The following is a 122,235-nucleotide window of genomic DNA, read 5'->3' on the forward strand; positions in this document are numbered from 1 at the left end:
GTGTGTACCTTACTACTCCTGAAGATAAGTGTGAATTAGGGGCCAAGCTATTCAGTTCAGTCATGACAAAAGACTTTGTGGGCAGGCACAGAAGTAAAATTTTCCAGTATCTGGTCAAGCCACAGCTGAGAGCATGTTTCAAGCATCAGATCTCTGGAACTAGACATCAAAAGAGTGACTTCAGAGAGCATAATGACTCTAACATTTAATCTTTCTGTTGTTGCTTGCTTCACATCTTCAGTGTGGAATTGGAAGCCAAGTGCTTTAAGAAGTATAAAGCATTCACTTACTGTAGCAATGGGGACCATATAAGTAGCTAAAATTAATAGATGCTGTCATTTATAATTGCTGAGAGTTTGAACACCAGAGTGCACGATAAGTGAGTATGGTGGGCAGGTTTGAGCTCTTTAGAGTTACTAGTCTGGTCTCTGATCCATACAGGTAAAGCTGTCTGGGGGGCCATTGTATGGAGATGTGCCAGGCTATAAAGTATGCAGACAAGACTGCAGAATAGGCACTTTCAGAGCAGCAATGCAAGCACAGGGTGTAGCTGCTCTGTAAGCAAGGGGTCAAGTGAGCAGTGATGTCAGTGCCCTTTTTGTGGCTTTGTAGTACATCAGGAAACCAGTTTCATGCTTCCCACCTCCAGGACATTGCTTTGTCAAATGATACCTCACCATGAACTGAAAAGTTATTTGCTGTCACTCTTGATAGCATTTTCTCCAGCCTCATCTCCCCCTCTTTGCATTTGACAAAGGAGAGGTATTGATATGCACTATGACTATTCAGGAACATTGTCTAACACAAAAGCTCACTTTGAGAGATGTGTGGCAATTTACAGTTGAGTTACTGTCCTGGTTTCGGCCGGGATAGAGTTAATTTTCTTCCTAGTAGCTGATGCAGTGCTGTGCATTGGCTTCAGTCTGAGGATCATGCTGATAACACACTGATGGTTTAGTGGTTGCTAAGTAGTGCTTACTCTGAGTCAAGGACTTTTCAGTGTCCTGTGCTCTGCCACTGAGGAGAGCACAAGGAGCTGGAAGGGAGCAGAGCCAGGACAGCTGACCTGAACTAGCCAAAGGGATACTCCATTCTGTAGAACATCATAGAAACTGGGGGGTGGGGAGTTCTCTGGTAGTCGCTGATTGCTGCTTGGGTCTGGCTGGGTACTGGTCAGTGGGTGGTCAGCAATTGTGTTGTGCATCACTTGTGTTCCTTTGGGCTCACACAGCTGCGTGGTACTTAGTTGCCACCTGGGGTTAAACCATAACAGTTACTTATTGCTGGAACTCAAAGCTCCTTTAAGCAGGGCTGCTAAAAGACAGTGATGTGTCAGGTGCCAGCCAGAGCCCAGCATTGTTCTTAGTGATGAGAACAACCTGCACCAAACTATTGATAACCCCTGGCATAGAACAAAGCATGTAAGGGAGAGTTCCAGCCATCTTAAACAGGTCCTTCTGTACGAGACAAGCAGAAAAGGCAGAAACGGTTACTGCTCTGCAGCTGGCATATTTTTCTTATTCATTGTATTTGGTGTTAAGCTACATAAGGTCCCTACCACAATCAGTGTGAACTCCGTTAGGCATTCCCTGTCTGTGTAACAGGGATTGTTCAGACAGGGGGTTCCTCTCCTCCCCAGACTGGCGGTCCCAAGCAGGCATTTTCACCGTCCAGCACATGTGTAATGAGTCGCTCCTTTTACTTTTCCCTACAAACTCTGATACCTACTTCCACAGGCAATACAAACACCCGTGTCCCTTCCTGTCCCTGCCAGGACTCTTTGGTGTTTAGCCAGAACAAACATGGACCATAACAGAGCAGGACCCAAATTTAGGTTTGCTGTTTACTAGCCTGGTTTCACAAAGACTGCTTCGTGCTGAAATTCAGCAGTGGTTTTCAGAAAGCATCAGTACCCAACCAAGGATTCTGATTCTTCCAAGCCGAGAGGTCAAAAGCATAGCTCAGCTCTGAATTTCATGCATCTTTTCGAACAGAGTTGTTGCACAGTTTAGCAGACTCTCTGCTCACAAGATCAGAAGTAGGGCGTGCACATAAGCAAATGCAATTGGAAGGAGAAATGTAGAAAAGATGGAAGAACTCTCACTCCTTTTCAGAACTAACCACATCAGTAAGCAGCAACAGACTCGGTGTAACGGTTTTGTATGGGAAGAGCTCTGACATTGATCACAGTGGAAAAAGCAGTTCTTGGAGGCTCTTCCTCACAGCTGCCTTCACAACAAACAGTTCAAATAATCTTGATGCCCTTCTACTGCATTAAATGTTTCAGTGAAAAAACCCTGTGTTGCTGACATTGGTGCATCATTACCCAGCGATAGCTGTGGTGCAAATCCCCGTACGGACAAGCTGAAATTTCCAGTTTGCCTACAGGACACATGCTGCCTGTTAGAGCGAGCACACGCAGCGCATCCAAAACTGTTCTCTGCTTTTAGAAACACCAGTGGGATTCCTGCGGTGTGTAAACTGTATCTTTTAGACATACTGAGAATTGTCTCACACAGCATTAAATCACTAGTAGCTGCATGGTCTTGCAAATGCCAGTGCTCCAGCTCCCTGGGTAAAATGTGCTGCACAGGAATGTTTGCCATAAACATCAGTTTGGAGATGCAGCCAAAGCAGTGGGTATATTTTGAGGTTTACAGCTCTTCTGAACAGAGATTCAGACATTTTAACCTTAAGTTTCAGAGGAGCAACCAGCAATAGCTTTACCCTGCTCCATCCTGATACAGGGCACACACCTTCTGCAGTTGCTCTCCTTACTGAACTTAAGTTCTCCTTACTGAACTCAAGCTCTGTGAGAAGTCACTGTACAACCAGGTTGGTTCATATACATGCTGCAAAACCCAGTGAACTGCAATGTGAAAGTAAGAGCCTGAACTTCATGAGAAATGTGTGTGATTCCCCTACTCCACAGTACTTGAGGCTTAACATGACACAGAGGTGGCAGTGCCATAAATCTCCATTTAGGTAACATGTATTAACCTATTAGCATCAGCTGTGCAGCAGCCCCATTGGTCAGAGCATAGCAGTAACTAACCAGGCACAAATGTGGTGGAAGTAAAAGGAATCCAAATACTTTCTTCTTTAGAACAGGGTTCAGTCCAAACACAGGCAGACGTTGTTTCTGTGTTCAGGTTGAGAAACTGGATTTACGTTTGCCTCCCTTAGCAACAGGGAAATATATTCTTCAGCTTTCACCGAGTTCCAGCATTAAAATCTGCATTTCTTTGTTTCTTCTATGAACTGGCAGGTATGGAGCTGATTCTTTCCATTTATCAAGTTGGCAAAATTTTCTCCACTGACAGCAGGAAAAGCACTGCCTTTCAAGTGGGTCTTTGGTAGGTCCCCATAGCTCTGTCTTCACTATTGGAAAGAGGTTCTCTTTGGGGCTTTTTAACTTCCAAGCTCTGAGGCAATTAGAGTGTGGTAAAATCTACAGCTGCTGGGAAGTTCTTCCAACAAAACACCTCTGATAATCAAATACTGATTTTTCAATCCGAGCTGTTCCTGGGAATCTGGTTTCATTCAAATCCAGGTTCATTGAATTGTCAGTGAAACCTAATGATTTTTTGACTTTGAATCATTTTTTGATTGACTTGTATGAGAAATGTACTTTGAACTGGCCTTCTGTTAAGAAAAACACAAAAACACTAAGAAAACCCTAGCATGGGCAAAAGCCTTTGTCATTTCTTATATGACACTAGCACATGAAAAAAGATTACAAAATGGCTCATTCTGAAGAGGATAGTGCCATAAATTGTGTATTTGTGTTCAGTTTAAACAAACAAAACAAGCCACACAAACTCTGTAACGTTTCCTTCCCTGTTATCCTCTTTAATAACCAAAAGCCTACTACCTCTTTCCCCAGTTAAACTAAGAGCCTGTGTGCACCATCACCATAGGTGAGACTTGGATAAAGACTCCTGTACAACAGCATAACTGAAGGATAGCTCACAATCATGGCACTGGCTGCTTCTTGCTTTCCTTAAAATGCTGTCCTTGGGTAGCTTTTCAGGCCATGCCTGGGTTTCCTGCAATGCATTTATTTGATGTGAGCTAACAATTTTCTAAGCTGCTTTGTCAAGTGATTGAAGTTATTAGTAAAATTATTACATTTGTTGTCCCTTACAAGAGATAGATGAAAACTAGTCTTCTACTTCATGTTTTCTATATGCTCAGTTTAAGTAACAGTAATTACTGAGTAACCAATTAGTTCCACCCTTTACCTTGGCATAACTACCAACCTAAGGAAATACTTGATGTTCTTTTTAGAGGAAAAAGGAGTAAAATGTAGCAAAAGCCACAAATCAAATTAGGAACACAGATTTATAAGCTTCTTTAAAAACTAGACTGAGCAAAATCTGAGGCTATTGTTACCTTTATCTGAGAAGTCACCCTGTGCTACAATATCCTACATGGTACTATGGAAACTGCTCACTTCACTTTAAAACACCTAAACATCCATGAGTCATTTGTTTAATCATTTCTGAGTTTTCATGCCAAGCACCTGCCTTTTAAGTTGCTGCAACCAACCTGAAACATCTGTCATTTTTTTCCCCATGAATTAATAATACTGTAATTAAAATCCAGCAGAGAGCTCAGCTGAGACTCCTGGTTAATTAGGACAGGAGATAGCCATGTGAGCAGCATGGCATTACAGTAGTTGGAGAAGGTCTGGATTTGAACCAGGGCTCTGTAGGTGACATGGACTTACCAGTCCATAATTTAATGATGAAGCTTTGGGATATTTGTTCCAGTAGCCAGTATGGCTGTTTGTGGGCAGTCAAATATTGCTCAAAATATTTAATCAGATGCAGTGCCTGAAAACTATTTTCTTTAACTGTGTATTTTTAAAAGATCTGGTTTTAGTTGTTGCTATTCTCTAAATACTAAGAAAGTGAGAAAGAACAGTGCTGAACTAAGCTCTTGCTTAGAACTGTTTTGCACTTCAAGTGGAGTGTCACAAAGAGAAAAATTGCCTTCCTGGTAAAGGCCATACCTGCTGCTAATGTGCAAGGATTCCGGTTTCTTCCAGGATTGCTTTCTATGCTGATCATTGCAGTGGTGTCCAAATAATCAAGATTGTTCTTGGTACTGAAAGTTTCAGCTTGATTCAGGTTGAAGTAGATTGATTCCTGCAGCTTTTGAAAGAATCCTTATACCGCAGACTTGATATATAAGGATTTGGAGATTCTTCTTTTGCTTTTTGTTTTGTTTTAAAACAACAGAGAAGCCTATTTGTTGTTACACCACATTTCAGCACACCTAGAAATGAAAACCTCATCACTTGTATTTTTTTTAAACAAGTGTACCAATAGCCCAGAATTTTCCAACGTTATTCATAGAAGACAAAGGGATTTGTATTGCAGCTGAGAGGGAGATATGAAAGATTTTTATCATGTACTTAGTAACTTGAAAACAAAATTAAACTAAGCTTGTAGCACACAGTGATGTATGTACCATATGTAATCTGGAAGTTCTGCTGTGTACCACAGATTAAAAAGTGTCATGGTAACTCAGAAGGCATTCCTGGTTTAATTGGACAACTGTGTTTTACAGCTGTCTAAAATTCACAAAGGATCTCCTACAAAATAAAGCTCTTTAAATAGCTTTAATGTAGAGAGACATTTCGCCAATTCATATATTCTTCATTGTCGGGTTAAATGTGACGCAGTTATTTGCCATCTTCCTTTGCAGACAAGATGATAGAAAAGTTCCCAATTTTTCACATGCTAGTTTGCTGTAAATCTGAATTACTGAGTTCATACCTTATTTTCCATTTTGAGCTTGCTCTTTATGCAGCAGTATATATATATAGCAGTCACATCCCATTCATGAGAAAACTAGCTACAATTCCTGCCAGTTAAGATTCAGGCAGGTTTTTGATTTCTTCATAAGTTTTCCTGTGAGATTCAAGCAGAAGATTCTGCCTTCAATGGATAAGGTATATTTAATAATTAACCTCATACAGGAAAATTGAGTCAAGACTCACAGTATTCTGCAGTATAATAATGATTTCATCATTTCTTTATAAACCTGGAATCCATTGCAGGAAAATCTGCCTCTGGAGAGAAGCTGGGGGAACTGGATGATGCATCTTTTGTCTCTGAGAAGGTGAACTTGAGAAAAGGCTCTGGTAAGTTCCCTAAATATACAACAAAATAGTTATCTCCAGCCTTTGACCCAGGGAAAAAGAAGGATTGTTTCCTAAAAGGAAAGGGAGGAGAAGCAGGAAAGCTTTTGCATTACCACTTCAGCATGAGGGTAGAATCCCAGAGTGAGATAATGTTAATATCTTACTTAAACACAAAAAAGTTAATAGATGTAAAATACTTGTTTCTGAAAGTCTTTACACTCAGCCATATGGAAAACAAGTACACATGGTTTTAGCTTCAAATCAGCTGTGGCTCCCATAGTGTGTTATTAAAAAGACGTTTTTCACTTGGAATTCTCAGTGTTTTAGAAGGGGGAGAAATATAGATTTGTCCAAGTTTATGGGGAAGTCCCAAAGCAGTGACAGTGTGCTGAGGGTGTGTGCTCCAGGAAATAGAGCATAGAACTGAGAGTAAGACAACCTGTCATCCCCTTGTCAACAGTCCTGAGAAACACCTCATCCCATACCCTCTCCTACCCTTTGAGAGCTTTGTATTGCCTATACAGCGATTCTTTTTTAACATGTCAAAGGACAAGAGAGCATTATAATTTTAAAGAGCTGCATCTGAAGCACACTCTGTATATGAGAAAAGCCAATATGGCTGATAGGGAATTGCCTTTCCCATAACCCATCCTTCGCTTGGAGTAAACCCGCAGAAAAACCGAGGAGATTCGTTGAACCAGATTGCCCTCTGCAGGCCACAGACACCTCCCTCCTTTGCTAATACTCGTTCCCCTTTTCTACACAGGCAAATTAAACACACTGTTAACACAACAGGGTTTGGATTTACATATTTTTTTCAATAAATTAGTAATTAATTAAATAGATATTTGGGGACAGCTCAGTATTCTTAGAGAGACTGGGTCCCAAACAGTAATTTACTTTGCTCGAGTAGCTCCTGATTAGGTTTGCTATTATCTGAAGGCACTGAGCAAATGGAGATGATGCAGAAGGGATTTGATTTAGCCCTCTAGCTGTTTGTTCAAGTTGAGCTACCAGCACAGGCCATAACCAGCATATGGTCTAATGAGCTACAGTGAGAATCCCGCAGATCCCATCTTTGTTGTACTGGATAACAAGGGAGAATCACACTAAAACGGACTACTTCTCACCTGGTAAAGATTGTGAGAGTAAACACAGATCTTGGGAGATGGGAGGAGGCAATACTTTACAACTCCTCACCTAATCTCTGCTGAATAATGATCCTTTAAGAATCTCTCTTGTTTTTAAACTAAACCTGAAGTCATGACCATGGTTTATGATTTTCATTTAACAAATAACAGCAGGTACAAGTCAATATCATAAATCAGTTTATGAACACAACAGCTGTTTAAGTATTTCACTCGATGTGTTATGTGTGTGTGATTCCTTGAAAATAGGATTGACGACTAAATAAGGTAAAGGTGTGCTTTTTAAACATCTATATTACTGATATGTAACTCTGAGCTCTATAACTTGCAGAACTAGATTGAAAAAAATCTCTGCATCGCTGTCATAATTCGGGATATGATTTTATATTTGTAACTGACGTAGCAACATCAAAAATATCTCTAGTACAAACAAAAGTACATTGACAAGCTTGCCTAGGTTGGCATAATACATGTTAGCTCAAGAGGTGGACATAAACTATGCCACTAAACACTTTTGTCTGAAAACATTTTGCAAAGAGAAATTATTTACCCTCTTCCTTCTTTATAACACATTATGTGTGCTTGCAAAAGATAGCAAATGTCCTTTAGTAGTAATAATTAAGTATAATGGTATATCTGCAATAACAGTAAAATTGCAAGGACCCTCCTGGGACTCTTTGACCCCCAACTCATAAATACCACGGACTCCAGGGAAAAGCTGAAGAGTCAAGCAGGCTTGTTTCAAGCTAGAACCTGAAACTTGCTAGCAGTTAATAGATCTAGACTAATAGCTGACTGCAATGAGTAACTTTATTCAGTAAATTCCAGTGAAACAAAAAGGCTTCATCAGACTTTTTTTTCCCCTTAGTAGCTCAATGAAGTATGCTCTCTGGAACAAGTTCTGACTTGCACTGCAGGGTTAACAAGGGCTAATTTAAACAGGCCAGTATTTTCAGTTTTGGTGTTAAAGAGCAAATGAGATAAATACCAAAAAAATTAGAGCATGTCTGTCAAAATTCTGCAACCGAGAATAAGCAAACTCCTGTTTTGACAGATGATGGCTGGCTTATAACCAAATGACGAGTATCAGAGGTAGGGAAAATTGAGATACATTCCTTAGAATGGAACCTCACCACGCTCTGTGATGAACTAACTATAGAGAACATAAGAAAAAGTCTCAGCTCCTATATTCATTGTACATAATCAACTTGCCAAAAAGTTCTTGTAACAACTTGCTTTTGTAGAGGTACTGTAGGTACACAAACATGCTCTTCTCCAGCCTTTCTGTTAAAGCTATCCAGTAGATGGGGCCATGGAGTTATACAAAATGCAGAAGAAAGTAAAATGAGCTTATCCTAAGAACTCCTTCCGTAATCAGTGCAAATAGAGCTTTGTTAATTCATGAAATTCTAACATCAGGCAAATAATTTATTTGGTTATATCATGTTCTGACTGTATAACTGATTAAGCTGCACTCAAATGCTAGTTAATCTGATCCCACATTTGTTTGATACTGAAATAATTACAACTCTCAGTCAACAAAAATTACAGCTGAGGTTTTAATTCTCATTCATGCCACATTCATTCCCAAGTATTGTACAGGCCTGAGGTACAGTCAGACTCGAGATGAAGTGACACAATGGAAGGCATTGATAGTAATTGTAGCAAGAGAGTCCCACATGTGGAAGCGTGTATGTGGTGAGAGGAACGTGTTAGTGGTTCCTGCATAATACAAAGGATGACTTTATGACTGTAACTTACACGCGCTGTTGGTGGTTGGTTTGTTTGTTTGTTTTGTCCCTGCTTCTTTGAGATCTGTGCATCTGTTCCTGTTAAATCCTGGTAAACAGAACAGGATACATGGGTTTGAGAAAACACGTATGAGTGCTGTAGGAGCAGTGGTCAGTCCTAGCAATTTCATGGCAGGGGATGCTCAAGTCTGAAATGCGCCTGCACACATTGTGCTGTACGGTGTAGCCAAGGTTGCCACACTGCGTTTGCAGCTCTGTTTTAAAATGAATTAATGATATGCAATCAATTTAACCAGCAAATTGCATCAGGTATGAGCTTACAAGCGCACATTCTACTTTGCTGCACTTGAAAACCTGATTCTTTTATGGTCTTGTACCTGAAGATCTTCACACCTGTATAAAGTTGATCCTTTAAGTCGGTTATGCTATAAAAAGTTGTCCAAAACACCTGTACAGACAAAATTACCATCACTCTTCTGTGCCACGGAGCAGGTCTGTGCGTGAGTGCTGCACGGGTGGTGTTTTTCCCCTTTCTGCTGCTGTTAACATTGGTTTCCAAGCCACAGGTGGCGGCAGGAGCCCTGGGTCGGTCCGACCCGGGTGTTCGGAGGTTTGCTTTGCAGCGTGCCCAGGCTCCCCCGCCTTCAGCTGCCAGGTACCGCCCGGAGCTGCCTGAGGGGGTCCTGGCTCCAGCAGCCCGGCCGTGAGGGGCCGGGGCTCGGGCCGGGTCAGCAGCGGGCTCTCGGCGCGGTGCGCGGCAGAGCCGGAGCGGCCTTCCCGGTGCCGCGGGGCAGAGCCGCTGCGGTGCCGCCCGCCCGGCCCGCACGTGATCACCACCGAGGAGCCGCGACGGCACCTGGAGGCGGCCCCGCCCCGGGCCCAGGAAGGGAGCGGCCGGATCCGGCGGGACGGGGCGAGACGGGACGGGACGGGGCTGCCGCCCCTCAGAGGCCGCGCGACTCCGGCAGCAGCGGCCATGGCTTTCGGGAAGGCTCCGAAGGACCCTTTCGGCACCGCCGTGGGCAGCCTGGTCGGTGAGTACCGAGGGGCCTCCGCAGCCCGCCTGAGGGGAGCCCGGGGGCGCCGTTTCCCCCCTGTCGCCGGCCCCGGCCGTGGGGGGTGCGGCGGTGCGGAGCGTCCCCGCTCGTCCCGTCCGGCTGAACCGCGGCTCCCCTTGGCCTTTCAGACCGGGCGACGCTGGGATCGCTGCAGACGGAGGACTGGGGGCAGTTCATGCACATCTGCGACGTGATCAACGCGACGGAGGAGGGGTGAGCGGTGCGGGGGGCAGCGGCCGGCTCAGTGTCAGAGGTTCTGCTGCAGCCCCCTTTACCTGCAGGGCTGAGAACAGCCGCTTTTCGTCTCGGAGGTAGCACCGGCGTTGCTCGAGGGCAAGGCAGAATCGAGCAGGCGGTGTACGATGCGTATATAAAGTTACCCAAAACAAAGTAGCAGCAGAGAGCAGGTATCTTTGGTCCCTAGTGAAGAGTTTTGTCTGTTTTCAGTGCCCCTTGCTCAGCTATCGGGACTTGTTGATTAGATGTGTAGGCTGTTCCCCGTACCCAAGCTGTAAAGAAAGGTGGTAACATAGGTTTCTCCCCCGAGTCTGATGTATTTTGTGTAACTTGTACTGTTTGTCAGGCAAAACGGGTGTCCTTGTGCTCTGCAAAACCCAGCCTGAAAAAAGACCTTGAGCGTTTGGTTGCTTATTTAAAGCTCCATGCTTTTAACTTAATCAGAGTTGCCCACTGTGCAGTCTCAGCCAGCCTCTGTCACAGCAGGAGCAAAGCTAAGGCTGGGTTTCCGTTCAGTGGGATCTATCATACCAAGGTGCGTACCCAGGGCAACCGGGACAGAGGTGGCCTCCTGCGCTGAACAGCCACGTTCTGGTTCACTCAGCCACTTGCTGCTTTGTGCTTCCCTGTTCTTACATGTAGAACGAAATTCATTCTCATGTAAGATGTGCTTTAGTGTTGAATTGCGAGAACTTCCTGCTTGCAGTGGCACAGTTTAACAGCAACTGGAAAACTTGCTTTGGGAGAGTGAGCTGTGCCTAAGCTTCTGCGCAGGTGGGTTTTGGTAGTTTTATATCAGCTTTTCCTTTCATTATTTTTGGATCCCACGCTCTCACCCATGGCTCTTAGAGCTTGGAAGGTAAATAACTCTCTTCTGGTCATTGCCGTAAGCAACAGCACACTTTGACCCTCAGTGTTAGTTTCTGTGTGGAGTTTCTATACAGCCGAGCTTTTTATTAAACATTTCCTCATGTGCACAGCTTATGCTTACAGAGGAACTCCTTATAACTTCCTCCTAGGCAACTACTAGTCACAGTCTGTAACAGGGTACTAAGAACAGCAGGACTGCTGTATCTAATTAGGCAAATGGGTTTTTTTATGCAGTATCCAACTCCTGACCAGATGCTTCAGTGAGAGAGGCAAAGAAGCAGGAGTGGAGTAATAGTAGTTCAGCTTTCTGCAGGGGAGGTTTTCTTCTGCACTCTCATGTTCCCATCCAGCTCTTGATGCTCTACTGATATGGCTGGGTATGACATAGGATTAAGAAAAACAGATATATCACTGGTTTTATCTGATGAAGTTAAACAACATTTAAACTGAAAAAATGCAGTAATACCTGTTTAATTTTATTTGCTTTGAAATATTTTCAACAAAGATTTCTTTTTTTCTTATTGAAATATGGTGGTTGTGCCTATTGCTCTATCTTAGATTCTAGAGTGATCCTAAAGAGACTTTAGGACATCTTGTTTTTGTTGATCATGAGCTGGCCCTAATAATTGTACCGTATAGATAGCCCATATTAATTAGGCAAAACTGTTTCCCACATGCGATAAGCTTGATACCATCTTCCACCCTTTTCCTCCTACATAGATAGTTAAAAGATATGGGGTGTATATATATAGACATCAAAATGACTGGGCTAGAAATGCCACTATCTTTGGGGTGGAATGGGTTGTCCATCCGTACGTGGTAATTACTCAGATGAGTTAAAAGCATCCTGCAATTATAAGATTGGAGTTAGCCAAGACACCCCTACTCCTGACAGCACTCCCAGGAGAGTATTTTTTAATTGCATCATAGATGAAAAATAGGTACCAGTCAGCTCTTGACACAGTTGGCAATTGTTAATTCCCTTTCATAGCAATAAAAGCTGGAAAAGTAAATCTGTTGCAAAACAGTGAAATAATACATTTTTGGAGGAGACTTCTCAGAGGAGAATAACTTAAGTTCTCTGCACAAGTCTCTGGAGTAATGCAGAATCTAGAGTAACAAACCTGATTCACTGCTTTGACACTTTGGCTCAATGCTGAAATGATTTTGCTGGCATCAGTGGGGTAATTGCTCTAGTTTTATTTGGGTGTAAAATCAGGGATGAATTTGGTCTTGTACCTCCAGCAGCTATTTTTGGCTCTTGGATGAAGTTGTGAGCTAGAAAAGCAGTCTGACTTCACTGGTAACTTTTTCTACTTAATTTGTCACAGGCCTAAAGATGCAGTTAAAGCACTAAAGAAAAAGCTTTCAAAAAACTGTAACCATAAGGAGATCAGGCTTACCCTGTCTGTAAGTACAGCTGTATTTATATTAATTAGATACTAAGAAGGCAAACATTTTAAACGATAAGGTGGCATGCAAATTATCACTGACACAACTCCCCAGGATGTTTTCTGTCTTTGTTGTTTGTGTGTGCAGCACTACCACAGTGCAGATTAGATGGTCTGTTGGCATTCCAGAGATGATACAAATTCACAGATTTATTGTTGCATGGGGGGGGGGGGGGTGTGTTAACTTTTTTAAAAGTACATAAAAGTAGTATAGTTCTTATTTACTGCAGTAGCTGTCCCTCTGTGCGTGCCCCGCGTGTTTGTGAAAGATACGGAGGTTGAGTTATTGCATAAAAGCTTCATTTGGCCATTCTATTGCTCGCCTTGTGGTACTGATCCTAGTTAGGCTGAGCAAGGTATGCAGTATGGCACATCCCACATGGAATGTGCAGTACCTGTTTTGTAAAGGTGTTATCACATATGAATGAGAAATTTGAATGAAAGGGTAGCAGTGGTGAGTTAAGCAAGGGAGCAAGACTCAGGGTAAGCCACTTAAGATTCAAATGTTATGACTAAAGGTTGGAATAGCTAGGAATATCCTCACTTGAGATAACCTGGCCTCCAGAATCTGATAGTGTTTCGGAACTATCTAAGAGTTTGATTTCAACCTAAGATTTAGAGGAGCATGTTCACACAGTTCTGTTTTCCACTGCAGTGATAATGTAGGCAGTAGCAGGAAGTTCCTAACGCTGTCCTAAGTCCAGGGTTCCCAACCTGAATTACTTCTGACTAGCAATAGTGCAACTGTCAGAAGAACCATACCATTCATATTTTAAGTTGTTGAGGATTTGTCTTTCATTATTTGTCTAGAAGTGTTTTCTTCGCCATTTCCTCTTTTGAGGTAGTAGAGACTTGTCTGCATTGCACTTAATAGTATTACTCATGAGTTTGGCATTTGTTGTGCAAAATCATTGTCTGTATCAATGTGTGCTGCAAAGTGATTAAGGAAGATAGGTGATTGATAGTGTCAAATTGTAGGTCGCTTAGCGATTGCCCAAGTGTCTCCTGACTAGTTAGAGGTGCAGATAAATGTGTTAAACGTACCGATGTATACCTTCTGCTCATTCCATTTCCGCACTTCTTTCCTGGCTTCCTCCTCCACTGTCTCATGAGTCACCTTTTTGTGTGCTCTATATGTTTGCATAACAGAAACACTTGGTTTCCGCTGTAATTGTAATACCTGTATCAGATCTTCTTTCTTTCTCCTACAGTCTTTGTGCACCTCAGTCCTTCTCAACATCTGAAGCAGTCAACTGGAGTTATAATAACCCAGTGTTTACATTTAAGAGCCTTGCTTTGGTTATTTACTCTGCCGATATGCCCAAGGTTAGATTAGCTCTTAAGAGCATAGAAGTGGGAGAAGTATCTTGTTTCAGGTGTATACAACAAAGAACTTTCTCAACCTGGAAGCTCACTGTATTTGCTCGCAGATGGGAGTGTGTACCAGGTTTCAGTTGTGCTTGTAGTTCATCACTTTCTCGCAGTCTCTTTACCATTTCATGTTTCTTTCTCCATGTCTGTTCTCACCCACCCACATGTATGCATGTAACTGCCTCCCAGGCAAACCCATCCTTTTGGCCCAGCTCCTGTTTTCTGACTGCAGGTTTCTTCTCCTTGAGTTCCTTGATTCTTTACTAATAAGTGCCAGCTTTTCTTCTAATTCTTCATACTTTTTGTTCTTGTGTAAAGTCTTCCATCCTTTGCCTCTCCTTCTGCCTGTCTCCTTTTTCTCGTTATCTGTCAGTACTGACATCAGTTTAGCATGTGTAAAAGCTTCACTTTGATAATCTCATTGCTCACTATGTGTGACTTTTAACTCCTTTGCTCTCAAATCATTCTTTCTTTGTGCTGTATCTCCTGGTTTTATGTTCTTGATTGCCTTAATGAAACTGTTTCCCATTTTGAAATGCTTAGACTGGAACAGCAAATCATTGCAAATGGAGCAGCAGACATAGTTTTCAATTCCTAAAACACACATACTCACTCTTGCAACACTTACCTCTTAACATTGTTTTTCTCCCAAATTCCTAAAAAATAAGGGCTCTTTTCTTTGATGAACTATAAGTTATCGCTTCTATTTCCTAGAGTAGATGTGGTGGTCCTGCTCTTGAGACTGTACACAAAATTGTCTCTCTCAACCTGCATTAGATACAACTAAGAAGGCACCAGATCTACAAATCACTTTTAATTTGAAATGTACTTTGATCCACTTTTATTTACCCAACCCTGGTATTCTGGAATTTAATCTTTCTAATGAAACTGCTTACGGAGCTTATTCCCAGAGAATACACATGGAGTGAAATGTGAAAGTCTTCATCTGAAGTAGCACCACTGCACGTGTTAGCCCTGATTCTGTCATTGAGAGATGTTAAATCTCAACAATATCTTCCTCCTCCTGGCTCACAGGTGTTGATTTATTTACTTGGAGGAAGAAGGATGAGTGCCAGCTGTATAAGGTGTTGGCTATAGCTTGACTTTATGTACTTTGATCTGCTGAAGCACAACCTGGTGCTTGTGAAGTCACATGGATAGAGGTGTATGTGTGCCAGCCCATGAAGTTGCTTCATGCACAGTTTGATAAAGCCAAGAAATCAGGCTTGGCAGTGGTGATTTTGCAATCAGAGTGAAGAGGATTAGAACTTCTAAGCAGGAATCCAACAAAGCGTGTATGTGTTATCTGACTTCTTATTGCTAATACACTTTGGATACGTAAACTGTGTTTATGCAGTGAATGCTGAGACACCTGTTCAGTTGCCTCTGTAGATTTCCCTTGAGTTTGTAGAGCATTTTTGCTCTGATACCTTTAAGGTCTTAGGAGCTGAAGAGTACATGGGGAAATAGTTTATCAAATGTGTCCCTCTCTGTACTTGTGTCCACACATACTCTGACATACAAAGCAGTAGACGGAAATTTAAGGTGAAGTTGTTTCACTTTGCATTGTTGGAAAATTTGTTAGAGGAATTCCTTGGTTAGACTTAATGGAGTTTGGTTGTTCTTTTATTTTGCCTTGACAAAAAAAATATCCTATTTTTGCTTTTAATATTCTGTAAGTTTTCAGATGTAAAAAAATGTTAGCATGGCAAATATGGTCTTCAGATTTTCCTTTGTTTAATTAACATGTCATAAAGCAGAGGCTCTAAAAAACAAAAGTATGAGAGCACCCTTCAGCTCCTCTATCAAAAAGTCCCAGTCAATTTTATTACACTTTATGGTATATATGAGCAAAGAGGAAAGAAAAGGATATTGAGTGGGAGCAAAAGAAATCCATATTTCAGTGTTAAATATATATATGTTTATATATACATGTACAAAATCTGAAAAATTCAAGACTTCTGAAAAACAGTTTTTAAATGCAGAATCTTGGTAAAATCTACTTAGCCACTGCACTGTAGCTGATGAATGGCAGCTGAAAAAGCTGCCTGTACAGGTTTATTTTAAATGCTGGCACTTGGAAATAGTGTCTTACTGTTCAAAACCTCTCTGGGTAGACATCACTATATGTTTAGTAGAGTGCAATCCTGGAGATGCATTAATGACTTGTTCACTTTGAGTCAGAAAAACAAAGAAGCAAACTGGCCATCTGTGTTTTCTTGCATTCACTTAGGTCTGACAAATATCCACCACAAACTACATCCATTCGTTGCAACTTTATGGACTATTCCTATCTGCTTTAGATGGGGGGCAGAGTCCTCCTGATTTCTGAGCAAGATCTCTATTGATAAGGAGTGTAGCTGACTTTCTGTTATACCCACCAACTTCTTCCCATCTTGCTTCTGCCTTACAGTTTGTCTTCACCTCTGTTCAGATGCCTTTTATCACTTTAATTCTGTATTGCTGTCAGGTGAACCAGAGGACTTTTACTGCAGTTCGACCCCTGTTTTAGCTCAGTGCAGATCTCTCAGCTGGACATCTGCTATCAGCTAGTCTGGAACATAGCAGCTCTGTCACTTCAAACAGTTCGTTGGTCCTGCCTGTCATTTGCTCTTCAGCCATTAATGGTTTGGTTGAAGTTAACTTGCCAATTCTGTTATTAAAATGTGTTTCTATTGAGAGACCAGCGTGCAATATGAAACAGTGGTTGACTTGGTCGCCTTGGATCTATTCATTCCAATGGGACTGCTTGAGAAGGTGAAGAACTATTTGCAGCGATAAATAACTATATTGAAATTCTAATGAAAGGTGTTATTAGCACAAAAGTGGGTTGTTCATGAATAGTCCAGTTAAAAATAATTGAGTTAAATTCTTCTTTTTTTTACACCAGCTTAGTTTCACTCTGAGCGACTGGGCTGGACTGGTGTAATTGAGTGGAGGGTCTAGCCCATTAGTTCAGTACTTTCATTCAAAGAGTAAATACCCAGTCTCTTAAGTAGCGAATTAAAAGCAAGTAACATACTAGATTTCCTGTGCACTGGATTGAAAATGTTTTACACAGATCATCTTTGAAGTGCTGCACAAGCAAATGGCTTGGCTTATTAGCATATGTTTCATGTACTCTTTCAAATGAAAAATAATGATTGGAGCCAGGAATTTTTTGTAATTATCTCTCAGTTAGTTGTTTTTTTGCACAGCAGTCTGCCAGCATCTCTTTGTTCTACCCTGTTTTCATTTCAGCAATTTATTTTCTTCTGGTCTTAAACCTGTTTTCCCATAAGTTCCTGATCACGCTGGGAGAAAAATCCCCAAATCCCGAGGCTAGAAAATGAGTTACTAAAATTATTTTGACTTAGTCAAATATAGTCTGCTCTGAACAGGAAAGTACATTTAACCTACTCTTACCAAGGTTACAGTAGTGTCCCTTGAAATCTGTGTATCCTTTTGAGAATATAATCTGCTTGTTGCATGATTCAAGGGAAGTTTTGTCTTGTATTTGCAAACTTTTGTTAATTTCAACCCTTTGCTTTCACCTTTCCATCCTCCCTCTTAAAATAGGAGGAAAAGTAAATATATGGTTGAAGAGCAAAAAGCACAAGAGTGACTGGTTTTCTCTACTTGGGCCATCATAGTCCTGTGGTTGATCTCCAGATTTTAGCCAGGCAAGAGAAGGTCTGTTTCTGATTCTGCACCTGATCTGCCTAACCCCAGTTTCCTATCAGGACTTGTACTGGCCTGATTTCCAGTGACTGGGGTGTAGTGACAGCTTTTGATATCTCTTCTGTAAAATGGGAATTGTAATCGGGCATCTCCAGGTGTATAAGGGAGAAGTATTATGTCACTATCGCATACTGCTCTATTTCATAGCTCAGACACATTGCTTGCAGGGATCCTACTCTGAGCATTCAAAGCAGGAGTTTTGGAAGTAGACTTTTTTCATAAAGACGAATCTGACAATTGGAACAATTCAACTATTCTGTTTCAAATCAATGTGACCTTTAAAACATGTGAAGAAATTGTACTCCAAGATGTTGAATTTGTTCTTTTCTATTTTTTCATTTGTCTCTCTCTCACAGGGCAGATTACAAGAGAGGCATTTAGTAATGTTACTTTCTCTTGTAGAGTTCTTCAGAATCTCTCAGCCCAGGGTACCTCTATGCTAGGCAGTGAATTAATTCTATTACCAAATCTGTACAAGCCATTTTTAAGCTATGTTCAGATTTCATGCTGTTAAGGTACCGTATGTTCAATAACTGCCATGACATGGAAACAAGGGTGATCATACTTCTTAAAAATAGTGTAACTCTATCTAACACACATAATTTAGTATTGTGTAAGTATATTTGTGCACGCAGTGAGTTACTCTTTCCCTGTAGTAACCCCATCAAACATTCTAGTGAGATATCTAGGTGGATATAATCTATTTGTATCTATTTCCCCATACCACCTTGGAACAAATTAAACCAAAGGACACAAAAGCAGTCAAGTTGGCTTTTATTCCTAGTATCTGTGTAACTGAAGCTTTTTGTGTGTGCAGCTGCTTGACATGTGTATAGAGAACTGTGGCCCAAGATTCCAGTCTTTGGTTGTGAAGAAAGATTTCTGTAAGGACAAGCTAGTGAAACTACTGAATCCAAGATATAATCTGCCAATTGACATGCAGGAGAAAATCTTGTCCTTCATCATGGTAAGTCTAAAGTGAACAATACATGCTTGTGTCTCCGCTGTATGGTAAACGTTTAGTGGTGCAGCCCATTTCTGTACTGCAACATGCTCATGGGAACCTTTTCCTAAAGCAGACTTTATTCTCGCTGCTTCATGCATGAGTAGCACAAACTGGAAGACAAAGGGAGAGAACTGGAAAACTGTCAACCTCCACCTTTTATATTCCCTTCCCGGTCTGTGTATGTGCTCCCACTGTGGTTGCACTTAGCAAGCAGGATGATAGAGCTCTTGTGGTTCCTGCTGCTTTGAATGTGGAGTTAGCTGGAGTGGATGGAGGACATGACCTGCCTTTAGGACTGTGTGTTTTAGAAACACTTGTCTGACCCACTGACTGTCCATTTCTGTGACTGTTACTGTTCCTGTTACTTTAAAACTAGACATGGGCCCGAGGTTTCCCAGGAACTGTGGATGTGAGTGAAGTCAAAGAAGTTTATCTAGAACTGCTGAAGAAAGGAGTGGAGTTTCCATCTTCTGACACCAGCAGAGGGGAACCTAAGGTGGGGTTGCACAAGGATATTTCATTATCCATTGTAAATCAGAAACAGGATGTGTTTATTGTATGAGCTCTGTAGACAAAGCAGGTGTGTCTGTTTTGTTTTTATTTAAGTGCTCCAGGGCAGAATATGACCAACCTACTTAAGCATGTGAGGAGGAATCAGTTTCAATTATAACAGCTAAGATAACAACAAAGAGACCTGGCCTATATAATAGTTTATTTCAAACTGCAGATTAGTGACTATGTTCTCAAAAAGGAAGCATCTCTCTTGAGACTTTTGAAATGTGTAAAGGGTTTGGGCATGCTGTTTATCTCAGGATGAATGAGAGCTGAGTGTTCTAAACATGTCAACTTCTGAAGGCCTCAACTAAAAGGAGTAAGATTTTTTTACGGAAACATACGCTGTTCAGAATATGAATGTTACCTACCTTTAAAATTAAGCCAAGAAGGTAGGAATCTATAAGAAGAGATTGTTGTCTGTATCTCCAGCTGTTTGTACAAGAGTTTTGGGAATGTGAAAACCATCAGCCAATTGCAGTTGCAGAATTGGATGTCTGTAATCAGTGCAGACAAGAATGACTGGGATTTATCCTGAGTTTGATTTGATGATTGGATAGTGGAATGCACAAAAGCTTATGTATGTAAAGGTTGTTTGAGCAAGCTGTGTGAAGAACATTCTGAATAGACAGTATTGTTTTTCTCACCAAGTACAGTACAGATGATATGTGTCTACCACATGTATGGACCAATTCAGATCAGTGGCAAACCTTCTGCTGATCTCGTCAGCACTGGACCTGAGCACAGTTTTTACCTCACTCTCTAGGAAGTGAAGGACTTGGATGTGTGTAGTCTTCTGCACATGGGGTTTTAGGTTTGGGTTTATTTTGTCTTACAACAGTCAAGTCAAATGCCATGCAAGTGAAGCCTTCTGCAGATAAAGCGCTCCAGCTTTTCAGTCCATAAGGCCTTTATAGTTTGTTATCTGGAAACACCCAGACTTTAGCTCCCAACTTTTCCACTGCTTCCAAGTGTGATTCCATTCTAAACTATCCTTTCTTATAAAATTGCAGGGGCACTTTGGGAAGGACTCTTGGCTGTTAGATAGCTTAAGAGCTCAAGGAGCTAGCCTGTTCTTAACCATTCCCACTTTTTCCGTGGTAGAATTTGCTTCAAAACCCATTTAAAAGGTACCTGAATTCCAAAACTCATTTCATTACAAAAAAAACATTAGATTTATTCCTGTAAATAGAACCTTGCTCAACAAATTCCCTGTGAGCACTGGTCTGACAAAGATGTTCTGTAGCTCTCTCATCAGTATGTCTCCCTCAATTCTTTTGTTAAACCTGAGTTCTGTTCTTTTGTCTTTCTGCAGACTTCATCTCGGCCTTCTACAAAGTCATCACCACCTTCTTCTAATCCTCCAAAACAGCCTTCACCGCCTCTTCCCACAGGCCCAACACTGTTGTTGACTCCTGATCAGGTGCAGTACTGCAGGTTTAGAGGATGGTGGGTCCATTTGAAATGTAGTGCTAATGTGTGATTTAAACAGCATGGGTATATGGACCACCAGATGCAGTGAAGGGACCATCAGTTCAAGCAGCATAGCTCTATATTCACAGTTTCAGGTTCATTTTCCTGAAGATCTTTTATGTGATGGTGTGCCAAAGCAAACTAGGCAGAAGTGAGTTCAATAAATGACAGGCTGCATACCAACCAAAAAGTGGAATTGTTTACTCAAGTATGAGAGTACGTAATGATGTCTTAACAATGTTGTCATGCAAGTTGATGAAAGTTACTTCAAAGATAAGTGAGAAAGCCAGACTTACTTTTGTATAAGGCTTGTGTGAAGAAACTGCTCCAAAAAGCAGGTAGGAAAGAACAGTTTCCTTCCTGCTTGGCCTGTTGTTAACTGAAAAGCGTAACAGTAACATTAGTGAGAGGGATCAGCTGCTAGGAAAATTAATAGCACTATCAGACTTGGATCATAGTTTGATTGCACATATAAAAGCTGAGCTGATTCCATTCATTTTCATGGTATATCACCAGAGTGAAATAATGCTAATGAGGCTTATATTATACCTAATGGGGAAGAAAGTACATATTAGAGATAAGAATTATTCTGCTCGCTCTTTTCACCTATACAATATTCTGTCCTGTTGACCTCAACAGATTGGGAAACTGTACAGTGAACTGGATATGGCAAAAACAAATGTGAGAGTCATGTCATCAATACTGAAAGAAAATGTCCCTGGCTCTGAAAATCCAGATGACATGAATCTTTTACAGGTATAAGATAATTCATTGGTGGGGTATGTTGGTTTGGTTTAATCAAAGTTGATTTTAAAGTGCGTTATATCCTTTCTTTTAACCTCTGGATTCAGAATGCCAAATGGAAACCAACAACAGGTTTCTGTCACTGGTTTTGCTCAGCTTTCTCTTGTTTCCTTCACCTTCCCTGACATCTATGTAATCAGGAAAGGACAATACAGCTTGAAATGCAAATTGAAGCTCTAGGGAATTCCAAGGGCAAAGGAATTTCATAATGGAGTGTTCTCTGTTAAGCACGTTCTGTCAAACAGCCCGGAGAACATTCCAGTTGAACGCGGTTGCCTTGTGGGAAAATAGATGATAACATAGTCTCTCTCCCTCATATCCGTCCTGGAGTTTTCAGTGCTCTCTTTATTATTACCAGTACCTTAAAGGCAGTGAAGAATATGAAGGATCGGTTTTAAGTGCGTGACCTCAAAGACTGGGAGCTTGCTGTGCTATGGATGACTCCACGTGCTCTTAAAGTGTAGCCTGAAGGAAGTGTATTGCAACAGTCTAGTTTAGATTTGATGGTGAACATGAAGATGTTCTTTCTGTGATTTCTTCTACTTGGTTGTGCTGTATTTTCTATTATAAATACTAAAAATCCATTATTACTTTAGCATTTCAAGTGACCTGTGTCAGTGGACATTTTTCTGTTTCATGTTATCTGCAAGAATTGAAAAAGCTTTTATCACATCCTTCTGTCTCTAAACTTGCTTCCAAATGCCTATGATGAGGAAGTATTTTGGGTACTTTGTCAGCATTAAATGTATTGGAGAGTTGATCTAATTTTTGCAAGCCTTCAGTGTGCTCTTGCTCAGTGGAGAATATTTCCTTTGCAAGAAACCTTTATTGGTTGGTTTACTTTCAAGGTTGTGCTGTTCATCTGTGTCCACTTGCGGACTAGCTCACAACTGGAGGTGAGATATGGTGAGATGGCATTGCTGTCTCACATCTTTAATGACAGGCAGTGCTGAGGTAACAGATTAAGAGATGGTTGCAATCTTTCCAGGGGTTTTGCTCTCCTAGACATTCCTCACATCTCCAACGCTGTCCGTCTTGCAGAGATTTGTGGAGCTACGAGTCCAAAGAGGAAGAGCCTGCGAAAAGAGGGGCTGAGGAGAGCAGGCATTTTACACGGGCAAAATAGCTGTTGTAATAGATTGCAGAGGGCTTGCTTTGCCTACACTAAAGGGCTTAGCATAGGTTGTTCCAGCACTGGACACCACCTAGGCAGCTACTCCATGGCTGTTCTGTGCACATTACTTCTGTAGCGAAGTACACCAAGGAGGTTGCCAAGGTGCAGACTGGCCTTAATGGTGGGAGAATGCACTGGTTTAATATACTCTGTCCTGTCCATAACAAAGCTAGTGTTTCTGGTTGCAAACAGGAAAAGTATGTCTTTGATTTCTTGTCTCCTGCTGTGGCCCTTCTGCATGTGGGTGCACATATTAGGTTGCCCACAGTAAACCAGTGGATTCTTATTGACACTCCCAGTCATAAAATTGTTGGCAAAAGCTTGAGGACAGGGTGTGGAGTTCCCATTTGTGGGAGAGTGACTGAAAATTCATTCCTTCTATGTTAATTTCACTGTTGTTTCTGTTCTTTTCTGCTGTGCACCGAGTAGTATAAAGCATGAAGCATGGCTAGCCTGTTCCTTTAACAGCGTTTAATGTTCCCCTTTGTTTGTGGCTCTACTTGGATTAGGCTTTTGTTGTCAGAGAACAAAGTCCTTTATTAAAAAAACTGCTTGTTTAGCCTTTGAGAGAGCTGGAGACATTAATTTCAGTCCTGATTATCTGGAGTCCCTCAATAAAAACTTGTAACAGGGTAAACTTGATCAGTGCAACATATTTTCAGTTCCGCAGCTTCATTAGTGGCCAGGCTCCTCCCTTTCTCCACCCTGTTTTGGACAAGGCAGATCTCAGTTGAAATAATGTGCTGACCAGGAGCAGTAGTTAAAGAATAGCTGAAGCTCAGTGTCAGCAAGGAAGAGTAACAAACTCGTACTGGATAGTGAATAGATGTACTTGATGGACATGCAAGAATTTGGGTCCAGGTCATCAGCTGGTAAGAATTAGTCCAAATTCATTGGCATCACTGGTGATTGTTATTCCAGCTGGTCATCCACCGCTGTAAAACTCCAGCTTTCAGAACAGAGGAGTGCCTGAATCTTTGTGGGTAGGAGCAAAGTGTAGCAAATCCGTGCTACAAAAAACAAGTATCTCAATTTCTTCTGTGTTGAATATGGGTATTTACAAAGGAGCTGGTCTGCCTGTATAATGGAGTCATAGGAAATACACATTTTTTTAAATGGTAGTAAAGTCTGGAGTTGCAGAGGTTGTAAACTTAATTACAGACATTAAGCTGAATACATTTGTGTATGTTTTATCCTGGGCTATGAAGATGCAGTGCTGAAAGGTGCAGTACTCTGTAATCCTTTTGCAGATTCAGCAAAGGGGTGCAAAACTGTTTTTTTACATAAATAAAAGCATTTACTTATGTGAAGTATGTGGGTTTTGAGGAAAAAATCACTTTGAAAAGAATACCAGAGCAATTTCTGAATAGCACTATGCAAATGGAGTAATTTTCTCCCTTTTTTTCCTCTTTTCCTGACACAGAGCCAGCATTTGCAAATGCACACTGGGGGGCAAAAAATGTTGGCTTGAGTTGCAGTTCCTGTTGCTAAAGAATTTGTTTCTTTGAGCATGCAAAATCTGCAGTGGAGAGGAATATAAATAAACTGTCTTCTATTTCAACTGGCAATAGGGCAGAATTCTGTTCAACAAACTCATAATTCTATCATCTGATTCTGCTGGGTTTGTGTTATGTCCTCAAAAAGTGAATAGATTTAAGTGCTGCCAAACTTTCCCACTTAAGGGAATAGTTAGTCTGGTGTCATGGAGCACTTCTATCTTTTTGATTACTGTTGTCTTGTCTTCAAGCAGACGTTGAGCAGGATCACAACCATTATATCCATGTGAAGTATCCTGTTAAGTTTAATCAGCTGCAAACAGGATCAAATCAAATTTGTTCTGCATCACCCAGAGGGGTCTTCGTTATTTTGCGAATTGTAATTTAGACTTTAGAGACAGATATATCTTGAGAAACAAAGGTGGGTCAGGAGGTAGGGATTGGGTAGGAGTGCTGGTTGTGATGATAGGAGTTGTCAACCTGCCTTGCAGAGATCAAAGACATGAAAATTATGCTATTTGCAATGTTTGGTATGCGTGTGGTTTGTGTAAATTAGGGAATGTTTCACATGAGGCTGGAGTGCTCAAGTGTCTTATCATTCTTCTACAGAACTGACAAGCTGGGAGACACAGTTACGATTTATATATTTCTTTTTTTCTTCCTCTGCCTTGGGCAGAAACTGTATAAGACCTGTCGGATGATGCAGGAGAGGATCATGGATTTGTTGGTGACAGTGGAGAATGAAGATGTGATAGTTGAGTTAATACAAGTAAATGAAGATCTGAATGATGTCCTCCTGGGACATGAGAGGTAAGTAAGTACATAGCCACTCTCCTCACACTTGGTATCTTTGCTGAGTAAGTGCCCTTAATAGATGCAGATAGTCCTTACATTTAATGTTGATCCTCCACAAGGAGACAGATTTTTACGCTTAAATCCAGAAAAGAAAACGATTCAATATAAGAAAGCTATGTATTTGCCTGCTCCCAAACACCTCAGAAGTGATTAACAAAGGTAGATGGAAAACCATTAGAATGGGGTAAAACAAGTTTACAGCACAGACAGGAAGTCAGATGGAGGCACACAAAAACCATTTAGGAATTTAACATTCCTTTTTGGTAGCACAGAGTGAATTTGTCATCAGTTTGCTACAAGCCCCTTGGTACTGATGATAGTCCTTATCTCTGCTAAGTGTATATGCTTCCAGGAAAGAATACTTGTTCTCCTTTCTAAACAACTTTGACAGCTTTATTGCAGAAACTGGCTATGGAGTAGCCTCCTTGCATGCTTAAGAGTTGCTTGCTTTTCTCAGCTAGATTGAAACACGCTGTTCTACTTGTCTTACAGCAGAAAATGTTTTTCTTTCACATGTGGAAGCAACAGAAGGCTTGCTTTGACATCCTATATATTTATCTATTACGTCATTGGTAGCATGACTGGGTGCCAGCAAAACTGAAATTAATTTTAAACTCAAAATTCCAGTATTATCCCCCAAAATATTACAAGTATACTCATGGAGAGTATTCTGGTTTAATAGGAGTTAGCCTTCTATGTTAAGTAGTTGATCTCCTCCATGGCTAAGATGTGCTCTAGAAATCATTTTGCATTGAATGCAGTGGTTTTTAGCAGATTTAGAGAATTTAGTCATCTTTTCTTTTTAATCCTTTTCTGAACGCCGCGCTGAAAATATCACTGATTCTTCTGAGTGTTGTGGCACAAACTGGGCCTAATCTTGACAACATTTAGCTTTCATTTATCCTTAAATCTTATGTCTACAGCAGTGCTGACATATTTTACAGTAACTGCCCTGGAAGAATTGTGTTATCACTTCTTGCTTTAGGAGGTTTTTCATTTTAGTAAAGCAAAACCAGAATTGTCTTTAGCTTCTGTAAATCCACTGAAATCAGATGCGGGCTTATGGTTTTGTTACAACGGATGAATACTGGCAAGGCCAAGAACTTCTTCAGCTATGAGGTACAGATTGTGGGTACACTTCAAGAAGTACCGTATGAATGACTTGCCTGGTGACTGAAGGAGCAACTAGCTTGCCATAGTGAGACTGAACAGAAAACTACAGCTTTTTAGTACTGCAATGGTATGGTTTAATGGACCCTAATGAGTCTTCCTGGGTGCAGTTTCATTGCACTTGAGAGTTGCTAAATATTAAAATGCATTCAGTTAATGTTTGCTGCAGAAGATTGGTGCTGTGGAACTCCCTCTGCGCAATGAAATATGTAAAGGACAAACTGATTTTAACCAGCTGCATCTGTTTCATACTATGTGTATTGTTTGAAGACAAGTCATGCTGCATTCTCTGTTTCTCATTATTAATGTGGAGTCCAAATTAAATCCGGAGCAATCACCGTTGTGCAATGAACATGGATGGATGTAACAATGACTCCCTCTAGTGGCTTCAGCGACTTCCATGTTCTGCCTGTATTTCAGATCAATATTTCATGTTCTGCAGTTGGAAAGTTGGGTTTTTTTCTTCTGCTCTTCCTTGCATTATACTGTCTTATGTGAGCCTTGCTAGTCTGGTAACCCTGAATAGCCAGTGCAGTTGTATAGACAGTCTCATGGCCATACCACTCAGGGCTCTTATTTCTTAAATGGGGTGACCTTATGGATGCTGAATATCACTTGGCTGGGTCTCCTTTGGACCCCGTGTAGCACTGTTCTTACTCCTAGTACATAAATATTTCTGCAGGTGGATTTTTTTCCCCCTTTTTACAAATGCCTGAAGTAATGAGCAGGGTGCATACCATAATAGTCATGTGGTTTGTCCTGAGATGGCATGAGGGAATGTGGGGACCACTGAGGACAGAAGGTTTCCTGGGACTCTTTTGGAAGTGTGTTCTGGTGAGAAGGAGCCAGGTTTGGCACAGTGGGTGTTCATATTTACTACCCTGGCATGAACAGAGGCAAACTTTGTCAGCTGTGCCTTGGTTTTATTTTGGAAGAAACAGGTGGCTGTCTCCAAAAGTAAGCCCAAGAACAAGCTGGTTGGTGTTAGTTTAGGTAATTGGAGGACCACAGCTCTGGGGAAGAGTCTGGTGCAGAGACAAGTGCCCCAGAGAAAAGCACCTGTAGTGATTGTTTGGCACTTGTGGAGCCTTGATAATCAAAACTTTGATTGTACCTGGTTTATAGTTTTATGAATGACCTCACAGAAATGCAAGAATGAACATCTAACTCTGCAACTTCAACAGGTTCTCCCGAAACAGAGTGCGTTTTTTGGAGAAGCAGAGGATACAACGCGAGCGCGAAGAGGTGAGTAACTACAGATGAACAGCTGGGCTGTCAATGCTCTTTTTTTCTGTTCATCATGAAAAATACACTTTTTATATATGCAGAACTTTATCCTCTAGTTGAAGTAGAGGAGACAACGGGCTGTTTAGAAAGATCCTACTGATCTTTCTAAAGTCTAACTTGTAGAATTTCATGCAGATTCTTTTAACTGAAGTAGCAAATAATGTCAAATCTAAGATGGAAGCTTGGTTAGGAAAAATGAGAGAGAGATCTATTCAAATGCTGGTTTAATACCTCTACAGCTCAGCACTACTATCTGCTATCTACAAAATGAGGAGCCATCATGTTTCTTTTCATCTGTTCTCAGGCATTTTATAGACTGAAATACTGTTACACTGTTAGAACTCGCTATTCCTGATGGGTTTTTTTCCCCTGAGTCAAATCTTTTTCTGAATTGTGAATAATGGCTTGTATCAAATCTTTAATGACTATCCTTTATTGATTGCTAATTATGGTTGTTAATTATATTGCCCAGAGTAGTTTTGCAGATGTTTCAGTTTCTGCTAAGCCATAATCTCTCATCATTTAGAGCTCAATATGAAAATGACTGCATGGTGAATGCTGAAATACAGCTGACAATTAAAAAAAGGTAGAAGATGATCTTTTTTTCCTTGAAAAGCCACTGTAACTGCATTCTGGTTATGCAGGTGGATGGTTTTGCTTGATGAATGCTTTGTTGGATTAGTTTAATAGCCGAAATGGTGCAGTCTGTACATTTCTGGTTATGCAGGTGGATGGTTTTGCTTGATGAATGCTTTGTTGGATTAGTTTAATAGCCGAAATGGTGCAGTCTGTACATTTTCATTATTCAGGAGTCCCCAAGTTTAAAATGCATCATCTTTAGTTTTAACCTGGTGTGACCAAACCTGTCTGATTCAAGCATGTGAGTTTATTAAAATCTTTGGTTGGCTACATTTTTAATTCTAACACATTCAGATGGGAAACAAAGGGAGCCCTTTCCTGTGTCCTAGGAAACGCTGTTGTGATTTTGAACTTTCCCTACCCAAATCGATTTCCCAAGTATGTACCAAACCTCAGTAACACAAATAAAAGGCATGAAAATAATTGTACAGGATCAATCAGAAGATCAATATCAAACCTGTATTAAACAAGCTCATGGTTACTTTTTAGAATTGAGTTCATTCTGTTTCCTACTTCAGAATTGTTTTCCTTAATCTTTTGAACTAGCAACTTGAAATAGCTGAAACTGATCTTCTCTGGGAAGCACTTTTTGTTTCACTAGCTATCTTACACACACACACACACACAGAGAGAGAAAATCCTGGTATTCTCTCATACTTAAAATGCTAATATCATGATTTTAAAAGTTTATGTTCTGTGGAAAAAAAAAACCACAATTTGTTTAAGCTGTACAAGTTCCTCTAAAAAACCCAACCAACCAGACCAACTCAGACGAAAACTTTATTCCTTTTCAAATGTTAAGCTCTACAGGAAACAACCATCTGCTCCCTCAAGTGATCTACTTGACCTCTCCTTGGATTTGCCATCTGCTGTGTCTGCAGTGGTGCTTATTGACTCTGCAGCGTCTCCTTCAGGCCATAGTAAGTGATGCATATTTCTCTTGCAGTTGGTTTCCTAAAGCTTCACCAGCAGTGGAGCAACCAAGTTCCTTATAAGAAAGAAAACAAAGATACTCCTTGACTTTAAGGCTGCTCCTTAAATCTCCTTGAAAGGAGAATTGATATGTGTACATGGAGAAAGAATGTAAGTTACCGTAAGGTTGCCTGTGATTTGTTTATGGTGGAAGCAATAATCTTCCCCCCATTACATAAATTTGCACAGGAGAATGTGCTCTGTTTTCTGTTACAGTGAAGCCTGTAAAACAGTCTGGTCATTGCTTATTCTGTAGACCTGGAGAAAAGAAACACAGATGTCCTTGATGTCCTGAGTTTTCAGGAGTGTTAGAAACAGTTCACTTTGAGAAAGGTACTCATCTCCTCTAACTTTAGACTTCTTTCATAGTTAGAGGGGTGAGTAAAGACCCTAAGTTTGCTACCCTTCATGACTGTTTACAGAAGCCCCTCCTTTATTCGCTCGAGGGGAGTCCATAATACTGAAATTAAAGGTGTGAATGTCCCTCCAGGAATGAATGCCTATAATTCTATTTTAATCTTTTAGAGGTAGTGAAAGAAGCTTTAAGTGGTATCTACAATGTACAGCAGTACTGATTTTGTTCTGACATTTTAAGGAGATAAATATATTACATCCAAAAACTCCTCTTAGTTATTCAAATTTTGCCTTTCATGTTATAAACAGCAATTTGTTTCAGACACTTTATATGCCTTCCAAACAAAACTTTGCCCTTTCAGTGTTCATAGTACAAGTAACTAACATTTGCTTAATAACGTTTAAGCGATCGTTAATTATCACTTTGAATTTCAGATGGCGTATCTGCACGCTCTGAAGACAAAACCAAGCATCGTCCATCAATTTATCCACAGCTAGATTTAGCTCAGCAATTCCCGTGAGTAATCTCTTATCAAGAAATGGTAACAGACAACAGATCTTCAGAGGTATCAGTACTCCACAATTCATCTTCTGAGTCTATAGAAAGACCTGAGAACACAGATTTTCTACTTTTACACATTAGTTCATTAAAACAAGTGAAAACTACCTGTATGCCAGACATTGCTTAACATGCTTAAAATACACCTGCAGCACCATTTCGTCATAGACGTGAATTCATCTCAACAGTCAGAATATTCTTGAGATACCTAGGGCTTTGTGCTTGAGTGTTGCCAATGCTGCACTGAAAGGGATAAACAGATGAATTGTACAGGTCAGTAAGAATAGTTCAAGATGAGAGGTGTCCTTGTAGTTCCTTAACTTCAGTGTGAATGGGACACTAGCCCATCCGCCCATTCTGCTCTCAGTTGTGACATAAGGTAAAGACAGACCAGCTAAAAAACAGCGTAACAATCAGAATGTACAGTTTTAATAGTTTCTCAGTTACTGCCAATGTGTTGTATTACTCTCTCCTAGATTTGCAACTGAAGCATCAAAAAATAGTGTCAGTGATCCAGCTGGGCACACATACAGCAACGTGAGTAGTGCTCATGTTCAGAATAATCATTCTCTGCTGGCAACTGTCAGAATGAAAACTGTTAGGATTTGCCCTGACTGCTGTCCAAATGGGATACAAAGGTATCTTCTGTGGCTCTGCTCTGTCAGTGAAGACTCTCTATTTGGTGACCAGGCCAACTTTCCACTCTTGATACCACAGATGCTAATATGGAAGTATATTTTCTTGGGTCCAACATAATCACAGGGGAGTTTGCAGAAAGCAGTTCTTCTATTATTTGAGTTTAATCTGTTGCTGTGTGAAGCAAGCTGAGAACTCCTCCTGCTGCCATTATGTTACTCTGGTGTATTTCCTCTCTCAAATAAGGTATTAAAAAAACACAACACAAAATGAATATGAATTAAAAAACAAAAGAATACGATGAAGGGGCTTTGAAGCAATTTTAGGAAATTCATGCTGTCCTGTGGTAGACAGCATGAAACAGAAAAGATGAGAAGCAGTCCTCAAGCTCATGTGCATATTCCCTACTTTAAACCACAAGTAAAAGCAGATACCTGTATTGTGAATACTGTGGCCTTTGTGTAGGGTAACAAATTACACAGAAGTACCTTATACAATTGTGCTGTAGATAACGCTAAAAGATGTTTTGATGTTTGTGTGCAGAATCAAGATTAATAAGATTGATTACTCTTGGCCTTAGAATTTATGTGATAGAGTCCAATGATAAGTCAACAGGTGTGGAAGTTAAGTCAAACGAGTTCTCATAGAAGAGTCTCTTTATGTGGTCTTTTGCTTGATGTCCTTAGTTGGCGACTGTCTTAAGCCCAGTGCCTCTGAATCCAGGACAAACTACACCATCAAATGGACTGTCAGCAGCAGGTAATACATACTGCAGACCACCTAGCTTCTACAGAGATTGTTTTTCTTGTTAGAACTTAAGGGCTACGTAATGGCTGTTAAAGACTAGGTGCAACAAGCATTGATGAAATATCATATTACCCATAGCTTCTCCTACACATATCTGTGTATAAGCAGCTAGATTCATAAGAGATAATCTGCTACTTTCAGGAAGATACACAAAAGTAACATGCAGCAAGCGTGCTTTTCATTTACATTTAAATCTGTATTTTATCTGCCTGTCTTTATTCTTCAGCTGCATCAAAGAACAAGGCACAATCACCTCATTACTATGAGATAATGGAGTTTGATCCCTTGGCTCCTACTGAGTAAGTAACTTTTACAATAGCTAGTAATACAGTTGTCTTAGGTGCCGAAGGCAAGAAGGCTTTTTATTCTAAATGAGAAAACACATCATGCTATTTAGGCTGAGTTGGGTGACCAACTGGATTGCTAATGTAAATGAGAGTGGCTGTGTTTTGTACATTTTATTCCAGTATTTCTGGCATGACCAATTAAGGAATAAGTTCCTATATGTTCATTAAACAGCATCTGTAAAAATGGTGGAGTGACGCCGAGTCAAACAGTCTCATAAAATCCTCTCCAGTTATAGAAAATAAATACAAAACTAAACTGATGGCAGAACTCTCCTTTTGTACCAGTAAATTGTAGAAAATTTGAGCCATCGACACAAAACTTATTTCTGAGGAATTCTGATGTAGAAAAATCTGATCAAAGGTTTCTCTTTTTAAGTGCACAGCACACAGTATGCTTTTGCCATTTGCATTTTGCACTCCCCAAATTTATTTCAGTGAAAGTGACCACGTCCAAAGGTATCTCATCAAAAGAATGTATTGTCACAGACACACCATAGGATTTGCTCCTTGCTTCCATGGAAACCTGGGCATCCTGCAGCTGATGCTGCTCCGTCGGGCAAACGCTACACGTTCTTGGCAGTTCATGGTTTTGTTGGTGCACTTTGTCAAGGTGGAACAAATGTGATGTTGGAGTTGCCCTGTTCCTCTTCTTTCAGGGCTGTTTATGAAGAAATTGATGTTGTGCTGAAGGCGGAAGCTAAAAAGAATACTGAATGCTGAAGGTGGAGGTGAAGTCTTTGGTTGAACGCAGGTTATTCTCTGATGCTGGCCCTGTGCAGTGCTTCCTGTAACATAGAAGTGCATAACAGAACAGGTTTTGTGTTTAGACATAGTATTCCAGTACTTGTTTATTGAGCTGTGTGGAAGTTGAAGTGTTACATAGTTCTGCACCTTGATAACTTGTCCTCAGTGTTCAACTGTGTCTTCTTCAAGGTGACTTTCATGACTTATTTTTCAAGCATTTTGAGGGCCTTTAAAATATGATTTTCCAAATTTATCTGTGTATCAGGTAACTCTTGACACAAACAAAAAGGATATTAGGTTTACAGAATCTGTGAACCTAGTTTCTGTTTCGGCCTCATTGCTGTCTATGTTTACCTCACTAAAAGTTTAAAGGGGGCTTTGGTATGTAGGATGCTGATAGATGTCTGAAGACATACAGTGTTAACTCTCCTACATTCATATTCTGAATACAGGTTTTTTCCTCCTACAAGCCCACAATATAGTTGGATTTTTGTCTTCATAAGAACCTGAGCTGGGACTTGAGGTGCTGTCATCCATGATGAGCAGAACAGAAAAACCCCTGCTTGTTCCATTGTTGTTATTACTCTTACTTACTCAGTAAATATTGGAGAGGGATGAGTAATTTCTTTCAGTGTTCCTGCCCTGCAGAGGTGGTTCTGGTGAAGGAAAAAGTAGTCATCTACAATGCAGATGAGCAGTGGTTATCTGTTTAATCGAACTGTGTAACCCTGTTAATAACAATTACCTTAATAATTAAAGTGCCTTATCTATTTTAATGCTGAATGTAAAATGTGCACTTTAACAGGTATAGTTCTCTGAATTTATAATTGATATAAAGTTTGAGAACTTGGTTGGTGTTCATAGCTGATAAGCTGGGGGGGTTGTGAAATACTGTATTTTACACGTTCACTATGTAAACTGATTTAAGTGATGAATTCTCAGTTGGTTCTGCAACTTTGTAGCATAAAATGCCAAATAAAATGAAATCCTTACTGAAAAGTTAACCCCCTCATGTCTGAGTTTTTGCATGAGTATCCCATGAAATACCAAATGTAGATAATATTTGAAGTATCTTATTATTTTTTTGTATTATTTGCAATGGTGAGGACAGCAGGCTGAGAAAACTGCTGAACAATGGGATTTGAGGTGGATCAGTTTTTCACCTACAGCGTAGCTCTACTGGTAAAACCCTGGGACACTGAAGCGTAACAGAAAAGGTTATTTCAGTGCGGTGATTCATAGTGGATGATTGTGAACTGAACTTTCCATGTGTAAAGTAAAATGGTCATAGATAGATGGCAGGGAACTGGCTGATTACTGAGGTCAGGGATCTTGTTTGATGGTTGGAATGTGCTCAGTCTCTGTGAGGGGGGGGGGAACCTAAGTTTTTAGGGGACTGGCACTTGCCAGGGAGGACGCTCCTGTTCTCCTGAAACATGTGGCCAGAATAAAGCAATGTGAGAGAACTGTTGTAATCCGTTCAGCTTCAAAAAAGGCAATGAACTAAAGGCAACCCAGGTAAGAATTGTTTTTTTCTAGCCTGGATTTGAAAATTTGTCTTGGGTTTTCTTATTGAAGCATAACTGGAATCATAGATTTTAAAGCTCATTCATACAGATCTATGTCCCTTGTGTGGCCTCCACATGTTCTGCTAGATAAAATGGTTTAGAAAGATGAAAGAATGAAGTTTTAAAACTTTACTACAGTGCAGATGTGACAGGAATATAATCCAGAATCTATTTAATCACCTAATAAGTACATTAGGTGCATTTTAAAGTCATGCATTTTAGAGGTAGTATCCACTTAACACACTTAAATTATTGTATGCAAACATAACTGAGACTGAAGTAACTGCAGGTTACTTCTGATATACACATTGCCTTCTTAGTGTCCAAACAAACCAACATTAGCCTTATTTTATTAGCTCTCATCTGCTGAAAGGGGTAGAAAGAACTGGCCCAGCAGGTGATGTACTGGGCCAAGGTTCATTCCTGTCTGAAAATGAGAGGTCATTTTAAACTTGCTCTACAACTCCCTCCTCACTTGCAAAGCTATGATAAGCGGTTATTATCCCTACCCCAAGATAATGACCAAGTTACCTGAATATAGACTTCCATGTTGTGATGGTACAGAGAGCCCCTACGAGTACCTCTGAACAACTGATAACACTGCTGGACTTAAAATGAGGTTGATTTCCTTTGGGGTTTTGAGACTCCTAGGATACTAATTTAGGCTGCAGTGTAGAGTAGTTGTTCAGGTACCACCTTTCCCTTCAAAGCATTTCATACACTGGTGGGGAGGTGCCCAGTGTACTGAACTGAACACAGCATCAAAATTTGAAGGTGGCATTTCTAAATGGAACCCATACCACAGATTTGATGCACTTACATCTACTCTTCCTCATTCAGATGATAACAGTCTGCTCTTACCAAATGAACTACTGATGCAGTACTAACTCAAGAGTCACCTTCTGAATCATTATAACCTTCTGTGCCATGGGAGGGTTATGTAGCAATGCAGTCTTTGTTCAGCTTTGACACTTCATGAGCTGATTTTGTTTTTTATCAAGTAGCTTACATGGAAGTTACTCTTCAGAGGCAGAAATGCAGTATTAGGTGGTTAATGAATTGTGTTTAAATGAAGATCTCATTTTACACTTGGGTTTAAAAATTTGCCTCACAGTACTGATTGTTCCTCTCTGAGCAATAGTGTTCCCTTCTATTGTCTGATGAAGAAATACTCATCCCTAAGAAATAATAATCCAACTACAGATGTTTTTTGTTTTGTTTTTTTAATAAAAATATATCCTTTCATAAGAGCAGCATGTGCCCATGGTGGTTTAATAACATAATTTCATACCACACAGTATTCCCACAGTTCTTCCTTCCATGGAAAAATGGTCTAAACTGGTAATGAGGTACCAGAAGTTGAATTGTGTAGAGACTGCCTGTTACTGATACCCAGGAAGTGGTAACTTCTGTCCTTCCTTTGCTTCAAAAAAGGTGTAAGAGAGAGTGATCAAATCAACTTTAGCCATTTTAGGGTCCTCGACAAATTCTGGGTCAATGTAGAAAAAGACAGGCATGTCCACTTCCTCCTGAGGATTTAGTCGTTGTTCTTCAAAACAGAAACACTGCATGGGGTGGAAAGAAAAAACATAGTTAGACAACACTAGCTATGGTAAATTTCATCTCTGCCAACGTGACAGAGCTTTATCTTTCAAAATCTACTCCCCGTACACCCCTATAATCCTGGGAAGGATCAACCCTATGAGCAACAAGACAGCAATTCTGTTCCTTCTGTGTTACAGGGGAACAAAATGAGCTTTGAACAAAGTGTCCTCAGGTGCAAAGGGGCCAGGCTGGCTCACGTCCTTGCCACCTGCCCCAGTGCATGGCTACTAAATACCCTGTTATTTAGGAGCCACTCGAATCAGATGTGTGCTGCAGCTTATTGTTAAGGTAGAATGACTAAAGCTGAACTCATGTGCTGGCATTTGGTAAAATCAAGGTATCTTCTCAAAATGCTCAGCACTAGAAATGGATCCAGGCTTAAAATGAGAGTCATAAATTCTCAGTCACATAGAGGAAAATGTGATCTTTACTTTGTTCACACTTACTTGTATCTTATTGAAGTACTGTCCTGCTTCAAAGGGTATTACATTGTACGTAGAGATTCCAATTATGGGTTTGTCAGTTGGGTTTTTCGCTTTGTAGAAGGCCAGTGCTGTTTCTCCTGGCACCACCTGTATGAAGCAATTGCACAGTGGTACTGTTTTTGTTAATATACCACAGCATTGCACCCCTCAAACAGAGTTCTTCAGACTTCAGCCAGAATTAGTTGTTTTTCTCTTTGCTGGGTCAGTTTGGTTACTTTACAAACATTCTGCTTATTCAGTTCACCCCCATTCAAAATCAAATGCAGCATCAATAATGTTACATGTGTGCATTTTTGATCTTAACCAGTTTGCCAGCAAGACTTTGATTATTCTGAGCGGTTTAGCAGCACACAGGGCTTTCAGATTTATATAGGATGTACATTTATTATTTGAAGTTATTCTTTCTGAGCTGGACTTTGAAACCAATTGAGAAGCGTAATTCCTTCTGAGAGTTTTCATTAAGAGCTATTTTTAAACGGTAAGGTTAGACTACAAAAATCAAACCAGTCCTACAAGGATAGAAGCAAGAAGAGGTTTAGATATATGGCTACACCATATAGATTTAAATGTATATACACACACATTTAATGCATATAAATATATACCAAATACACATCCTTTATGGTGTATATACTTTTGTGTATATAATTTCGGTGTATGTATTTTGTGTATATATAAAGTGATACACTTGTGACAGCAGCTGGGGTTTGGCAGCCTGATGGGATGGCAGGGGAGCAGCTACGCTTCCATTACACTACGGTAAGAGGCACCAAGTCCCGCCCGAGTAGCAGAGGCTGGCCCTGCCTTCCCAACCCGCACCACCACAGTGCTGAAGCAGGAGCACTCCAGGAGCATCCCAGTGTGGTTTCCCAAACCAGGGCCCAGGACCACAAACCGGTGCCTGTGCGGCCCCAAGGAGGGGGTACCCGAGGTGTTGGCACCCCAGGCGCGGGCACTCACGAAGATCTCGCTCTGCTGCGGTTTGAAGTTCCACTGCATGCTGGAGTGCACGTCCGCGTTGAAGGTGACCCTGATGACCCGGTCCCTCACCGGCCGCATGCTCTCGATCTGCTCCGAGCTGTGCCCCGCGCCCGCCGTGCCGCCCATGCCCGTGGCCTGGCACAGAGAGAGCAGCAGTGAGAGCCCCGCGCACCCCTTCTGGGGACGGGGCAGGGCCCGGCCGCGGTGCCCCGGGTACCTGGCAGTAGAGGCGGTAGAGCGGCACGGCCGCGTACGACATGCCCACCATGCCCACGGCGGCGGCGGCGATGTACGCCAGCGCCGACCGGTTCCGGCGCCGCCATTCCTCCTCCTGCTTGCGGGTGAAGGGGTTGGAGCTCCGCAGCCCGCGGGCCCCGCACCGAGCCCTCCCCTCCAGGCGCGGGGACACCCGGCCCAGCCCCAGCGCCCACAGCGGGCCCGTGCCCCCGGGCAGCCGCAGCGCCCCGCAGCGCGCCCAGCCCCACCCGCACAGCCCCATGCTCGGGGGCGCGCGCGCGCGCGGCTCTTCTCGCGAGACGCGGTGAGTGCGCGCTCCCGGCGCGGCGTGGGGCCGGCCCGGGGCCTCCGCCCCGGCTGCCGTGCGCCGCCCTCCCGCGGCGCTGAGGGCTCGCCCTGGTCCCGCCGCGGCCGCTCTGTCCCTGCCTCGGGCGGCGCTGAGCGAATCGAGGTAACGGTGGCAGCCGTGCGGACCGGAGGGCCCCGCACCGGACCGGCTTTGTTTGCCGCCGGGGCCGACGGAGCTCTGCCAGTAGCGAAGCGCGGCCGGGAGCGGTGGGTCCTGCCCGGGTACCGCAGAGAGGTCACTGCGGCGGGGAGCGGCGGCGGCGGTCGCGGGACAGGCGGGGGGGAAGTCTCCTTCGCCTTCCCCTGAAGGGAGGTGTTGAGGCGCCTCATCACCGAGCGTTGTGTGTAGAGAGCGAGCGGGCACTGCTGCGGGGTACCAACAGGGAGAGGAGACTCCATCCCTTCGTCTTCCCGCTGTTGTCTGGACGCTGACACCGGTGTTTCCCCGTTCAGGTTCGCTCTGTAGGGTGTAAGGATTTGGTTTTGTTTAGGCACAGGTATTGACACGCTGCAGTGATTGAGACCGATTGCAAACAGCAGCCACCGGGACAGGTGGCCCCTGCGCTAGAACAAACTTTGCCGTAGCAGTGCTCGAGTTTGCTGCTTCAGGGCGCTGCTGCTCTTCTCTTGTGCCGGTTGCAGTAACGTGAATCATTCAGTGCCTTTGCTGCTCCTGGTACCACTTCTTTTACCATTTAGATGTGCTGAATAAGAGGATCACAAAGCCCAGAATGAAGCGATATTGTGTGGTCTCCTCCATTTAAACGGTGTTTTTTTGCAGACCCTTTAGCAACAGATCTGAAACATTTACTGCAGAAAAACTTGTGCTATTCCAAAGTGAACTTCCCCCTGTTTTTTTTTTCATGCAGAAATACAGCAGGAATTGTTCAGTGGGTTTTTATGGAGGCTGGCACTGTGCACCCAGGGAGGCTGTTGTATTTCAGCCCAGGTTGTAGCATACCACTGGTGCCAGTAGCACCTGTGGCTGCCTTCTGCCTGTGCATTGTTCAGAGAGTTCCTTGTCCTGCTTGTATCATGTCTTAGGAGTAGTGATTTTTCCTGGTTGGTGGTCGTGTGAGGGCTCATGAGGTTTTGCTACTGATGCAAAGGGGTAATTTTGCATTAGCACTGTTGCAGTAATCTTTCAAATGATCATAGCTCAGTACATGTAGGGTTGTATTTCTTGTCACCCTGTCATATGCACTAATAAAAGTACAATGTGAATTGCTGTTTTCTGCTACATTAGTGGTGAGTAACCCCATTTTCCATGTGTTTTGGCCTATGTCTGACATATTTCACGTGAGAATTCCATAGGCCCAAACACTAGACATTAAGTTTAAAAAAGGGAGAAAACATGGCACAAACACCCGATCATCTTCAAAACAAGATTCCCTCCCCAAGTAACCTTCCCTGGAAATAGATTGGCTTTGTCTTTAGCAGTTACACTGATTTATCCTGGAGTTGTAATCTCAGCTATTTCATTTCTTAGATTTTAATCACATGGGGTTCAGGTTGACCCTAATTCCTGTCTCATAAATGAAGAGGAAGTTAAGATGTCAGAAGTTTTGGTACAATATGTAGTGCAGCCTGAGTTAACTGCTTCCTTTCTTCAGTGATGAAGTGTATGTTCTTTGTGATGAAGAGTATGTGCTTTCAGCTGGTCAGTAACAAACAAGAATAGTTATCAGTGTCTGATAATAAACATTGCCCTGTAGGTTTCAAGAAGTGGTTTCTCCTTTCTTTCAGCAGTTATTATCCTGCTTAGGAGCCAGAGCTACCTGTGTCAGAATCCTTCATTTTGATCTTTAACAAAAGTAGTGCGCCTAAGAAGATGTCCAGTACAGACCCCCTACCAAATACAGATGAAAAGTAAGTACTTTTATCCCCTTATGCACACACACAGGGGTACCATTGCTGGGTTGTAATCTGCAGTTTCATTAGTAGGATCTTGTTTTGATAAAATAGCTTTGTTATTGAAACAGCCTGAAGCAAACTCTTGGAAAAGCTAATACCAACACCAGTGAATTTACACATAAAGTGAGGAAATAGCTCTGAAGCTTTTCATTAAGTTAATCAGCACTTGGTTTGAGCTGGTTCTGTAGAGATAGAACCCTGCATAGAAATTCCTCGATGCTTCTCCAGCTATGAAAACATATTTGTAAAGTACATAGCAAATGACTCGCTTGTACATCTAGGGCACCTACAGTAATGTAAGACATTGCATAGAGCTTATGTATGAAAATGCATTACTTTTTGAGAATACTCTGCATGCTTTAATATTTTGTATGGAGTGCTTTGGAACCACCTTGGTTTTTATCAGTGCTATGGGATATTAAATGGTAATTATATTAATTCCCTAAACTGTAATATTATCCACTTAAAAGCTGGATCGGATTCGAAGTGGCAGACATGGATTCAGTGTGATTTAAAATCCTAACTCCCAAACATCTAACTAACCATGCCAACACTGTCATCAAAACCTTAACTACAAACAGGCACAGGCAGCTCTTGCTGGACTATCGTGTTTGCTGTGCTTGTGCAATAGAATCCAGCAAATGGTATTCAAAAGCTTTGTCAAACAGTTCGGCATAGATTTTGATTTATGCCACCTCATAAATAAGTTTTTTTTTTTTTTAAATAAATCCACAAAATAGTGAAAAAGTGCATTTGGTTTTTACTGGGAAGCAAACACTCCTCTGCTGGAAATGCAGGGAATGTGATAAAAGATACAGCTACAAAACAGCTGTGACTTGCCACACTTGTGGAAGGTGCATTATATGAATAGGTACTAGAGCACTGAATTCCAGTGTAAGAGATGCATGAAAGGTGCATATAACTGCACTTCAGCTGCATGGTGGTGGAAGACTATCATTTTCTATACCTATTTATTTTCTGGGAGACAGTATCAATGCACAATGCTTCAAGAATGCACATGGTTATATGTTAATTGAGGTTTACCTAAACTTTAAATAATACCTTTCCTCTCTACACAAGGGCTTAGCCCCAAACCATTCATGCCTCCCTCCAATTGCAGTGTTGCTCAAGCCTTTTTTCATGTTTAACAATTGCCATATAATGACATGTGTTTTCTTTTAATCTTTATGACCTAATCAGCAAAATGTATTTTGCATAATTGGCGGGTTTGGATAGATCAGCAGTGTTTGCTCACACCGTACGATACAGCGTTCTCTTGGCTGTCGTCCTTAATACCATAACCCGTTTAGGGTTAATGAACCTGAAAGGTATGATTGACTTGTACAGGATTTTTGTAACAGACCTTTGTTGTATTTATAACACAAAGATCTCGTGAATCGTGGCTCTGAAGATTCTGCACATCTTTCTGTCATGATAAATCCTCCTGTAATCTGTCTCAGTTGCTAAAGCATTACAAAACTTCCTTTGGGAAAGGCAAGTCGTAATAGTGTTGCCAGAATAGAATAGTTTACTGGCTGTTTGAGAACAGGTCCCAGTTTGTTTGCTGCATAAAGTAACAAATGATGTCTCTTGAAAATTTAGCCTTACTGATACTAGATTTTATGGAGTTTGAAGCTGTTACAGTATTCCTAGATCTTTCTGGAAGGAAGAAGTAATTTCTGTTCCCCTGAGTATGTTCTTGAATGGAAGGGAACTTGCAAGAGAAGCAGCGATACCATTTTTCTATATGAGACCTTTAGAAACACTAAAAGCAGCACAGGAGCAGAATTTTCAGGTAAAGAGGGACTGAAGCTTTGGGGGTGAGTTCAGTATGTATCGTTTACATTGAAGGAGGGATGGAGGAGCAGTTGTTTGAACAAGTGATGTATTACTGATAATAACTCTAATAAAAAGGGCTGAGAGCAATAAGCTTAATTCTAGTTTATATGTGCTTAAATTGTTTGGAAGTGTGTCATGTCTGGTCTAATAAAACTAAGTTTTTGCTGCTTAATGATGGAAAAGCATAGCCCGGAGCTGTACTTTTAATGGGAGGTGGGTGGTGGGTGCGTTTCTGTTGCAGAAAGCACATCTCTGGGAATAAGTTGTATTGGTCTGAGTGATTTGTTTTGATGAATGTTCCTCATACTGATACCACTGACTGAATTCCTCTGCTGCCAAGACAGTTTTGTCGGAAAAAGGCTGTTGGCATTTTATGTTCTGTAACCTGGCCTGCGACACATCTAATTGATCACGGTCCTTGGAATATCAGTAGCTTTTCTTTCATATCAGACTGTGATGCCAACAGGGTTAAACTGATGGAGAAAAGTTTACAAAGGGTCAGATTTTCTTCACTGAATGGATGTGAGCAGTCCAGTGGAGCTCTATACACTCTGGGAACTGTGGAGGCTGCTTCATATTCCCCACTTCTACCACTGCTTTGCTCCTTCATCTGTGGTGGGTCGCTTCACCCTTCTTTACCTCAGGCATTCAGAGTGGACTGAACACTACACAGCACATCACCTGAGCAAACAGATCTTGCTCAGAATGAAACCACAGTCACTACAACTTTAAAACAGAAGAAGGTGCCTGAGCTCAGTGTGTGCATTCCTGGCATAGCCGAGCTGTCCTGCTGTGCAGCTCCAGACGCTGACAGATGCTGTCTCATCACAGGGTTACTCCCTTTCTACTGAAACTCGGTGAAGATAGAATGTTTGGCTTTCTTTTTAAACTGCAATCTCTGTAAGATCTTTGAAAGAGGGGGAGTAATGGGAGTGCGTGTTCTGGTGCAAGCGTGGAAGGAAATAGCAGTTAACAGAGCTGATGTCGAGTGCTCAGATCTCCTAAAGATACTCACATCTTTGACAGAGCCAGCCTCAGATCAGAAGAGAGTCTTACCTCTGGGAACAGTGGTATATATTTTTATCACCTGGATTATGCTCAGTGTAATGATATAAATTCACCATTTTTATTTGATTTCACAAAAAAAAAACCCACCAAGACCATGTATCAGCTTCCATTTCTAGAGAAAATATAAAACTTCTGTGCTATCTTTTGACTGTTGAATATTGAAGTTCTAAAAACCAGATTAAAGCATGCCACAAGTGAATGCTGTGATTGAGAATGTAAAGTAATAGCATGTTGGCATTTGTTTCATTAATGCTTTCAGTCTGTCTACTTTGCTGGCTTTCCCTTTTGTGTGTGGATGTACATAATCCAGTCTGCTAGGAAGATTGCTTTAGAAAGGTCATGAGTTACTGCTTTTGACCTTGTTTGGAGGGAGTGTCTAAATGAACTATTGGAAGCACATGAGAAAATAAGTTTGCTTTAATTACTGCATTTGCTTTCAGCTGCTGGATAGAGACTCTATAATCACAGCCGTACCAAGTGCAAGGCAATTTTCTCTCCTTTGCATTTATCAGTGTTTAAAATTGCTATACATTTCCATTTGAAAGAGAGAAAAAGTAAACATTACCTTGATAGGTGAATTAGTCCATGTGACGCAGAGGGTTTCAGAGCAGATTAAGTAGGCAGAGACACTCGTCTCGAGCTCTGTCTGTTTGGGGTTTTCTTTAGTAGCAGAAATTGTCCTGCACGTACCCTGTATCCGGCTGAATTGGAAACCTCGGGTGTATTTTGGTTGCTTTGTCACTGCCTTTGCTGCTGTGCTGAAGAATGTCTTTGCTCTCACCAGGAGATGAAGATGAACCAGAGCGTTTTGATGGTCTTTCTCTCTTATACTGGTATGCTTAACCATTAGGTACCGATAGCATTTTCTAGTCTGTAATTGGGGAAAGTACAGTAAAGATAATTTAAAAGCTGTAGATTTTCTCAGCTTCTTTTCATTAGCAGATGAAGTTTATAATTTAGATTTTTGTGTCAAATACTTATTTTGAGAGGGAAGGGTATTATTCATCCATTGGTAAACCTAGGTAAATAGTTTGTCTGTACACAAAAATGACTAAGGTGAAATACAGATCAGAGGAATGTGCACAGCTGTATATTCTGCTAAGGCTCTAGAACATACAAAACATAAAGCTGTGAACTTCCTTGTGTATGCTGCTAAAAACTAGCAGAAAACAGTATAAAAGGTTTCATTTTAATTGCCTTTAATAGACCATCTACACAAAAGGATACTAGCCCAGTCTATCAGCATCGCAGAACTTCTGTCAGAGCATTGAGTTTAGTGTATTTTAGTGTTACACGGTTAAATATTATGGAGCATTGCTTGTTTGTTTGATGTGTTGTCTCGTGTTTTCTGTGTGCTAAACCCTTGCTTACAAGTGGTTTTGCATGAGTTCTCAAGGCATGAGCCACGACATCCAATTGTTTAATTTGAAGATCCATCTCTTACATTATATGGGATTCAAAACTAACACCAGAAGTCAGCAAGAGGCAGTATGCTAAACAAATTTGGGGCATTTGAAGATCCTTGTCTTTTGTGTGATAAAGTTACTTTAAACCACGTGTATTGAAGGGATTTAATCTTTAAAGCATAAATACAAACTGAATGTTTTGTAAAGGTGTCTGGTCAAAGTGTCAGTTCTTTTTAATTCTGTGTGGTGAAATCACGACAATTTCACTAGTTCAGAGATATCTTACTCCTCTCCGTTGTGAATTAGCAGTTTGTATACTCTCTGTATCCTCTTTGTCTGTGGTTATGATGTGTCTTTTGAAAGTATTTCCTGTTATTTCTAGAAATGTGGATCCTTTCTGAAGTGTTCTGTGCCTAGATTAGATCATATTTATACAGTCATGCTGCCTGGTTGCATATAGGTAGGTTCTGTGATTCCTGGTGAACTCTGAACTTTCAAGTCTGAGATTTGATCTTTTCAGGCTTTACTGAAGTAAACTTCTGTGTGAGGTTGGAGTAACATTTGTTCTTGCTTTTTTATTGTACTAAAAGCCACTATGTGAGAACTGCTGAGAGGTAGAGGGTGGCAGAGCCAGGAACAGAATAGGAGTAGCAAAAGGCAAGACACAGAAAACCAGAATAATTGTCTGTCTGTTTTAAAGATCATAGTACCTTGTTTAAGTTTTCAAAGGTGGGTACAAATCAGGACAGACCTGTAAAGGGCATGACTAGTGTGTTGCCTTTTAGCTTCAAAACAGTTTAAATTCATGGGATAATTGAAGTGACAATACTAGGTAGGAATTCAAAGTACTCTGCTGTTGTAGGAGTAATCGTATCAGCAAAGTTCTGTTAGAGAAATAGCAGTTTTAAGGATTTATTTCTTTCAGACTGTGATTAAGTAAAAGCAGTTTGATTCACTTTTAGCCTTAGAAAGTATACTTTATGTCTGTCAAATAGGGGCAAGGTCATGTGCAGTCTTGTCAGTGCCCAAATACCTAACTGGGTGTCATCAGTTCTTTTTAGCCTGTGAAACAGACACTTCAAGAGATACTGCAGTGAAGGTGGGTGTTTGAAGCACAGCCTTCCTGTTTCTGTGTTTCTAAGGCTGAATTATTAGGTCCATTCTTACGGCCAGCATTTCTAAAGGAAGGGCTAATTCTGCAAATACTTGGGAATTTGAGGTTGTGGAACAAATTCTTGCTTTTCAGAGCAAGTGCTTATCCCTTGATAAAAATCTCATCCTGTTTTCTTACACAAAGCCAGAAAGAATTATGTACGTTGTTCAGAAGCTGGATCTCCTGCCTGGGGCTAGAATTTAGGAACATCTGGACCTTCTGGAATTCTCTCTTCCCTCTGGCATGGCACTGTTTAATGCCATGTACTGTGGGTTCGCAGAAATCCCCAGTTTCAGGCACGGAGTTCAGGCCATGTGCTGGATTTGGTAGCATGGGAGGATTTGGGTCACTGTCCTCCACTGTGATCTTCTTTTCCCCTCTGCTAATGATTTCTGGTTGTTCCATTTCACTTCAACATTATGCTCTAGAAAATGCAACTCCCTACCTAATATAGACCAATATGTAGGTCAAAGCAGAAAAACCTAAGTGGTGCTTCTGCTTTTTTCTGGAAGGGATCTGGTGAGACTACTCCAAAGTGAGAGGACAAAGGAGCTGGGTAAAAAAGACACTTGGATTATTAATGATCATTCATCTAAATTAAAATAAAATTGGTAATGGGTAACCTGGATTTATAGGAGTTCTTGACTCTTTGCATTCTCAGAGCTGATGCTGATGGTGTCTCTGATGGAACTGTAAGTGTGGGCTTCAGAACTCTTAATCCTTCCTTAATTCTTCAGCATTATCAGCTACCTCCAGAATACTTGTCTGCCTTTAGAAAATTTCACCTCAAAGTTCTATGTTAGATATCTTAGAAAACATTTTTGTATACACTGTCCTCACTGTGGTTTTGGGTCAGTATTCATTACCTGATCTAAGATGTTATGATATGGGGGTTTTGCCCAAAAGCTAAGCTGATCCAGACTGTGGGATTTTGTTCCTCTGTAATTATAATCCTTTTATTATAAAGAAAGTGGAATTCATCATTCAGCCTGAAATGCTTTGGGGGAAGAGGAATTAAAGTACGTGTACTTCGTTTTACCTTGCCATCTAATATTAGCTGTGAGGAGACTGATTTTTCACTGGGGAAAGAAGGGATGCTGCAGAGGGATTTAATGGATTTCATTTTATTCCTTAGGACTATCATGGGCCCTCATGGAATCAATCGAGCTGTGCACCGCATTTCTTTTTCTGACTGTCAAAATGGATTAGGTAATCACATTCCACATTCTCTTGATTCAGGGTAAACCAAATATAAAAACACCTGGTGAGGTTTTCCAGTTCACACTGTCATTAGTGGAAATTTCATTTGTCTAGCTTTTATGAATTTGGCTGTAAATCCATTCAGGGCAGTGGTGGAATAACCAATTTCCTGCTTGTTTCATTTGTTTCTTCTGCAGGAGTTAAAATTATTGGAGGTTATCGGGCACAAACAGCAGAAGATTATGGGATTTTCATAAAGAGAATTCTACCTGGAGGAGTTGCTGCTGTAGACAGTAAGTAATTTTAAAGGTTTTATTATATATATTATAAGGGATATGAAAAGCTGTCAGAAGAAGTCATCTTTGTTTTACTTCGTGGATAATGGTATTTAAAGTAGGATTTAGTCAGAGTTCACGATGCTTTGGCTTACTTTAAAATGGAGAAACAAAATTTGGACCCTTCATGGGAGAAGATTTTAATACTGTCAGTTCTTGAAAACGTGTTGAGATCTCGAGTTGGCTGGTGTGAAAGCAATTGGCAATGTCAGCACTGCTAAATGAGCACTGAGATTCTGGCCTTTTAATTCCTAAAGTATAAGAGTAGTGTTTCCTTTATAAAGCTAGTGATTTTTAATAAGTTCTGGCTATTTATTTTTTTAATGGCGGTTAAGATGTTCAGAAGAAATTATACTAGGCAGAGTTTGCAGTAATAAAGTTGTTAGTACAGACTGTACTTCTGTCATAGGTCTGTATATGGGGGTTTTGAGATTCCAGCTGGCCTTGTGCACAATGATCATTTAAAATAATCTATATCTACTTCAAAAGTGGATGTTCCTGAGCTTGAGATTTACAGGTGGTTACAAATAAAATTGGTTCTAAAAACATCTTGTAGGTATCTTTATGGATGTATAAAATGTTAATGCATTCATATGTGCTTACATCTGTGTTAAGCAGTGAAATGTAAATTCTAGTCCCACAAGTGTAAATAATACAAAGAGCTAAATAACATTTATTTTCAGTGACTATGCTGTGATTAGTACAAATGATTGATAGTTACTAGTCTTATCACAGTAACCTAGATTAATTAGGATCTGAACCTGATCTGCTACAAGTAATAAGGTTGTACATTGTACAGTAAATGTGACGTTGTTTATTGCATTAGGTCACATAAAATTGAAAGGAAAGTCCCTGTTTTATTACTGTGATATAATATGTTTACCGTTTTCCTATTGATTCATGCATTACTGTTGATTTCTTTACAAGGCCGTTTGCTCACTGGCGATCTGATTTTGGATGTCAATGGAGAAAACTTAATTGGAGTAACCAATGAAAGGTATGTTTATTCCGATTCCTAAATGTTTATTGGATCTTGGAATATTATATGTGGATTTTTTTGGCCATTATTGAGCACTGATTTCATAGAGCACACCGAGTTCCTTGGGGTTCAACTAGCAATTAATTTATCCTATAAATCTAATTCAGCGAAACTACCTTGGATTTGTTTTATAAGCTTTTATAATGACAGAATAAGATAGTTTCTTAATGACATAGATTACAGAATGTATGTGAAAATAACATTAAAATACATTAAGTTGTTAAAATATTTGTATAACTATCTGTTGGTTCAGTACTGGTGAATGTGAATGAGGCAGCCAACAAGTATCATTGTTAGTAATGAAGGAGAAACTGTTCAGGAAAACCTGTAGAACGTGTTGGATGGTTTCTGTAGCTGGATCACCAGGGATCAGCACAGCTTAGCTGAAGACATAGGTAAAAAATTCAGAGAGAAATTCCAGTAACTATTGCTTAGGGCAGTACCTGAGCAGATGTTCTCCTCTGGTGCAGGCTGTTAATCCAGAAGGAATTCCAGGAAGGCAGCAGGATGGACCAAGGACAGATGAGAACAAAAGGGAAGGGGAAGAGAGGGCAATCCCAGTTTATTCCTGGCACAGACTCACCACAGTTCTCCAATGCTTCATTTGGGTTGTGCTGCTGGCAAGCATTTCTCTCTGTTTCTGGCAGTGAAAATGATAACTGCACTAACAGTTTGTCCATTCTCCTGCTCTTTAGGCAATACTCACCATGGACTTCTTGCCAGCACCCTGCTTTATTTATTTGGCTTTTTCCCCCCTTCTAGGGCTGTTGACATCTTGCGAACAGCATCAGCGTCTAACCACATGTCTCTGCTGGTTGCTAGAGATGAAGAAGCAAAGTAAGAAAAGATAAACCATTGCTTTAACCTCAGAGCTAATTAAAAGCCAGAGCTACATTTAAGGTTGGGGGGGTGGGCTTGCATGTGTTTTTCTTTCAGATTAGTTTAATCACAAAATCACACCACATGTCCCATTTTTCTGTGTTAGGATTTGATACCAATTCATTCTGAGACCATTTGCATCAATTAAAGTAGCAAGCTCAGGCCAATTTCAGCTTAATGAAGAGGATTGAAATGTTATGTTACCAGCTAATGCCATTAAAAATCATTTGCTGTGATAATTTTATTTTATACTTCTCACAAAGAATCGAGGAACCCATTAGACCTGCAGTGCCACAAGACTGCGTGGTTTAAGCTGGTCTTGCCTCCTGAAAAAAGACAGATTTAGACGTTGTTTCACCCCAGAAGTTTACTTTTTAGTCTTTCATGAGCCTTTGAATTAGCTCGGGTAAGTAGGTTAAACTGCTCAGTGCAGTAGGTAGTCAAAAATACATCCATTGTAAGGACATTTGTGTTAAATATTGCTCTAATCTTGCCCTTTAAAGTTAAGCACATAAAGCAATATTGGCAGCAAATCGTCGGAAATGGCAGGATCCAGGTCTCTATCCCCTCAAATCTCCGGAGGAGATGGCTGTTATGTAACCATATTTGATAATCATTGCAAGAGTACCTGCTGTTATTTGCCTTTCCTGGGATGTTCCATTTACAGACTAATCTCTTCATAAAGGAATTTTCTCTAAATTCCTTTAGCCTTTTGCCCAATTTAAGCTTCCTCTTCCTGCGCTTGTATATTTTGTATTTGCCAGACATTTAAATCCCTCTGTAACCTCTGACCTCTCCTTATTTTTTCAGACTGCCTAGATATATGTGAGGTCCACTCTTAATCTGCTTTTATCTCAAGCATACTGACCTAGTTCCTCCAAAGTCCTTGAATAATTCAAATCTCTCAGTCCTTTTCCTGTTCTGGTGTGTGCCCAATGGCCTGTGCAGAAGATGTCACTGCGCTCAGTCCTCACTCAGGCACCTGTGGATTAATTCCTTGTGACTGTAAATCCTGTGCTAAAAGCTTGTTTGATTTACACTCAGCTGCGTTTATGGCGGCTCCCTGCCTCTGGCATTAGTTTAATAAATTTTGTCTTTAATGCATCCAGCAGATACGAGCAGCCCTCTGCAGTCACTGGAATTACTTGGGAATTATGTTCCCAGCAATCAGTTAATTTATGTTCTCTCTTTAATTCTACGGTATTAATTTGCTGATGTTTCTGGCTCCCATCATTCTTTATTATCTCTTTTTTTTAATAATCTCTTATCACTGGGGTAACCATAGCTCAGATTATAAACTTCTCTAAATTAAGCTGCACCCAGATTAACCAAGAGGGTTTGTTTTCTCTTCAATACATGTGGTACGGGATGCACATCTTGTCCTGCGCATTTCTTACAATAGGATTGGTTTCAGCAAAGAACTTCTCCTTTTGTTCTTTATCACTGTTTTTTCCACAGTGCCTCTAACCAAGAATTTCCCTTTATTTCATCAGTTAGGGATGTAAAAACAGGTTTCATAATGAAAAAGATAAGCAAAGCCCAGGCGCACACAGTATTTAATATGTAATGAGATCTACCTCAGACTGTGTATTCCTGAGAAAGCTAAAGAGAAGTTAAAAATTTGCATCTGTTTTACTCATTCTTGAATAACCAATGAATGTATATTTTCTGTCTTTTTTTTGAGGTGCTACATCTCTGTTTGCCAGCCTCTGCTGGGTTCCTGTTTAGTGTAGTTAAACTAAAAGCATTCTTTAAGCATATTCATATGCTATAGGTATATTATGTGATGGCTTCTAATAGTAATAACTTGGTTTGGACCTAAGTATATCACTGTCCTATTATCTGTTGTTGACTTGAACTAGAAGTTTTAAAAGTTTTGAAATCGGGGGTAATAATTAGGCTTTTCTACCAATAGTCCATTTCATTCACAGTCTGCTGCTATTCCACCCTTAGCCTTCTGTATCACAGCAACTTTTCCTTGCCCTTTCTGAATACTCGATAGGGCTTTCTTCTTTCAGTTGAGGTTGAGCTGCCTTCTCTGAGGAAGGGAAACTGTCCAGTAGAAACAGTAGGAGGTTTCAAAGGGTGCATTTAAACCTGCAGAGTATCGTTTTATTGCCACAGGAAGGAATTTCATGACCTGATGGATAAGTACGGCTCTCACAGTGACATCAACTCAGCCAGAAGTTCTCCAACCCAACCATTATCTGGTGAGCGATTGCTTCCCAACCTGACGTAATCCTGTAGGACAGTGGTCCTGCTTCGCTGGAGTAGAAACCTGCGCTTAAAACTCTTTTCATCTGGGGGGGGAGGATATATTGAAGGAAGTGACTGCAAATCAGGCAAAACACACACGTTTATTTAGCCATTAATATTCAGTTTGTACTCTAAGCATGCACCTTGTGGGGTTTCAGTGTCAGTTTGCTCGACTCTTAAAATATATACAGTACTGCCTACTTTCAGCAAGTTTAATTAATGAGCAGCATGAAAAGTATTTGGTGTTTGCACATTTCAAAGTACTAATAAAAATTTGAGCTACAATACCATGAATTCTAATCCTTGTGGAATTGTTGCCTAATTAGGATGCCTTTATATAGCCTGAGTTTCAACATATCAATATATATGTGTAGCATAATTGATTTAGCATAAGGTGTCCCTGCCCATGGCAGGGGGGTTGGAACTAGATGATCTTAAGGTCCTTTCCAACCCTAACTATTGTATTATTCTATGATTCTATGATTGTTCTTTAGGGAAGTCAGTTCAAATCTATTTAATGGCTTTTGCACCCAGTTTGAAAAACCCATCAGGTGCTATGTTCTGAAGAGGTAAGCCTGGGTGATTCACAATTCTTACGCTGTTTAGACTTAATCTGTCTCTTGGTTGTCAGATTGCTTACAGTTTGTGTTTCCTAATATAAAAATAGTCCTACTGAGCTTCCTTCTGTGAGTTGAAATTGTGTTCTTTTTTCCTAATGTGTGCTTTAATTTCTTTTTTCATTATTTCTTCTTTTTTTTAAGCAAAATCTAATGACAGCCCTTCTTCTGGGTCATCCTCAAGGTCACAGAGCCCTCAGCTGCATCCGAAGGATAATGTCACGACCAGCAGCAGAAATAATTATGGCCCAGCACCATTCCCAAAGCTTGCAAAGTAATCTCCAAACCTAACTCTTGTATGAACTGTAGAAAATGTTGTATTTGGTTGGTCAGGAAACGTTTGGGTTGAGCACTAAGTATTCAGTTGTGTTGATTCATTTCTTAACTCCTATAATTTGCAATACCATTGATACTGCAAATTTCACTTTTCATAAGTTATTATTCTCATTTATTTATTGCTTTAGAAATAGATTAATCAGGTTGACTTTTGACTTCTAATGAATTGATTCTTCTGGTGTGTGTGCACCCAGGTAGTCCCACAAGCCTTGGATATATACAGTAGATACATACAGTAGAGAGGAGCTTTTAGCCTTGTAAAATAACCTATTAATTCTTTCTGTAATTGCCAGAATTGTGGCTGTTGATTTTGTAGTAAAGAGGCAGAGCAATGTTTGAACATGGAGATCATGTCCACTGTTTGTATTAGTTGCTGTAATACGTATTTGTGAAATCAGTAAGATAAAGATACTGCATCACTTGAGTCTCTATTGAGTATGTGGTTCTGTGAAGTAATTCTACTTTTCTTTCTCTTTGTAGCGATAGTGCATTTCAAATGATCTCTGTTTGCAAAGGAACAAGCCTAGGTTTGAATATTGTAGGAGGAATTAACAGAAATGAAGGACCTTTGGTATATATTCAAGAAGTTATCCCTGGTGGTGATTGTCACAAGGTAAAGGCCTTTTTTCACTCCCTCCCCTTCAGTCACCTCTATTTTTGCCTTCATTTAGTACCAACTTCAGTGGGTTTTATGTATGCAGATATATTTTAAATACAAAATTTATGTTGCTCTTTGCTTTCTCTTTAAACAGAGTTATCTCATTGCACTGTATCATGGTTACACGGCCATGACAATTATTCATGAGTTCATTTGGGGTAAACGAGGATCTTATTCCCCAGTTTACATATGAGAAAGTAGAAACCAACTTCTATAAGAGGTTGCATGATGCAAAGTAAATCAGCAAGGATGGGGCAAAGCTACAGATTGCATTTCTTCTCTTGGTTTTTGGTATTCAAAAAATCACTTTTCCCTTAGACTTCATTTAGCTGGATCCTTGCAGTTTGAAAGCTTTGTGTAGGCAAAGCAGGAGGAAAAATAGGACAGACTAATAAAATGTATGAATCAGTCCTGGTTACTTTTCATATATGACAAATGCAATATGTAAATCAAGAGGGCTTGTCAGTTTTGATGAACAAATGGTTGTTTGTTTCAAGTACATACAAATGTTTACCCAAGCATCTCCTTTTGCATCCTGAGTTATTACGGTTATTTGATGTGTAGATAACCAGTTTTTGCCTCTTGCCAAGCAAGAAGGTGCGAGTTAATTTCAGAGGCAATGAGTTTTGCCCTAAAAGTCTATAACTATTTGTGACTGCATTTGTGTAGATGAAGATTAATCCTAAAATGCCAAAATGGAAGGAAAAAATGCAGTTTCTTCAGACTTTTAGTAGATAAATGGTGATCATTCTTCTTTTCTCCTATTTCATTAGGGTTTCCAGAATATTTTTTCTCGTTGTAAACATGTAATTTAAAGCCTATCACACATAATCTGACTGAGACATGAATTTGCAGTAGGTTCTGATATTAGCAGGAGTAGAGGTAATTTCCCAATCCAGGTTATCCTGTTTGAGAAACCCAAGTAGCAGGCATATTTTAAATGTGTGCCACATGAGGGCAGCATTGAAATGGATATATTTGAATAGGCTGGAGGCAAGTGAAAGAGAAGATCTACATTTTCTTTCATCAAAACCAAAACAGTGACAAAAAAAGAGTAGTAAAGTGCTACCATAGGTTTGAAATAACACAGCTAAAATCATGCTATGTGGGTATTAAATTTATAAAATTATATTGGTTTTGGAAGGGTGTTTTATCTGTGAGCAGTTTGTATCATATGGTCAGATTGATTCTGTGGTCAATTTGTTAGGAGCTGAAGAACACAGACATGTTATTTGTAATTTGATGTGTATTAGACAAATGTCCCAACTAACTCTAACCGTAGGTGAATTACATGAATTTTCAGTGAAGTTATTGATGCTTCTTTTAAAATGTGAGTAAAGAAGGCTTTATCATAGTGAGATATCTAGCCTCACGTGCTTGAAGTCTTGTCTTACAGTCTCCAAGAGCGGAATGTGATATGTTACTGTGTTGTGAGATGTTTGCAATGAATTCAACGGAAACACAAAGTCAATATTATTTCTGTTGCATTTTTGACTGGTAAATTTCTAATAGAATAATCTGTTTTCTCATCAAGATGAATATGGCTAGTAAGTGCCTGAAGAGTCCCGTATTTAGCCAAGAACATTTGGTTTTGAAATACAAATTAATCCAGGTCACAACTGAATGAATTAGGAAAGAACCTTCCTGTAGTCAGATGGGTTGGTACTCCTTGCTGGAAAAATTACTACCTGTGGTTGGTTTGTTTAACAGAAACATGCGTCTGGATCCAAATTTCTTCTTTACACACTACCTGAGATCCATTCTGTCTGATGAACTTTTCTAATGACTGCTATCATGGTGATTAGATGATCATTTGATCTGTTTATTTCTGGAAGATTGGCAGGCAAAACATATAGCTGTTCTTGCTAGTTATTTTCTTAACCGATCCAAAGGAATAAGGTAAACTGCTATGATTATACAGTTCTTTTTAGAGTGTTAGCAGTTAATAGAAATGTTGTGGGTTTTCTTTTTTATTTGTTATGTTAGGATGGACGATTGAAGCCAGGAGATCAACTGGTATCTATAAACAAAGAGTCAATGATTGGTGTCTCCTATGAAGAGGCAAAAAGTATAATCAACAGAACAAAGATGAGGTATCTGGTAACCCTCTAAATCAGCTCACCAAAATGGTTATTGTTTGACATTTATGGTCAGATTAATGGGAAATATCTTCTCATTGGAGGTAATGGAAGGGATATTAATTCTTTTAAGCTATTCAATTGCAATATTATTTCCTAGAAAAAGACAGAAATGTGTCTTTTAGACCGGTGCTATTATGACGCTTTCATAGAATCATAGAATAGTTAGGGTTGGAAAGGAACTTAAGATCATCAAGTTCCAATCCCCCCTGCCATGGGCAGGGACACCTCACACTAAACCATGTCACCCAAGGCTCTGTCCAGCCTGGCCTTGAACACTGCCAGGGATGGAGCATTCACAGCCTCCCTGGGCACCCTATTCCAGTGCCTCACCACCCTTACAGTAAAGAACTTCTTCCTTATATCCAATCTAAACTTCCCCTGTTTAAGTTTTAACCCGTTACCCCTTGTCCTATCACTACAGTCCCTAATAAAGAGTCCCTCCCCAGCATCCCTGTAGGCCCCCTTCAGATACTGGAAGGCTGCTATGAGATCTCCACGCAGCCTTCTCTTCTCCAGGCTGAACAGCCACAACTTTATCAGCCTGTCTTCCTACAGGAGGTGCTCCTGATCATCCTCGTGGCCCTTCTCTGGACTTGTTCCAACCGTTCCATGTCCTTTTTATGTTGAGGACACCAGAACTGTACACAATTAATTCCTTTCAAAAGAAAAAACCCAAAGCCACAGTATTTGCCTTTTTAATGATGAGGAATAAAACATCCTTTTAGAAAAATAGTTAAAGCATACATGGTGCTTGGGAAAACGTGGTTTTTGCAAGAGTAATGTAGAATCCTACATTAGGATTATTATTATTAGGATAGCAACAATGTGCTGAAACTTTCTTGATTTTAATTTTAGGTCTGAAAGTTTTTGGGAGATAGCTTTTATTAGGCAAAAAAATATTCCCAGTTATTCAGAGAGTCTGCAGCGTCCTTCCAGCCTCTTAACATCTTCTATAGCATATGGAGACCAACAGGCTGCACTACTTAGTTCTCTTGCATCTCCTAATGGGAAGCTTGTTTCCACATTCATTCCAAATGTGGTGAGTATACGTACTACTCCTCTTAGTATAAAGTGAGCAAATGGTTGTTTTTTCCTAATTTCACTGGAATTTCAGTATAGGGTTGTTTTAACTCAGTTTCCATCCAGTAAAAGAATGACTGGCTCTTTTTCCTGGCAGTCATCAAGACTTTTCCAGAAAACATGTTGTGTAACAGTAGAGTAAAACACACTGATGAGAGGATTAAGAGTATGACTTGACTTGTGGTAAGAAAACAAATCAAATAAAATAAGCATCAACTGTGTTCTTAGGTACAAAGTTCTCCTCACTGTGGAGGAGTAAAGTTTCAGAATTAGGTGTACGTATTGTTATATATTTCGGAGGTAAAGTACTCTCTGATCACTTCACATATGTGAGTACAACATGAGCTCACAAGTTACACTTCCTCTGTGATTCTTTTTTTACTTAAATTCAGAGTTCTGGTTTATTCCCTTTCTTTTGGCTAAGCAGCAGGTGTTTTAATTCATAGAGCTCATACACTGTTAGTGTAAAGAAATAATGTTGACCATAAGAAAGAAGGTTTAAAAACTATTATTTCAATTTAAAAAAAAATAATTCATTTTTTGTATTTTTTTAAACTATTGTCTTTGAACAAGAAAGAATAAATGCCTCATGTCAAACATAAGGTCAGAGCAGGTCATCCTCAGTTGTTCTTACATTTGTACTTTAAATTCTTGCCCATTTTTCTTTCCTGTTTGAGATACGGAAACAGGTTGCCTAGAGAGACTGTGCTCTCATAAGCTGTGAAGATATTCAAAACCAAACTCAGCTTTTGATAAGGTCCTGATCTAACTTTATTGAACAGCATTCCTTCTCACCTCCCAACCTGCCTATGCGTTCCATTTTCTCCTAGGGCTGTTTTGATCTATCCAGCCCTATTTCTCGCCGAGTCTTCCTTCCTCTCCCTCTCATTTACATTAATGTGTATTTCTAGTTCAGCTTGTGATCTGCTTTAGAAATGGTATTATGTGATTTTTGCTTTTCTTTTACAGATCCAGACTGGAGTCATGACAGGAGAGCAGTCTCCAATTACTTCTCTAGACAGCAATCCTACTGATGTGTCTGCCACTGGTAAAGGCTGATTTAATTCCCTGCCACCCATTTTTCCTTCAGTAACTGCCATAGAGAAAATAGTACAGAGTGAGACTCAGTAGTCTTTAAAAAAGGAATATTGCACTGGGTTTATAGTACTAAATAAAGGACTGAGATCAATGGATTGTTTAGCAGCTTCTGTCAAATTCAACTTCCATTGTCTTTAACAAACAGCTGAAACCAAATGAGCGATCACAACGTTTGCTATACAGCAGTAATGATAATATACTCAGTAGAAACCAGATAATGAAGACTCACATATAGATCAAGATTAGGTTGCCATAGAAACTGTGCTTTCTTGATCTGATGAGATTCTGGGGATGTATACTGCTTGTGCTCTTCTTTTTTGATCAGGGCAGCATACTGGAAGGATAATAACATGCAGGCCTCTGTAACAGTTCTTCGATTAATAACAAGTAGAATGCATATGTGTGTATTTAAGAGTCATGACATTTAAACAAAGACAATAGTCACTTTTATTATATAGGTTAAAAAACCCAACACCACTGAACAATTGTAATTCCTTTGGGAAACAAATATGTGTTGTATTTACACGCAGTGAAAATTCAGTCCTCTGATATAATAATGAATCTCAATTCATACCATAATAGACCTGATTTTGTTCTGTATTTCTATATGAATACCTGAACTATATTCTTTAGCTTCAGGCAGTAGTGTGTAAGCATAACCTGTATTTATCATACAGAGAAAAGGAAGGACAAACATACAGGATCTGATTGATTCTAGATGTTATTTAAATTGTACCTGTATTTATCATGTCACGTATTAGATATTCTAATTTAAAATGAAGCAGTCTCCATATCGCACATCTGAGCAGTTGGCTTCCTTCCTTGGAGGGTGAACTGACAGAATGTGAACTTTTAAAACTGAAAAGTCGTAGTGTAGAATCCACCTGGAGTTTAATGATCACACATTTATTTCACATTGATCATGACAAACTAAATCAGAGCAACAAGACAAAGGGCTATTTTTTTAATCAGAATATGAGTCTCTGGGTTCATATAATGCAATACACAGGAGCATCATTGCTGCTTAAAAAGACCAAGAAGGCCACAGTTCTTTAACACATCTGAAGAGCTTAGCTGGTAGAGTGGAAAGCAGAAGTACTGCAGCTCCTGTTTGTACTGTTTCTTGTCATTTTAAGTTTTAGTCTTACCGAACAGCACATCCTTATGTGCTCTCTCCTGCTGCCCTTTTTCAAGGATAAACTCTCAAAGATAACCTTGAAAACTCAAAGTAGCTCTTAGATGATTTTTTTTCTTAGTGCTGTAAGAAAAATCAGCATAGTTTTGAGAAATTCTTGCCCAAACTCATACACAAGGCTGTTTCATTCTGAGCTGAAAGGACGTGTGCCAATTCAGCTGAGGTTCTAGCCCACTGTCTTCAGAATTTAATATAGCATGTGAGAGGTGTTAGTGTCAGAGATTTTCAAGATGTTTTGGTTTATGCTTTTGGCAAAGAAGGAGAATGTAAATCACTTTGAGCTTGGAAACAGATAGCTGTGAAAGTGGGAAAAAAATTCTATGAGATTCCTTCTGTTCCTTTAGAGAGCATCTCAACCTGCAAGAGCCTTTAGTTCTCTCAAATGCTGGTTTTGTTTTCAGTACCACTCTAGTTCATTAACGAAATAATTAAGACACACATTATATTTATAAATAATGAATGAAAATGAGTATTCCATTTTCTTCTGAAAAAAAAAAAACAAGTCAGTGAACTTGTTCTATTGCCACACATTTAAAATCTGAGGGAATTGATAGTTAACTGCTCCTTTTGCCTACTGTCTGTGATCAGAAGATTTCAAAGCGTGCTGCTTCTCATGTTGTATCCATAGGTGTGTTTGAAACATGACCAGTCTGTGGCACACACACACGCACACACACAAAGAAGTCCATTACTCTGAAATCTTGCACATGAACTGCTTGGTGCTGCTAACTTCTGTTCCTTTCCTCAGCTTAATCATTTGGGTATGTTGGAAATAAAATAGATGCAGCATGAGTTGTTAATGCAACTAGCTAAAACTATGCAGTCTGTAAGGACCAGAGAAGAGGGGGATGATGGATGATGGCTTAATGAATGATAGTTCTTGTAAAAAGAGTTCCTTCCCAGGAAAAAAATACTGGAATTCAGTCTAAGCTACAGCCCTTAGTTGGCAACAGGTCATTCCCTCTCTTTCCACAGTGTTTTCCAGATCACTAGATCCGCTTTTGGGAACTGTTGATTGTGCCAAGGGTGTGTCTTGAAGGTCTTTCTCAGAATTCACAAGTGTGTTTCCCCTTCTGTTTCCAGAGTAACTGTGTATCTCTGAGAGAAAATACCACAAGTGTAAGCCATATGCTTGATGGATCAATCAAAGTTATTCTGGTTTCTTTCTGCTAATTTGCAGCTTGTCACTTTTTGATGGGGAAAACTAGTTTTAAGTGATTGATACTCAAAATTTTTTGTTTGTTACAATTATGTCCTTTAAGAAAAAAGTCAATCTAAATATTAACATTTATTTGTGGCAAATGGGCATTTAGCTGCCATCCTTTTGATAAGCAGATCTTCAGAACAAATCTTTCAAAGGAAGAGTTACAACTATATCATTATTTAATGTTCATTATTTTCTGCTTAGTTACTGCTCCCAGCCAGAATGATGATTATGAGCTGCAAGGAAGGAACTCCACTGTTCGTCTCAAAGCAGAAAAGCTGGAAAGGGTAAATACTTGTAATCTCTTGAGTTGTCCTTTCTATCCCTTCATGATCCATGTAAAACATCTGGAGCGTATTTCTAGGCTGACAAGGTTTAAGGTATGAATTATACACCAAATTTTCTGTTTGAATAGTTTTTTTAGGTTGCAGGCTGATGTCTCATTTTATGTATTGGGCAAATTGCTGTTTTTGTTAATCTAATTACTGAAACTCTTCCGGGAATCTGAATATCCCTCAGGATTTTTAAGGCAGTTATTAAGGACAAAGGGGTTTGCTTATTACACTCATCCGTATTCAAGGTTAAATAATATCTGAACATCTCTCAATTAGAAGGAAAAGTCACAGAGTGTCTCTGGAATAAAAGTGTTGTCAGTGAGAGTGTACTATGAAACAAAGGCTCTTTGAAGTATAGCTCTTTAATTACTCCCCCTTGTCCCTGCAGTCATTATCCCCAGTCCTCTCTTTTTTTTCCTCCAAATTAAGTTTTCTCCTTCCAGGCGTTGAATTATCTTGGGATTCAGCCCACAGATGAACAGCAGCAAGCCCTCAGGCAGCAACTTCAGAAAGACTCTAAAGGAACAGTGTCTTTTGGAGGTAATAATTTGTTAATTACCATGGAAAAAATGAGATGTGGGAATATAGAAATGATGATAGATAATAACCGTTAATATCTTCTGTGTCAGTGTTGGGTTGCTACTGCAACTAAAATGATACTTTGAGGCTTTTTTTTATTCTCCTGTATGAAAATAAGCTTGGAATTCTGAAACTAAGTAATGGGGAAGGAAATCACGAATTTGTCTGATAAGAGCAGCCTTGAGAAACTTGGGATTAGTGCTCACAGATTCCTACATTTTTGCCTTGACAATAGGTTAATTGTTCCAAAAATCACCTGGGATAGTATTCATGATTAAAGGGACTTCTTGAAGGAACTACACTGACAGCTCTTTAACTTCTTTAGTTTGTGAGAGGCAAGAACATTTCAACTATTGCATATAGAAAGGCAGACCATCATTATTTTTCTTCTAGTTAAGTCTAATTCTGGTGGGAACGAGTCGCTTCTGTTGGTTATGACAATTTTGGTAGGTGACACTAACAATTTAAGAATATTTCTTATAAACTGTGAGACATGATAGTTCTGATGCTAAAACTGATGGAAATTTCACTTTTCCTAAAGTTTAAGAAAAACAGCATCAAACACTAGTATATAAAGATAACTTCTGTACTTAACCACCCAAAAAGACACTGGATTTTCAAATCAGGTATCAAGAAAGACACTGGAATGTGAACTTCACACCACCTTTTGTTTTCTCCTTCACACCTTGACTCAGGGATATTTTATCCCAAGGTCTTTGTTGAATATTCTGATTCATTACCAAATGTTTCTGTTCAGAGGGCTCTGTCTGATTGTCATGTTTTCCTATAGAAATCTAATGGAGGGCAGACGCTGCATTTATAAAAGAGTAGCCTTACATTGTGGTTTTAGTGTGTTGTATTTAGCGATACTGCTGCAAAACTCGACTTGTGAAATACAGCAACAAAATCTAACCCGTTTTTTAGATTTCATTGAAGTTTCAAAGAATCTGTGCTCTATGCAATTGAATGCAACAGATGATGGCCAAAAATCTCCAACACCTGGAGTCAATGAAATTACCAGCTTCCTGGATTCACAGGTAAAATGCGTGCCTGCACAGTGTTTAGTTTTGGGAGGAGACTATTGGAGTTTCTTACATATAAGATTACTCCAAATCATGGACAGATATTTAGAACAGCTCCATATTGCAATGTTCTTTAAGATAACCTAGTTCCTGTGAAGCTTTTTAAAGCAACCTACTTTGCAGAAAGCAATTCACATGATTACGTTGTAATTTGCTGTAAGTATGGACAGCAGTGATTTACTGAGGTTTCTTAATGGAATACGTATTGCAACTACCTGTGTGAGTGATAAACAGTTATTGGGTCGAGTGATTTCCACAACTGCTGTAGTAAAAATCGCTTTCTTCTAGGGTTGACTTTAAGAAAGAGCATTTTCAGTGTAGGAATAGTAAAATAAAATCATGTATTATTAAAATACTGAAGAAAACAGGAGCTGTAAATGGTATAATCTTGATACTTTAAAAACATATTATTAATCCTTTTTAACAGGAAAAGTATTTATTGTTTTGGAAGGCAAGTTGGGCAGAATTTTCTTAAACATTTTTAGTATTTTCAGAGCTTTAAATTATTGTAAAAATAAAATTTTCCTCTTATTTTACTAACGACCTTGTAAGAGAAGATGTTATGGAAGATGCAGTTAAAAACATGTTCTAACCTTTAGTATTTAAATATGCACAGATTGTAACCTCTGATTCTTTGGAAGATGATGTGGAAAGACTTAAGAAAGAGAGAAATGATGCTTTAAAAGAAATGAGTAAATTAAAGGTAATCTTACTTTCCCTTTGCTTTGAGTTACTCAAGAGGCTAATTTCTTTTTGAGTGTATATAGTAATTTACTATTTTTCTTTTGAATTTTATGTGCTATTTTTGATGAATACATAAAAAAGCAAAGCAAACAGCCCTAATGTTTGAAGGTTGTTTGCTTACAATATGTTTCTGGAGGCGGTGAATTTGATTTGTTATGTTGAATACTAGGGCATTTTTTATCTGATTCACAGAGAAATGAGTCTAAGCAGACTTTTAACAAAAGTGAATTTAGAGAAGTGATTTGCATAGCAATTTTATTTAGAAACGTGTGATCCTGGGAACTGCAGTTCCCTGGCATCTGCTGATACTTCTGGAAGAAGTCAGAACTGGAGGATAGATTAATCTGTTTTCAAAATTAATACCTATTTTCACAGACATTACAAAATGCCTAAGACCCAAAGCCACAAATACATTTGTTGTTTCTTAATAACTTGGGCTACACCCGTTGTGCTATGCTCCTGAATTTCTTTTTTCACAACCAGAAACATAAGAAGTCCTGATGCAGAATTAAATGTGTGTTTTACTTGTCTCACAGGAATGTTCAGTGAGTAATCCTCAAATGCCCAAGAAATTTGAACAGTTATCAATGAACCCTTTGAAAAACTGCCTTTTAGATTAAGATTTGGCTTTGTCACAGGTTCTGTAAATGCTGTTGATTATTATTTCCATCAGAACATTTTGGATAGGTGTGTTTCTGATGATGCAACATTAATAACAGACTTACATTGTGGCCTAGAAACACAGTGGCCACAGAAACATATTGATAGAACTGAAGTGTTGCTAACTGTAGTTGTGAAAAAGCTAATTGGGTTTTAGGAGTAAAAACTCTCTGATTTCAGACCTGATTATTAATTTCTTTTTTTAACAGGAAAAATTATCTGAATCCATGAATTTAGAGAAACGGTTAACAGAGCAGCTACAGATCGTCAAGCAAGTATGTTGAAGTTTCTTTAAACAGAAAATATTCTCCTTTTTTTACTGTTATTTGTGGGAGAAGGAAGCATTTCTTTCTTGAATCTCATATAGACTATACTTCCCCAGTGACTTCAACACAAAGTGGTTCTTTTGTAACTACAGAGCTTTTGATTAGAATTGGAGAATACTGATCCTTAAGTTTTTAGAGCAATAATTCTCTGCTGTTGAATTGAGGCTGAAAACTGTAAGATAAGCTGGATCAGGTAAGTTGGGTAATAATGTACCTGTCTGGTCTTAGGTGTTCTTGAAGTGATTTTCCTGTTCTTAGGCAACAGTGTGCCTGTTCTACAGACCAAACGTTAACTACTTCATATGTCAGCCAGAGTTTTAAGTATGAAAATATAGACACTTGACAATTCTACCTGATACGTACCAGGAAAAAAATGGTAGTGTTTTGTGAAGAATGCCTTGTTTACGTCTCCATACCTATCCATGAGAGAAGAAATCAGAGTTTTGTATGAAATTTAGCCTTCTTGTGTCTCTTTAAGGAAATTTCCAATTATATGTAAATCCCATGTAATTTGTAGCCTGGATTCAAAACCAAGTAACTTTCCTGTTTCCTGCTTGTACTGACTGTCATTCTGTCAGCTGTTTTCTTCTTGTGATCTGGCTGCCTTTCTGCTATCCTGTACTGTTATACGTATTCCTTGCAGGTTTCTCATGGCTGTCTGTTCCATCAGATGCCATATGTAAAGGTGCAAGATAGAGGTTAAAAAATCTGTGTACTGTTCTTAAGATTAGGTTTACATTTTTGCTCATGTATGTAGATTTCTTCAGCACCTTCATTATCACCTTGACTATAAAAGAACTGTTTGAAAGCTTTTTCCATGAGTGTTCTGCTGTAGCCTCACGAAACCGTGGGACAGCAGGGAAATAAAATGGATTCTTTTTTGGATAAAATTGAACTGGAAGTATGTGCCAGTAGCTCACCTCTTGTTTCCATTCACTAATGGGTGTTCAGTCTGTTGCTCTAAACCAGAGCAGATGTTCAGTCTACCAGTCTAGACTAAAGCTGGTACAAAGTACAGACTCTAAAATGTAGACAGCGAGGATATCAGGTCCTCAGCATCGAGTGTTTCACTTCACAGACCTGCTCTTACTGCAAAGGTGGATTTGGACAAAGGTGGTTTAGGATGCTCTAAGTGGCAGCAATGCCAGTTTTCTACCACATGAGGTCCTCGAACTTTAATTTTTCTCTCAAGTACCATCATGCGGTGGTGTAGGTCAGCTTGCAGCGCAGCCCTCTGATTTTCTAGTAAGCATGTTAAGTGACTGCTGTTGAAAAGGTTCCGCATAGGGAAATGAAAGAGAAATAGTAAATTATAGGTAATGACAGCACTATTTTAGGAGATACAAGCATGCCTTTAGTGGGAATTTTAGTTCTGTTTATACATGGTGCATTTTCAAGTGTTTTACGTATATTTCTGTGGTTCAGAACCAGTGCTGACGCTGAGATTCATGGTGGTATAGGCTACTTGGAGTACAAAGAGGCCGCTTGGAATACAAGCGGCTATTTGCCTTATGATGATGCATTCCTGCTGAAGTGAAATGAAATAATGGGTATGTTTTTGAGACTGATTAAAAGCAAACTTACAAACTGGCTCAAGTATGTGCATAAGGTCTTCTGAATTCAATATAATTTTAACTTTTTTCTTTTTAAATCACTGCTTTCCTGAAAAAGCAAGGTTTTAAGTGAAGATACAGGCTACCCATCATATCTTGGAGTATCTTGTGTGGTTCTTCTATTGTCAACTAATTGTGAATTGCTGAGATTACATCTTAATTAGGACAGGCATACAAATATTCTGGTTAATGAACATGTTTTGTTAGTAGCAGTTCATTAAACAGTGCATGAATCAGTAGCTGACAGCATAAACAAACTCTTTGGAAATAGGGCTACATTTGAAACGAGGTAGTAATTATTTTCTAATGTTGATCTGTGAGAATTAAAATGTATTAATTGATACTTTTTACTTTAAGATTGTAATGTTGCACTATCTTTGGGTCTTCCTTGAAATCATATGGAAGCTGAAATTGGCGCAAAGCATAGAAAGGCACTTTTGAGTATCTGAAGTCTTGTCAACACCGTGAATGTGAGATCTGTAATGGTGTCTTTTATCTCCTGGGATAAGATTGACTGTATTCTCTGGGGCTGAAAATGCTGGGTCATACCAACCTGAATGATCTCTTATTTAGTAGAGCTGCTTTGGTGCACTTAATTGTCACTGAATCGCTTCAGCTGAACATAATAAATCTGAGAGGTTGTAAAGGTAGGATACTGTTTGTGGTCTCCCATACTGCTGGACTTTATTTCATAGGGCTGATATTTGCTGTTATGTGCTTATGTTTTCTAAGAGGAAAAAAGGTGCTTTGAAGAGCAGGACTTGAATGGCTGCTGGTTTAGAAGCAATGTAAGATTTATTTCACCATGCCTGAAAGAAGTATTGGGTTTATTTTTGTTTCATTAGCTTTTTTATTTTAATACATAATAAAGATACTCTTAAGTTTTTGTAAAGAATGTTTTCATCTTATAATTTTGGTAAAGTTAATGAACAAACATAATTCAACTGTAACTACAATTTTTCATGTTGTTTAAAAGAATACCTTTGTTCCAGTGTTTGTGGTGGCTGGAATGTAACTTTGATAAACTTGAATTTATCCAAGAAAGAAATAGAACCTGGCTTTCAAAGAAATCTGTACCTTGAAATTGATTCTGTAAGGATTCAGTTGCTGTCATCCAGCCTGCAGTTTCTTATTCGTTGTAGTGGCTTCATACCAGATTAGGACAAATGGTCCCATCAGGCATTTGTAGACATGAAATATTAGCAGCTGCAGATTCCATTTCAGTTGCGTCTTCTTTCATGCAAGCAGTTGAACAGGACAAGAGAAGATGCTGCTGAAGCATGCTGTTATCCATCTGTTCTTCACTGGTGGGGGCCCCTCATCTGTATAAGAAAGATCACCACCATGCCGGCTTCAGTAACTGTAGGGTGGGGAAGCCTGATGGTATCGTTTCTTTTTGTGCCTCCCTGCTCTACAAACAGCTCTGGTTTGTCAGGAAATTTTGCTAGTTCAGTTGTAGTGTGAATAATCGTTTCATTGTAATGGAAGAATCCATTGTTCATTAATTATTCCTTTAGGTCTTTCACTGTTGAAATCTGGTCATACTTAGTCTGCTATTACAGAGAAATTAATATTCAACAATTGGGCTTCCAAAAAAACAATGGAGGAGTGAAGGCAGTTCTGGATTATAAGAGATTAAACCTTTCTCTCAAGGAGGTCTTGTTTCAAAATTAAGACCTCCCTTTTCATTACAGCAATTTTCCCATGACTTTTCTGATGCCAGTTTATGTAAGTAATTCCTATGTGTGCATTTTTAAAATGCCACCCTTTGTCAAGGCCTCTATGTTCATTTATATTAGTCCAATTTAATATCAGACCGTCTTTTCACTTTTGTCTCCGAGTCTTTTTCCCACCTCCAGCCTATTGCTGAAGGATACCTTCACTACCCCATCATCCTCTGTATCAGTGGGCCCAGCTTTTCTTGCTGCTGGGTCACACCATCTCTTACAGCAGCAAGAAGGCACCCTCTACCTGGGCAGTGATTTTGTCCTCTACCTTACAGATTCCTTCACTTCTCCGAAGCCCCTGCATTCTCTGAATTGCTTCTAGGAGGAAGAACAGCAATGAGCAGCTTGCAGGAGGGCTGGATTGTTCTGGTGGTCTTTCATTGGATGATTTCAGTGATAGCCTTTTGCGCTGCTTTTAGTGCTGTGCAGACAGACAGCTCTCTAACAACCTGGATAACAGACAGACATGCAGTGATAAACTGTTGAACAGTCTGTGTTTGCAGGTGGAGGTGCGTATCATGTAGAATAGGCTCATCTAATGCCTTGTGCTTCCAAAAGTAAAAAGAGGAAAAACATAAGTCATTATACTTGCTGTCACATTAAAGGTTATTTAAATATGTCCCTTATCACTTGTGTGCCTATAACAGAAACCTCTGAACTACATCACACCAATGTGACGTGGATTCACTCATGATGTTGCTGTTTGCTACATGTGTGATGACTTGTTTTATGCTTAATTTTCTAAGAGACCAGAATGTCCCTGGCAATCATCCAAATAGGTATTATATTGCAAAACCCTCGTAAATATTAGGAAGATGATGGCCTATATATATGTCATTGAGATCAGTTTACTTACAGTTTGAAGGAAATATGTATTATTTAAGACTAACAGTGTACAGGTTAAAAACTTGTAGAATCTGAGATTGGTAGATCATTTTACATTATGACAAAGTATAGGAAAACCTGACTTGAAGGATGTTGCTTGCACAGAACAAATGCTTTTAAGTTAGGAAAGAATAGAATTAAGTCTGCTTTTGTAAGCTTCACTAACCTCTCTAGACAGTTATGACGCCTGTTAAACATTGTATGACTTTTTTGCCACAAAAATAGGAAGATTTGGTCATTCAGTTGTTTTCAGAAGCTGTGATTTCAGCACTAGTTTCTAGAGGGTTATTTCCTGCTTGTTATGGATTCATAGTGGGTTTACTTTTTTTCTCCCTGCCTATTTCTCACTAGTTCTGTTCCCAACCAGGATATAGCTTTGATAATAAGTCTACAATAGGTAGACTAGGAGTAGAATATTCACCTGAGTATCCTTCCCTGAAGAACTTGAAGAATTTCTAGCTCTGTGAATTTGTATATTTCAATTTATAACTTTAATGATTCAGAAAATTCATCAAAAGCTGAGGGAAGGATGGTTTACGGGTTTTGGTGCCGGTGCGCCTCTACGTCTGCACTTTTGATGAGCAGTTTGTTTGCTGTTTCCTAGTGTAAACTCATCTGTTCACCAGACCTTTAGTTTGACTTTCTAAATTTACAAAACAAAGTTAACTTGAATTAATAGTAAAATGAACTGAGCAATATCCTTCTCAAAATCAGATTTCATGACATTCAGGGATTACTTTAGCTGAATTCAAGCCAACAGTTTTTAATATCCTGATTTTTCCATACATTATTTATATATCATTTTTATCTAACACTCTTCTGTGATAATACAGGATAACGCTATAAGAGCAGGAACTAGGCAGAGAAATAGAAACCAACACTTACTTGAGAATAGTGTGGACTGAATATTTGCATTAGAACTCCACCTACATGATGTGTGAACTGTGAATTGAGTGTGAATTCAGGCAATAATAATAAAATGAAGTAACATCTCATGCTTTTTTAGCATGGAAATGATGGGCAGCTTAACAGCATCAGGTGTGTTTCTATAAAACCTTTCATTCAATTAGATTTGCAGTAATCATAGAATTTGTGATTTAATTTATTAGGAAAATCATCTCTCTCTGTAAATACCTATTCTTTGCTTGCAAATACTACACTTAAAGATCAACAACTGAACCATTTAACCATAAATATTAAAAGGTAGCCCTAATGCCAACTGCAGCACTTTTAAGCTAAATCTGTACTACTTTGTGAACTGGAGTTATAACTTCTCAATTAAATTCCATCACCTACAGGAAGCCAAGGCAGCTGTAGAAGAGACAAGAGCCCTGCGAAGTAGGATTCATCTTGCAGAAGCCGCACAAAGGCAGGCTCGGGGAATGGAAATGGACTATGAAGAAGTTATTCGCCTGTTGGAAGCTGAAATTGTAGAGCTGAAGGCTCAGCTCACAGATCATTCTGGCCAAAATAAAGTAAGCAAAGCAGCCACTGGTCATAGTTACCATGGTTTCCCTGCTGTTGTCATGTATCTTGTTTTCATTTTCTTTTCATCTGCTCTTCCAAAGTAGGTCACTGTTTGTCTTGTATTATTCAATAACTGGAATGGTGCGTAGGGAAGGGGGTAATGTGGAGCGTGTTGCGTCTTCCTTTATCCATATATCTTTGGGTTGGAAAAACAGGAGTTGGAAGCATATGTGGGTCATGGGTCAAAATGGCACATCTCAAACATTAAAGCATGGAATAGCTTCCAGGCTGCAAATTTATTATCTTTAAAGACTATACATATACTTGTATGCTTTTGTATTTATATAAAAATGGCCTTCATGTATATGTTTGTTAGGCAAATAACAGTGTAAGATCCAGTAGTCTTCTGAAGTAAATTTAGATTTAATCAAGATAATGATTTAAGGCTACTAACAGTATCCTGCAGAAACAAAACCAAACCCAACCCACAACATTTTTAATTGAGCCTCATATTTTCAGACCATTTCATCTCCACTGAGGCATTTCAGAACACTCTAAGGAATAAAGTGTTTGAGGCCTTTCTAAACTTTTCCTCATAATTGCAGATCCATTTTCTACGCACAGTTTGAACAAGTGCAGACAGGTTGGTGTTTGTGTGTTTACCTTGGTTTCTTCATGGTACGGGGGTGTGCGTATGAATTGATGAAGAAAACCTACTGAAACATCATCTTATTTCATCATGAGAATTAGTATTGAAAGCTAAAACTGAACTCTGTGATATACAAGCTTGCCAAGAAGTGACATAGCGAGTACTTGTAGCTTCCAGGGAGGAATTCCTCTCATCTAATCCTCAGTGTGTGTGATGAGATGAATCACACCCTAGTTCTTCTTTCTGGGTGAGATGCCCCATCTTTAATGTCTGGTATTTTCGAAGCACTGTTTGTTTTCTAGGACTTGAATAAATACCAGAATTTGAAGAAATTCAGAGCATGTGGGTTGTTTTCTCAGCGATTTGGTTTTCAGATGCTAGCTTGAATTCCTGAAATTCTGAATGAGCACTTGAATGTCTGAGTTGAGGTTTGATTCTCTGCACTTCTTACTCAAAAGAAGCAGTATCAAGTAGGTAGTGTACTCTAGGTAGTGTCAATTCTGTGGTATGCTCTTTTTGGTATAAAAGAATAAGGTCCATGTGAGGGCTTGCCAGCCACTTCTCCAATAGTGGCCAGTGAGATTGCAAAAAAAAGGGTGTTTTAATCCACAGGTTCTTTGACATTCAGAGTGATCATGATGTTGCTGCTTTATATAGTGTGTACAAACAGATGTGTCTACTTGTTTGCTTCAAGTAAAGATAATGAATGGGGTTTTTATGAGGATTTTATAGTAGATAGTGGGCTTTCAGACAAGATCACCTACAGGGATGTTAAAGTTTATTTTTAATGGTAGTGATATTTTCTTTAATTTGGAGAGTATTTTGGTGTAAATGATCTGTTCAGCAGCCAGCTTAGCTAAACAAATATGCCCATATACATGTGAAGACTTCACTCGTGGTCCTGTTGCACAAACAGTGCTAGGAACTCAAGCTGAAACTTAGAGCCTCCAGAACTTAAGCTAATGAGGCTCACATTCTCTGTAGCTTAAGTACAGAGAGATGCATAACACTGATCAATAGGTTATACAAGTGCATGTAGAGAAATACTAGGGGGTAATTTTCTCCAAGAGATGCCATAATTATTCAGTTTCCCAAAGGATGTACAGATACAAACCAACAGACTGAGTTTATTCACATACTGGCTATTTACGCCACCCTGCTGACAGATACTGTCACCATTATCAGGCTGGTGTTTTTGATCCATTCATGAATCAGTTCAAACTGAAGTTGCAGCCCTGTCACTGCTGTTAGCTGCCAATTTCAATTTACCTTTGTATCATTTGCCCAGAGCTGTTGCAGTGTGGGAGCTGATTTACTAGCAGATCACGTACACCTGCCTCAGGAGCAGCTGTGTTTGTCAGGAACATGGAAAAGTGTGTGTTAAACATTTCAGACATCCATTTCCATTCACACCGTGTATCTCTGTGAGCCTCAGCAGAGAATGATTAGAATAAAAGCCTTAAAATATCTTTCCCAGGATAATATCCAAGACTTGAGAAAGAGAGTGACAGTGCTTGACTGCCAGCTGCGGAAATCGGAATCGGCTAGGAAGACCTTTGAGGTGGCTACTGAAAAATTACTCCAGTTTGTGGAGGTAACTTTGCCTTTCCTTTCTTGAAGTATTTTATTTGGAAAACTTTTGTGTTGATGTTTCTGAGTAAAGGACATAATAAACTGACTAAAACTAGTTTGCAGAGATCTCTTTATTGTTACAAATAAAGGTGGCACGTAAGTGTACAGATCCATGTAGGAATTTACTTAATCTTTATGGTTTGCTCTTCTACACAAATGAAACGCATCAGGTAATTTTTTTTTTTCACCTAAATTCTCACAAACCCATCAATTTCTGAAGTTTCCCAGAGGCAAAAGTAATATTTGATAATATTTTGAAGTGTTATGGGAACTGAGTGATGTTGTTATATTCACTTCATTTAAAGTGGCTGTAATATCTTGGTTTTTACTTTTACCCTTCTAGCTGGAAGAGGCTAGAATCTTTAATTACAAATCCAATCCCCCTCACCCAAGTAGAACATCATATTATAAGGTATTAACTTTTTGACTGTGGTGGTTTATAAACTGTTAACTTTTGATTATGGCCAACAGATCGTGCATGAAGTACTGTCAGATAACTCTACTCCCTCAACAGCTTTAAGGTAATGGAATGGCATAGTTATTAATATTGAACTGACAAAATTCATGTTGAAAAACTCTACCATTGTTTCAAATTCTCTAAAAATCATCTTGTAACTATTTTTTTCTCTACTTTTTGCTGTATGCTTCTGAGTGTCATCTTATTGGAAGAGAGGGAATGGCATGAATTATAAATGAGGCTTTCAGGATACAGCTTCATTAAAAACCTCAGCATTAAATTAAAGCAGTTAGTAATTACATAGCTATGGTTGTCTGGATGTTTCCATAAAGTAATTATAATGTGTTAAGGATTAGTTAAAATTGCAAGGAACCTTAATAGTGGGTTATAATTTTATTTTATTTTTAGGTTTGTCCAAGTGGTTTTGCATCATCCTTAATCCAGTAGCACATATATAAATTGAATATATGGATATCAATTTAAGTATGGTTAACAGCATAGAACAATTGGGTCCCCAAAAGCAGCGTCCCTTCTTAAATGTTAATATGAAAATCACTTTTAAGCAAGTTACTTTGTGACACCCACTAGTTCTTGATGCTGGATTTTGAGTCATGAATGTTGCTTGAATTGAACTTTCCTAATACCTTTATTGTACAGACAGAGCCGCTTCTGAGGCGAGCTCGTCAATTTGATAGTGGGAATCTTTTTTTGTTCATACAATGAGATCAAAACCGATCTAGAAACACAGTTTTGCTTTATTAAAAGTAACCATTTCTTTTAGAACCTTACAAATACATAGTAATTTTTGTTCACTTAGTGACAGAACGTCAACATTGTCTGCTAAAGCACTTCTCGCACGGTTGGGAAGGACTGGACCTACTGTCACAACAGCTCTTGCAGCAGAAGCCAGAGACCTTGCCAAGTCTGTCCGTGCCATTTTGGAACTAGACTGTGAGTGAGCATGTGTGTCTTTGTGTGCATGCCTGCATGTATACACACACACATAAATACTTCCTTTTTTCCATCAAATGTCCTGATTTAGCATCTTGCTTGCTGAGAGCAGTGTTTTAGTAGTCACCATGATTCAGTTTTCCTTTTTTCACTTCTGTTATTCTGCTTCCTTTGCCTTTTGCACAGTCTCTTTACTTTTGTGTTCATCAACAGGCTTTTATCTAACAAAGACCTGATGAAAGTGTAATAGTAAGAAGTTATTTTGATGCTGTTAATATCATTCATCACTCTTCCAAATACAACATACAGAGGACTTTCTGTAGTTCAGGGTCTAAACATCAGGAGGAAGCAGCACAAGGTATTCTAGAGACTTGGGTTTCCTTGTCTCAAAAGACATCACCTGCAACTCACTGGTGGGAATATTTACATTGATCTTGATGGGCTTTGAACAAAAGTGGTGAATGCAGATTAAGTCAACAGGATTTTGGAACATGAGCTTTAATAACTCAGTACCTTAAACCACAGTGAGAGAGATCCTTCTTTCAGGACCTGAAGGATGCATCAGAATGAGAAGACTTCTCCAAGTTCTTAGAAAAGCAGAGCATTATTGTTAAGGACTTTTTAATGTGAGTTTTGAAGTCAGGAAACGTCCTTGGGGAAACAAATCAGAAGATAGAGACTTTGATTTCAAACTGGATGTGAAATGGCAGAATAAACCATTGATAGCACCAGAGGGACAGGGCAGGTTCGGTGTCAGTTCAGAATGCACCTGCATCAAACTAATTAAAATATAAAGTTATTCTAGAGGACATTTTTTCCTGGAAATCTTAAAGCAGAAAATTAATGCCAAGGTGAGGAATATGAACATTTCCCAAATCACGTAGAGTTAGCACAGTTTCCTGGCTGTAACGCTCTATTTTCATATGGGCATGTTTACAAAACGTTGTTCTGCTGAATTTACATGTATCAAAGTATCTAAATGAAGACTTTCTTGCTGTAGGGAGTGAATGCAGCCTGCAGTTTCATTGGGAGATACATGTATATCCTCAGGTCGTTAACAGAAATCTGTTCCCATTGGTAAACATTATGCTAGCTCATGAGCAGTTACTGTAATACATGCATGCAGCTGCAAATCTAAAAAACAGCTGTGGCTTATTATATGATACCCAGTTCAGATCATCGAAACAATTGTATGTTTTGATTGTATTTACCTGTAGTTGGGCACAAGTGTCAGTTCTAATCCAGCAAAAACAAAACAGAAATGGTCTGACACATTACAAGAGTTTTTGGAAAGCTGGTGAATTATGGTTGACAATAATCTTTGTATCAAAGACTTGAATATCCTTTTTACCTTGTTTGAGAATTCATTTAGAAGGGACTGAATAAATATATTTGTAGAGGAAATGTTTCAAGATACAAAAAATGCCTTATTTGACAATGGTTAACTATTCAGTATTTCTGGCTAACTATGACATCCTATGGGGGAGTAAGATACAAAAATTGCTCAGAAGGCCCCAGAATATTAGAACTAGAGTTACTGTTGGAAATAAAAGTAACAGTGGCCAGGAGAGGAGATAATTGGTTTTCCATTAGTGACAGTGGTAGAGTTCTGTCACATTGAGTCGTTTCTATCACATTGCACAGGAAATCGTGCAAGGAGAACTTTTAGTTCTAAATGTGGCTGGATTCTAACATCGTTGTGTTGCATGTAATAGGTAGGATACATGTTAGAAAGCTCTGGAGCCACAGCAGGGATCCATTTTGTGAACCTGAGAGTTAAATATAGCTCTGCAGAGAAGGATTTAAAGATTGAACGTCATCCTTCTGAGTTCATTCTGATTTGGAGAGTATTACAGATAGATTTGGGCTCTGACAAGCTTGTGTATGAGATTAAAGCTTTAAACCTTGCTTGCTTTCTCTCTCTGTCCTTCTTGCTCAAAATATAGTAATTAAGGCAGAGTAACTGTTTAGTAGCATTCTGTCTGCAGTCTTCTATGCCAGATTCTCACAAAATGTTTCCTGTATGATCTTCCATTTTCTTCCAGATGGGCTGTCATAAAGAGGGGGCTCTCAAGTATGTAGCATCTCGTAAATATCATACATCAAAGAGAAAAGTACAATAGACTTTACATTGCAGACTGAAGGAGGTTTTTCTTCTGCAAAGATGCCCATGATGTAATAATTTCTTAATAAGTTCTTAGAGAATTGAAATTAATATATGTGAGATTGCTAAGTGCATGAAAATATACAGCTGGGCAACCATCTTACCTTCTCAGTAGAACTTCTCTTTCATTAGTTGCTTCATTTTCTACAACACCAAGTAAAGGAGCCCCAACCAAAATACCTTTTGATTCATTTACATGTGAAACAAATCTAGATGCAAGGACAAGGTTGTGGAGTGTTCTTCCAAAAGGAAACTGCTTCCCTTCTTGAAGATCATGCTTGAGAACCAGGTCCAAATTACATATTTATTTATTAGCCACCCAAACTATCCTTTTCCATCCATAATAGCACAACATTTTGCCCAAGAGGTTTCAAGAAGTTCAGTGTATTCCTGAAAATCTCTAAGCACATATTGCCTTGTGATAACGCCGCAGATCAGTTTTCAGCTGTGTAGGTTGAGTGACAGCTATGTGAAATCAGTTTGGCAATTCTTCAAGTAAGGATTCTGTTAAAAAAAAACAACCCAACCAAACCAAACTTGTTTTCCAGTGCTTACTACTACAGGATCCTCCAGATCCAGAAATGCAAATAAGAAAGTAACAAACAGAATAATAATCAAGCTCATCCCTTGAAAGGTTCATCCTTCATCTTCTTGAGAGGTTGTAAGCTATTTTTAGAAACAAAGTCCTGAGAGGCCTTTCTGCTTTGTAGTATATGAGCATCTCCTGAAGACATAAAATTACTTTCATCATACAAAGGGTAATAATGCATCAGTGAAAGAACTGTAGCATTTAAAAGTAGTTGCTGGCTGCACTTAGTAGACCATATGGTGCAAATCATGCTAAAAAAAATTGAGAAAGCATTTTCTTCTTTCCTATTACAAAATTAGAAAAGAAATATCCTTGGTACTGGTAATGGCCAAAATCTGATTAACCCTGGAACACGCTTATCTCTTCATAAAATAGCAGGCAATCGGCATTTTGAAATGTGCACTAGCATAATGCAGCTTTCAAGTATTTTGACTGCTGATTTCCTCATTCTGCCTCTGAAATTTCTATCCAAGATACAATCTTGCTCTTGTTGATGTAATCCCAGTCATCAGTATCCATTAAGTGCTATGAAGCCTCTTTCTCTGCTCAGCAGGAACTCAAGCACTGCATCTTGAACTACTTTTTGCCCATATGTTCCTTTAATCTGTTGCCAGCCTGGGATCTGACACACGGCAGTCATGCTGAAGTCCTCTGAAATGGTCTCCAAATTAATATAGCTTCCAAAGTTCCTATTCCCTTACTGATATTGTATCACTTGGGTGACGTGGTTTAGGGTGAGCTGTTCCTGCCCATGGCAGGGGGTTGGAACTAGATGTGATCTTAAGATTCTTTCCAACCCTAACTATTCTATGATTCTATGATATTGATCTTGCTAGTCACAGTAGTTACTATGCCTTTGATTATGAAGATTCTACAGGCAGAAGATTAATTATCCAGTTTTTGTATTACTTTTCTTTGTATACCACCTATCTATAAAAAGAAGGCGATGGAAGCTGCTGGTGGTAGTGTCCATTAGTGCTTGTTCTCTTGATAGTTAAGTTGCTTTTGATCTTTGTACCAAAGTCTTAAGGTCTCAGGCTGAAATATGCAATCTACCCATTTCTTCAGTTTAGTCTTTTAAACTATATTATAGTCAGTTGCCAAAACCATTGCATGTTTAGCAAAGTGTTAGTTGTCCCCACAAATTCTTTTGACAGCGTAGGTGAAACACAGTTAACAAGGTAGAGCAGCAAGTCTTCACAAATACCAGTTTTGCTATTTTGAGAACTTTTAATCTTAATATCGTTAAGTATTCATCTTTCTTCTCTATTTATTTGTTGTTTATTACAACAGAATTAATGCCATATAGACTTTTACTGGTTTGTTCCTGAAAAACAGTGCTATATTTTGTACAGATAATTGGCTGTAGTTCCGCATGAGAGTTCTGAAGTAGTTGACATACAAGTGTGGGCTTGTCCCCCACTTTTTGGTGTTTGCCTGTACAGCGAAATCCAGATGTAGTTGTAGCATGGGTAGGCATACCCTGGCTAACTTGACTTCTGATAATTAGGCTAATGATATTAAAATGCACTTGCAGAGGCTGAATATCAAAATACAAGTCTTCTGTTGACCCCAGGAATATTGTCTGGTTGCCAGTGGTTGCTGAAACTCACACTGCTGTCTTTTTATACTTCTAGTATTAGAAAGAGAAGATTATTTCCTGCCAGATAATTTTTGTGGGGACAGAACTGCGTTGGGAGGGTAGCATACCTTCAATATTCTTTCAGCTAATAAACTAGAACTGTACCTTTACTTCCTTTCTCGAAGAGCTGCTCAGGAAGGAGCAGCATAATGGTAAATAAAGAGATAGATTGTCTGTGTATTCATGGTGCTGGCAAGGCCATAAATATTTCAGGGGATTATTGAAATCAGAAGTAGAAGGGACCTATTAAATAATACAGTGTACATCCTGAACACATCTGTACAGCTCCTCTTTCTAATAGTTCCCGACTAGCAAAAGAATTAAAATCAGTGCCACGTGCTTTAAAAAGAGGTTTTGTTTGTCAGTTAAACATTTTCTGAGACAGTGCTTCTATTAGAAAATACTCATTTGGTGAAATTAAAACTTCTTATTCCTTTGAAACTTTTAACAAAAGAGGTGAATTTTCCTAAAAGGGAATTTATCAACTTCTATCCAGTGGATGAATTCTCTGTTTTGCAAGTCCCTGAAGGCTGAACTTTTTTTCCTCAAAACAAACATACCTCAGGGGAGGGTCATTTCATTTTTGTCAAAAGTCATAATATTCAGTTATTAACAGAACTTTTTACTGCTGATTTTTTTCTGACTTGACATTTTTAAAAGAAATGTTCCAGAATCACGTCAGTAATTTTGGAATATGACCTGGTCATCTGTGGCTCCTACTTGCAGAATTATGTGGAATTCTGAGCTATGGGTACTGCAGTCTTACACCACAAAATGTTGGCACTGTATTCCTCATGTAGCATCATGGAGTTATAGCAGATGTTGTCATCTTCTCAAGAACATTGCTCCAAAATCAATTTTTCCTTACGGAAGAGCAGGATTTAGGTGTGCCTGTAGCATATCTTCCTGGCTTCCACTAAGTTCTGAAGACAACATGAGATGTAAATCCTCTTCCTTACGTGGCTGAAGCATCTCCCAGTTTGGTCTTGAAACTGGAATTTGGTTGCTTTCTTGTTTGCTCAGTCTCATCTTGTAAAGACATCATAAGAGTAAGACCAAATAGAGCAAGACACAAGTTTCATGCTGCTGCTGAATGCATCACTTGGTTTGGTCTCTGTGGGGCAGTGGTTTTCTGGTTTCCAGCTCTGCTGAATGGGAAACTTCATAGGAACTGGGATCACTTGTCTTCCAGTTCAACATGTGCTCCATCTGTATTGTAGGTCCCTGCTGTCAACTGTGCACTGTGAGTGACTCTACGCAGGAGCGGTGGCTAATTCACAAGCTGATAATTTGTCCAAAAATCACACTTAAGATTGCAAGAAATGTTCATATTTTTCATTAAATTGCAGTTACCCACATTTTTTCTACTGATCTGAAAACGTGGCTGGTGCAGCACAGGAATAGAGTTTGGGACTTGAACTAAAACTTGGTAATTTTCCTTTCATTCTGTCTTCAATGATGTAAACTGAGGATAACCCTTGTCTTAATTTTAATTGTCCCAGCACATAATGTCACATACACATGGGATGAGAAGTGGATCCCTTTTGCCCTGTAATATTGTTTGCCTCATTCTGCAAATGAGAATATTATATTACAAAATCGATAGCTTATCAGCAGCTCTTTAGATACCCTGCAAATCCAATCACAATAAGAAAGCCAGAGGTGAACAACTGATGTACTTTAATAAGAAATAAAATTCAAAGTTGCAATATAGGGAAAATGGATTCTATAACCACCAGGAAGAAAAAAATCCAGGCATATTTAATGCAGTTTTCCAAGGTCACAGACAACAATTTAAAAGCTTATTCTACAAAACTGTTTACATGCAGCAAGACTTTGCATTTTCTGCAAATCATTTAAATCTCCAATTTTGCCTGCATGGTAAATAAGAATGAAGGGTATTAATTGTGACAGTGTTCATAGAACGGCGATTCCAAAAGGAAAATCTGTTCAAGAAGTTGAAAATGTTTCATCGCAATGGAAGGGAAGAGTTCCACTTCAGACATGTAGTAGTAATATAATATTTAAAATACTTCCGATATAAATGAAATTAAAATGAGTGTGCATGGAAATTGAGTTAAAAATGGAGCACTGGACCTGTGAGAAGTCCATTTTTCAGTCTATAAATCCAATAGGATCTGCTTTATTTACATCATTTGTAAGCCTTGATTAGGATTGTTATCCCCATTTAAGTAGCACCTTTACACTGTCTTAACCTCTTGAAGTCTGCATTAGAAAAGGAGAATGACTAATTGCGAAGGGTAGACTTGAGAATAGAGGCAGCCATAAGGCATAAGCTCCATCCTACTGGGCTCAGTTTCTTGCCTTTTTAGTTTGAATGGCTGTATTTTGGTACTCTGTATTTATTGCAACCTTTTATTGCTGTGTATTTGATCTGAATTGGTTTTTTAATGCCTGGTTATCCACGTATTTCAAAGTAATTCAGAATTACAGCTGTGGTTTCCAAGCTGCAGTTTGTCAACAGCCACTGGACCACAAATCTCTTGCAGCCAATTTACAGCTTGTCTACAGAACCTTAACATTTCCATGTTCGTTTCAATTGCAGGGTTCATAATGATAATCTCTCAGAATTTTTGATCCCTGACTCAAACAAATGTGAGATCACTGAGCTAGAGCGTCATCACTGCTGAAATAGCAATGTTTAAGTGCATATCTGTGCTTAAAAGCAGTGCCTATAATGTTACCTAAATAAGTAAGGCCAGCGAAGCCAAATCAAGGTTGAGTAGTTTATTATTGAGGCAGTAGACAGCAATAAAACCTTTCACAGTTTCACCTTTGGCAGTGTTTTTGTTGTTTGGTTGGTTTTAGTATTAGCGGGATGTAAGTTCAGGCACTGACAAGCCTAAAAAAACCCTGTACTATGAAGCCTGTTTCTTTGGCCAGTACTGGTTTGGTTTTGTAATAAATATTTAGAAAGAGAGAAACAGAGGTTTTTTTGAATGTAATATAAGTAAAATATATTACTCCTGTGAAACAAGACCTAAAAATGCCTTGCAAATGGGAAGCAGCAGAAATGTCTGCGTGTGATGTAAATTATACAAAAGTTTAGGAAACTAGCACTTAGATGGTACTTTGCTACCAAGGAATCAGAAAAGATTTAGCCTGAAAGGACCTCCAACAATTCAGTAAGTCACCCACCAGCAACATGAATTATACCTACATTAATCCAAACAGGTATTTGTCTGGCATATTCCACAGCTTCTATAGGCTAACTATTCCCATCCCTAGTTATCTTTGCCATTAGAAAGCTTTTCCTTTGGCATAAATCCTCCTTATTGCAGCTTAAGCACATTACTACTTGCCTTCATCCCTATAGTTATTGAAAACATCCTGCTGTTTTTCTCTTTGTAGCAGCTTTTAACATATCTGAAGACCAGATCATCTCTACACTGTTTTCTGTTCCCCAAATTAAACTGATACCAGTTTGCTCTTTTTTTTCCCTTACACAGCATGTCTCCTAGCCATTTCATCACCCTTGTGTTTCTCTGAGTTCTCTCTAATTCATCAGAATTATATTGAGTTCTGTACTTGAGACCTGCCTGTTGGAGACAAAAATGGCATGATAAGTTTGTTTGCTTCAATATCTGACACACCAGCTCTTACATCCCCGAATGGTTTTCCCTTTCCCTTATAGCTTTACGTTACTGAATCGTATGAAGTTTGGGCTTTCCTGGACTTCCAAAGGCTTTTCTGCTGAACCAAGGGCTAGCTGGACATACCCCACTTGCTTCTGTGCAGCTGATTATTTGCACCCAGGGTAATACTTTGTCTTTGTAGACTTTATAGAATTACACCCTATTTATTTCAGACATCTAATCCAGTTAGCCAGGCTCTTACAAAATTCTAATCCTGGTTTCCAGTGACATTCCAAGAAATGTCCATTTACAAATGGGTTTTAAATCCTGAATTATCCCTGACCTCTCCTTATTTGGGCTAAAAGCACATTTTGTTGAATGTGAGCAAGGAATGACATGGTTTTCACGTAACTGGTCTTACTTGTGGGTATTGTTACAGGATGTAGAAATTAGACCCCACTTGTTTAATTTGATGTATGAGGGTTAGAGCATTACAGTAATTATGTACAAGCAGAGAAGCTAGATAAAAGGTGACACTAATAAGGACAGAATATAGCTTGATCAAATGAAGAATTACCAATTATGAACATGTTGCTAGCCAGTTTATTGGTGATTGAACATGTGTGTGATTTCTAATGTTTCACAGCAAGGAAAAAGCCAATTCAATGTCTAAAGCTTGTATATAAGACAGTTCTTTAATGTGACCTAGATTTCAGAACCCTGTTGTTGCTGGTAGAAAAGCAATTTATTCTCTCTCCATTCACTTACCTTTAATGAGAAAAGATGAGTCAGCTTTTGAATAGGCACTGTCTGTACTGACTTTCAAATCAAAACATTTTAATAATGAAAACCAAGTAAGTGATATTATTATACCTTAAAATGCAGATGAGCTATCAAGATTTGCTCATTAGGTTAATTTTCAGCATCTCTGAAGGAAGACTTCATTAAAGAGCAGACCTTTAAAATCTACGGACTTGTTTAGTTCATACTGTGAGCCCACTATGAAAAATGTAATTGACTTTGTGTCTCTTCCCATACAAGTTGTGCTTGGTTCTGGTAACTATGGAGACTGAAGTCAAAACCCTCTAGAAATTTTACTGGATGGTAAATACTTTCTAAATAGCCCATCAGCTAATTTCTGTTGACAAAATACTTAGAATTTTGGTACCTTAATCCTTCATTATAACGTGATGTTTTGACATGAAGGGGGAGGAATAAACCTTCCACACTGTGTAGCATGGAGATGCAGATTGCTCACAGTCAGAGGAAATACACAGGTGAGACAGGAATTGAACCGTGGGGTCTCAGTCTCAAGGCTGACACCCCTCTTCTGTCTTTTGGTCTTACTGAAGTACAGTTCAGACGTAGTTGGCTGGTTATCGGAAGGTGGGTAACCCCATGTCTCCGTGTGGGTATATGTGTCTGCATGCTAGTCCAGAAGAACTGTCTCATTATGTCAGGTACCAAACCTTAAAGCAACCATTATAGCATGGAGCTGAACCAAAGGAGTTGTGCATACTCTTGTGCAGTTAATGCTGAGTTAATTTCTATGGCTTCACAACTATGAGCATCCTGAGAGAGCTGGATGCAAGCTGTCAGGGAGAGGGGAACGATCAGACCTTTGTTTCGAGTGTCAATGTATGCTAAAGCTATCGGGGCTCATCTTGCCTCAGAGGGTTGGTGTGCTTTTCTGTCAGTTCCTTCAGTTGTCACATTTTTTCACTTCTTTTCAGTGGGTAGGAGTGAGAAGCTGAGGGCTAGCAGAGCTCCTTGGATATGGTGCACAGTGTGATAATTGAAATGGAAAGAAGTACAGAGAAAGTCAATTGCCAAGGATGATATAGGAAGTTTCTTAAAAGTATATTTTCAGGAGAATTTGCAAGAGGAAAACATAATTGCTTGGTGCTTAGGAAGGAGACCTACATGAGGTAGAAAACGTGCGTAAGTCTCGTACTAGATCTGTTATGCCATAAGCATCTTTAAAGGCAATCTGTAACTGGAAGTTAAGGACTGAGATTTTGCTTTGCATTAGTGATTGCTGCGGGTATTATGTTTGAATTCTTTACAGTTGAAGTAAAATGAATTATGATAATTTAGGCACATGGTGGATTATTTTTCCCCATCAGTTTTATATCAGAAAGGAAAGGCATCTATCCTAGTGTCTAAGAACTTTTGACATTCATTTTAAAATATGCTGGCTTTAAAGTCATGTCTTCCTGTAAATAAACCCCTTCTTTTACCTATGTGCAGCTACAGTGTTTTCTGTAACAGGCTAAAAGGATATCTTGCGTTAAGTACTTCTCACAATTCTTGTTTCAAAAGGAAGAAGTATGACTTTGGTCTGTACTTAGTGTGAAATGAGCTCAGCAGAGTAGTTCTGTGTCTCTCAATTGTAGGTGGTTCATGCCAGCCCCCTGTACAGTTTAATTTCATCATCAGTGCAAAAAAGTAAGGTATTACTTAGCAAGAAAGGTGTATCATGTAATACTACTGCTTTTTAAATCTCAGACAATTTCTGCTCAATTCTAATTTTAGTCATTTTAATTTGTTACCAATGAATGCTTTTAGAAAGCTTATATTTAACTATCACATGCGTCAGTGAGCAATGTGAGATGACAGTGATGGACGTGGGTGGGTAGCACAATAGATGGTGACAAGAGAAGTTGATCCAGTAAGGAAGGGAGGAGATAGATGGATTCCAGACCAGGGTAATCAGGAAAGCAAGAGAGTAGGACAACGGAGGAAAAGAGAAATGGTTTAGAGCTGGGCCATACAGTGAACTGTTCCAGGCTGTTCCTAATTACCAAGTCCCGGTGATGAATGCGTGCAGAGGCTTGTATTTCTGGAGTAAGAACACATTATTCCAGCCTCTCTTTAATGAGCTGAAAGTGGATTGGACCAACAGTCAGAACAAGAATGTTCTCAAGAGGTACTTCTATGAATTTCTTTAGCCTACATTTAGGCGTTTCTGTCTAGATCCCCAGTTGTGGACCGTAACGTTTCCTGTCCTTTCTTCAGCAGTCTGAAACTCCTCTCTGCCTTCATTATCCCTCACCTCTGAGGGCTTACACTGTCCTGACCTGATGACTAAACAAACATATTACATTCATGACTAAAGTAGCTGTAATGTTGGAGGATGTACTGCTTAATGGTATGTCAGGCCTCCCAAGAATCAATTGTGAACTCCTGGCTATCAGATGTGTGGTATGTGAAAAGGCATTGTAAGCCAAATGGGATGCATCTTGACTGTGTTATAAGTATCTTGAAATAATAAGCTTGTTTTTTTCAGTGTAAGTTGCTAAATAATTCCTTTTCTCAGAAAGGTGATTACATTATAAAAATAATACTCATTAGTAGTACTTTAAATTCCTTTCATGTCAGCATTTCAATTTCAGTCTTTTTTCAGCTTTTTGTATGCTAAAAAAAGTCCCTGGTTTCGCATCAGTAGCTGGTGTAGATGCTCAGATTCTATCCTGTGACAGCAGGTAATGGATAAGTCTTCTGGTTTACCTCTGGGCTAAAAGGAGGACTTTACCTTGAAAGAACAGCTTGTATTTGATGAAGCAGACAGCTCAGTACTTCATTTGCTGTATTCTTTTTATTCTTTAGAAGTCAGGATGTTTTATAGTAATGTTATTGTAAAGTATGTCCTGCAAGCTCCAGTGACTTCTGCCATTTCTGCATAATTAGTTGTACATGTTTGATTGCCATCAACTAAGCAGAAGAAAGTATTTTATTGCCTTTTCAAGTGCTGTGCTTGCTTTGTGCGTTCACTGCTAACCTCCTGCATGGATAAAAATAAGCATCCACTACACCTTTTGTTTCTCATTTTAATAACATTCCAAATTGGTTTGGGCAGGGTTTTTTTGTTGTATTTCCAATATCCAGCTTCTGAAAAGGTATATTTTTAAAGTAATGTTTCAGGAAGATAATAGTTTATCCTTCTTGAGGACACATAGCAGCAACCTCATTGCTTGGATGGCTGTAGCTCTCATTTCTGAAGAATTCAAGTGCACATGGTGGGCAGTTTGTTCTAAATTTGGGTTTCCTTATTGTTTAGGTAGGAGAGCAGTATGTCTACAGCAGTGTCTGATCACATATACTGATTGAGGTCATTCTTACTTTCTTCAATCAGTCAGTTGGCTGGTTATCGTTCATATATTACAGTTTTTGTTGTGTTCATACTGTTTCTAATTAACTGTGCCAAGTTATTCACGGACAAATGTTAGAGTAGAAAAAAAAACAACCACATTTATAACTGTAATTTCAAAATTACAATTAAGTTCTTACAATTGATCATATAATTTTTCAGCACACAAAGCAAATGATTTTATAGCTCTCATTCTGAATTGTAACTTGATAGGATGTAATTGTTTTAATAAGAGATTAATGAGTTTGCCAGCATAGACAGGTCAGTATCTTATGATTAATAAGAGATGGGAAAACACAAGGTCACCATGCCCTGGACATCCAAAGAAAAATATTTTCCCTGAAGCATGTTTTCTAGGATCAAGACCAAAAGGAGACAAGCCAATGTGCCAACCATATTCTGAATTAGCACAGATTTCAGTTGCTGGTATTTCCCAGATGTCTCCACTTGAAAACTGCTTACTCCATCTTTGCTTTATTGAATTAACAACAACAAAAGCAAAAGAGCAATTTCTTTATAATAGGATTTGATATATGAAAGAAAGGAAAGGCATGGCCCCTTAGCAGACCATTATTCATAAAATGAAACACATTTGTTTGTGGGAAGAGCCCTTGAAATGATCTGAAGAATAAAGTGGCACACAAACAAATGCCAGAGTGCGTGCTCCCTTCTGAAAGCTGTTTTTCTGAACCCGCGTTTTTATATTCAGTTCACAAATAAGTAGTAAAATACAGTATGTGTTATTGACAGCCTCAAAAAATAATGAGCCTTTCATGCCTGCACCTCATTGAACACACCTGATAAGCAAGGCTGGATGTTTCTCCAAAAATTTTTGCTTTAGCTGTGCCAAATTGCCTGACTCCAAGGAATTCCTCTGCTGGTCTTGCATCGTCTGTTACCTCTAGTCTCCTATGTGGGATATTGCCATATTCCTGTAGCACTCAGGAGCCCAAGAGCAGCTAAAGTAGCATCAGCAAGTCAGCTTTTCTTCCTCTTTGCATTGCCTACATAGCTCAGAGTGAAGAGGCAAAGGCATTTGGGATCTCAACTAACAAATTTTACATCATTATTGAGGCCATGTGAGGAAGGTTTAAGTGTTGGTAAGAGCTGGAATTGGTGGGTATTGAAAAGAGATCAGAATTCAAAACCTCATTTGTCAAGTGACAGAGGAAGCTGTTCATAATGTCCTTTAGCAAGTCTTGCGTATCGGAAATACTTTTATCAGGTAATTTCTGTTTCTTAAAAGAAGTAAACATTTTTGAGAACCTAAAGTATAAATAAATTATAAGGAGGCAAATACAGGGTAGTTCGGAGCTAGCTTGTGCTCTTTTTGTATACGTACCTTAAAATAAAGTATGTATAACTGGAGCAGTCAAGCTAGGTAAAAGGATACATGAAAAAAGACATCCCTATTTCAGTAGTTGGTCAAAGAATGTGTTCATTGTAAAACAGAATACTTGTACTATGTGGCTTTTCAATTCCAGAGAGATATTACCTCCCTTAAGCACAATACTTAATATGAGTTCCAGACAAGGTGGTTTAATGATACAAACATAGGATTGTTTAGCCTTAACAGCAGCCAGTTGTAGCCAGACATCCTTTTTATGGTGGATGACAAAGCTGTGAATGCTACTGGAAATAAGTTCCTGCTTCACAAAAGAGTTTTGAGGTGAGATTATCCCTCTGGTAGGCAGCTATCCCTAAGCACTCTTTTCAAACTCATCAGTACTATTTGTATGACTGCTTATAATGGAAGCAGGGTTTTAGTCTGGCCTTAAGGTCGATATAAAGCACTGGACATGCTTATATTGAAGCATTTAAATAGTGTCACTTTGGCCAAATCTGGATAGAGTCCTAGTGAACAGTAAATTTTTGAGCAATTCTTGCTATAGACTCAAAATCTCTTATTTCCTTTGAATAATTCTGTCAGAAAAGAAGAAAAATAAACCATATTTGAACAGCAGTATTTAGATGTTAGGGAAATAACTGTCAGTTTTGAGCCAGCTGAACATTCAGGCTATGGGATCTGCTTTTATTACTTTCATCTGCTCATCTCCACATTTCTTTCACTTTAATATTTTCTTAACTAATATACTGGGAGAAAACCCCATCCAAGTACATTACTGCACAGTTTCTAGCTTTGATAACTGTCCAGTAAAATGAGGCTTTTTCCTAATATCTGTATTTTCCCCCTTCTTGCTTTGGGGACATACTTTGATCAAGCTGTATGCAGCTTTTATTGAGGAAGTGTGTATACTGGAAACAGTAGACAAAATCTTCAATGTCTGTTGTTTCATATAAGTTTATAACTTGGGCTGATGCTGATCTTTCTCCTTACTGCAACCAGCCAAGTGTCAATGCTGATGCATTCTCTGTCCTTTTAACCCCAGGAAGTGATACAGATCGATGCGATCCACCCTTTATCAAGTGTCAGGAAAATTTTGCTTGCCCTAGGGTTTCATTTCCTTTCAGCTTTATATAATGTTAACTTTACAATCGTGTTATCACAGCAGGCATCTTGCAGCCAAGGAGGCAGGCAGGCACCGGGGGTTCTGCCTTGCTGCTCGGTAACCAGCTCACAGTTCTGGTATACAGATGACAGCAAGTGGTTTCTTGTTTTAATTCTTCACATCGAATTATAGAAATCTCCTTTGCATTAACCCTAATTAAATGCATATACTTAGTGGAAAATAATGGTAGGTTACGATGTATTTTGGCTAACGCTCTCTCAGGAGACTGTTCATTCTGTTTGGGCAAAGGATGCTTTGGACTGTATCCATTTCTTTTGCAGGCATAATCACTTTTGCAGTTTTACCTTTTCTTTACCTTGCAAAAGGTAAATAGTCACAAATATTTGAATAGGAAGAAGTCCTGTCTTTTCTGCTGAAATTCCTTTCAAATGTTGTAATTCTCTATTTTTTTTAAGATGATATATGCAGACAACTGCAGCCAAGATATATTATTCATGAAGTTTCATCAAAGACTGCAGCAAGTCACAGAAGAAATTATAAATATGTAGGAAACCTAAGACTGCCAGGGTTTATATAGGCTAAATCTTGTATCTTTCAGACTGTATTTCTGATGGTTTGAGCTCCTGTACCTCCCATTTACTTCAGGTTACAGCTTAGCAGTCTTTCAAAGCAAGTCCTAGGACAGGCAATAAATCTGACCCTGGAGGGTGTGAAAAAATAGAGCACTAGGAAGTAGATCAACTTATGAATGATTCATGGAGAAAGGAGCTTGAAGGAAGTGAAGATGATGTCTAGGGAAACACGATGCAAAACATAAGAGCCTTCTGGCTACCATGGGAAATACCAAGAGATACAAGTACAAATCTAACCATGAAGGAAATGAGTAAAGGGAACAGCAGTGAAAAACGAGTGGAGAAAAAGTAAAAATGTGGAAAAGAAAGGCATTAAAAAAACCTGCAGATGTAGGTGGAACTTTGACGCATATAAAGAGTGGATAGGATATACAATCTAATGCATATATAGTCAAAAAGGCAAATAAAACTGTAGAGATATCTCTGGAGTTTAATTTATAGGTGACAGATGCATTCAGTGTTTTTGAAAAGCACAGTCTTTTGTGTTAAGAAAAGAATACAGAGCATCAGTTTTCATTGCTACCTACGTACCATTCTTCATTTAGAAATGAGAAAAAAAGACATAACTTTAATCAACTCTCTAGTGAAAAAAGGGTTATAATCACTGATGAATGAAACAGGTGATAGAGGGGATCCGTGTGAGCACAGAGCAGATGCTGAGGTTCTATTTATAATTTAGAAGAGATGTTCTTATTTTGGGTATGCACGTTGCATGCAGGCATGAGGAAAGGCCAGGGCAGATGGAAGCAATTGAAGGATGAACCCTATTGCCATTTAAATGATTAGAAAATATCCATGTTGAAGGAAGGTCCCATATTTCATGGGAGAGGAAGAACTTGTGATCATGTCTAGCATATTTGTGACTTGAAACATCCTTTTCTTTCTTTCTTTATGATGGAGTCAGAGCCTGAAAACTGTTATGCAGCAACTACCTTGTATTTAAAGGGAAGTAGCTGTGGATTATTCTCTCTGAAAGGTAGTAGGTGGCATGTTTTGAGGAACAGATTGTATAGCTCTGTTCTAAACTGAAAATGGGAAGAAGTCTGAGATAAATGACTAATATGGGGTAGAAATGAAAGGAGAAGTAAGCCAGTGAGCTTTTTGCTTTTCAAGCTGTACTGAACAGTAATGGCGCTGTTCTACAATTTCTAATTCTCAAATTTCCTTCCTGACTTCTGGAGTTCTGGCTGACTGACTTTCTGCTCTTCACTTGGTACCTACAGGTATAGTTCCTTCTCAGATGGTTTATACCTGCTTCACTGTGCCAGGTCATGATTCAGTAGCTGTAATGACTGTTTATCTTTGAGAACTGAAGTTAGCCCTTTCCGGACTGGGAAGGACCACACGAAAGACAAAGTTGTGACGATGGGAGAGAAGAAAAGGAGCCTTTTGAGAAAGAAGTTCCAAAATAAACATGTGTGCTTAGGGCATTCCTTGGTATGAAGCAGCTTTCAAAGATCATCTGGTGCTTGCAGGCCAGCACATTTTCCAAATAAGAGTTTTAAATCTAAAGCAGGCTCACAGATGGTTCTAATGAGCTGGTCTTTGAGATACTGTGACTTGCACAAAAATAGTTTAACTCCTAAGACACATTTTGAGATGGCTTCCAAGCTAAAGCACTTCCAGAATAAGTTTTCATGCATATTTTAATTTCATATACATATTTCTAGTCTCCAAGAAAGGGGGGTTTTTCAGGACCTTTCACTTTATCTACATTACAGTGCAGTGTCACAAAAGCATCCATCAGGAGCATTTTTGCACATTGACTGATGCTTCTTTCTCCAGCACTTTTCAAACCCTACAAAGAGCTGGTATTGAGTGAACAGTAATTGAAAAGGCAGAGGTTTGCTATGGAAATTTAGTTTTTAAAGTGATATGGTATTGTACCCTAATAAAAGTATTATGTATTACTGATCAGTCTCATGGATAGGACTTTCAACCTAAGAACAACATCCAAGATTGAGTTTTTAAGATTAGCGTGACTGATTACATTAGTGTAAATCACAAAATTAAGCAATGCATTTAGTAAATTAACCTTTTTTAGGATATATAACAGAAATATCTGTACATATTTTCTCCAAATCTGTCTCTGTGTGGAATTTGTGCCTAAATCCCCACAAATTTTGTATAAACACAAAAGTTAGTGAAAAAAACAAACGGCAGAGGATTTCATTCTGCCCATACTACTACCTTGTATCGTTATTAGCATCTGTATTTAACAGCTGTAAAAACAGACCTCAACAGAAGACAGGCACAGGAGGGGTTTGGTCACTTTATGTAGGTGTAAATTACAATATAAAGTTCAAAAATACTTAATTACTACACTGTGATTTGACCAGCCTGTCAGCTTCTGCAAAAGAAATGCTAGTCATGGAAGTATCATGAAATGGTTTGTAGCTTTGCAGCACAGCAAACAGTTATTAAATTGTATTGTTTAAATTATTTTGTTACAAAACAGCAAAAATTATAATCTTTTTTAGACATGGTTTGAAATGACAGCATTTTGATTTATATCATCTCAAAACTATGTTCTTTGAGTCAGTTAAGGTTTGAAACATCTTATTTCTTTATTTCATCTTAGGTCTGCCTTACGGATGGGAGGAAGCTTATACAGCAGATGGAATCAAATATTTCATCAAGTGAGTACTTCTGGGGGAAGATGGGTCAGAGTTGAAGTAAAAGCACATTAAACATATTTTAAACCTAGAATTAATGGAAAAATGAGTAAAATAACAAAAGCTGCCATCTGCTGTATTTGTATCTTTATTGCCAGTATCACTTGTTCTTTCCTGGGTTTTGTGACTTCATTGCGCAAAGGTTCCTAGAGGGTCAGTCACAAAACCAGCTGAAATTCAGTATGAAATGTGTGTCTCAAGCTTTCACATGGGTTTGAAAAACCGCCTGCAATGTTGAGAGCTTCCCCAGTTCTGTGTTAGACCCTATAATGGACCCAGGAGGTAAGGAAGAAAAATCTTGTCCCCTGAGTGGTTTACAGGTATAAATACCAGGTTTTAAAAATGCCCTTATATTTTGGAGGAGTGGAAGAATTCTTTTAGATTTTTAGAAAGTAATGCTGTAGTTTCATCTAAATCTAGTTACTCATAGGTTTTTGTGAGGTCATATCCTGCTCCATTGTGTGGAATAGGTTGTTGTGTTGCTGCAGGAGGGTGAAGGAACAGGAAAGAAAGCGTTTAGGTACATTTATCAAACAGTCAAGAGTTTTCCAACTGCCATACCATTCATGTAGAAGAAAAGTCATTATCCTCTAGTCTTTACACTTCAGATGATACATGGAAGTTTACTAACTTGAGTATCACCAAATACTGACATTTCATGGTATCACTGCTGCAGGTTAAGCAGCTTCTATTCCCTTGATCATGTCACTGAAGCTGCACCAGGTGCAAAAGCCTTCTCTCATATTCTGCATATATATTTTTTGTTCCTGATTTCTACCCTGTGAAAATGATACCTCTGGTGTCCATAGGGCTTGCTTTCTATGTTTTCACGGGACAAAGACAAAGCCATACTTTGCATAGTGGCGTATTAGGAATACTCATAATAACTAATGTGAACCTCACTGAGAGGTGCTCAGGGTGGACACTGCACCAGGGAGCAGTTGTTGTGCAGCCAAAAACCAAATTACAGGCAAATGTTTTGCACCAGGAGTTACCTGGGACTTTTCAGGAGATGTTGCAAACAAATTTCTCCGAGCTCTCGGGAGGCTGGAGCAGAGGAGAGGTGCCATTGATAAGATGTTACAATCACACAGCGGCTGAAGCATAAAGAAAACCTCCACAAAAGCTTCAAAGGCAGTAATCATTTGGAGATGTGATCATCTGGGGAAAGAAAAAACAGAAAAGGGAAGCACTAAGCTTGGGCCCTTGTTACAAAGCTTTTCTTGGCTTTCCTTAACGGTAAGGTTTCCGTAGTGATCACTTTTCTGACAGACTAGAAGAAAAAATGCTGTACAAATACGTTAGTTACAAAAAATGGGGGGGGGGGGGTGGTGTATTATATGTTATAACCAAATCCAAACTGTGGTTTCTATCCTGCTAATGTCAGCAGGATATAATAATACGCCTGCTAGATAGAGAATTGAAAGCTTTTTTACAAAGACCTGCTTGATAAAAGCTGTAGGAGTTTGTTGTAAGCTATAGGAAAGGTTTTCTTTCAGTTGTATTCTCTGATGCTGGAGGAAAGATGCATGAAAAAAGGGGTAGTTCCATTGTGTGTTCCAGAAGCTTCTGGAAGTGAATTAAACAAGTATGTTGTTGTTGTTTCAGAATATAGTGAAAAATAACTAATATAATAGGGATTTTTTATTATTCCTTTAAAAGACTAGAATAATTGGTGAAAAATATAATTCATCTCCATTGCACATTTATCATGAATCATTGTTGAATGAAGAGTAAGTTATTCTTGCTGCTGAAATTGGCATATTGATTAATTCTTATAGGTGCAGGAAGCCCCTGTTTTGCAGGTGGACTTCCACAGTCTCCTCGAAGACAGGAAAGGCAGCAAATCAATTTTTGCAGGCAGATAGAATTACTTTTACCCCAAACTGTTATAAAAGTCACATAAATAGCAGTGAAGTTTATGTATGGGCGAGCCAAGAGAAGCAGGGACATTGCTTTTCCTTTATTTCAAACCCACTGCTCTGTTGTCCTCGACTCACCCCGTGGTGCCTCGAGCTAGATGTATTAAAGCAGACATGGTTTTTTCTGCAGAGGTTTCCAAGCACACGGTATATGATACTGCATTCCAGCTCTAATCAAAGGGTGGCTTTTCTTTCAGACAGATGTAGGTTACTACATGGGATTTATACCAAAATAAATTGTAGGAAAATAACTTAGGAAATGAAAGTGAATTAAAAGCCAATTTCATAGCAATGGAAATAAAAGCAAGAGCAACTATTAAAATAGAGCACTTATTTCCTTGGTCTCCATCTGTTCGTACAGGGAGCCATTATAGGACAGTTAGAAAGGTGGATGCTGGATTCTGTTCTGGGTAAAACACTTGCAATACTGCAGGTTTATACCTGTGTAATTGGAAACTGAGATTGAAGATAGTATCATCTAGCAATAATAGCAAATATAATTTAGAGGAGGAATAGAAGAAATCTCATTTTCTTCAAACATCTCGCCTCTTTTTTTGCTTCTCATATAAGTGCTTATCTTGGTGACTCAGCAGAAAGCTGGATTTGCTGAAAATGTGCAAGAAATTTCTTCCAAAGTTCTGCATTTGGACACTGACCTATATTGCAGATGTGACAGTAAATTCAGATGAGCAACACCAGCATCTCAGCTAATGTAGATCATAGAATCATAGAATCGTTAGGGTTGGAAAGGACCTTAAGATCATCCAGTTCCAACCCCCCTGCCATGGGCAGGGACACCTCACACTAAACCATGTCACCCAAGGCTTCATCCATCCTGGCCTTGAACACTGCCAGGGATGGAGCATCCACAACCTCCCTGGGCAACCCATTCCAGTGCCTCACCACCCTCACAGTAAGAATTTCCTCCTTATATCCAACCTAAACTTCCCCTGTTTAAGTTTTAACCCATTACCCCTTGTCCTGTCACTACAGTCCCTAATGAAGAGTCCCTCTCCAGCATCCCTATAGCCCCCCTTCAGACACTGGAAGGCTGCTATGAGGTCTCCACGCAGCCTTCTCTTCTCCAGGCTGAACAGCCCCAACTTTCTCAGCCTGTCTTCATACAGGAGGTGCTCCAGTCCCTGATCATCCTCGTGGCCCTTCTCTGGACTTGTTCCAACAGTTCCATGTCCTTTTTATGTTGAGTACACCAGAACCCTCATTTGTAGATGGCTTGCACGTTACCCCCACTTGCTGAAACTACAGATTTTAATTCAACACTTGACATGAAAAGGCTTTTAAAGGAGTTTTTGAGTATCTGATCTTTGCTTGTTAAGGACTCATGAATGTTCTTCCCTCTTCTTAATGTGCTCCTAGGATTTCAAATGATAGTGCCTCAGTTTTCCATCGTTACCTGTCCTATAAAGTTCTGCATGTCAGTCTTTGTGGCAGGCAAGTAAAATCTATCTGTTTTAATTGCAGAGAAGGGTATGAAGTCACCTTTCATGACCACTGCTAAAAGATTCTATTCTGAATGGAGCCACCACGCTGGTGTTAAGAGCTCTTAATGCAGTTCATTAGAATGGAATTAACTGAGCATTGTAATAAGGCATCATGGTAATTAATATTCATTTTAACTATTTAAGTATTTTGCTTTCATCACTGTTTCCTAATTACAGTGTAAGCCAGGCTGTTTGCATGCTTGAAAATTCATACCTCTTACTACACTTTGTAATGTGTATGAAGTCAGCCTGAGAACGTTAACCGTTTAGAGCAAGGAGCAGCATTGCCAAGTCTCTTGTTTCTAACACTGAATGTTAGATTTCAAGATGAAAATCTACCCAACACTGAAAGTACCCTTTTCCATGAGGAACTTTGCTTCAGGTGCATCTTAACAGCTGATCCTTTTCAGTAGGATTTAAGCTAATTGTTTAAATGGGGATTAGTGGAATACTTGATACTTTACAACCCTGGAACTAATACTGTAACCTTCTTGTTCCCTCTGGCTGTGAAGTTTCATTCTTTGGTGTTTAGAACAGCCAAAGCCACAGGGTGCTTAAAAGTATTTCAATGCTAGTTCACTTCCATGTATACAAACAGATAGACAAACGTTATAATTCCCGAAGTGTAGCCACAAATAAACTGATCTTACATGCAAATTGTCAGTTTTCTTATTACACAGTTAGGCTGGGAGGCTTTATAGGAGCTGCAGTGGCTCTGTTTAAATCCACAGCAGTTTTACAATATGCTAAGGACAATCAAGTATTATTTTAATTAGTAGTTGCCTTCAGTTCCAACATGCTTTATTGGGCCATCAAGTAGCTGAGTCCATAAATCTGTATGTTATAAATCTAATGCAGTAAACACCCCAGAATGGAATCTTAATGGCACAGAAGCTTGAGAGAGCTTGCTGTGAAATTTCCATAAATATCTCTGAAGGGGGTGTAGCAATATGAAGTGCATGAGAAATCAGAGTTTAAAAGAAGCAAACCAGCTGGCTTGTGTTACACACTAAAGTGAAACCCACTTATGTGAATAACTGACATGAATAAAACATTTACATGGCTATATCCTAAGGAGCTGAACAGCTCTCTATACCTCCTGGGGAAAGCTGTATTTTGTCCATGCATCCTCACCTCAAGACAATCTTTGAAATCACCTCAGGAAATCATTTCAGTCTCTCAGTAAGTCGTTTTCAATCAACCAGGTTGCTAAGATCAGCCACAAGTGTGAGAAAACTACATTTTAGACTGCTGGTGTGTCAAACACATGATTCTGTGCTAGGCATTAAGGTCGTGTATAGGTTTACCATGAAATAGCAAACAGTAATGCCATCCCCTCTGAGTTACACCTCTGTATGCATTGGAAAATAAGTGAGTTCAAGTGTCTTACTAATATAACAGCAGTTATCAGAAGGACAGATATTAAGCCAGTTGACTAAAAGGTAGGGATTGGGTTCATTGCCAGTATAACTGCTTTCCTGCTGCGTAACTCTGCATTACTCTGCTGCTGGAGAGTAAAGGTTGAATTTGGCCCCAGATATGTTTTAAGATAAGCTGGCATACTTTAATGGAGACAGCAAACACTTTTATTTTGCCTGTATCAACACAATCAGTCATTCATACCTAGCATCAGATTTCATGCCCCATCAGTTAATGCGTAATAGAAACACATTACTGGTGCCCGTTTCCTCACCAACTTACATTTCTCATTTCCTATCACTGTTTGTATCAGACAGTTTGGTTAAGAAGAGTTGAGATTCTGACCTCATTTGCTCAGGGACAATTGAATGCATCCTAATGGGGGTTTTGGCAGTCCATTACAGTTCCAAAATCATATAATCAAATCATAGAAAAGTCCAGATTGAAGGGATATCTGATTTGATGTCTGTGAAAGTCCTATTCAGAGCCCTGTCAAGCCAAGTGTTGGGTATGTCCAGTGAGGGAGATTCTGTCAGCTGTCTGGGCACGCTATTCCAATGTTTAGTTGTTTTCAGTGAAGAATGCCCCAAGCTTTCTCTGCTCGAGGCTGAACCCTTTTCCCAATTCCTTCAACATTTCTTCCTGAGCCAAGTTCTCCAACCCTCTCCAACCTTCACTGGATCCTCTCCAATTTTCCCATTGTCTGTCTTGAACTTGGAGGACCAGCGTTTTGAAAAGACCCCACACAATAAGGTAAAAAAACCCATATATCAATATTAATTTTTTATTTATTAGATGATTAAGGCTGTTCTGTTGCTAGAAATGAAATTACTGATTTTCTAATAGAAATTCCTGTCCCAAATAGTCATTTTATTTGTAGATCCCAGAAGCACAATGGGGCTAATGAGCCCTCATAAAGTATCACCTGCATCCAGATGTGTACAATGCACTGACCAGTCAGCTGGGAGGTATTAGGATGGGAAGAGTTTTGTAAGGAAGAGAAAGTCTGTCTTGTTCACTTTTAAAGCTAGTCATGTGGCTGTTTTTGCCTAGGCTTAGTTCAGCACTTCGGTTGTATTCTCTGGCATTAAAAGTCCTCATGGAAGTGATGGAACTGTAGCAATGCAGACAGAAAGTGTATTCTGTCATTGAGCAGATTTTGTGAATCAGTAACTTCTGGGTTTGATTTTCAAATAGGAGAAAGTGTGCAGGCATAACTGCTCTGCAAGTGAAGTATCATGTATGGTAATTGATTAATGGTTATACACTGGTGCTTTAGGATCACAGAGGAACAGTATAAAAAATCATAGCTGGGACACTGTAATTTTTTTACCAGAAACCCATTATAGTCAATCTCTTCCATCCTCCCACTCCGTTCACCTTTAACATATGGCAGCTTTGTATCATGGGACTGGCACCTAAAATTAGGTAGGGCCTTGCTATTCTCCATCCTACTCCTACCCACTCCTTGCATATGTGTACAGTTTGTAAGGACCAGCTGTGAATTTTGCCCCTGTAAACACTGTTCTTCTAGCATTTTAATAGGACTGGGTTCCAACTATTCCGCATTAACTGTTGCTTTCCTCAGACACATTCATCTTAAATTTTCCTGAAAGACAAGGAAAAGTTTCCAAGTATTTTAAACTTTCGGGATCTTTTCCCTTAGATGCATTAGGGCCTGTGATGTTTTCTGTCTTACAACAAAAGGGAAATGGTAATAACGTGATTTAGACTTTCAGGAGTTTCATATGGAAGCACTGTGTGCTTCAGTGTAACAAAATAGGCAGTGAAGGTGCCTTCATTGTAAAGTATAGAATTTGGTTCATGTTAAGTAGGAGCCTGAAGTCAATACTTGTAAATGCAGATAGATAAAAACCATACATGGCATGTTCTGGCAAAACAGGCTGCCACTTCGAAAGCCAACACATCATACTTACCTTTTATAATATTCTGTTTCATTTGGTTTTGCTTGGGAAGGAGCCATCATTAATTTTACTGAAAGGTGGGCATTCATGGAAACTGTTTATGATTTTATGACTGAACTAAGAATAGCAAAGCATGTATGATAGATGAAGAACTTCTGTAGTGTAAACTTCGATGGTTTAGAAACACTAAAGGTATCATCATAAAAGGAAAGTGAATCAGAGACGATTTTGCTTACTGCATGCTAAATTGAATAAACAAAGCTGTTCCCTTCTTACTGTTACTCTACACATTTCAACTACATTACAAAAGAAGGACCCAAAACCCAACATAGTGAGGTATGTTCAGTTTTGCCTCTGCTGTCCCATTCCATTATGTGCTAATATATTACAATATACTAGTTATCTGCAGGTTATCTAAATAGTGGTTGGAGATGCCCTTCCTAAAAGTAATCAAGTTCAACAAAGTTCAGATCATAGCAGAGCTGATCTAGAAGTGGACTTCTATATGTTCTACTGAAGTTTCAGAGTTCAGAGGAGCAAACTAAGCAAAGCTGTGATCTGCCAGACTGAACGTGCAATTGAAATCCCTCTGGATTGAATCCAGTACGAGCTCTGCTCCCAGCCCCCTGTATAGCAGTAGGCAAGTCTGTTACACCAGAATTATCAGTTATCAAAATCATTGTTGTAGGTGTCTCCATCGTAATAACTCTGATGCTCTGTGAGTAGAAATGGGGTATTTTGAGGCATGGCGTGCTTTATGTTTTCACTGAGTTCAAAGAAAGATGCAATTAAGTTGCATCTCTTAAAACTGGAGCTCCTGTCTGAAAGTAAAGAGTAGTTATATAGTCACAAAAAGTTGCAAATATTTAAATAAAAGTGGCTCAGGAGTAGCTGTTATTACTACTTTTTAATGTAGAATGATCCAAAGCGCTCTGCATCCATCAGCTCCACATCAGTTCAAACACTTTCAGATGTAACTGTATGAATTTGGGTAATCCTGGCATTGTTCTTTTTGATTTTTAAATAACTAACTTGAGACATCCCAGAGAACTTCTGTTTTCATGAAGTGTTAATGCTTGCCATCTGAAGTACAGGACTTTGCTGTGTCTCAAGCTGGTCACCAGGAATAAATATATCCAGAAGTAATAGTCCTCTTCCGAAAAGTGTACCTCCTACTTGTTCTTTGTTCACAGTCCCTGTAGAGTAAAGAAAGAGCTCTTATTAAAAGACCCAGCCATGACTTAGTGCAAGGGATTTTGCTATCTAAAAAATCATGATGCCTTATAGATAGGCAAGATCCAAATTCCAAATAATTCCTAAGGCTTAGGAATGGTTGATTGCCTGACATTTGTGTTGTAGGGAACTCAGCGTCTCTGATTTTCACTGAAATCATTTTGCATGACTATAAGGAAAATAATCTCAGATGTAAAACTAGGGAACTTGGTGTTGGATTTTATGATAACATGAGCTTGTAACACAAGAATGTTAAGACCTTAAGCTGCTTTTTGTTGGGCAATCTTTGTTTGGTTTTAGTATCAAGAACCAAACTGGAGAAACAGGAAACTGAAGCTGGAAACTGGTGTCTTTCAGCTTCCACAGACACTGCACACTGACCAGGTTCTGGGCTGTCATAAGGCAGCAGTTAAAACATCTTCTGTGAGAAAACACATGAAACTGAGATTATTTGTTCACTCTAGAGCTGCAGATCCCACTGAAATCAGTGTGATGGGTTTGTTGCCTCTGCTGGGTTGTTTTACTCTTACACTGATGTGACCCAAGGTTTAACTCTTCCCTACTTCTGTGAGCAGGACTGGAAGTGTAAAAGCTCAGACTCCTCATTTTCCTTTGTTACGGCAGGATTTGGCACTTGGGGAATAATGTTGGGGAGAGCCATAAGAAGCAGAACAATGCACAGCGGGGGTTTTTCAGTATGTGCTTCATCTGAAGCATGGGCCTAAGCCACTGCTCTAGCTCTGTTTCACTGTAGTACCCGTATAGTTTAAACATAAGCCTTGAGCATGCTCTGATGCATTTGCAAATCAACTGCACCAGATTTTTTATGATCACTTAAAGACACAGGATTAGGAGTAACTGCATACATCAAGCACTTTTAGACTAAGAGCAGATGGCTAATACTGGGGGGAGATAGATTTCAGGTAATGCTTTAAAACTGAAAAGTCTGCATATCCTATCACTCAGACCTTTGGGCATATTCAGCCTTGGCTCAGATCCTCTATTATTACTGGTTTTATCTTTAGATTGGGTCATTTGCTTATTGTTGGCAATTTTTAATGATACAGCACACTATTTGGCTATATAAATCTTCTTCCTAGTGATTACTGCTTTACAAAATTGCTCATATTTCTTCTTAGTAGACAAGAGTTTAATCAGTTTAATCAAGGAATAAATAGCGAGACTGTCTTCTGGGGCTTCATTTTATATCCTTCAATCTTTAATTAATACTCAAGCAAAATCTGTGAACCCCAAGGGAAATACAGGAAACGATTTTGCCTCCTTAGGGCACGGTTCCATGAGGTGACAAGTGATCTCGATTTTATTGCAGACAATAAAAGTTGAGGTCACTGCCTTCTTAGGACCTGCCCAGCAACTCCTGGGGTACTATTACATGTGGTATGTTCCTTGTGGAATGCTGTCTTGAAAGAGGGCACAGTGTAAAACCAATTTTAACAAAAAGGGGAAAGAAAAAAGAGCTTTTAATTTCAGATAATCTGATTTTTGATAAATACAATGCAAAAACCGTTCCCAAGCTGCCTGTAGGTTCCGTGTCTGGAAACTGTCTTCCCTAAATGCTCTCAGGGCTGATTGATTATACTTGTTTTATTTGTTCTAATTGCTTATCTACTAAATTAAAATCCTTCAGTTACAGCTCAGAACAGGTTATTCCTTGCAGATCCTCACAGCATTTGCTCTTCAAAACAACAGGAGTTTTCTGTTGCTTGATTTGGTATTCCCTTAACAGCATTTTCAAGGAGGATACCAAACACGGAAGGCGTCACAACTGGGTTTGCAAGCATGTGATAGCTCTAAAAGCTTATTTCATGATAAACGTTGACATAGAAGAAACAAAAGATTAATAACAGGATCTATTTTTGATGTTACGCTTTCTTATTATGTAATGTTTCAGAAGGTACATAAGGAACATCGATCCATGGCCCAAGCGACTTGCATTAGCAAGTTAGAGAAGTATGAGTAAAACAGAGATGAAAGAGCCTGGTACTTTCCCAAAGGTGCAAAATTTGGGACAGTGAGTTTTAAAGAGAAGAAAAGGATCTTTGCAAAGCAAAAGGCTGTTCCAGGCTCAAAGGGAACAGAAACAGAAAGCCCCAGCAACCAAAGACAAAGGCAGTAATTAAAACAAATCTTGCAAAGCTGTGTGTAGTCCAGCAAGCAGCTACACAGGGAGATTCTGTGCAAGAGCAAGCAAGGAAGATGATATAACCTCTAGATGAAGGATTAGGTTTCAGGATCTTCATTCAGTGGCATTGTTCTTTGTTTTCCTGTTGCTCTGGCTCTCATTAGCCTCCAAACCACCACTTTATGGGGGCCTGCATATGAGTGTGTAACAAAGGAACACATAATCTCCCGTATTGCTATCCTCTAGCAGATGGGATATACTCCTGTCACAGTAACTTCAGAATTTCCCACTGGGATAAGTGTATAAAAACTAAAAATATGGAGTACATTTCTGGAAAGTATAGAGCACGTCCCCTTCCAACCCATTACATCTGCATCTAGCAGTGTTATTTGCTACATTTATTTAATGATTATTTCAGTAACAACAGTGAAAGCTCTAAGGGTAAAGCTTTCAGAGCTGTCAGCAGTATGGCACTGTGACAATGGCTTTGCAAGGGTTTTCAGATGAGCATAGATCAGTAAAGCCTCCATCAAGCATCAATACTCTAGCTGAGCATTACTGCATTCTAAAGGATAATGAAGTTTGGGAAATATGAAAGTAAGATAAGAAAGATGAAAAGTATAGCAAAATTACTACTGTGCATTTAGGTTATGGGGTATGTTCATTTAGGGAGGAAAATAGCTACCTTGGAGTTTGTGTTATTTCATATGAGCAGAGTCCTGCTTTCACTTTCATCATCAATACAGCTCAAGTTGGTAGAGAAGCAAAGGGTTCATACGAGGCCAGAATTGGGCTTTCTAGGTTCAGATGCAACTAAATCCTGCCTGGTCTCTAATGAGTACCGGTCCCTTCATAGTATGAGAGTTTTACTGATTAATTGTTTAAGTCTGCATTTTGTCTCCTGAACAGGTGTCAAGCAAATGGGTCTTGCACGAGATTGCTCCTTGTAACACAAAGTAACCCTGGTGAACTGGAAAAATTCATCCGGGTGTTATGAATGTCAGCCCATGTCAAAGGGGGGAAAAAACCCAACTTCAGATATTGCATGATTGCTTTGTAGCTCGGCATCCTGTGCAGTGACCTACAGCAATTGTATTGTCTGCAAGATGTGAATCCCTGTTAGGCTCCAGAGTCTGGCCCTAGTAAAAAGCACATTTTGATGATGCTCAAAGCTAACAAAGGTACAGGCGTTTTTTCCATTAGTTTTGCTTTGAATTTATCTTTTCTTAAAAGATTGAGGTTCTCATTTTAAAAGAAAGCATTTTCCTTGCAAAGAAGTAAGAATCAGAAGGAGGTTAATTATAATGGTATTTTAAGTAATTCACTAGCATTTCTTTGCCAAAAAAAAATTGTGTTCTGATGTTTTGTTTTTCCAAGCTCTAAAATTTCTCCTGCAATTTGCTAATGTTAAAAAGATAGAATAAGCTACTGACATATTTCCAGATCAAATGCTTCTGTTTTCTGACAATAAATTTGGCTGCCCTCCGATAGCAATGACTTGTTTGAAAACCTAAAAATCTTTAATTATTGTTAATTGCCCTGAAAATGTGAAATTAATCTTTTGAACAGGAACCTTTGCAAATGGAAAACATTTTACATCTAGGATTTGTAGTGCTGGCTGTCCAAATATTCCTTCAATATTCAGTTTTATCGATTAACCAAAACCTAGAGATAGATTTGAGTTCACTTTTTATAGCTGGCCCTCAGATGTGAATCGGAGAGGATGTATTTCTAATACAAGAATGTTCTGCAAACCATTAAATCTGGGATTATCTCCTCGGACTGATTATGTCAAAGCTCTTTAGCCACAGCACTTTTGGAGAGCTAAAAATAAATTGGGGGCTGGGGGAGAGGTTATACATTTATTCTGTACCTAAATAATGTGTGCATATTGTGTGTGTCTGTTGACAATGTGAGACACGGTATCTGGACTTCAAGTTTATTTATAAGAGTTCTTTTCCCAGTGAGGATTTTGGCAATGGGTTTTAAACAAACTGTCCTAGAAGGAGCGTTCATGGGATAAAGTCTAGAGCAAGTTTAAAAGAACTGAGCTCACATCAGAAGCATTCAGAGCAGATTGACATTAGAGCAAAATTTGGCCTCGTATTTTGCAAATGGATGAAAATAATTCTTTTTTAACAGTAATTAACCAATGTTACGCTATCGAATGTAGACAATAGTAACCCTGATTTCAGTGCCACAGATCTGCACTGTTGAAGAGCTGGATGATTTTTGCACTGAATTTGTATGAGACCAAAATCAAGTTCTTAGAGCAGTTAACAGGAAGTTAGGCATGCTCTCGTGTGCCTCCTGGGCCTGAAGTATGTAGGAGGAAAATCTTGTGAAGAATAAACACTTAACAAAGAATTTTTAGTCGGTTACATTTAAAGACCTGTGGATGCTTTTCCACATAACCCTTCTCCTGTGCAGCTTCTCCCATTTCACAGGATTGATACATGCTCATAAGCAAAGAGAGCTAAGGCTGTAAGTACACAGCAGGTCATGCTACGTGGGGAAGCCAAATGGGAAAAAATAGACTTTACAAATCATTTTGTTCTTATTTAAATTCAGCAATGGATTGCTGAGAAATGGCTCGATAAAGGCAAGCAATATAAACACTTAAAATAGTACTGCAGGCAATAAATCTTGCATTGGCAGAGCTGGAATGGATGGAATCCAGTTTATTCAGCTCCCATGATTCCACAGGTATTGGAGGGAGTTCTGTGTTGTTATGCCGATAAATGAAATCACATGCTGGGACTTTAATTTAGAGTGCTATCTTCTGTATTAAGCCATATTGATTACATTGTTTAATTTAAAATATATGGCATTTCCTGGTATTACAGAAAACATTGCAGAAAAATACAGCAAAGATATTTTCCTTTGTATATTTACAAATACAAATATATTCATACTATATGTAATATAAATATGAATGTTTCCCTGTCTTGTGGGATAATGGGACTCATGTTCTTGATTAGACTGATGTTATTCACAAATCTCATAAAACACTGTAAAAGGACTCTTCGTATCCTTCATTGTTGGCTGTTGTCTGGCTTTCTAAAGGTAAGCATTGGAGGCTGGGAAAGTTGCTCTCATTGCTAGCAAAATATGGTACCTTCACTTTGTTAGAATAAAGTGATTACTGTACTTGAGAATGGTCAGTATCCGCTGCGTTGTACTTTCTATAGCTACAGGCTGTTCTTACTTCTGTGTCTACAGCTCTGATGAGGTGATGCACGTTTTTGTAGTATAAAGGAATGGAGTCCATCCAGTGCTTCTCTGACCAAAAAAAAGCACTTTTGAATTGTTTCTACACAAAACTGGAGCTTTTGTGTTTGGTTTTATTTAAGGATAAGAAGTGAGGATATGGCCTTTATCTGCCACATTTTGTTTACCTTGATTGGTCCTTGCTTAGGCGTTGCTTAAGTTGATGTAGTGGCTTAACTAAAAAATTACCAGTTCAAAGATAGGTCTGTTCACCAGCTGGAGATGTGATTTGTGTTAGCATCATACCTACCTCTTGTGAACAGTATTGTTGTCCTCATTATATCCAGCTTAAGCTCAGTATACCGAAATGAAAGGTGTGAATACAAGGTCAGATCATACCATGATCATGTTGAGTGGAATAGCGATTCCCATACCCATAACATTGACTCAATTTCCTGCTTTAACCATATCCATTTCCATAGTCGGATACTCAAGTGAGCATTCCTGAAGACAAAGACAAAATCTGTTTTCACTTAAAAAGGTAAATCTAGAGTAGTTCCATCATGGCACTTCATGTTTAATTAAACCAGTGCACCTCAAAGGTGAGTATAGGCATGGGCTTTAGGTGAGCTCTATGTCAGAAGTTGTGAGAAGAGCTCTTTGCATTTTATGGTGTATATTATATGTACAATATTTTTCTGCTAGTTCTTGTAATGAACTTATATTACAAAATTCATCTTTGCACTGACTTGACTATGAAAACTGTGAATTTATTAGCAAGATTTTTTTTTTAAGTGAAAAGAAGCTATTTCCTTTATCAAGAACACATTATTCCAGAAGGGAGAAGAGGCTGTGTCTTGCCCACACACAGTATGGCTAGTGTGCATACTACCAACCATAAGGTGTGCAATGTTCTCACCCACAAACAGTAAGCATATTCCATTTATCTGTCCTTACTGAGCCTTGGTCAGCTTCTTGCCATTCATACAGAAGTTTACCAAAAACTATAAAGCAGCTTAAACTGCATGTCAAATGTAGGCTTTAAGTCTTCAGAAGTACCACTGACTCCCTTTTCTTACACGTGTAAAGACTGCGGAAGCACATCCAGAGTCTGGTCTAGAGGACATGTGAAGAATATTGTTCATTTATTCATCAGCCTGTTTCTGCAAGAAGAGGAAGGACTTAATGATGCTACAGTATTAGTTCATGTTCTAACAAATTGAGTATATTTCTATGATGTGATTCCACATTTGGTCAACTTCCTCTTGACCGCTGTGCCTCAGGCTTTGTCAGGTATGATGGCAATGTTAATACCTGTGTCAATACCTGGAGTTTTTTAAGTCTTTGCTACTCTGGGCTGTACAGTGTTGCTGGGTTAATTGTCTACAGCTCCATTATCAGGAAGTATCACCAGGCTGTATCGGGAGTCTCCTACAAAAGCATTGTCTCTAATGCTACTTTGGTCCAATTTCTAGCACCCAGAAGGCTCCATGTCTTGTTTGTAGAAATCTCATAGTTAACAAGAAAAAGAGGATTCTGTATTTGAAAGTGTTGTAATCACCATGACAACTCCAGGCTCCATCTTGTATTTCTTGCTTTGAAATTGGTAAACCTCTTTTGTGTTGCTAATAGCATTTCTTGTTTCTTTTTAGCCACGTGACACAGACAACATCATGGATCCATCCCGTAACAAGCGCCCTAAGCTTGCTTTGCTCTGAGGATGACGATGAAGGAATAAGACAGCTTCCCAGGTCCAAGAGCTGAGGACATCTGTTGACATTGTTGTAGTTCGTGTAGTTCCAGTACACTAGTGAGAAGATGCACACTTTCTGCATACTTTCTAGCCTAATGTTAATAGTACTTGATGATGTTTCTCCCTTTTAAGTCAGAGGAAGTTCTGCCATTTTTTAGCTGGGTTTATTGATGGGTGCTACAGAAGATGCAGGCACTGCAGAAGTCTCCCTTCAGTCCTTAATCTGTTACTATTCAGTGTCTAGGGACCAGTCTTATCTTACAGCCCAATCCAGGCTTTTCAAGACATCTCTGTTGGCTTAACTCCCCTGACCTGAAGTGTAATTTTCACAGCTTTGACCAGCATGAGAGTTAAGATGGGACCACTGGTTGTAATTTCACGTGCTGGATTCCAGCATGGTTGACTTGAAAGCTGCAAGGTGACGTGTGGTGGGGTTTTGTTAACCAATGCTAGTGAATGTAATGAACCTTTTCTTTAACTACTGAAAATCTTTATTTTTATGGAAGACACTTGTGAATAAGCTTTGCTAATAGAAATTCATCAATTTATTACAAGTATTGGAGCCCTGATGACTTTTAAGACAAATACTTCTGAAGATTGGTGGTTGGGCTTTAGAAAAATGAGTCTTTGATAAGTTGTCAAGAAAAAGGAACAGTTTGGTAAAGGACATCATACTCTGTCAACAATGTGAGGCAAGAATGAGAATTATTCTACTTTTGTACTCTGCTAAACCGGTACATACATGCATCAAATACTTCAGTGGAAGCTGTGAAGTTTCAAGTACAATGAAACCTGTGAAACCACCTCCAGGATCAGCAGAAATCAGTCACCTCCTCAAAGTTGGTCTTTAAGTAGAACAAAATCATTTTGTACTCATTGGTGATGTGTTAAAGAGGATAAAGAATATGCCAGGAGGTGCTGGTGCAAGCTAATGAGCAGGTTTCACTGTACCTTGATAGCACAGGGTATTTTAAATCTCATTATTCACAGCACAATGTATGATGTCAGCTCTCTGAAATATATGAGTTTATGCTGTGTTTCTCTGGAGGCTCTTTACATATGTGTGTATGTATATAATACATATGGTAGGTGTTGATTAATGAACGAAAGACAGATCTGAAACTTTGCAGAAGTTTCTCATCATACTGATGAGTACATCAAAGGAGAACTCTATCTCTGATCTTCAGCCTGAGATGGGTAATGCGATTGTATCCGTGTGAGGGAGGACAGGCTGCAATCTGCCACTCTTAAGGACTTGAGAACCCCACTGGAAAGGTTCAGGCTCGCTCCTGCACTCCAGGTCACCTCTGCTGGCCGATACAAAGGGATGGGGCTGTGCAATCACAGTTTTTGAGGTCTGTCTTCAGCAGGTGTAGCACTGGATTTAAGTCCTTTTTCTCTGAGGAATGGATAGAAAGCCCTGACTAATTTGCAGTTCTGGTGCCTATGTCCTGCTCTCTGTCCTTACCATTACCGAGCTGTGCCAAGTCAGGCACACTGTAGCTGTTGATCCTTTTGAATCAAAACGAATAAACCTTCTTTTTTTAAATCCAAGTCAAGTCTCTTCTTTGAATGGCAGTGCAGTGATCTGGCCTGGGAGCTGTAGAGCACATCCCCAAATGTTCTTCCCAGAGGAACAAAGTGCAGCTCATGAAAGAGTTTTTTGCAGGCTTTGCTGGACGTGGATGTCAGGATACATGGAATAAGCAACCAGAAAAAAATCTGTTTTGTACTTTTAACTAGGTCAGAACCAAATTATCCATGAATCTACACAGGTGGTGTGGATTAGGAAGAAGAGCTTGCTCAGCAGACCTAGAGTAACCTGTATTTCTAAGAAAACTCCTCATAGCAATAACACATAAATGCTTTAGCCATATTTTGCTCCAGTGGCTCCTATGTGCTTCACAGAACACAATCTGAAGGGACAGAGCACGTGCTCCAGTTTCAGGGTTGGACGCTCTGGAAGCATTTTTATTTAAAGCCCTCTTCTGAAAATGGCACGGACTCATCACCCATAGAGGATATTTAAGGTTTGGAACTCCTTGTGATATTTGCTGTAGCTGTAGTAGTTTGGATGCTTTATGACAGGCACCCTGAGTTCATATGTCCGTGATACCCAGACTGCATATAGATTCCAGTTTTACAGTTCTGTTTGAGAGGCTTTAATCTCCACTTGACCCTCACAGCCTTGACTTATCCACTAGTGGCTTTGTGACAGCCAGCTGGGTGCTTCAAACAGCAGGAGCTATTTGGAGACAGAGGTTATGGATCAGGCAGGCTGCATGAGCGGAGACTTTCAGAGAGATATTTAAAGCACTCCTTGTGCAGGGTGAGCTGGAGGAGGACAGCTGTGCCCATTGCCTTGCCCTTCCCAGGGAGCTGGTGACGATCTCTGGCTCGGAGCGCGCAGTGCTCAGCCTGCTGTGCACGAGAGGGGGAGAAACCGAGACACGGCGCTGGCGCGCTGCCTGCTCTGCTTGCTGCCTCCACCCACAGAGAGAAACCTGGAGACGATTCCTCCCTCTGCCTCATAAATTTGCCTAGAAATTAAAGACGTTAGAAACAGATCTCGGCTTCTCTCCGGCTTCTCCTCCAGTGCGCAATTACCTCTTCAGATAATCCACTAATTCAGATTCTCCGTTATTGAGACTACATTTTCATACCTACAATCTCCAAATGTTCCAGTCTATTTTTGTACGCCGGCATACTTGTTTCCTAGGTTATTTCTCTCTTAGCTCCCCTTGTCTCTTCCTTTCTGTGAAACAGTTTGTGGAATTAATTTTGATTCAGATGAACTGTGTATACTGAGACAATGGTTCTAGGATAACTTAGGATTTGCAAGGAGCAGTTGTCAAAATATACAACCTATAAACAATGACTCTCTGTTTTTATTCCAGAGGAATAAAAAAAATAAGTGGAAAAGAAATGAAAGTGCACGTTATATCCTTTAAAATAATGAGACTACAGCTAATAATGGCCCCAGGGCCATAAATTGTTCTTGCACCTCTATTTATTTTCTATTTAAAGGTGACATTGTGATAAATACTGTTGTGCTACACGCTGGTGTTAATCTTTACCTGAATACTTGCACCCCACTGCCCTTTGAATACTGCAAAGAGCCAGTAAATTTTAAATGGCACATTCTCCCATCAGGCAAATAGCTTCACACAAATAATACCTACACAGGCGTATTAGATACGCGGCTTCACAGGTGCTAAATAACTTCCTTGTAACACTACTCAGTGCCTCAGTAAATTAGATGTTCCTTTGGTCAACACCATCATAGAATCATAGAATAGTTAGGGTTGGAAAGGACCTTAAGATCACCAAGTTCCAACCCCCTGCCATGGGCAGGGACACCTCACACTAAACCATGTCACCCAAGGCTTCGTCCAGCCTGGCCTTGAACACTGCCAGGGATGGAGCATTCACAGCCTCCCTGGGCAACCCATTCCAGTGCCTCACCACCCTAACAGGAAAGAATGTATCAGATAAATCAATATGTATCAGATAAATACAAGCACACATACATGAGTGGCCATTCCATAACCATTGCTTAAATACTCACAGAGTAGCCAGGTGCGTATGTGCTGGCCAGTGCACAGCCACAGTGCCCTGCAGTGCCTGCACTGTGCTTTTCTACAGTGAAGTCTACAGAAAAGACACTACTCTAAGCTACATAAAGACAAAAATCACTGTAGATTTTTATGATCAGTCAGGGTGGAGGGATGACACACCAACAGTTGCCATTTGCACATTTAGTGCATAACAAGGACCACCTTGGATGCAACCTTAGAGCACTAAACCTGCCCTGATGCCTTGGGGGCTCACATGGGTTTGTGACAGTGCCAGGCTCTGTACAGAGAATTTCACTGTCATTCTCAACTAGTGTTACTCTCAAAGGATGATCCCCCTCAGCCTCTGCCTTGAAATCCCTGTTTAATACCATCCCCTTTAAAACCATAACTGATGCAGACTGCAGTTCCTCTTTGTTCCCAAAAGCATTGGTGGCAGAAGTCTCTTGTGTACAGATTTTGGTGGAAGAAGGTACTTTATTCTGATGTAATTACAGTACAAATCACTTCTTTCCATTGTGCTTACTTTGTAGAGCTGTTGTAGGCATGCCATGGGACAGAACTCCCAACGGTTGGCCAGGGAGAGAGAGAACAAATCCCACTTTTCCTGCTCTTACAAAATCTGTCAGAATTACCAAAACCCAACTTCTAAAGGAAGATAAAAATCAAACCTGCCTTGTTACAGTTCCTGTGCAGGTCTCCGTGGGGCCTCACCTACTTTATTTACACTCCCTATGGTAGTAGTTCATAGAACAAAAGCTAATGGCATTCTAGCTAGGAATAAGTTGGAAGCTTTAGCCTCTACTGTAAATTAAGGATTAAGAAATCACACTAAAATGAGAAATACAATAAAATAGGGGCAATTCCCATAACTCATCATTTTAGCTGGTTTAGTTGAGAAAGTATTTGCTTTGTGCACTCTTCCCTGTTGGGTGGCCTCCTCTGCTCCTCAGAGGAAGTGGCACTGGAATTACCTCGAGCACCCACTGCCGGAGAGCACAGTTCCATGTGTGTTTGGCCGTGGAAGATAAACCTCAAAAGCCAGAGACAGGCTCAATCAAGGGAAGTGTTTCACTGGGGTTCATCTATCCCACGTAACCTTTACCATCTATTTAAACACTTCTCGTGACTGGCTGCTTTATGAACCTGAAACAGAAGGGTTGGTTCATCTCTTTAAGTCTGTTTCTGACACGCAGGAGGGCGTTTATCGACACTGAGCTAAGGCAGGGAAAATCCTTTAAGACAAACGTTTGTGGGTGTGGAACAGGCCAGGCTGTGCCCAGTGGGAAAGGCCCAGGGGCTGCTGTTCGCTTCTGTGCTCAGGTACCATCCGTAACCCTTGATCCAAGGAGCATCAGCTTGAGCTTCATCTGTGGCAACCAAGCACAGCCCAGCAGCTCGCACAGTCACCTGTACCAGCTTTGCAAAGATGTTTAGCAGCTTAAACATGCTGATGGAGTTAATGGGAATTAGGCACCTAACCTACTTAGATGCTGCTATAAATGCTGCTAGGCATGTTTAGGTACCTAAATACCTTAGCAAATCTTTCCCCTTGCTGCTTGCAATGATAGCATACCAAAAATCAAACAGTAAGGAACAAAGCCTAACCTTTGTCCTCTGTAACCAGCTTTGCCTTTCCCTGGGGATTGTTTTCATGTAAAACTAAAAGTACCAGCCATCCCACAGGTTGTACCAGCCACATTCTGTTCATATTTTTGATGGCTTGATTATTTACTGCTCATTCTGGATTTTTTCCCCCAAACAATGGCTGAAGTTGCCATGGATTTAATAGGTTGATGTTTCATAACAGCCTTTTAAGATAAGTTATTATTGCAAGATAATGGTATGGAATTCTCTTCCCACAAAGCTGCAGTGAGTTTTGTACCATCCATTAAGTGATAAAGAAATGGAATGTGCCAGAATCTCTTACAAACTGAGCCTCATGTCTCCAAACATAAGGATGGGAAGTTGGAATTTCATACCCACTGCTGATTCTGTCCCCGTGGTACAGTGTCCAAGTCAAACCCAAACTAGTGAAAGCTGTTCATTTAAAAAGAGTCAATGAAAAAGACCCTTTATCCCTCCTGCTCCCACTTACGGGTGGTTGGACTGTCCCCTGCAGATTCTGTCCCTGAGGCCATAAGGCCACGTTTGATCTGATGTATATGACACAGATCTCCATTCACAATTTCAAGCATTAGCTGAGCTTAAATATGTGTAGAGTTAACTACTGTCTAAGGATATTTTCTTGCATTAGAGCATCAGCTATTCTCAGCATAACAGGAAGGATGATGTTCATTTAGTAGTTACAGTCGTGCTCAAGACTCATAGAATTCAACATCTTTTCTAAAGCATAGGTAAGCTATGTTCTTCAAGTTATGAAGGATATTGAGGAACATATAGAGATACTGAACTGCAACTATATGATGCTATTAAGCAGTCAGTATTTTGCTATGTCCCAATTATTACTATTGTCAAGAACAATCCTTTCTCTTGTCCATGAAAAGAACTCATTAAAACATAGCACTAAAATGGAAAAATAAACTAAAATATGTTCGTGGTCTAAAATGAAAATATAACAATTACAGTGATTTGGGAAGAGAAAGGATCTTAGGAAAGGCAGAGCTTTGGGCTTCCTTCTGATCTTCTCATTTTTACTCCAAAGGCTGGTAATTCATCACTGTTCCTTTCCAACCCCAATGGCCTGAGAAACACAACAGCACAGAGCTCTCCAGGGATGGTGAAGCTGTCAGCCCCCAAGCAGCAGCCTGAACTGTGTTTTTTAATCTCCAGTCTCTGCCACTTGGGATCCTAATGTTAGATACTGTAATTAGTCACCATGGGGGTTACACGTTCCAAGTCAAAGACAACTGCACATAATTGATGTTATGGCAGGAGCAGAGAAGCCCATTAAGAAAGTTGCCTGTCATGCTCAGATCGCATTATTCCCTCAAATTAAATACAAAAGTGTTGTAAGTAATGAAGATGCAGAGGAACAGGAAATAGGATGCCAACAGTGCTGAACTGTGACTGTCTTGTTATGTGGCTATTTGCAAGATGCAACCAAAAGGAATCATTTTGTTATTAGGGGAAATGTGTAAATGCAATTAATCTCATTCATTTCCCATCTTTGGGAATGTAGTCGAGGCACTTGAGCCTAAACTCTCTACATATGTGCTTAACCCATTCAGATTTTAGATGCTGAAGTAGCCTGTAATATAGACTCTGGTACTCCAGTAACCATGTAGAGTCTCCTCTTGCCCTACCTGGTTCTTATCACTTCCCTAGAGAGAGGCGAGACTCAGCTGTCTTTTCCCTGCCGTCTGCCATGTTTCCAAGGGAAATCCTGCAGGTGAACCGAGCCTGCAGTAATCCCAAATACCTGAGATAAGAAGCACGGCTCTGGCGTGGAGACTGAAGGGCAGGGAGTCAGATGGATGTACGTGCCTTATGTCACGTGTCCCTGCCAGGGCTGGAGCCTAATTGGATTTCACAAATGTGACTTGATCACAAAACCAAGTTAAACCTCACGAAGTTTCAAAGGAATCCCCACCTCAGAGTGTGCCTCAACACGAACATCAGGAGAGAACATTTCAGCTTCTCCTCCGCCCCAGAACGGGGGTAAAACAAAAACTTCAGCCCAAAAACTACTGCTTTAAAACAAGAGGAGAAGCGCAGCACAAGCAGCAGATCCGCTGAATTCCTGGGTGCACTGAATAAAATCAGTCATGTGATGATGATGGGATTTTCTAGAACACCTTTTAGGCATGCAATTTCTGTATTAAATGTGTTCAGACACCCCTAGAACAGCTGTTTCTGCTATAAAATGGGAATAACAGCCACTATTCACAGCGCATTGACAGCTACAGATAAAAGCTTGGTAATTGCTAGTAGTGACTACTGCCTAGCAAGAGATTTTCTTGCAAGTTAACCTGCCAAGATGTTTAAGACTATTGCACATCTGGATGCAGATTCTGGTTTAGAACCTCAGCTGTGACAGCCCTGTGCCGGTGACACAGTTTTGAAGTGGGGGACATGTTAGAATTACAGACAACAGTGGGGTTCAAATAGATTCAAGCCTCTTGAAGCCAGATCACAAGCAGGCTGATGTCTGGAGTCGAGGCAGGAGAGGGAGCAGAGCTCTCCCACCAAGGCTTCCTGTTCCCTCTGATTTGCTCTTGATGTGACCTAAAAGCAGCCGGCGCTGCTTCAGCACGTGGTGCTATGGGCTGCTCTGCCTCCCTTCGGGGAGACACTGAGACTCCAGCTAAAACACTGGGTAGCCCAGAAAGAGAGGAGCCAATTACAGCTGATGCCTGGGAAGATCCACAGCTCTGCAGCAACAAGGGTCCTAGCTGCTTTTCATCTAGCTCCCTCTTTCCCCATGTTTATTCATGAGCCGGGGTGCAGGGAAGATGAAAAGGCTGCCAGCAGACTTCTCCCTGGAGTCCCCCCTTGAAATGGTACCATATTTCCAGAGAAGCCTCGCCTGCCTTCAGAACAAGGCTGGTGCTCATGGGAATGCCATAGTTCCTCTGTAGCTCTCAAGGCAAGCAAACATTGCCCTTATTGTCTGAACACCGAGGCACAAGGAGAAGTCATGAAATCTAACTTCATCTGGTAGGGATGCTAGGGTGAAATACGACCTCCCTTGGAAACCCAGTGGCAGTATTGTGATGGGTTTGCCTGGTGGCAGGCTGTTGTTCTGGTCGTGAATACATGAACAGCTGTAAAACAGTACCTAAACCCAAGGAAAAGGGAAACGTGGATTGCTTTCACACAGGGCTCCAGCAGAGCAAACTTCTGCTACAGACAACCTGGCTGACATCTTCGTTTTCAATTGGGAACGGCAGGTACTGGAGGAGAAAAATACCCTATGTCTGAATGGAAGGAAAGTAACTCTAGGGTGGCACCAGCTCGGAATAGCTCCTGGTTTCCTTACTCACCCCTCACTCCATGAGCAGGGATGGCCAGGAACGGGCTGTCAGGGCACTTGCTTCTCAGTATGCAACATCCTCTGTGAAGGAGCAGCAGTTACTCCCCTGAAGCACCTGCAACCTGGACAAAAGCTAAATCAGGCTGATTTTTTTAACTTTGAGGGGAACTCTTATGAATATTGACAGGAAATCCCATCTCTGGTTACCTATTATAGAACTGGAAAGCTTGAAATCATTTTCTTTCTCAGTTGATTTGCAAAGTCTCATTAGCACTGTCTGTGCTGATGCCTTTTCATAAGGGTGCCTCCGAGAGCTGAAATGTGTACTCTCTACATGAACCAAAAGCACAACATCTTGTGTCTGTAACTGCAATGTGTAAATCCTCTCCCTCATGCACATTTTTGTTACAGTACACAAACACCTTCACATAACAGCAAATCCCATATTTATAACAGAGCCAGCATCACCTCTCCAGAGAAGACATTTTCATGGACCACGACGGGCCCTTTTCTGACCCTTATGCCAGAAATACACTGTTTGCACAGACTTCTTTGATTTTAGAAACCAGTCCCTGTGGCTCAGGTACAGCACCTGACAAATTCCAACAGCCTAGTGAGAGTGAATTGTTCTAGCAGAGATTACTCATGAGCTACTAATCTTAGCATAATAAAGCCTTTGACTGACTTCCAAAGGACCTCAGTGCAACTCACAAGTAAACTAGTTTTGCCTAGTAGTAATTCAGAGTAATCACAGAGTTTTCTTGCAGGGCAGCATCTTGCGGAGGAGCCCTGTCTGAGCCAGACTGGACCTGCAGCATGCCGAGTGCCTTTATGAGGCGGAGGATGGCTCAGCTCTCAACAACCATTCAGCACCTGGCAGGATCACACCCTAACTGGGATTTAAGCCGTTCAGATTTCTCATGGTGAACCATTATTAGACTGTTTGTCTGTGCTAGCGAAGTGCATGAACCTGCCAACTCTGTTACTAAGCAGATGCCTTCTCCCAGCCTCTGAGCATCTCATTAACAGGGCTTGAGAGACCAACAAGAGGATATTACTGCGAGGTTCACAGAAGTACAGTGTGCTGCTCCAGGACTTATTACTGGAAAGAAGTAACTGGCTGTCGTGTACAAGAGGCTTGCAATCTGTCAGTGTCATAACAGACCTCATTACCTTATTTATATGTGAAATCACACAGCTAACTCCTGCAAATACTCATCTGGGATACAGATGTTACTCCCTTAAGATCCTCCTACCTACAGGAAACAGGGACAAACAATGAGACAACACTGATGGAAACCGAGTGACTTGTCCAAGGTCATGCAGCAAGTGGTGGCAGAGGCTGGAGGGATGAGTGCAAGTCTCCAACCTGGTGCTTTGACCCCTGTACTGAACTATCTGAAGTTAAGTGAAAGCTGAAGATCTACTGTAAAGGTTTAAGTTAGAAGAAAAATGTATTCTTCAAACACAGTGTTAAAGTAATGCTTCTGAGCATTTCTACCTGATAACACACAGAAGAGCAGTTCCAGGGATGAAAACTCCAGGACCACATGGATGACAAACATCAGATGCAGCTCGGCGCCTTTCAGTGTTGTTGCACGGCTCTTCCCACCCAGCTGGGGCCTCAGACTGGAGGTTCCCTGTAGCTTAGAGCCCCAATATAAGGGATTATAAACAGACAAAGAGTGAATACATTCCTTGGACCCATGTGCAGGATGCAGAGGGCCATGGGAGCCCAGCATTCCAGTATCTCGGGAGTGCCTGGGTCTAATGCTTACTGCTCAAGGGAATTCAAATGAGACAGTATGTCCCTGCTTGCAGAAGGAACAGCTTTTCCAAGGAAGACTTTGCATAATCTAACAGCTGATAAGTCAGTTAGATAGCAGCCAAGCTAAAATAATGGGTGTCTGAGCAAAGCATCAGAGAAATGCTCCCAAAATCCTGTCTAAAAGTCTATAGAGGTTGATGTTTTGTTTCATGTTACATGGAAGCTTCTAGGCCATAGAAGCATTTCAGTGTCCACTGGCTCCAGTTCTCGCCAGGACAGAGAGGAAGGAGCACCCTGAGGAGCAAAACAATAAGCTGGTTGTACAAGTGCAAGTGCAAAATACTGTGAAAAGCTGATGGTACTTCATGGAGTTAGGGGATGAAATGCTGTATCCATGATATCTAAGGTGACTCATGTCACCACTATAAATACTATCCTGCCTGCAAAGAATATATTCTAGTAAAATCTGCGTTTGTACTGCATTTGCCCAACAAGCTTGTACTGAGGTTCCGCTTCTTCCAGCGCTGACAATGCATCTCTCAAGATGAGATACTGGTGCAGAACACCTGAGGCTCAAAGGGAAGCAGTGTTTCACACACTCTGCCTTGCCTTTCTTCAGCTGATGGCACTCAGGAATGATCACTACGCTGCCACTAGCAGAGTACTGAGCTTGGCATTGTGCCTCTGGCAGCAGGCAGCTCTCCCCAGGCTGAGCAGGTTAGCATGCATTACTATGAATCAGTGAGGAAACCTCTTCAAGATGCTTAATGCAGTAATTGTAATTCAAAATACTTGCTTCACAGAGAGTCAAGCCACTGGCTCCTCTCTGATGCTGTCAGCGTTATCAGTCATTAGGAATATACTGATGCCACCTGGAAAGAAAGGTAGCTGCAAATGGGATAACCATTAAATAGCTGCACGCCGGCTCATGTGGCTCTTTCCTGGGAAGCAAGAACGTTGCACTAGACTATCTGAAAGTTCCTAGAAGAAACAACAGACCTCATGAGGTAAAGACATCAGGCAGAGCCCCGCTGGCAATATGGAATTCACATCAGCAAACAGCTTTGGATGTTTGCACTGGGAGAGGAGACTGTAACTTGCCTCTAGGAAAAAAGGCAGCCTCTTCGAACTGACAGAGCTGTTCACTTCTGAGCTTTGGAGCTTGGTGCTCCTGAAGCAAATGAGAAGATGTCTATGGGTTTCAGAACGTGGTGCTCCCCTAACTAATGAGCCAGCTCTTCTGGCTGAATATTGCAGGACATGAGTAAATCATGGGGAAGGGAGAGCTGGTCTCATGGCTGCACTATAGTCAGGGGTCTGATTACAGGACTTCAAAAAACAATATACTGAATTCTTAGTGTTTTTTAGGAGATAAGAATAACTCTCTTATTGCCAGAGCCTTCTTTGCTCCCCTTGTTTAAATATTCCCTAGCTCAGTGAATGTGGAAAAAAGTCAGAAAGCTGAGATGGTTCAATGCTACAAGGCTTTGGAAAAAAGCAAACAGTGATAGACAAGCACTTCTCCTCTGTCCAAGGTCACAAAGCAGATGAAATCTAGCTGCTTTGGTAGGTTTTTTCTGCATGTGTCCCTGTATGTCTTGAGATTCTGATGAAATGGAAAGATAATCGAATTGGAATCCCATTACTATGTAACTTCTGTGAGAATAGTAATTTCACAGTTTATTAATGTTTTCCTAGATTAAATGCCTAACAGCACTTAAGAAAGAAGCATGGGTAGCCAGTATTCCAGCGTCGCTGTGAACATCTGTTCTGAGTTACCAAAGTTCCAGCTGAAAAACAAATATTTCCACTATAAATCAACCAAAACATTATCCTGAGTGTTGTAACAGATGCAAACTTATTCTGGCTTCCTCTGCCCTGTGGTTTGGCTCTTTCTTTAAAGTTGTTGTGAAGATATTTATTTACACACTTAAAGAAACACTTAGAATATGGCTGATGTTAGTTCAAACTACTGGTCAGTTGATGACTGTCGCATTAACTACAGGTTCTAGCAGTTAACAGAAACTCGTTACAGCTTTCCAGATAAACCTGGTTTAAAGCAACACTTAAAAGTCCTGCACAAGTGGTCAGAACACTCCTGTCAAACACTACTAGAAATGATGACCTGGAGGTTGTGCAATGGGGAGTATTTGGTTTGGGTTTCGTGCTCATCACGTTCTGGTGTGCTTTGGTGGGGTTTTTACCCCTTGTTGTTACTGTTGTTATTTATATTTCATTTCTTGGGCTAAATGAATCAGAAGAGAGATTGCTTTAGCTGGGCTAAAGAGATGAGATATGTTGACTAAGCCTGAAATTTGCAAATAGGCTTTGCAAAACTTCCTGCTTAATGGTCTCAGTACGTGAATAAAATGGTTTGTTTGGGCAGAAGCTGCAATTCCATGCTTTGAGGTGTTCAATTGCATTAAGCTGCATCTGAGCAACTCTGATTAAAGATGCTTTCCTTTTTTGAAGTATTTCATATGTAAGAGATAGAACAGACAAGTAAAAACTGAACTATGGTACCATAAATAACAAAATCTTGCAGGGGGAGAAAAGCCCTTTTGGCTTATCCTTCTTTGCACAGAATATACTTTAGGGGAAGAACCAACACTGTGTTTTGAGGATGACGTTTTGTAGTTGTTATTCATTTTCAGTCTTAAATGCTTGGAGGAAAAAACTGTGTGTGTAGACTAAATATAACCATGCCTTTTGTGATGAAATGGAAGCTGCAGGCTAGTTATCCTGCCCACAAACAATAGGAACACATGGTCCATCCAGAGATGTGATGATGGCAAACGGAGCACTTGGGGGAAGTAACAGGGCACAGTTCATGTCATCAACACAGCCTGGGGTTTTCCGGGACCAGTACAGAGGGGGTTCAGCCATCAGCACCTGCATTATTCCCCTTCAGAGATGCCAAAGATGTTGTAAAAATCTAGGACCACGTTTTCCAAAGGCAATTTGTTAATTAAGGCGTAACAGTTAAAGAAAAAGCAGCTGTGTATGTTTAAACCACCACAAGAATGTGCATTTTGTTCAACATTTCTTTTTGTATAGAGACTGCAACATTCTATATGCAGGCTACATCCCTTCTGTGGCATTATATATTTGCTTTATATATTGTTAATTAGACCTAATTTAGGCCTTGAAAAACCTCATTAAAATTCTGATTAGTGATGTTGGCAAGCAGCCATCCGAAAAGCCTCTATTTCTTCCTTTGATAAGTTTGAAACTGCTATAACAAACAGTACAAATAAGATCACAGCCTTCATTCTCATGCCAATCAACATAATGCATTCTCCAGGTCAAAGCTGTTTAAGGGAAAATACAAGAGGGACATCTTTATTTCCTTGCATAAACACTGTCATATGGCTATACAAAACTGTAAGTATGTTTATGCCCTTTGGTGTTTTAAAAAAAAACAAGAAAAAGAAACAACAAAACCTGCCTACGGAAATGCTAATTGTGAGCTTTCAAAACCAATTTACTCTGCAAGGGAATTAAAGATTTGTGTTGAAAAGCTTTAAAAATTAATGGAAATAAAAATAATACAAAGCTGGTTTAATATTAAACTAGTTGTGCCTGATGTTTTCTGTATAGATGTCTGCCTGATGTGTACAATATAGCTTATAGTCCAAATGCCTGGTCAGGAAAACACAGAGGCGAGAATATCTTTAGTCCAAATACAGTCAATTACGCACCCACATTACTGCAGCTCAGAGCAGATCACTTTAAAACAATACATGACACAAAAAAGTCAAAGGCAGAATAAAGCAACAATAGCAGTGTCTATGCTTCCTTGTGCCTGCATGTATATTGAAGGGTTATTACGATATAGCTGCCAGCTATTGTGCTCATCTCAACTAACTTAAACATTTCACTCGAGGGCATAAAAACAACTTTACAAAGCTGAGCAGTTTGAGATGGCAAACATTATACATCTCTTTCGGTGTATGTCTCATGTGTACGCATTTGTCTTTGCAGGAGATGTTAGCAATTAGTCGAGTCTTTCAGATGATGAAACGGGCAGCAGGACTGCTGCAGAGTAACTCATGGTCTGAACGCTCTGAACCCGTTCCTCTCCCTCGGAGCACAATCCCCAGTGTGCAGCTGCTCCATCCTGCGTCACAGCACGCAGCGGCTCTGCACACTGGTACGACAAAGCTAATGTATGATTATGGGAAAATACCTCCTTTTGATAAACACAGAAATCCAGCTTTGGGATGCTCTGTATCAGTAAAGCTGATTCTATGGTTGGACGTACATTTAAAAATCCACATTACTAATACTCTATATTTTCCAAGCCCTTTTAAACTGTAATCTTTAGAGATCTAATCAGACTTCCCTGTATCAGCTAAAATAGGGAGATACATGCACAGAAACCGGGGTACATTTGCCTCTTAAGACTGTGTTCATTGTTACTGTCTGTGTGTTGCATTATGGTATTTGCATAAGTAGGTTTCCAAAAACCCAGGAAGCTGATATGCTGATACTGAACGTATTCAGTGTGCATATTCTGATACTGAGACAGCAACTAGTTTCCAGCTGGTATTTCTGATCAGAGATTTTAACAGAATAAAATGGGCCATAAGACAAAGGATAATTTAGCAGAATCCCCCTGGCTGGGCTAAGGAAGGGTGCTGCAGGCTGGCATCCGTATCAGGAACCTGCTCTGCTGCTGCATATAACTGAAAGGGGGAGTACATTGAAAAAAAAAAGAGGGGAAAAAAAATCCGTAAAACCAAGCCAGTCTCATCTGCAAGATGTAATGAATCTAAACCTAGAGAATAAAGTGCATACAGATTAATAATGCGTTATTTCTGCCCTATTTGCTGCTCATTTAAAATATGTGCAGTTACAGTGATTCTTTCATAAAGATACATGGCATGATTTTACTACCTTTATATTTAGAAGCCTGGTTTTTGTCTGTAGGAATTTTCCCAATCTTCTGCAGAAGGTCAGGCTTTCTTGCCAAAGACAAGAGAGGTTTACCACACTTCTGGGTTCTTAATGATATTATAATAATATCATTAATATTATATAATATTATATATATATATAATATTATATATATATAATATATATAATGATATATATTTATATCATTAATATATATATAATCCCACAGGATTACAAGCCAGCTTGGGTTTTCTGCATTCTTTCTTTACATTTACTTTTAAGAAGGAAACTTGGGACCAAGGTGGATGGCACAGAACTGATCCAGAAATTCAGGACAGAAAGAAATCCCAAAGTTAGTGCAGCCTTGCAAGCGCGAAGCCCAGGGTACCAGTCAAGTCACTAACTTTCACAGACCTCACTGAAGAACGTGGGTTTTCAGCTGCAAGTTGTACAGATCCAGATCTGATAAGCCTATGCATGCAGAATACTTCAGGCTAAATTCTTCCTGACCTTCCCCAGCACCATGCCTCCGGCAAGCTCTCTGAAAACAGCCATTTGAAGTCAGAGAAATCTGGGTCAGTGACTTCAATAGAAACTCTGATTAAGGAGGAGATGCTCAGCTCCTGCACCTTTCACTCTACCCTTCTCTTACAGCCCTGCCTGTGGATGGGCTGTTTTATTCTGTGCTCCTGGGTGCTCTTCTATCTCCAGTAAAACCAGTGCCAGCTTCTGAAATCAAACAGCCTGAGCATGTAAGAACAGCTATTTCCAACTGTCTTTCTGCAGCGTGCAAGCCAAAAGTGAGACAGAAAGAGGAATGGAGTGCAGAGGAATAAATGGAAGGGATCAAGTTGTTTCCCACTGGCACCAGCTGGGAGTTGTCCTTATTCAGGGAAAGGTCTGACTGCAGAACAGGCCAGCTACTCCCTTATCGCTTGTCTCAGTCCAGTTCTGTCATCTGGCTGCTCACACCTACTGGGTCTAAATAATTTGCCAAGGCACCAAGGGCACTGGGTGCTTGAAACGGACTTGAGAGGCTGGTTAACGCTTTACAAGGTTAAGGTTGCTTTAAAAAGCATAGCAGAGCATTAGTTCCCAAAATGCACTCATCAGAGAGAGTAACACTTGCTGAGTTCAAACGAGGTCAGCTGTCCAGGCAAGTACATGTATTTGATCTACTGTCATGGTGAAGGCGGACTGTAAACTTTGGCAGAGAAGATTATTAATCTTTCAACTCACAGCATATAAGCAATGACTGGTAATACCTATTTTTCTGAGAACTGGAATGCCTTTTGGAACCACACCAGATTACTTAAAAGAAGTTCCTCTGCCATTACCCAAAAGCAGTTCCAAACCTGTCTCGCCCACGTTCAATTAAACCTTAAAAAAATAAATAAAATAATAATAAAAGAAGGCGGGGGCAGATGATGGTTCATTCAACAAGCATTTTCCTCCTTGCGAGGAGCCGCAGCAGCTCACTCAGCTGCACACCATGTGGGCAATAAACATCAATTTTTAAGTAATCCGGCATTGCTGGTAGCGGCTTTCACTTGGAAAGCTGAGCAAGGGCTAATTCCAGCACCTCCACGATGGTGAGGGAAGCAGGGGACAGGCTTTGCTCATGGGGCTCCTCGACCTTCTCTTCAA

At 39.7% G+C, this 122,235-nt stretch overlaps 3 protein-coding genes across 10 annotated transcripts; 2 read left to right on the forward strand and 1 right to left on the reverse strand.

Moving 5' to 3' along the window:
- Nucleotides 1-3,289: 3,289 nt before the first annotated feature.
- Nucleotides 3,290-33,639, forward strand: TOM1L1 (target of myb1 like 1 membrane trafficking protein). 4 transcript variants are annotated; one of them, XM_057418517.1, is made up of 15 exons: nt 9,964-10,087; nt 10,240-10,324; nt 12,550-12,628; nt 18,578-18,727; nt 19,143-19,262; nt 20,634-20,741; nt 21,431-21,547; nt 24,942-25,075; nt 27,475-27,535; nt 29,019-29,136; nt 29,978-30,059; nt 30,578-30,638; nt 31,424-31,496; nt 31,771-31,843; nt 32,548-33,639. In XM_057418517.1, the coding sequence occupies exons 1-15, from the start codon at nt 10,030-10,032 to the stop codon at nt 32,609-32,611; spliced, it is 1,383 nt and encodes a 460-aa protein (XP_057274500.1). In that variant the 5' UTR covers nt 9,964-10,029; the 3' UTR covers nt 32,612-33,639. The 4 variants fall into 4 exon arrangements, with proteins under 4 accessions (XP_057274502.1, XP_057274503.1, XP_057274500.1 ...); XM_057418519.1 differs by lacking the exons at nt 9,964-10,087; nt 10,240-10,324; nt 12,550-12,628 and adding exons at nt 3,290-3,356; nt 6,071-6,154; XM_057418520.1 differs by lacking the exon at nt 12,550-12,628 and having other exon boundaries at nt 9,804-10,087.
- Nucleotides 33,640-35,459: 1,820 nt separating this feature from the next.
- On the reverse strand, nt 35,460-37,773 carry LOC130604165 (cytochrome c oxidase assembly protein COX11, mitochondrial). The gene is made up of 4 exons (XM_057418522.1): nt 37,492-37,773; nt 37,254-37,409; nt 36,255-36,380; nt 35,460-35,768 (listed from the first exon to the last, which is right to left on the reverse strand). The coding sequence occupies exons 1-4, from the start codon at nt 37,771-37,773 to the stop codon at nt 35,586-35,588; spliced, it is 747 nt and encodes a 248-aa protein (XP_057274505.1). The 3' UTR covers nt 35,460-35,585.
- Nucleotides 37,774-39,588: 1,815 nt separating this feature from the next.
- STXBP4 (syntaxin binding protein 4) lies at nt 39,589-105,825 on the forward strand. Of its 5 annotated transcripts, none has more exons than XM_057418527.1 (22): nt 39,589-39,728; nt 46,375-46,448; nt 46,637-46,732; nt 47,702-47,771; nt 48,576-48,650; nt 50,817-50,902; nt 51,710-51,839; nt 52,382-52,514; nt 54,546-54,652; nt 55,556-55,739; nt 56,750-56,828; nt 59,482-59,564; nt 60,056-60,152; nt 61,116-61,228; nt 61,890-61,976; nt 62,887-62,952; nt 68,527-68,703; nt 70,822-70,938; nt 71,448-71,497; nt 72,251-72,384; nt 90,210-90,267; nt 105,310-105,825. In XM_057418527.1, exons 1-22 carry the CDS (start codon nt 39,691-39,693, stop codon nt 105,419-105,421), a joined length of 2,166 nt encoding a protein of 721 aa, XP_057274510.1. In that variant the 5' UTR covers nt 39,589-39,690; the 3' UTR covers nt 105,422-105,825. The 5 variants fall into 5 exon arrangements, with proteins under 5 accessions (XP_057274510.1, XP_057274512.1, XP_057274513.1 ...); XM_057418528.1 differs by lacking the exons at nt 39,589-39,728; nt 105,310-105,825 and adding exons at nt 42,922-43,513; nt 92,587-92,656; XM_057418526.1 differs by lacking the exon at nt 39,589-39,728 and adding an exon at nt 42,924-43,513.
- Nucleotides 105,826-122,235: the final 16,410 nt, after the last annotated feature.

Source organism: Pezoporus wallicus, unplaced genomic scaffold, assembly GCF_028554395.1.
Source record: "Pezoporus wallicus isolate ANWC-B61680 ecotype Strahan unplaced genomic scaffold, APGP_CSIRO_Pwel_v1 contig_3710, whole genome shotgun sequence".
Classification (NCBI taxonomy): Eukaryota; Metazoa; Chordata; class Aves; order Psittaciformes; family Psittacidae; genus Pezoporus; species Pezoporus wallicus.

Coding starts and splice junctions, on each gene's coding strand:
- TOM1L1 (XM_057418517.1), top strand. CDS start 10,030: ATGGCTTTCGGGAAGGCTCCGAAGGACCCTTTCGGCACCGCCGTGGGC. Junction 18,728..19,142: donor AAATCTTGTCCTTCATCATG/GTAAGTCTAAAG, acceptor CTTTAAAACTAG/ACATGGGCCCGAGGTTTCCC. Junction 30,639..31,423: donor CTGGGCACACATACAGCAAC/GTGAGTAGTGCT, acceptor TGATGTCCTTAG/TTGGCGACTGTCTTAAGCCC.
- LOC130604165 (XM_057418522.1), bottom strand. CDS start 37,773: ATGGGGCTGTGCGGGTGGGGCTGGGCGCGCTGCGGGGCGCTGCGGCTG. Junction 37,410..37,491: donor TCTACCGCCTCTACTGCCAG/GTACCCGGGGCA, acceptor TCTCTGTGCCAG/GCCACGGGCATGGGCGGCAC. Junction 35,769..36,254: donor AGTACTTCAATAAGATACAA/GTAAGTGTGAAC, acceptor CACCCCATGCAG/TGTTTCTGTTTTGAAGAACA.
- STXBP4 (XM_057418526.1), top strand. CDS start 43,446: ATGTCTTTGCTCTCACCAGGAGATGAAGATGAACCAGAGCGTTTTGAT. Junction 56,829..59,481: donor TACTGATGTGTCTGCCACTG/GTAAAGGCTGAT, acceptor TTTTCTGCTTAG/TTACTGCTCCCAGCCAGAAT. Junction 90,268..105,309: donor GGAATCAAATATTTCATCAA/GTGAGTACTTCT, acceptor GTTTCTTTTTAG/CCACGTGACACAGACAACAT.